This window comes from Vicia villosa, linkage group LG4, assembly GCF_029867415.1.
Source record: "Vicia villosa cultivar HV-30 ecotype Madison, WI linkage group LG4, Vvil1.0, whole genome shotgun sequence".
NCBI classification, from domain to species: Eukaryota; Viridiplantae; Streptophyta; class Magnoliopsida; order Fabales; family Fabaceae; genus Vicia; species Vicia villosa.
In genome coordinates, this window is record NC_081183.1 from 167,665,704 (window position 1) to 167,809,882 (window position 144,179).

At 35.1% G+C, this 144,179-nt stretch overlaps 9 protein-coding genes, 2 long non-coding RNA genes and 1 other non-coding gene across 15 annotated transcripts; 7 read left to right on the top strand and 5 right to left on the bottom strand.

Moving 5' to 3' along the window:
* Positions 1–30,932: 30,932 nt before the first annotated feature.
* LOC131595814 (uncharacterized) lies at positions 30,933–34,889 on the top strand. The gene is made up of 8 exons (XM_058868295.1): positions 30,933–31,260; positions 31,348–31,443; positions 32,429–32,512; positions 32,813–32,973; positions 33,165–33,282; positions 33,406–33,541; positions 34,033–34,211; positions 34,488–34,889. The coding sequence occupies exons 1-8, from the start codon at positions 31,036–31,038 to the stop codon at positions 34,725–34,727; spliced, it is 1,239 nt and encodes a 412-aa protein (XP_058724278.1). The 5' UTR covers positions 30,933–31,035; the 3' UTR covers positions 34,728–34,889.
* Positions 34,890–35,009: 120 nt separating this feature from the next.
* On the top strand, positions 35,010–41,012 carry LOC131595813 (PH, RCC1 and FYVE domains-containing protein 1-like). Its single transcript, XM_058868294.1, has 9 exons — positions 35,010–35,566; positions 35,836–35,922; positions 36,010–36,099; positions 36,175–36,261; positions 36,359–36,463; positions 36,895–38,982; positions 39,297–39,443; positions 39,802–40,253; positions 40,363–41,012. Exons 1-9 carry the CDS (start codon positions 35,519–35,521, stop codon positions 40,514–40,516), a joined length of 3,258 nt encoding a protein of 1,085 aa, XP_058724277.1. The 5' UTR covers positions 35,010–35,518; the 3' UTR covers positions 40,517–41,012.
* LOC131595815 (uncharacterized) lies at positions 39,559–41,128 on the bottom strand. Its single transcript, XR_009282088.1, has 2 exons — positions 40,985–41,128; positions 39,559–40,216 (listed from the first exon to the last, which is right to left on the bottom strand). It is a non-coding gene; the product is annotated as an uncharacterized LOC131595815 (long non-coding RNA).
* Positions 41,129–42,542: 1,414 nt separating this feature from the next.
* On the top strand, positions 42,543–43,544 carry LOC131600198 (uncharacterized). The gene has a single exon (XM_058872395.1). The coding sequence runs from the start codon at positions 42,725–42,727 to the stop codon at positions 43,283–43,285; it is 561 nt and encodes a 186-aa protein (XP_058728378.1). The 5' UTR covers positions 42,543–42,724; the 3' UTR covers positions 43,286–43,544.
* Positions 43,545–44,758: 1,214 nt separating this feature from the next.
* LOC131595817 (uncharacterized) lies at positions 44,759–46,689 on the top strand. The gene has a single exon (XM_058868298.1). It carries the CDS (start codon positions 44,828–44,830, stop codon positions 45,485–45,487), a length of 660 nt encoding a protein of 219 aa, XP_058724281.1. The 5' UTR covers positions 44,759–44,827; the 3' UTR covers positions 45,488–46,689.
* Positions 46,690–48,839: 2,150 nt separating this feature from the next.
* LOC131595816 (malate dehydrogenase, cytoplasmic) lies at positions 48,840–51,557 on the bottom strand. Its single transcript, XM_058868297.1, has 7 exons — positions 51,398–51,557; positions 50,882–51,040; positions 50,589–50,764; positions 49,770–50,047; positions 49,473–49,608; positions 49,282–49,393; positions 48,840–49,156 (listed from the first exon to the last, which is right to left on the bottom strand). The coding sequence occupies exons 1-7, from the start codon at positions 51,438–51,440 to the stop codon at positions 49,062–49,064; spliced, it is 999 nt and encodes a 332-aa protein (XP_058724280.1). The 5' UTR covers positions 51,441–51,557; the 3' UTR covers positions 48,840–49,061.
* A 20,435-nt stretch (positions 51,558–71,992) lies between these two features.
* TRNAT-CGU (transfer RNA threonine (anticodon CGU)) lies at positions 71,993–72,064 on the top strand. Its single transcript has one exon. It is a non-coding gene; the product is annotated as a tRNA-Thr (tRNA).
* Positions 72,065–74,204: 2,140 nt separating this feature from the next.
* LOC131600199 (uncharacterized) lies at positions 74,205–74,778 on the bottom strand. Its single transcript, XR_009283054.1, has 3 exons — positions 74,707–74,778; positions 74,539–74,606; positions 74,205–74,444 (listed from the first exon to the last, which is right to left on the bottom strand). It is a non-coding gene; the product is annotated as an uncharacterized LOC131600199 (long non-coding RNA).
* Positions 74,779–76,282: 1,504 nt separating this feature from the next.
* On the bottom strand, positions 76,283–101,427 carry LOC131595818 (transcription factor MYB30-like). Of its 3 annotated transcripts, none has more exons than XM_058868300.1 (3): positions 101,223–101,427; positions 101,002–101,131; positions 76,283–77,180 (listed from the first exon to the last, which is right to left on the bottom strand). In XM_058868300.1, exons 1-3 carry the CDS (start codon positions 101,353–101,355, stop codon positions 76,601–76,603), a joined length of 843 nt encoding a protein of 280 aa, XP_058724283.1. In that variant the 5' UTR covers positions 101,356–101,427; the 3' UTR covers positions 76,283–76,600. The 3 variants fall into 3 exon arrangements, with proteins under 3 accessions (XP_058724283.1, XP_058724282.1, XP_058724284.1); XM_058868299.1 differs by lacking the exons at positions 101,002–101,131; positions 101,223–101,427 and adding exons at positions 77,388–77,517; positions 77,615–78,003 and having other exon boundaries at positions 76,285–77,180; XM_058868301.1 differs by lacking the exon at positions 76,283–77,180 and adding an exon at positions 99,776–100,506.
* Positions 101,428–110,216: 8,789 nt separating this feature from the next.
* Positions 110,217–110,757, bottom strand: LOC131600201 (histone H4). The gene has a single exon (XM_058872397.1). The coding sequence runs from the start codon at positions 110,698–110,700 to the stop codon at positions 110,389–110,391; it is 312 nt and encodes a 103-aa protein (XP_058728380.1). The 5' UTR covers positions 110,701–110,757; the 3' UTR covers positions 110,217–110,388.
* A 14,591-nt stretch (positions 110,758–125,348) lies between these two features.
* On the top strand, positions 125,349–128,436 carry LOC131595819 (cryptochrome-1-like). Its single transcript, XM_058868302.1, has 4 exons — positions 125,349–126,241; positions 126,435–126,656; positions 126,780–127,486; positions 127,672–128,436. The coding sequence occupies exons 1-4, from the start codon at positions 125,938–125,940 to the stop codon at positions 128,227–128,229; spliced, it is 1,791 nt and encodes a 596-aa protein (XP_058724285.1). The 5' UTR covers positions 125,349–125,937; the 3' UTR covers positions 128,230–128,436.
* An 8,854-nt stretch (positions 128,437–137,290) lies between these two features.
* On the top strand, positions 137,291–140,954 carry LOC131595820 (serine/threonine-protein phosphatase PP1-like). Of its 2 annotated transcripts, none has more exons than XM_058868304.1 (4): positions 137,291–137,856; positions 138,208–138,767; positions 138,864–139,061; positions 139,425–140,954. In XM_058868304.1, exons 1-4 carry the CDS (start codon positions 137,682–137,684, stop codon positions 139,455–139,457), a joined length of 966 nt encoding a protein of 321 aa, XP_058724287.1. In that variant the 5' UTR covers positions 137,291–137,681; the 3' UTR covers positions 139,458–140,954. The 2 variants fall into 2 exon arrangements, with proteins under 2 accessions (XP_058724287.1, XP_058724286.1); XM_058868303.1 differs by having other exon boundaries at positions 137,305–137,856; positions 139,422–140,954.
* The last annotated feature ends 3,225 nt before the right edge of the window (positions 140,955–144,179 follow it).

The window sequence follows — 144,179 nt, forward strand, 5'->3', positions numbered from 1 at the left end:
CAAGAATGAGAACAAGAACAACAAGAACAAAAATAATAACACCACCACCAACTAAATCAATAATATCGTTAAACATTAAATCTCAACAACAATAAAAAATAACAACAAAAACAACTAACATTAAACATTTTATCTGACACAACAACAACAACTAATATTGCTAACTTGAATTCATGTTTTCCTTGCCTCGTTCAAGTTGGAGAAGAGGTGATAGGATTTTGAAACTTGTTGATAAAAGAAACGATGTTTTCAAGTTTTGTTTATGAAAGAAATAATATTTTAGAGTTTGGTTTAGTGGAGAAATAGAAAATCGTAAATAGAAGATGAAGTTTGTAGGAAGAAGATAACGTTTGTCTAAGTTCATCTAGGGCAAAAGTAAATGAACATGTAGCATTATATATCTTCTATTTTATTTTTATTTTTTTCAAAAAAATGAAGAAGAAGAAGAAGAAGAAGAAGAAAAAGGAAGGCACCACTTTTCACCACGGATGAAATTCCAACCTTGGTGAAAAGTGGCTTAAAAATAAATAAAAAAGAAAAATTGATGGTGTTAGAATTTAAACTCATGACCAGACGCCAATTTTCACCATGGATGGAAATTTTAGTTGTTGTTAAAAGTGACTTAAAAATAAAAATAAAATTATTGGTGCTAGAATTCGAACCCAAGACCAAATGCCTTTTTTAATTTTTACCATGGTTTGAAACTTTGACCTTAGTAAGAAGTGACTTAAAATGAAAATAATGAAAGAAAAACATGTAAATGAACATATTTTACCACAGTGGACACTATAACCAAGGTGAAAGCACGTTACGAAATGTATATTTTATATTAGTGATGCCCTCTTTGACAATTCGTAAGTAACTTAACTATAATAATATTTTTAGTGGATAGAGTTCTAGGTCCTAGGGATGAGTCGCCCATAAACTCCTCGAGTTTATATACTTCATGCGGTAGCTTCTGGAATATGTAATAGGTCCTTCCTAGTTGGGTTGCAACTTTCCCTGTTGAGAAGGCATGACAACTTGTCTTAACGCCAAGTTGTCTTCCTACATTTCCCTTGACATTACCTTAAAGTATGTATGAATGAGGTAATTGAAAATTTTAAGGAATTTAAAATTTTTAGTAATTCAAATGATTCAATTGAAATTCATTTATTTTTAACTTTTTTTTTTGTTTGGATAGAATATTAAGATATATCATTGTTACATTTATTTTAATTATTTTATAGATTATAAAGTTTTAAGGTCAAATTTTAAATTTAGAAAATAGGGACTAATTTGCAATTTTAAAATATAAAGGGACCTATTTGTAAAATTTGAAGATTTTTAAGGACTAATTTATAATATTTTGAAAATTTTGAAGGTCAATTTTAAAATTTTGGAAAATATGGAGATCAAGTTGCAAAATTTGAAATAATATCATAAAATTCTTTGAAAGAATTGTTAAACTCTACGGAGTACGAGAGAAATTTAAAATCTTTGATTTTATGTATAATTTCAAAATCATAAAATTTAACTTGGACAATACTTCATAAAATTCCATGATTTAACAATTCTTTTTAATTAGTGTATCAAGGTTGGAGAACCCTTAGTTCTCCCTTTAATATAATTCTTGCTTACACAAAAAAAAAAATTAGTTATCAAACAATGAATTTTGTTCGAATCATTTTAAATACCCTTAGAACACTACATTTCCTCACTAAAATAACTTATCCAAACACACTTTTAGAGTTGTATCTTCTGACCGATCTCTACTTGCCAACAAATTCTCGAATATGGGCAACATCTCTTACTTCATCAATTAAATCAATGACACACTTCAGCCCTGAATCGTTCACCTCTTGGTCAAGCTGAGAAGTTTGTAATTGTGGTTGTCATACCCCAAAATTTGCCCTCATATATTTACAAACGCCATTTTATTTCGAATAAATGAATTGGTACAGTTGGTAAGGATTTGAGCGTGAATGGTACAATAGCGCGAGGTCCCGTGTTCGAGTCCCACTACTAACAATTTTTTATTTTTATTTGTTACTAATTTAATTTTCGTTTTAAATTACTTTTCTAAAAATCACAAAAAATTGTTTTTTATTTGCAATTAATCTTCATAGTTTTTTACTTTTTCCATAAAAAATAGAGAGATTTTAAATTCTACACTTTTTTTACATTTTAGGTTAGTTTTTTTAATTGGTTAAATATAATCATAAGAACTCAATTAAAACAATTCCTTTTATTTGGGCTTTTGATTATTTTTAATTAATTTTGGTCCATTAAATTTAACCTAATTTTGTATATTATAAATAGGAACAGAACCCTGATTTCAGTGGGATGGATTCACGTACATACACTCTTACAGCTTTTCTTAACCCTTATATTCTCTCCCTCACGGTACATTTTGGACACGAATTCTGCAGCCAAAGACCACAACCGAAGCACAAAAACTTGAAGAAAATCTCCAACTCGTTTTCCAATTTGCAGGGTGATTCAAAGCTGTTGGAGAATCCAGAATCATTCTCAGATCATCTCTGAAGCTATATCGACCATCTCCAAGGCCTCACGTGTTCAGAACCATTCCTCATACATCACGGTTTGCCCGGTTTGTTTTTGCTTCGATTACATTCATTCATAAATCATAAATGAATTTCGGTTATATCTTTGCATTTAGATTGATGTTTACATGCTTTCTGCGCATTTAATTGCGTTTTGATTGTTGTTTGAATGATCCACCATGGCTAGGGTTTAGGAGCTCCGAATTAGGGGTTCCCATGTTAGGCCGAATTGAACCGAGTTGATGGTACCACCATGTTCAGGAAACAAAAACAAGTTAATCCATGGCTTTTCTTTTGATTTTTTGTTGCTTGTATAGCGTTTCGTGGATCTACAGGGCTAAGAAAACGCGCAAAAACCGTTGCTATAGGTGGGCTGCGTTTTTGACGTTTCCACGAAGAAGAAGCTGTGGCGCGCGTGGGTTCTTTTTGAATTTTGAGACGACTCAATTTTCTATATATTATTTGTTAGTTACACAGTTGACAGCGAATGAAGAGTGTCCCAGCGGAAGGAGGCGCGTCCGTCTTTATGCAAGGGAGGGAGTTCGAATCCCACTCCCAGCATTTATTTTAATAATTCTTTGTGACACGCTTGGCCTACTGATCGTGTGTATGCAGTCTCACATACGCCCAGGATGCAACCTCATCTCTCCACCACTGGATGGCCAAATCTGTAGATCCAAGGATCAATACAATGAGGGACCATCATGAACTTTCACCAGCACGCCACACAAGAACCGAAGCTAAGTTTCTTCCAATTTTTTTTTATTTATTACTTTATTATTTATTATATAATCTTTTCATTTATTCATTGTTTGTTTTGTTTTTGTTCTAAAAACCTTTTAAATGATAATTAAATCTTTACAAAGTCATTATTATTTAATAAACCCTTTTTTAATGATCATAATTTGATTTTGTTTTAAAAAATAATTTGATTTATTTAATTAATTTCTTTTAATTAACAAAAATTATGAGAATGTTTCTTGTCCGATTAAATTATTTTCTTTTCCTTGATTTAATTGATTAGGTTGCGAAACCAATAATTAATTAATTCGATTTTCATTTTTTCTATTAAACTTAGTCAATTTACGTCCGAATCAGGGTTTACGAGAATTTGCCATACACTGAAAAAATATTTCTTTGTGCCTTTTCAGGATTGTCTTTTCAAGTACCTTCCGACAACGCGCCTTCAGCGAACCAAAGCTAAGTCCTGACTCTATACTTATTTAAATATTTGTTATTTTGCCTCTTTGATTTAAAATTATGGTTTTATCTTCAAAAGTCAATGGACTCTTCCTACACTCACTTTCCTTTGCCTTTGTCAAACCTTTTCAGGGTTAGCAACAGGATTTTGCCTCTGACTACAAACCCTATCAGATCAAATTCTAAGCTGAGTCTTTATCTATTGATTTTAATTTCATTTGTCTTTTTATTTGTGATTAGGGTTAGTCGTATTTGCCTCCGAACCGATAATGCACTCACCATATTGTTTATTTGTTTGCATGTTCAGGGTTGTCGATCGCCAAAGCTACGAGTTTGGTAACCCTAAACCCTAACCTTATATGTTCCTGCTTTATTATTACTTGTGTCAAACCCTGATTAAGGGATCCACTGGTTTCATTGTCCCCTCCCCCATATTAGTGTTGTTCTTGCCTTATATTATCTGCGTGGCTAGTAATTTAGGGAGTGATAACCTCGAATTGAACCTAGAATGACTAATTACAAGATAAATAATTGAATATAATCACGTGATTGGTGCACACACGCACGCTTTTGGGTAACCCTCTCTGTTGCCTGTTGCCTGTTGCCTTGTTGCCTTGTATTTTGTGCAGAATAGCCAGTCCCTCGAATACGAGGATACCTCAGCCATGTTGCCTCGATAAAAGGTCATGAGACCCTAAAATGATGCTGCCTTCGGTACACTAACATGACCTCGACCCTCGGAAGTTGCCTACGGAAAAGGCTGAGGTATCTTCTGGTTGCCTACGAAAGGCTATTCTGAATCTTTCTCCTTAGACTACCTGCCTCTCTATGGCATGGGTCAGTCTTAGGGCGAATGATAACGCGACGACCCTTCAACCTCCAAACGAAAGGCTTCCTGCCCTCTTATGGCAAGGATTGACCCTTTCATTCTGAAAGGCTAAAAAGAGACCTATCATCTGAGTTTAAGGTAATTGCCCCTAATTGCCTTGCCATGCTCTATTTTCTATATTCTTTCTCAAAATTCTTCAAAAAAAACTGGCTACGCTCATTTACGAGTTAAAGTCCATTTTTCCTCTTTCATCTACATTTTCTAAAAAAAACGAGCAAGCAAAGCAATTAAGAGCCCATGGAAAACCATGGATGCAAAGGGTGCCTTACACCTTCCCTTTGCATAAATTACCCCCCGAACTTAGATTTCTTTAAAAGGTTTTTTTTCTGTTTCTTTTAGCCTTTCTGAATTTGTTTGGATAAAATAAAAGTCGGTGGCGACTCTTGCTTAACCGCGACATTTCGATAAAGTCAGTTCAACGTATTACAGAACTGGCGACTCTGCTGGGGAGAATTTTCTTATAAAAGAGGGGTTACCTTAAAAGTTTAGGAATCACTTAAATGTTTTCTATTGTTTGCTTTGTTTGCTTTATTTTTGCAGGGTTGTTTTGGGTATTTTGCTGTGTGAAAGATCCTAACCCGGATCTGAGTACCTTAGGTAAATGGCATGAGATCAATGAGACTGCACAGCGTATACTGATGTGGTTGATCTGATGGCCATCGTTAGTGTGACACATTGGTTTGTCCTGGTGTTCCTTGGGATCCGACCTGAGGAAATGCTTGGCTGCCGCGTGGTGTCATTAAGCACTAATTCGCCCTTAGAACCTTAGTCGAACTTGACTTTGGCCTTTTAGAAAGTAGCGAGATGGCTGGCTTTGGTTCCGACTGAAGTTGGTTGATACTCGAAGCTACACTCATATGGACTGGACTTTCAGGACCTTTTCGGTTGGCGATTCGATTGCCAAACTGAGATAAGCGCCTTCGAGAAAGGTCAATGATATGAGCTCCCTAGAACCCGATCTTTATATAGGACAGGTTTGAACCGACTAAACTTCAGGGGGAGGGTGCGCACCTCTGGACTACATGCAAGCCTAACCTTAAGGCAAAATTGTGTGACTTGTTTGCGTTTGATACTAACCTTTGTTTCCTTGCAGGTTTTGTTAAAGGACTTGTTTACCCTTACTATTTCACTACGCCTAATGAATTGCATTCGCATAACATCATGTCATCATGACATCATAAGCATAACATGATTTAACTAACTCTTTCAAGGATCTTAGGGATTTAGGGCGCACTATTTCAGGTGCTCTTATCAAGGATTGAATTCTTAATCAAGGGGCAAGAGGATTTATTTTCCTCTGGCCACACACCTTCCAATTCAGAGACTCGGTACCTATCAAGGGGCAAGAGGATTTATTTTCCTCTAGCCATATACTTTCAAAATCAGAAGTATCCCGAATCAGAGGCTATGACCCACTGGATATAGTGAGCTTGATTCTCAAAGAAGGGCGTTCAATGACTAAAGTCAGAATTCTTCAGACAAAGAAGCGATCAAATCATTTTCTAATGTTGCTAACTAAATACCTAAAGATCCTTGAAAATATTGCATTTGCACTCATAACATCGCATAACAGGTTTCTTACAATAGGTATCTCATCCTTCCTCGCTGTTTATTTCAGCATCATGAATCTCGAACAATCAGTTAAAGACCTTCAAGCTCAGAACGCCCAGTTTCAAGATCTGATCCTGAACCTGTCCAAGGGGCAAGATGAACTGAAAGCACTCCTGACCAAGAAGAGGAAGAAGGGTAAGAAGACTCTGGAGAAAAAGCTTAGACCGATCTTGCAACTCACGGATGCTGAACCCTCTGAAGACAGTGATGAGGATGAGCAAGATGATGATGCTAGTATCAAAAGTGATGCAAAAAGTAACCATGATTCTGCCAAACCCTCTGAAGAAGAAGAGGACTATCACCATGAGGATGAACATCCTAATGACAAATACAAGATGTTAAAAGAGCGTCTGAGAAGCGTGGAAATTCAGAAGGTACCTGGGCTGGATTTTGAAGAGCTCGGACTCGTTCCTGGGGTCGTTATTCCTCCAAAATTCAAAACTCCCTCCTTTGCTAAGTATGATGGAGTCTCCTGTCCTAAACTACACTTGAGGTCTTATGTAAGGAAGATTCAACCTCATACTGCTGATAAGAAGCTTTGGATCCACTTTTTCCAGGAGAGCTTATCCGGAACTCAACTCGAATGGTACTATCAATTGGAGAGTACCCACATTCGTACCTGGGAAGATTTGGTTGTTGCTTTCTACAAGCAATACCAATATAATTCCGATCTCGCACCAACTCGAATGCAACTACAAAACATGTCTATAGGCTCTAATGAAAGTTTCAAGGAGTATGCTCAGAAATGGAGAGATCTAGCTGGAAGAGTCAAACCCTCTCTAGCTGACAGAGAATTGGTCGATATGTTCATGAGTACACTGACTGGTCCCTTTTATAGCCATTTGCTGGGAAGTTCATCATCTGGATTCACTGAACTCATACTGATTGGGGAACGTGTAGAGAGTGGCATTCGAAGTGGTAAGATTCAAGTGGCTGCATCCTCAGGTACTACAAAGAAGCATTTCAATGGGAGGACAGATTCCAATGCTGTGTATGGGCAGAAAAGGATAAACCATGATCAATCTATTGGGGCAATTCTGAGCTCCACACCGGCGCCTCAACAAGGTCGTCAAGACAAACAAGTTACACCCAGACGTCAATTCACAAAGATCAACACGTCACTAGCTCAAGCTTTACAACATCTGCTAAAGGCAAATTTGATCACCCTGAGGGATCTTCCTAAGAATCCTAACACCTCTGCTCCTAGTTATAAGCCCAATGCGAGGTGCGCATATCATTCTAATAGTCCTGGGCATGACACAGAGAATTGTTGGCCGTTGAAGAACAAGATCCAAGATATGATCGACGCTGGTAAAATTGAGTTCGACCATCCTGCAACTCCTAATGTGATCACTGCTCCCATGCCTAATCACAACAAGATTGCTAATACTATGGATGGCTAGAAGGATAGACTTTTAGATCATTAGATTTATGTTCATTTGCAATTTCTATTCTGTTTGTTTAAACACTCGAATTATGATAGACATTATATATTTTAATAATTATCATTAGTGCATTGCATATGTTTGTCTTGAATTATTTATTTCGCTATCACTCATTTTAAATTATGTCTTTATTCTGCATATGTTTTTGTGATACTCAACTCCTGCTAAAGTTGTATACCTTTTGAGGGAGGATGAAGAAAACGATACCGCAACCTCATACAGTATGCTTTGAACAGACTATGCTGACGATGTACAGGCATTGTTTCAATTCCTAAATAGTGGAGATATAAGGATGATAATCCCTCGTCAACCCTTTTGAGCCTAAGAAGTAGAAGTTTCTTCCTTGTACCAATTAAAACCCTTGATCATAACCTGGGGCAGGGTAGTTCTTAGTTAATTTGGCTGTGCATTCTATTTCAAGAGAATCATTCCGTACACCTTCCAACAAAGGTTTCAAACACAAGCGTTCATCCGCACACATCAAAGAAGTGTTGGAGATGTCAATGATGGTTCATCAATCATCAAACAAGGCAGTCAATATCTTTCAAAAGAAGAAAAAATGAAAAAACACATATACGAAGAAAAGCCTGCTAAGTCAAAAAATCAAAGGATGACTTAGGCAAAAAATCAAGGCATCCCGCTGACTGTAAGCTCAAAATAGACAGTTCAGGCAAAAGTTAGGGATATCAAAAAGATGAAAATAGAGAAGTCAATAAACTCCTGAACAACACAATGTTGTGACTACCAAAAGGAAGAAGTGACTGCCATCTCAAAAGTTCTCTTTGATTATGAACCATCGTCATTATCAAAGGTGCAAATCCAAAAGTCTCTTGGAACCTGAATGCATAAGTTGAATTAACTAAGCTTAGGACTGAAGATCATCACGAAGAAGGGTGGGAACAAATAAATTTCGAGCCTTTATCCTTTGTTTTTTAAACCGTGAACCAAGCCACATTACAACCCTTGAAAGTCCTAATTGAAGCATGGTTAGTTCGAAAGCATACTGGCACCAAAAGGGTATCCCGACTCCTTAAGGTTTACTACAAATGTTAAGTTGATATCCTGTTTTTTACAAACATCACGCTTTTACAAACGTCACGTTGTTACAAATGTCATGCTTTTACATCTCTGGTTTTAATGTTTTTTAAAAACTCAAGACAGACGTATGCATTGCATCTCATGAATTCATTATTAAACATATTTTGCTACATAATTTCAAATGTTAGCATCAGAAAGAATCTGCACAGGGTACGATTAATGACTAAAAGTCATCCCGACAGACAGAACTATTTCAGCAGCAACATCCCTTATAATTGACTCAATTGACTAGAAGTCAATGAATACAAGGGGCATGACATGCTTTGTCCAATCAATCTGGGGCAATCAAGTCAAGATTCGAAGAATCTCTCGAAATGCCAAAAGTCAAAGGCATACATCCCAAGTGGACTTCAAACTATTTCCCGATCAATCTGGGGCAATCAAGTCAAGATTCTAAGAATCTCTCAAGGATGCCAAAACAAGCAGGAGCATCATCCTAAGTCTACGATTATTAAGGGCATGTCGCTCATAGTGCACATCTCATAAAGTCCTCGCGAGGCGAATCTTCCCAAAGTCCCTACTAGCAGGGGCAAATCTATGCAAGTACAGTTTGACATCTTGATGTGTCCTATCCAAGAATGGTAGTTACTATAATACCGGGGGCAATTTTTTAAGACACCCATGTCTCCCCACAGAGCCAACTTCACAAGATCATATCCCCAACAAAGTTTACATCTTCAACACTGTCATTTCTCCAACACTTTGCTCTTCGCCAACATGGTTTATTAATGTCTTTATTCCCAATCAGGGTACATCAAGTTACTGATCATCCCCAAGCAGAAATCATAAATCCCCAGCTGTACTTCTTCAAGACAAGATCAAACGTCAAAATCCCAATGATACAGAGATTTATTTTCTCAAGATACTCCAAATAGCATAAATCACTTTCATACATCATGTGTCATAGTAAATTCATACATAACATACATACGCCTCATTGCCTAGGCATAACACCTTCGTTCATAAACATTACAATACATGCATCACAACATTGCATAAAACTAATGTTCCTTTTTCAGCCTACTTCTACAATCAAATAAACATTGTCTTCTAGATATAGTGCAGAGATAATCAAATCAAAGATTTAATTCTGACGCTCACTCAAAATGGAGATTTAGTTCTGATACTTAATTTTGGGTATCCTCCAAAGATAGTTCAGAGATAATCAACACATATATCTAAATTCTGATACTTAGTTCCGGATATTCTCCAGAGATAGTTCAGAAATGATCAAGACAAAGATTTAGTTCTGACACTTAATTTTGGATATCTTCCAGAGATAGTTCAGAAATGATCAAGACGAAGATTTAATTTTGACACTTAATGTTGGGTATCCTCCAAAGATAGCTCAGAGATAATCAAGATAGTTATTTAATTCTGACACTTAATTTTGGGTATCCTCCAAAGATAGTTCAGAGATAATCAAGACAAAGATTTAGTTCTGACACTTAATTTTGGATATCCTCCAAAGATAGTTCAGATATAATCAAGACATGGATTTAATTTTGACACTTAATTTTGGATATCCTCCAAAGATAGTTCAGAGATAATCAAGATAGAGATTTAATTGTGACAATTATTTCGAAAATAGTTCAGAGATAATCAAGACAACGATTTAGTTCTGATACTTAGTTTCGAGCATCCTCCATAAATAGTTCAAACGGCGCTGACATGATCAATCTCCAATAAATTTTCTCTCAACACCTGGATGGCATCTTCAAGCCCGTCTCCGACAAAGGTCCCTACTTCAGCAAGGGCAAATTTCTTGGTATTCTAGTGTTCAATCATCTTCCACCTTCAGATACCGACTAGCATACAAACCACTCTACATCTTCAGGTTTAAGATAATTGAACAGGGGCAGCTGTCATACCCCAAAATTTGCCCTCATATATTTACAAACGCCATTTTATTTCGAATAAATGAATTGGTACAGTTGGTAAGGATTTGAGCGTGAATGGTACAATAGCGCGAGGTCCCGTGTTCGAGTCCCACTACTAACAATTTTTTTTTATTTGTTACTAATTTAATTTTCGTTTTAAATTACTTTTCTAAAAATCACAAAAAATTGTTTTTTATTTGCAATTAATCTTCATAGTTTTTTACTTTTTCCATAAAAAATAGAGAGATTTTAAATTCTACACTTTTTTTACATTTTAGGTTAGTTTTTTTAATTGGTTAAATATAATCATAAGAACTCAATTAAAACAATTCCTTTTATTTGGGCTTTTGATTATTTTTAATTAATTTTGGTCCATTAAATTTAACCTAATTTTGTATATTATAAATAGGAACAGAACCCTGATTTCAGTGGGATGGATTCACGTACATACACTCTTACAGCTTTTCTTAACCCTTATATTCTCTCCCTCACGGTACATTTTGGACACGAATTCTGCAGCCAAAGACCACAACCGAAGCACAAAAACTTGAAGAAAATCTCCAACTCGTTTTCCAATTTGCAGGGTGATTCAAAGCTGTTGGAGAATCCAGAATCATTCTCAGATCATCTCTGAAGCTATATCGACCATCTCCAAGGCCTCACGTGTTCAGAACCATTCCTCATACATCACGGTTTGCCCGGTTTGTTTTTGCTTCGATTACATTCATTCATAAATCATAAATGAATTTCGGTTATATCTTTGCATTTAGATTGATGTTTACATGCTTTCTGCGCATTTAATTGCGTTTTGATTGTTGTTTGAATGATCCACCATGGCTAGGGTTTAGGAGCTCCGAATTAGGGGTTCCCATGTTAGGCCGAATTGAACCGAGTTGATGGTACCACCATGTTCAGGAAACAAAAACAAGTTAATCCATGGCTTTTCTTTTGATTTTTTGTTGCTTGTATAGCGTTTCGTGGATCTACAGGGCTAAGAAAACGCGCAAAAACCGTTGCTATAGGTGGGCTGCGTTTTTTACGTTTCCACGAAGAAGAAGCTGTGGCGCGCGTGGGTTCTTTTTGAATTTTGAGACGACTCAATTTTCTATATATTATTTGTTAGTTACACAGTTGACAGCGAATGAAGAGTGTCCCAGCGGAAGGAGGCGCGTCCGTCTTTATGCAAGGGAGGGAGTTCGAATCCCACTCCCAGCATTTATTTTAATAATTCTTTGTGACACGCTTGACCTACTGATCGTGTGTATGCAGTCTCACATACGCCCAGGATGCAACCTCATCTCTCCACCACTGGATGGCCAAATCTGTAGATCCAAGGATCAATACAATGAGGGACCATCATGAACTTTCACCAGCACGCCACACAAGAACCGAAGCTAAGTTTCTTCCAATTTTTTTTTATTTATTACTTTATTATTTATTATATAATCTTTTCATTTATTCATTGTTTGTTTTGTTTTTGTTCTAAAAACCTTTTAAATGATAATTAAATCTTTACAAAGTCATTATTATTTAATAAACCCTTTTTTAATGATCATAATTTGATTTTGTTTTAAAAAATAATTTGATTTATTTAATTAATTTCTTTTAATTAACAAAAATTATGAGAATGTTTCTTGTCCGATTAAATTATTTTCTTTTCCTTGATTTAATTGATTAGGTTGCGAAACCAATAATTAATTAATTCGATTTTCATTTTTTCTATTAAACTTAGTCAATTTACGTCCGAATCAGGGTTTACGAGAATTTGCCATACACTGAAAAAATATTTCTTTGTGCCTTTTCAGGATTGTCTTTTCAAGTACCTTCCGACAACGCGCCTTCAGCGAACCAAAGCTAAGTCCTGACTCTATACTTATTTAAATATTTGTTATTTTGCCTCTTTGATTTAAAATTATGGTTTTATCTTCAAAAGTCAATGGACTCTTCCTACACTCACTTTCCTTTGCCTTTGTCAAACCTTTTCAGGGTTAGCAACAGGATTTTGCCTCTGACTACAAACCCTATCAGATCAAATTCTAAGCTGAGTCTTTATCTATTGATTTTAATTTCATTTGTCTTTTTATTTGTGATTAGGGTTAGTCGTATTTGCCTCCGAACCGATAATGCACTCACCATATTGTTTATTTGTTTGCATGTTCAGGGTTGTCGATCGCCAAAGCTACGAGTTTGGTAACCCTAAACCCTAACCTTATATGTTCCTGCTTTATTATTACTTGTGTCAAACCCTGATTAAGGGATCCACTGGTTTCATTGTCCCCTCCCCCATATTAGTGTTGTTCTTGCCTTATATTATCTGCGTGGCTAGTAATTTAGGGAGTGATAACCTCGAATTGAACCTAGAATGACTAATTACAAGATAAATAATTGAATATAATCACGTGATTGGTGCACACACGCACGCTTTTGGGTAACCCTCTCTGTTGCCTGTTGCCTGTTGCCTTGTTGCCTTGTATTTTGTGCAGAATAGCCAGTCCCTCGAATACGAGGATACCTCAGCCATGTTGCCTCGATAAAAGGTCATGAGACCCTAAAATGATGCTGCCTTCGGTACACTAACATGACCTCGACCCTCGGAAGTTGCCTACGGAAAAGGCTGAGGTATCTTCTGGTTGCCTACAAAAGGCTATTCTGAATCTTTCTCCTTAGACTACCTGCCTCTCTATGGCATGGGTCAGTCTTAGGGCGAATGATAACGCGACGACCCTTCAACCTCCAAACGAAAGGCTTCCTGCCCTCTTATGGCAAGGATTGACCCTTTCATTCTGAAAGGCTAAAAAGAGACCTATCATCTGAGTTTAAGGTAATTGCCCCTAATTGCCTTGCCATGCTTTATTTTCTATATTCTTTCTCAAAATTCTTCAAAAAAAACTGGCTACGCTCATTTACGAGTTAAAGTCCATTTTTCCTCTTTCATCTACATTTTCTAAAAAAAACGAGCAAGCAAAGCAATTAAGAGCCCATGGAAAACCATGGATGCAAAGGGTGCCTTACACCTTCCCTTTGCATAAATTACCCCCCGAACTTAGATTTCTTTAAAAGGTTTTTTTTCTGTTTCTTTTAGCCTTTCTGAATTTGTTTGGATAAAATAAAAGTCGGTGGCGACTCTTGCTTAACCGCGACATTTCGATAAAGTCAGTTCAACGTATTACAGAACTGGCGACTCTGCTGGGGAGAATTTTCTTATAAAAGAGGGGTTACCTTAAAAGTTTAGGAATCACTTAAATGTTTTCTATTGTTTGCTTTGTTTGCTTTATTTTTGCAGGGTTGTTTTGGGTATTTTGCTGTGTGAAAGATCCTAACCCGGATCTGAGTACCTTAGGTAAATGGCATGAGATCAATGAGACTGCACAGCGTATACTGATGTGGTTGATCTGATGGCCATCGTTAGTGTGACACATTGGTTTGTCCTGGTGTTCCTTGGGATCCGACCTGAGGAAATGCTTGGCTGCCGCGTGGTGTCATTAAGCACTAATTCGCCCTTAGAACCTTAGTCGAACTTGACTTTGGCCTTTTAGAAAGTAGCGAGATGGCTGGCTTTGGTTCCGACTGAAGTTGGTTGATACTCGAAGCTACACTCATATGGACTGGACTTTCAGGACCTTTTCGGTTGGCGATTCGATTGCCGAACTGAGATAAGCGCCTTCGAGAAAGGTCAATGATATGAGCTCCCTAGAACCCGATCTTTATATAGGACAGGTTTGAACCGACTAAACTTCAGGGGGAGGGTACGCACCTCTGGACTACATGCAAGCCTAACCTTAAGGCAAAATTGTGTGACTTGTTTGCGTTTGATACTAACCTTTGTTTCCTTGCAGGTTTTGTTAAAGGACTTGTTTACCCTTACTATTTCACTACGCCTAATGAATTGCATTCGCATAACATCATGTCATCATGACATCATAAGCATAACATGATTTAACTAACTCTTTCAAGGATCTTAGGGATTTAGGGCGCACTATTTCAGGTGCTCTTATCAAGGATTGAATTCTTAATCAAGGGGCAAGAGGATTTATTTTCCTCTGGCCACACACCTTCCAATTCAGAGACTCGGTACCTATCAAGGGGCAAGAGGATTTATTTTCCTCTAGCCATATACTTTCAAAATCAGAAGTATCCCGAATCAGAGGCTATGACCCACTGGATATAGTGAGCTTGATTCTCAAAGAAGGGCGTTCAATGACTAAAGTCAGAATTCTTCAGACAAAGAAGCGATTAAATCATTTTCTAATGTTGCTAACTAAATACCTAAAGATCCTTGAAAATATTGCATTTGCACTCATAACATCGCATAACAGGTTTCTTACAATAGGTATCTCATCCTTCCTCGCTGTTTATTTCAGCATCATGAATCTCGAACAATCAGTTAAAGACCTTCAAGCTCAGAACGCCCAGTTTCAAGATCTGATCCTGAACCTGTCCAAGGGGCAAGATGAACTGAAAGCACTCCTGACCAAGAAGAGGAAGAAGGGTAAGAAGACTCTGGAGAAAAAGCTTAGACCGATCTTGCAACTCACGGATGCTGAACCCTCTGAAGACAGTGATGAGGATGAGCAAGATGATGATGCTAGTATCAAAAGTGATGCAAAAAGTAACCATGATTCTGCCAAACCCTCTGAAGAAGAAGAGGACTATCACCATGAGGATGAACATCCTAATGACAAATACAAGATGTTAAAAGAGCGTCTGAGAAGCGTGGAAATTCAGAAGGTACCTGGGCTGGATTTTGAAGAGCTCGGACTCGTTCCTGGGGTCGTTATTCCTCCAAAATTCAAAACTCCCTCCTTTGCTAAGTATGATGGAGTCTCCTGTCCTAAACTACACTTGAGGTCTTATGTAAGGAAGATTCAACCTCATACTGCTGATAAGAAGCTTTGGATCCACTTTTTCCAGGAGAGCTTATCCGGAACTCAACTCGAATGGTACTATCAATTGGAGAGTACCCACATTCGTACCTGGGAAGATTTGGTTGTTGCTTTCTACAAGCAATACCAATATAATTCCGATCTCGCACCAACTCGAATGCAACTACAAAACATGTCTATGGGCTCTAATGAAAGTTTCAAGGAGTATGCTCAGAAATGGAGAGATCTAGCTGGAAGAGTCAAACCCTCTCTAGCTGACAGAGAATTGGTCGATATGTTCATGAGTACACTGACTGGTCCCTTTTATAGCCATTTGCTGGGAAGTTCATCATCTGGATTCACTGAACTCATACTGATTGGGGAACGTGTAGAGAGTGGCATTCGAAGTGGTAAGATTCAAGTGGCTGCATCCTCAGGTACTACAAAGAAGCATTTCAATGGGAGGACAGATTCCAATGCTGTGTATGGGCAGAAAAGGATAAACCATGATCAATCTATTGGGGCAATTCTGAGCTCCACACCGGCGCCTCAACAAGGTCGTCAAGACAAACAAGTTACACCCAGACGTCAATTCACAAAGATCAACACGTCACTAGCTCAAGCTTTACAACATCTGCTAAAGGCAAATTTGATCACCCTGAGGGATCTTCCTAAGAATCCTAACACCTCTGCTCCTAGTTATAAGCCCAATGCGAGGTGCGCATATCATTCTAATAGTCCTGGGCATGACACAGAGAATTGTTGGCCGTTGAAGAACAAGATCCAAGATATGATCGACGCTGGTAAAATTGAGTTCGACCATCCTGCAACTCCTAATGTGATCACTGCTCCCATGCCTAATCACAACAAGATTGCTAATACTATGGATGGCTAGAAGGATATACTTTTAGATCATTAGATTTATGTTCATTTGCAATTTCTATTCTGTTTGTTTAAACACTCGAATTATGATAGACATTATATATTTTAATAATTATCATTAGTGCATTGCATATGTTTGTCTTGAATTATTTATTTCGCTATCACTCATTTTAAATTATGTCTTTATTCTGCATATGTTTTTGTGATACTCAACTCCTGCTAAAGTTGTATACCTTTTGAGGGAGGATGAAGAAAACGATACCGCAACCTCATACAGTATGCTTTGAACAGACTATGCTGACGATGTACAGGCATTGTTTCAATTCCTAAATAGTGGAGATATAAGGATGATAATCCCTCGTCAACCCTTTTGAGCCTAAGAAGTAGAAGTTTCTTCCTTGTACCAATTAAAACCCTTGATCATAACCTGGGGCAGGGTAGTTCTTAGTTAATTTGGCTGTGCATTCTATTTCAAGAGAATCATTCCGTACACCTTCCAACAAAGGTTTCAAACACAAGCGTTCATCCGCACACATCAAAGAAGTGTTGGAGATGTCAATGATGGTTCATCAATCATCAAACAAGGCAGTCAATATCTTTCAAAAGAAGAAAAAATGAAAAAACACATATACGAAGAAAAGCCTGCTAAGTCAAAAAATCAAAGGATGACTTAGGCAAAAAATCAAGGCATCCCGCTGACTGTAAGCTCAAAATAGACAGTTCAGGCAAAAGTTAGGGATATCAAAAAGATGAAAATAGAGAAGTCAATAAACTCCTGAACAACACAATGTTGTGACTACCAAAAGGAAGAAGTGACTGCCATCTCAAAAGTTCTCTTTGATTATGAACCATCGTCATTATCAAAGGTGCAAATCCAAAAGTCTCTTGGAACCTGAATGCATAAGTTGAATTAACTAAGCTTAGGACTGAAGATCATCACGAAGAAGGGTGGGAACAAATAAATTTCGAGCCTTTATCCTTTGTTTTTTAAACCGTGAACCAAGCCACATTACAACCCTTGAAAGTCCTAATTGAAGCATGGTTAGTTCGAAAGCATACTGGCACCAAAAGGGTATCCCGACTCCTTAAGGTTTACTACAAATGTTAAGTTGATATCCTGTTTTTTACAAACATCACGCTTTTACAAACGTCACGTTGTTACAAATGTCATGCTTTTACATCTCTGGTTTTAATGTTTTTTAAAAACTCAAGACAGACGTATGCATTGCATCTCATGAATTCATTATTAAACATATTTTGCTACATAATTTCAAATGTTAGCATCAGAAAGAATCTGCACAGGGTACGATTAATGACTAAAAGTCATCCCGACAGACAGAACTATTTCAGCAGCAACATCCCTTATAATTGACTCAATTGACTAGAAGTCAATGAATACAAGGGGCATGACATGCTTTGTCCAATCAATCTGGGGCAATCAAGTCAAGATTCGAAGAATCTCTCGAAATGCCAAAAGTCAAAGGCATACATCCCAAGTGGACTTCAAACTATTTCCCGATCAATCTGGGGCAATCAAGTCAAGATTCTAAGAATCTCTCAAGGATGCCAAAACAAGCAGGAGCATCATCCTAAGTCTACGATTATTAAGGGCATGTCGCTCATAGTGCACATCTCATAAAGTCCTCGCGAGGCGAATCTTCCCAAAGTCCCTACTAGCAGGGGCAAATCTATGCAAGTACAGTTTGACATCTTGATGTGTCCTATCCAAGAATGGTAGTTACTATAATACCGGGGGCAATTTTTTAAGACACCCATGTCTCCCCACAGAGCCAACTTCACAAGATCATATCCCCAACAAAGTTTACATCTTCAACACTGTCATTTCTCCAACACTTTGCTCTTCGCCAACATGGTTTATTAATGTCTTTATTCCCAATCAGGGTACATCAAGTTACTGATCATCCCCAAGCAGAAATCATAAATCCCCAGCTGTACTTCTTCAAGACAAGATCAAACGTCAAAATCCCAATGATACATAGATTTATTTTCTCAAGATACTCCAAATAGCATAAATCACTTTCATACATCATGTGTCATAGTAAATTCATACATAACATACATACGCCTCATTGCCTAGGCATAACACCTTCGTTCATAAACATTACAATACATGCATCACAACATTGCATAAAACTAATGTTCCTTTTTCAGCCTACTTCTACAATCAAATAAACATTGTCTTCTAGATATAGTGCAGAGATAATCAAATCAAAGATTTAATTCTGACGCTCACTCAAAATGGAGATTTAGTTCTGATACTTAATTTTGGGTATCCTCCAAAGATAGTTCAGAGATAATCAACACATATATCTAAATTCTGATACTTAGTTCCGGATATTCTCCAGAGATAGTTCAGAAATGATCAAGACAAAGATTTAGTTCTGACACTTAATTTTGGATATCTTCCAGAGATAGTTCAGAAATGATCAAGACGAAGATTTAATTTTGACACTTAATGTTGGGTATCCTCCAAAGATAGCTCAGAGATAATCAAGATAGTTATTTAATTCTGACACTTAATTTTGGGTATCCTCCAAAGATATTTCAGAGATAATCAAGACAAAGATTTAGTTCTGACACTTAATTTTGGATATCCTCCAAAGATAGTTCAGAGATAATCAAGACATGGATTTAATTTTGACACTTAATTTTGGATATCCTCCAAAGATAGTTCAGAGATAATCAAGATAGAGATTTAATTGTGACAATTATTTCGAAAATAGTTCAGAGATAATCAAGACAACGATTTAGTTCTGATACTTAGTTTCGAGCATCCTCCATAAATAGTTCAAACGGCGCTGACATGATCAATCTCCAATAAATTTTCTCTCAACACCTGGATGGCATCTTCAAGCCCGTCTCCGACAAAGGTCCCTACTTCAGCAAGGGCAAATTTCTTGGTATTCTAGTGTTCAATCATCTTCCACCTTCAGATACCGACTAGCATACAAACCACTCTACATCTTCAGGTTTAAGATAATTGAACAGGGGCAGCTGTCATACCCCAAAATTTGCCCTCATATATTTACAAACGCCATTTTATTTCGAATAAATGAATTGGTACAGCTGGTAAGGATTTGAGCGTGAATGGTACAATAGCGCGAGGTCCCGTGTTCGAGTCCCACTACTAACAATTTTTTTTTATTTGTTACTAATTTAATTTTCGTTTTAAATTACTTTTCTAAAAATCACAAAAAATTGTTTTTTATTTGCAATTAATCTTCATAGTTTTTTACTTTTTCCATAAAAAATAGAGAGATTTTAAATTCTACACTTTTTTTACATTTTAGGTTAGTTTTTTTAATTGGTTAAATATAATCATAAGAACTCAATTAAAACAATTCCTTTTATTTGGGCTTTTGATTATTTTTAATTAATTTTGGTCCATTAAATTTAACCTAATTTTGTATATTATAAATAGGAACAGAACCCTGATTTCAGTGGGATGGATTCACGTACATACACTCTTACAGCTTTTCTTAACCCTTATATTCTCTCCCTCACGGTACATTTTGGACACGAATTCTGCAGCCAAAGACCACAACCGAAGCACAAAAACTTGAAGAAAATCTCCAACTCGTTTTCCAATTTGCAGGGTGATTCAAAGCTGTTGGAGAATCCAGAATCATTCTCAGATCATCTCTGAAGCTATATCGACCATCTCCAAGGCCTCACGTGTTCAGAACCATTCCTCATACATCACGGTTTGCCCGGTTTGTTTTTGCTTCGATTACATTCATTCATAAATCATAAATGAATTTCGGTTATATCTTTGCATTTAGATTGATGTTTACATGCTTTCTGCGCATTTAATTGCGTTTTGATTGTTGTTTGAATGATCCACCATGGCTAGGGTTTAGGAGCTCCGAATTAGGGGTTCCCATGTTAGGCCGAATTGAACCGAGTTGATGGTACCACCATGTTCAGGAAACAAAAACAAGTTAATCCATGGCTTTTCTTTTGATTTTTTGTTGCTTGTATAGCGTTTCGTGGATCTACAGGGCTAAGAAAACGCGCAAAAACCGTTGCTATAGGTGGGCTGCGTTTTTGACGTTTCCACGAAGAAGAAGCTGTGGCGCGCGTGGGTTCTTTTTGAATTTTGAGACGACTCAATTTTCTATATATTATTTGTTAGTTACACAGTTGACAGCGAATGAAGAGTGTCCCAGCGGAAGGAGGCGCGTCCGTCTTTATGCAAGGGAGGGAGTTCGAATCCCACTCCCAGCATTTATTTTAATAATTCTTTGTGACACGCTTGGCCTACTGATCGTGTGTATGCAGTCTCACATACGCCCAGGATGCAACCTCATCTCTCCACCACTGGATGGCCAAATCTGTAGATCCAAGGATCAATACAATGAGGGACCATCATGAACTTTCACCAGCACGCCACACAAGAACCGAAGCTAAGTTTCTTCCAATTTTTTTTTATTTATTACTTTATTATTTATTATATAATCTTTTCATTTATTCATTGTTTGTTTTGTTTTTGTTCTAAAAACCTTTTAAATGATAATTAAATCTTTACAAAGTCATTATTATTTAATAAACCCTTTTTTAATGATCATAATTTGATTTTGTTTTAAAAAATAATTTGATTTATTTAATTAATTTCTTTTAATTAACAAAAATTATGAGAATGTTTCTTGTCCGATTAAATTATTTTCTTTTCCTTGATTTAATTGATTAGGTTGCGAAACCAATAATTAATTAATTCGATTTTCATTTTTTCTATTAAACTTAGTCAATTTACGTCCGAATCAGGGTTTACGAGAATTTGCCATACACTGAAAAAATATTTCTTTGTGCCTTTTCAGGATTGTCTTTTCAAGTACCTTCCGACAACGCGCCTTCAGCGAACCAAAGCTAAGTCCTGACTCTATACTTATTTAAATATTTGTTATTTTGCCTCTTTGATTTAAAATTATGGTTTTATCTTCAAAAGTCAATGGACTCTTCCTACACTCACTTTCCTTTGCCTTTGTCAAACCTTTTCAGGGTTAGCAACAGGATTTTGCCTCTGACTACAAACCCTATCAGATCAAATTCTAAGCTGAGTCTTTATCTATTGATTTTAATTTCATTTGTCTTTTTATTTGTGATTAGGGTTAGTCGTATTTGCCTCCGAACCGATAATGCACTCACCATATTGTTTATTTGTTTGCATGTTCAGGGTTGTCGATCGCCAAAGCTACGAGTTTGGTAACCCTAAACCCTAACCTTATATGTTCCTGCTTTATTATTACTTGTGTCAAACCCTGATTAAGGGATCCACTGGTTTCATTGTCCCCTCCCCCATATTAGTGTTGTTCTTGCCTTATATTATCTGCGTGGCTAGTAATTTAGGGAGTGATAACCTCGAATTGAACCTAGAATGACTAATTACAAGATAAATAATTGAATATAATCACGTGATTGGTGCACACACGCACGCTTTTGGGTAACCCTCTCTGTTGCCTGTTGCCTGTTGCCTTGTTGCCTTGTATTTTGTGCAGAATAGCCAGTCCCTCGAATACGAGGATACCTCAGCCATGTTGCCTCGATAAAAGGTCATGAGACCCTAAAATGATGCTGCCTTCGGTACACTAACATGACCTCGACCCTCGGAAGTTGCCTACGGAAAAGGCTGAGGTATCTTCTGGTTGCCTACGAAAGGCTATTCTGAATCTTTCTCCTTAGACTACCTGCCTCTCTATGGCATGGGTCAGTCTTAGGGCGAATGATAACGCGACGACCCTTCAACCTCCAAACGAAAGGCTTCCTGCCCTCTTATGGCAAGGATTGACCCTTTCATTCTGAAAGGCTAAAAAGAGACCTATCATCTGAGTTTAAGGTAATTGCCCCTAATTGCCTTGCCATGCTCTATTTTCTATATTCTTTCTCAAAATTCTTCAAAAAAAACTGGCTACGCTCATTTACGAGTTAAAGTCCATTTTTCCTCTTTCATCTACATTTTCTAAAAAAAACGAGCAAGCAAAGCAATTAAGAGCCCATGGAAAACCATGGATGCAAAGGGTGCCTTACACCTTCCCTTTGCATAAATTACCCCCCGAACTTAGATTTCTTTAAAAGGTTTTTTTTCTGTTTCTTTTAGCCTTTCTGAATTTGTTTGGATAAAATAAAAGTCGGTGGCGACTCTTGCTTAACCGCGACATTTCGATAAAGTCAGTTCACCGTATTACAGTGGTACTGGCGAATTGTGTTCTATTGTCTATAATTGTGGTATTGGCGACCTGTGTTCTATAATCTGAGACGATGATACCTGGTAGTCTGAACCTGCCAATAATTTTTTACCAATAGAAGCGGCAAGATATTTTCGTTGTAATATTGGCGACTCCACCATTATCTACTTTGTAAAATAGTTGACTTCTATAATTAAAATTTTCAATTGCCCATGCACTAGAGGGAATAAGCAAATAAAGTCCACCCCACTAGTAAAAAAGATTAGGGTGATGTCATGGAGTGAAAGAACTCAGTTGAAGCATGATGTAGGTCAACATGTCTCTAACATCTGCCACACTTTTTTAGAAACTCCCTGTGATCGATATGATCTCATCCCCTCTTATAAGCCATCACAAATATATCACTATCTCACATAAAAACCAAACATACAATTTATCAATATTTATAATAAACAATATAACTTATAGCCAATCAAATGTATATTTGATTTTTAGGTAATCGAAATTAATTTTGAATAAATCAATTTTAATTGCCACAATTTTAAAAAACTATATAGAAGTTTGTTCGAAAAATATTTTTTGAAAAAATTAAATTGTAAAAGTTTCAACCGTCATTATTTTCAAAAACGAGAAAAAAAATCCAAATAACCAAGTTTAATAAATAATTTACACCAAAAACCATGTTTTCGGCAAAATTACGCGTATGACCAAGTTTCAAAGGTGGCTTCCACATAGGAGCCACCTCAGGTGGCGCCATAGTGTATTTTTCCTTAACCAATGCGCCACCCAGGGTGGCATCAATGTGCATTTTCTTCATGCAAGCCACCTAGGGTGGCGCCTATGTTCATTCCACTTTTTTTTTTTTGTTTTTTTTAATAGTTTATATACTATTTTTTTTTAATTTTTTTTTTGTTATTTCTTAATAAAATTGTTTTTAACGTAAATAAATAAATTATATTTTGTTTTTTTGATTTTTTAAAAATTGTTTTAACAATTAAATAAATAATGAAACACCACATGTCATTCATTCCAAACATTACAAATACAAGAAATGCAGAAACAGCATTACAAATACGGTCATACAGTTCAAACATTACAAATACGGTAAAAAAAAGAAAATTTATAAAACATGGATATTATGCTATTCACGACCCCTCCGACCCGGCGCCGGACCATGACCCATCTCACCGCCAGTTCCGCAATCTGGAATTGTTCGAATCCGGTTGGAAGGATCTCGACGACCCACTTCTCCACGACCCCCCTATTCCTTGGTTGTTCTTGTTGTGTCTGGGTAGGTGGTCCTCGGATTAGCCCCTCCATGCGCTCGTTGGACATGTATTCTTGTATGCTGCTGTCAAATAGTCGGGTCCCCATGCCCTCAAAGATTGGTCTTGGCGGTGGAGTTGCGTCATATGGTCGGTAAAACCCAGCACTTGATTGGCCTTGGAAAAATGGCATTGTTTGTTGGGGTGTGGTGTAACCATATTGTTGGTGTTGTGAAAATTGGGGTGTGGAGTATCCATGTTGTTGGTACTGTGACGATTGAGTGGTCATTTGCTCATTCGGGTCATATTCGTCATCTAGACCCATGTCGGGGCTGGGTTGCCTATTGGAGTTGGAGGGGCCGGCGTCGCCGTGTTGTTGGGTGAAGCCCCATGATTGTTGCTGGATGGGTTGCCTAGTGGAGGTGGAGGGGCCGGCGTCGTAGTGTTGTTGGGTGAAGCCCCACGATTGTTGTTGGACGGGTAGCCTAGTGGAGGGGTCGGCGTCACGGAGTTGTTGGGTGAAGCCCCATGATTGTTGTTGGATGGATTGACTTTGGTAGGGCGTTGTTGGTGTTGTTTGATATTCCTCATGGTCAGGTTGTTCGGATGTTTGGCGTTGTCGGCGTTGTTGGCGTTGTTGGCGTTGTTGGGGTGGTTGTTGGGGTGGTTGTTGTGCGTATTGTTGTTGGCGGGGGTCGTGTAGGTAGTATGGGTCGGACACATACATATCGGGGGTTGTGACCGTTCTAAACCAAGCAACGTATTCCGCGGTTGGAAACATGGGGAGTTGGGCAACAGGGAATTGTAGCAGACGGCTGCGACGTTGCTTCCACATCTCACAAAATTCAGGTGCAAAAGTACGGTAATCTGTGTGGTCCCATTGTTGATTGACTCTTTTAATATGCCAGCGACTCAAATCAGTGGGGGGATCCGGGATTGGTTGATGCATGCCAAACTGCAGTCTCACACGGTCAGATTGGTGCATCTCCACGATGTTGAACCTTATTATCGGTACTACTGCAGTCCAAACTTCCCGGTCACTCTCGTTTGGCTCATGGTCCAGCAACAAGTATGGTCTCCAATTAAACTGCGTATGAGAAAAAATAACATATTATTAAAAAACATGATGAATTGTAATACATCTATATGATCATATAAAAGTTTAGGGGTAATACATCTTCAGCTCGGAGGTGATCAATTAGGTCCCGATACAAAATAACACTCCCCCTCGGATTCTTACTGTAATCCAATTTAGGACCACAGAACCTAAGAAAAAAGAGCAAAAATGTTATTTCAGATTTTTATGTAAAAGAGAGTTAGCGTTCAAGGAATAGCGTTGAAAAAGAGAAAAAGACGTACCTTGTTGCATAAGGGAACGTGTAGTTGTTCCTGCCTGCAGGGGATAGCGTTGGCAGTCTCCACCAACCCCATACTTGTAGGAGGAACGCACATCCATAGAAGGTGCACTTCTCGGCAACCGCGTTCTTACAAAGAGACTGGTATAACATCGCCAAAACGGCGGACCCCCAACTATATTTCCTAATCTTGCTAATACTATCAAATTTACTTAAATAGAAAAAGTTGACAGTGTTACCTGTCGACTCCGGGAATAAAAGTTTACCAAACATCAGCATTATATAGACCTTAGTCATTAACCAAACATGCTCCTCGGTAGAGTTGTCCATCAAGACGAGTTCATCATAATAAGCTCTAAGGGAGACCAGACTGATACCCTGGCCTCTTGAATCTTGAGTAGGCACAACTAGATCTCTTCCCAACACTCTCTCACACAGTGAATTAGCATGTTGAACAGATCCATTAACAGCCTTGCCATCAATGGGCAGACCAAGCAACATATAAACATCCTCTAGAGTAACAGTACACTCACCTATTGGAAGATGAAACGTGTGGGTTTCAGGCCTCCATCGCTCTTGTAAGGCAAGGATGAATTTTCTGTCTATGGTGTTGTTGCTGATTTTTATGATATGTCCGAAGCCACATGCTTGGAGATTCGGAATAATCCTCTCGTCGGGTTCAACATAAGCGTGAGAACGTGTACGAAATCGGTCAACAGCCTAAGAACCACAAATAAATCGATTAAACTGGATATCATATACGCATAGATGTTTAGAAATAAATAAGTATAAACTTACATATGTCGCCAAGTTCGCTCTAGTTCCTCTGTGTGTTTCACCCATGGTAAGAAGTTGTTGAGCCATTTTCAAGAACTCTTTAAGTTTTCTGCGGATTTGAAAATGCAAAGTGGTTTTTTGAAGAAGAAGAAGATATGTTGGTGAAAAGAAAGCAATTCAATGAGAGTATTTATAGAGGGTTGGTGGTTGCTGATGTTAAGTGCATGAGGGCCAAGTGGTGAGCATGCATGTGATACAGATATCAAAGTGATAAAGATGGGTTCACATGCATTCTGTGCTTTGGCAGACTAGACTAGGCCTGTATCCCGTGTTCTGTGCTGAATTGACTATGCATTCTGTGTTTTGACAGAATAGACTAGGCCTGCATCCCGTGTTCTGTGCTGAATTGATCAAGCATGCATGCATACAGTATTTCCTATCACATGCTGGCAGAATATATTAGGGTTTTGCGTGGGGACCACTTAGCAAAATTAGGGCAAAAAAAAAAAATAAAAAAAAAGAATCTAACACTAATGCGCCACCCCAGGTGGCGCCTATGTGTACCTTTTTTTTTTTTTTGAACAATTTAGGGTTAGGGTTTTCTATGTTTTTTTTTATTTTTAGGGTTTTGGGTTTTCTATGTTATTTCTTGTTGCTGTTTCACCGAGTATTCGCATGTGATTGTACAATATGCACTGCTCAGTATGGTTGTGTCTGGTCAAGTCGACTATGCAGCAGTTCAGCAGTTTCATGCATACCTCAAATCAATTGTGAAACAGTCTGGTGTGCAGCAGTGTCATGCATTCATCAAATCAACTCAGTACGCATGTGATTGTATAGTATTCGCCTTCATAATTGTCATCACTCAATGTTCGTCTACATAAAGGAAGCCTGTAACGTGTAAAATAACACAACTCATTACACATCTGATTACACATCTGAAATAAAACTCTCTACCCACTCAACAATGGCCCCTCCACAATACATTATCAACGCTCATGTTTTTGGCGAGACATATGACAACGAAGAAGTTGGTTTACTGTTTAGAAACACTGAGGTTAAACGATTTTGTTTAAGCAGAAAAGCAAATTTCAGTTACTTCAAAGGGAGATTAGAGACGAAGCTTGCAATGGGTGGTGTATCCCAGATTTTTTACCAATATCGATTTCTTCGTGGAGACAACCCGGTCAAGTTTATCCAAGTTGAGATCAAAGACGATGAAGACATGCAGAATATGTTTGCCAATCATGAGTATTCTGGTTATGAATGCATAGAACTGTATGTTACTCTACCAGAAGTTCAACCCACACAAATGGTTGAGTCACAAGTCATTGATGCACTTGGAGACGAGCAAGCAGAGGTCGACGTTGTAGATGAAGAAGAAGAAGCACCGGAAATAGAAGTTGATAACCTGGTCAACGAGGAAAGTGAAGATGAACCGGAAGTTGTTGTACCACGAGATCAAGTGCATATGCCTCCAGCGCACATGAGGAACCTGAATTTTGATGGGGATGACGAACCATCGACTGATATTTTCTATGATCCATACACCCAAACAGATCAACGGTTAAAAGTAGGAGACAGATTTCGTTCTAAGGAGGCATGTATCATGGCCATAAAAAGATTTCATATGGCAAACAATGTTGATTTTAGAGTTGATCGCGCCAATGTCGAAAGGTACAAAATTTACTGTAGAAACACTGATTGTGGATTCAGGTTGCATGCATCATACAGGAAGAGAAGTGACTCATGGGTTATAGGATATATTTCCCAAGATCACACATGTGTTAACACAAATGTTTCACAAGATCACCGTAAGCTAAGTTATGACATTATTTGTCAAGAAATCTTGCCTCTAGTTGAAAAAGATCCATCGTTAAAGGTGAAAACGATAATCTCTCATATCGTTGCAACGTACAACTACACTCCGTCTTATAGAAAGGCGTGGCTGGCGAAGACCAAGGCGATCGAAGTTGTGTATGGAAATTGGGAGGATTCGTATAAACGACTCCCACATTTCTTATATGCCCTTCAAATTTATGCTCTTGGAACTGTTACTATTTTAGAGACCCTTCCGGCGCAATCTCCAGACGGAACGTCACTTCAAGGAAATGTGATATTCCACAGGCTCTTCTGGGCTTTCCGCCCATGTGTACAAGGATTTTCATATTGCAAACCAATTCTTCAAATAGATGGAACTTGGTTGTACGGAAAATATAAAGGCACCATGTTGATGGCTGTGGCTCAAGACGGAAATAGTAACATCTTTCCTGTTGCTTTCGCTCTTGTGGAAGGAGAAACTGCTGGAGGTTGGGGTTTCTTTCTCAGAAATCTTCGGACACACGTTGCCCCCCAACCTGGACTTTGCTTGATTTCAGACAGACATGCTGCCATCGAGAGTGCGTACAACAATCCAGCAAACGGGTGGCAAAACCCTACATCAACGCATGTTTACTGTATTCGACACATCGCACAAAATTTCATGCAGGAGATAAAGGACAGGGCTCTTCGGAAGACTCTTGTCAATGCCGGATATGCGTTGACTCAACCGACGTTCCAATATTATCGACATGAAATTGTAGCGGCAAATCCAGATGCAGGCAGATGGGTAGACAATCTTGCTAGAGAGAAATGGACCAGATCATACGACAACGGGAAGCGATGGGGGCACATGACTACGAATCTTGTGGAGTCTATGAACGGGGTGTTTAAGGGCATCAGACACCTTCCGATTACAGCCTTGGTGGAAGCAACATACTATAGGATGGCTTCTCTTTTCGCAAGAAGAGGTGAGCGTTGGAATGCAGTTATAGAATCCGGACAATTATGGAGCGAAACATGCGTCAAATTCATGAAAGAGCAATCTGCCAAAGCCAACAGCCACATTGGGACATCTTTCGATCGATTCAACCGGACCTTCAGTGTTAAAGAAACGATTGACCATAACGAGGGCCTTCCGAGACAACAATACAGGGTTCTTATAGATAAAGGGTGGTGCGATTGTGGAAAGTTTCAAGCCTTTCGGATGCCATGCTCTCATGTAATTGCAGCATGTTCGTATGCGCATCAAGATCCGTTAGCACTTTTATCTCCCATTTACAAGGCGAATACCTTGCTCGGGGTGTACAACAACTCATTTCAAGTGATGGCAAAGGAGGATTATTGGCCTGCGTATGAAGGGGACGTGGTTTGGCATAATGATAACATGCGGAGAAAGAAAAGAGGTCGTCCGAACAGCACCCGGATCACAACCGAGATGGATCATGAGAAAATGGTACGAAAGTGTAGCATATGTCGTGAAGTCGGGCACAATAAAAATACCTGTCCTAATCGTGGATCAAATTCCACCAACAATTAGTTGTATGTCATTTGTATTTTGTATCTGTATTTTTATTGATAATGTTTTTGTATTTGTATTAGTATTAGTATTTGTATTTGTATTTGTATTTGTATTTGTATTTGTATTTGTATTTCTATTTCTATTGGTTATGTATTTGTATTATCCTTTATTAAATCAACTAGTTATGTCTTTGTCTCGTTGTGAATTTGTCTTCATGGCCCATACTGCCACTCTTTATTTTGGACAGTCAAATACGCATGCTTTCGTCTAGCTCCATCAAGTCAGTCATTGATCAGTGTGTCTACATTTATCATACATGTTAGGCGTGCTTGTAAACAGTACGCAACATCATTACTTTTTTCTACCCACTACTATTATAAATTAGGGGCTCCTATGGTTGAGTTTACACACAGATACACAAACTCCAAATACCAAACAATCACACAAACACAACCATGCCTCGCCGGACAACCATTAGGCCAGATGGATGTCACCGGACAACAGAGTTGCCGCCCCGGAGATCAACATGGCGTGCCGAACCTAAACCGGAGTATCGCAGAAGGAACGGACATGTCATATTCTCCGCCGTCAAACCTCCCATGCCGGTTATGTTTTGGAATATCTCTTCCGTCGAGCAACTCAAGAGGACTCTCCTGAGATTTTTAGAGGGGGAGTACGAGGCCGGCGAACAGATAAGAAGCATCAAGAGGCTTAAAACAAGGGCTGATGATGTGACTGGAGCAACGATAACTTTCTGGGATAACGTGGAATACGACATTGATGTCATTCAAATGATGCACGGACCTTGACATTGTTTTAACCGTGGTGATTTCTTAGATGTTTTACTTTATCTTTTTCTGTTGGTTCTTTTCTATGTACCTTTTAATTAATGAATGAACTACTCTTTTCCGTGGACGCTCGAGTTAGCTGATTCACTGATCTTATCTGTTGCAATTTAATATATATATATATATATATATATATATATATATATATATATTTTTAATACTTTAAAATAAAAACAATTTCATTAATAAATAAAAAAAATTAAAAAAAAATAGTATATAAACAATTAAAAAAAAACAAAAAAAAAATAGGAATGCATATAGGCGCCACCCTAGGTGGCTTAAAAGGCAAAAATATACATTGATGCCACATGGGGTGGCGCATGAGTTAAGAGAAAATGGTCTTTGGCGCCACCTGAGGTGGCTCCTATGTGGAGACCACCTCTGAAACCTGGTCATACAGGTAATTTTTCCGAAAAGATGGTTTTTGGTGTAAATAAATTATTAAACCTGGTTATTTGGATTTTTTTTTCCAAAAACGACATAGAAGATACATATACTAGACTTTATCCAGATTATGTGAAACTCATAAAATTTAAAAAAATAATATTTAGAATGTAATGAACAATTCATTTGAGTAGTCATAACTTACGACTACCCAAAATTTAAAATTGGTCTACACTACAAGCCCCAAATAAAAAAAATGTTTTTTTAATATTATTTTTAAAAAATTAAAATCAAACGAATTAGAACCGGTTATTTGCGAAGTTAATTTTTTTACGCCCTCGTGGTGGAATATGCATAAGCGTGGTGTGTTGGAAGTTGAAACTTGCTATAACAACATAAGAGGCAGCTAACTGAACAACCTTTTTGGAGGTAAAGATAAGCTTAGAAGCCATGGCCTGTCGGTGTTCCTTCTTCTCTCCCACTTCCTTCGACATTGCCATCTTTTCCCACTCTCTCACCCCATCACTCCCACTTCCAACACCAACAACAACTTTCCTGAAGAGAAGAACCGGGTCATCCGTGAAGCCTCTCGTTTGTGCTGCCGCCAACAACCCTCTCCAATACCGGAAACTCGGTGACTCTGACCTTAACATCAGTGAAATTACTCTTGGTACTGTAAGTTTACTTCTCACATTCACTCTTGGCAGTACTTATGATTTGAGTATTGTGACATGTTGTTGATTGATTGGTGTAATGTTTCAGATGACTTTTGGGGAGCAAAACTCGGAGAAAGAAGCTCATGAAATGCTTAGTTATGCGTTTGAACATGGCGTTAATGCTCTGGATACTGCTGAGGCTGTGAGTTCTTCGAATCTTAATATGCATTTGATGAAATTCAAGTATTTGGATGTGATGTTTGGTATTGTTTTTTGTCATTAGAAGTAATGGCTATTTTGTTTTCAACTCTATTGAGTTTATTGGTTTGTTGCAGATGTGATGTTTGATGGTATGCTTGTTTGTTTCACTCTTTGGATAAATAAGAACCCAATTATAATTTGTTCTTGATGTAATCGTTACTTTTTTACTGTGCGAATGTGGTATTTGATCAGTGGTAAGAGCTTAGTCTTGTAGTTGTAGCCTCCAGGGATGAAGTTCAAATTTCCTTGGAGATATGTGGTTCGGAAGCATACAACACACACTCGTTCTTGTCGCTTTTATTATCTTTGGTTTGAATTGTCAAACTACATTTGTATGATTTATAATGTTGAAAATGCAACTACGAAAAGATACTCGATTGTTTTTTAGTTTAAACTTATTTGATGGATTAAAGTAAATCAGAAATGACAGTATTAGAGAGAGTGTTGGAGTAGCACCTATTGTAGAAAAGATGGTGGAAAATAGACTTAGGTGATTTGAACATGTAGATAGAAGACTTGTAGTTTCTGTGGTAAGGAGAGTAGATCAAATGAAGAGAAGTCAAACAACTAGAGGTAAAGGAAGACCTAGAAAAATTATAAAAGAAGTTATTAAAAAAGATCTCGAGATTAACAATTTGAATTGAAGCTTGGTCCTGGATAGAACATTATGGGGAAAGTTGATCCATGTAGCCAACCCAACTTAGTGGGAAAAGGCTAGATTTCTGTTGTTGTATTGGTTCGTTCTCTTCTCCTAATTATGTTCTCGCAATTGCTTTTTTTTGTTGCTAAATCACCCTATCCCTGTAGGCAACTTTTGCAATCTACTTCACTTTTATTTTGCTCTGCTACCGCGTGCTTCACATGCCATATGAAGAATAACTGGTGAGGTTTATGTTTCTGATTAATAAACTTTGTTTTGCACATAGTACCCAATTCCAATGAAGAAAGAAACACAAGGAACAACTGATCTCTATGTTGCTAGCTGGTTGAAATCTCAATCTCGTGACAAGGTATTAGTTTTCAGTTCACAACTCAGTTTATTCTTAATTTTTTATGTGCTTTTAAGACATAGACAGTTAAAATTAAAATCATTTTTATAGGCCTATGGAACATCCGATATGCTGTTTTTAAATTGAGTGGAAGTACAAATTAAAATGATTTAATTTTGGCACATTTTGCTACAGATAACAAGCTAACCCTGAAGTAAAATTGAGATTTGGCTTTCAGTCATTTCGGAAGATTTTTTACCGACAGCATGATTTGTTGAGCTAACTGTTTGAAACTACTTGTGTACCCTCTTTTGTGGATAGGTTATTGTAGCAACAAAAGTGTGTGGTTATTCTGAGAGGTCGAGTTACTTACGCGACAACACAGACATTTTGAGGGTTGATTCTGCAAATATCAAAGAAAGTGTGGAGAAAAGTCTGAAGCGTCTTGGGACTGATTATATTGATTTGTTGCAAATTCACTGGTGAGTTTACAGCATGTAAGCATTGATATGATTTTCTTGTTAGTTTATTTTTAAAACTAAAGAGCGTGCATTGTTAAAAGTTAGGATTTTTATTGTTTTAGGAATCTTATGTTAGAGATGACGAACCAGACAGATAAACTAGTTTTTTGAACTGTTAATTTCTGAATACGTGATTTTCTGCTTCGTTATAGGCCAGATCGTTATGTTGCATTGTTTGGTGAATATTCCTATGATCCTTCAAAATGGAGGCCTAGTGTGCCGTTTGTTGAACAGTTGCAAGCTTTTCAAGAACTTATCAATGAAGGAAAGGTGACTGATTCCTAACATGCTTCATATATTATTACCTTAATATTGTTTTCAATCTCTTGTGTCCTCGATTATAATGTAAATGTTTATGGGATTCAATGTCACTGGATTTTTTTCATTTATCAGGTACGTTACTTAGGCGTTTCAAATGAGACTTCATATGGAGTGATGGAGTTTGTCCATGCAGCTAAAGTTGAGGGACTTCCAAAGATTGTTAGCATCCAAAACAGCTATAGCTTGCTTGTAAGAAGTCGGTTTGAAAGTAAGTTCAATTCTTACATCAATCAGATCTCATTCATTTATAGCTGCTTGTCGGAAGTCGGTTTGTCAACTTTATATAACCGGAAAATTCTTAGGTGGACACATACCTAAGAAATTGTTTTACACACAACCAATCACAGAATTTTAATTAATTAAAAAAATAAATACTGATTATTCTCTCTCCTTCATAATCTCAACCACCCCATGAATCCAATTAAAACCAAAATTAAAATTAAAATAAATTTAAAAAAGACTCTTTCTTATTGGTTGTGCCTAAGAATGTGGATTTAGGGTCGTGTCCATGCAAGAATTGCTCTATATAACCAACCACTTTTCTTCAATAATTTTGAGATTCATATATGATATATCTATCACCTTATAATTCGTTATGCCACTTGTTTTATTTCTTAAAAATGATATATTTTTGTTGATAAAAGTATCTTACAATTCATAATAAGATTCAAATTCTTTGTTGATTTAATGTTTTTGCAGCTGATCTTGTGGAAGTTTGCCATCCAAAGAATTACAACATTGGCTTGCTATCCTATTCTCCACTTGGAGGTGGAACACTCACAGGAAAGTATATAGATATAAATTCTGAAGCTGGAAAAAGTGGAAGATTAAATCTTTTCCCTGGCTACATGGAAAGATATAACAAATCAATTTCGCGGGTACTAAATAATTATAGCTCTTGTATTTAGTGTTTTGACCAATGTTTAAAAAATCAAACAGGCGAGACTTCTAGGCCATGAGTCAATTGTTTTAAACTGCATGAATTAGGACAAAACTGTGATTGAACTGCACTCAAATAACCGAATTCTAAACAGTGCCCGTGCCAGTTCACGCAGTTCGGATTTTAAAACATTGGTTTAGACTATACTATAAACCATGATTAACAAGATAACCGATTAAGTATTTTCCTTTGATTCTTCTTGTTTGGATTTCAGGAAGCAACTATTAAGTATCTTGAGTTGGCCGAGAAACATGGTCTAACTCCTGTTCAGCTTGCGCTTGGTTTTGCAAGAGATCGTCCATTCATGACGAGTTCAATCGTCGGTGCAACTTCTGTGAACCAACTAAAAGAAAATATTGATGCTTTTACAACAACAGAACGGCCGTTACCAGCCGAAGTCATGACAGACATTGAAGCTATCTTCAAAAGATACAAAGATCCCACCATTTTTTGAAGACTATATATACCTTTTGTTTTTCCGGGTTATTAAATCACTTCATTTGATTTCTTGGGTCCCACCTGACCTTTCTCTTGTTATTATTAAAATTAGAGGATGAATTTATATCAATGACTCATTTTTATTTAATTGCAATTAACACATCATAATTGTATCTGGACCAAATATAGATCAGATATATTGTTTATTCAATAAATCTAAAAAATATTTTTTTTTCTTCTTATAATAAGAATCATAGAAAGTATTTTCTTGACTTACCTACTAAAAACATTTGTCAGTGTTTAAAATAGCTTATATAAGATGATAATAAATTATTTTCAGCTTATTTCAATAATTATCATGATAATTTATTTTTGCCTCAAGGAGAATAAATAATAGAAAACAATGTAAAGGTAGTGTTAAGTTAGTTTATTGACGTGGAAGCAGTTTAAGAAGCGCGCCAATATCTCATTCCCTTTCCTTCTACGAAACTTTCGCATCTTCACTTTCTCTCTCAATTGCTCAATCCAATTTTCCTCTGAAACTAATCACACACATGTTCATGCAAATTTCACACACCCTTTTACCAATTTTCAATCTTTTTAAGATAGGTATGAGAATTCTTCATCTGGGTTGTTCTCAGATTTTGAATCTATAGAACCCAATAGTACCATATTTGAATCTGAAGCATTTTTGGGAAATTTTTCATCTTGAGGTTTTTGGAGACTTTGATGAGAGGCCCAAGTAGAAAGTATGACGCTTGAGCTTTGTCTTCCTCAGTGGTTTCCTCACAATTTCTTTCAGATGGAATGGCAGATCTTGCTAGTTATGGGATTCCTGAACGTGATATTGAACAAGTTAGTTTCATCATCAGATTTTAATCTTTTTCCCTATTAAAATAAAATTATTTGTTTAGTATCTGAAAAAAAGATTAGAATTATTGATTATTTTTTCACCATAATTGTTTGTTTCAAGCTATGTAGCACTATAGATTAAAGGCGAATACGATGTGTGACACCTTTGACACATGTTATAACATTCGATCCCTTCCATTTTTTAAATTATTATATGTGTCAATGTCAGTGTCGTGAATGATATTCATGTCCGTGTTTTATTTTTTGTGAAGGCATTCCTTACTTTAAAAAGAGGAACTCAGTTAGTTAAGTATAGTAGAAAAGGGAAGCCAAAGCTTTGTAATTTCCGGCTTTCACAGGTTAGTTTTTTCACATGTATTTATATTATATATGCATTGAATTTCATATCAATGTATGGATGATTTCATATTAAGTAGCATTAGCAGGACGAAACATCACTGATTTGGATTTCTCATGGAAAGGAAAAGAATCTGAACTTGTCTTCTGTTTTGCGCATCATCTCAGGACAGAGAACAGTAAGTTAAACGATGCTTGGTCTTTCAGAGGCTGCTATAATTACGGTTAAATGAGAACTAACTTATACTTTGCAGGCTGTCTTTAGAAGATATTTGCGCCCTGAAAAGGATTATCTCTCATTTTCACTTATTTATAAAAAAGGCGAGCGGTCACTTGATCTGGTTAGAGAAAACATTGAATCTCTATATGTTGGACTTACATTTTTTGTCTATTTCATATGAATTACGAATCCACTGCTTTCCCTTTTCAAATTTCTAGATCTGTAAGGATACAGCTGAGGTTGAGATTTGGCTTTCGGGCCTTAAGGCATTAATTTCTACTGGACCGGGTAGAAGGCGGCGCACTAGAAGTGAATTAACAGATGTAAGTTGGAATTGACGTTGTTTAAATGATAGTTTAATTTTAAACTTGTATTAACTTACACTTTGCTACTTTCTTTGTATTCATGAAGTGAAAGACTTTTTTAAGATTATACTTCATGAAGGTCAACATAATCTTAAAATTTAATAAAAATATACTTGAGTACACAAAAGAGCGCTTTTCAAAATCAGATGTTGTACAATATGTCTTTCTTATGATCTTAATATTCTTTTAGTATTATTGTAATAATGATTGTCATAATAAGTTCACCAACTCAATAAGATCTATTTGATTTTGGTTATTTGTGACATATGCATGTCTTGATCTAGTTCTCCTTAAAGTTGAAGTTTTTAGGCAAATGAACATGAATACAATTATCTATTTTTCAAAAACATTTCAATGAAGTAATTTTTTATTTTAAATTTCACTTGCAGGATAGTGATGAATTTTCTCTGAATGGTCGTCCTTTTGGTGGAGCATTAGAGTTTTCTTCAGCTATTTCCAAGAGCAGGTTTTCTTTTGAAACATCTTCTTGTGAATCCACGTCGTATAGAGGAAGATCAGATGTGGGGTCAGATCATGCAAGTATGCCAGTAAGGACGAGTGTTGGAGATGGTTCCCGTGTTAGTGTGTCAGGTGTTAGCTATGTTAGTAGTGTAGGATCAGGAGGACCAGATGACATAGAGTCGCTAGGTGACGTTTTCATATGGGGAGAGGTTTGGGCCGATGGGAATTCCTCTGATGGGTTAGGGAGTCAAGTCCCTTCCAAGACAGATGTCCTGACTCCTAAGTCATTAGAGTCTAATGTTGTTCTTGATGTTCATCTAATAGAACCTGGGGTAAATCACATTGCTCTGGTAACACGGCAAGGAGAGGTTTTTACCTGGGGAGAGGACTCTGGCGGAAGACTTGGGCACGGGTTTGATAAAGATTTTGGTAAACCGAATCTTGTCGAGTCCCTAGCAATTACTAATATGAGTTTAGTTGCATGTGGTGAATATCATACATGTGCGGTATCTACTTCCGGGGATTTATACACCTGGGGTGATGGGGCACATAACGCTGGACTTTTAGGCCATGGAACTGATGTTAGCCATTGTATACCGAAGCGACTCACTGGGATTTTAGAAGGACTTCAGGTTATATCTATAGCATGTGGCTCATGGCATACAGCATTGATAACCGCCAATGGGAAACTTTTTACTTTTGGTGATGGAATGCTTGGTGTATTGGGGCATGGAAATAGAGAGAGCGTGTCGTATCCAAAAGAGGTACAGTTATCTATTGGACATAAGGCTATTCAGGTTGCATGTGGAGTGTGGCACACGGCAGCCATTATAGAGGTCACGGATCAACCGGGTTCATATACTTCTCCATCAAAGAGGATATTCACGTGGGGCGATGGTGATCACTATCGTCTAGGTCATGCTAACAAGGAAACCTGCCTTCAACCGACTTGTGTGGCTGCACTTGCTGAATATAATTTTCACCAGGTTGCTTGTGGGCAAAGTTTGACTGTTGCACTAACCGCATCCGGCCATGTATTTAGTATGGGAAGCACGGCATACGGTCAACTAGGAAATCCAAACTCTGATGGAAAAGTGCCGATTCTAGTAAGAGATAAGTTACAGGGTGAATCTGTTGAGGAAATATCGTGCGGCGCACATCATGTTGCGGTATTAACTTCAAGAAGTGAACTATATACTTGGGGGAGAGGTGCCAATGGAAGATTAGGACATGGAGACATAGATGATCAGAAAACTCCAACATTGGTGGAAGCCTTGAAAGAAAGGCATGTGAAGAATATTGCATGTGGCGCAAATTTTACGACTTGTATATGCATACACAAATGGGTTTCTGGGAATGACCAATCGGTTTGCTCCGGTTGCAGACAACCATTCGGTTTTACTAGAAAAAGACATAATTGTTATCATTGTGGGTTGGTGTATTGCCATCCTTGTAGTTCGAAAAAAGCCCTTAAAGCAGCATTGGCTCCAACACCTAGCAAACCCCATCGTGTGTGTGATGCTTGCTATGCTAAGCTTAAAGGTTCTGATAGTGGTAACAGTTCCAGTTATAATCGAGAAATTACTCGTCCTTCTAGTTCCACTTATGGAAGGGAAAGATATGACAGGGGAGAGGTAAGGACTTCAAGTATTCTCTTGTCTTCTGTCACTGGTCTGGCGAAATACTTCGACATAAGGAGTAATGGGCTTGGAAGTGCACTTGATTTGTCTTCCATGGCTAGAGACACTCAAGTTCCGTTGCGTTTACAATTGAAAGATGTCATATTTCCTGGTTCATCAAGTACAACGCAGACTGCTTCGAGGCCTCTTATTGTGCAGCAAAGTAATCCCCCAACCCCACCTTCATTGGTTAATTCAAGACCAACCTCTCCGTATTCAAGAAGACCGCCAAGCCCGACACGTTCTATCTCCCCTGGATTTTCAAGAAGCCTTATTGATAATTTAAAGAAGAAAAATGAGCTTTTGAATCAAGAAGTCTCAAAGTTGCAAAACCATGTACGTTTCATAAACCATATTTGATTCGAGCGTCTGTTTGAATAAACTTCTCAAAAAACACATCATTAAAACTAAATGTTTTTTTGAAGAACAACTTCTACATCTGAAATATTGATTTTTTTTTTTTTTGCTTATTTAACTGCTTTATACATACCTATATGATTGTAATGACTTTTCCATACGTGAATAAGTTTATTTTAACTGAGAAGCTCCTATGATTTAGAGCCTAATCAAACTGAAAGCCTTATAGTTAGTTATTTTATTCTTTTTAGAAATCCAGTAAAAACTTATATGAATACTTTTCTTATATTAAGATTCGAAGTTTAAAGCAAAAAGGTGACATGAAAGATATGAAGATTCGCGAGCTTCAGAAAAATATTCAAGAAGCCAATCTACTGGCTGGAGAGGAATCTTTTAAGCATAGAGAGGCAAGGGATTTCATCAAGTCCATGACAGATGAGGTATTTCGATTCTACGTTTAGACATCATGATTGAGAACAACTTATGGCTGTAAGCTATTTTCATCTTATTTTCTTAAGCTCTTCAGTATAACTTATGAAAGCAGCTTATAGCTCATGAAAGAAATTTGACTTTATCTTATCTTTTGTTATAGAAATAGTTTATACATAAGTACCTATAAGCTATATGATAAACACTTGAATTATAAGTGCTTAATTAAGATGTTTAATCAACTAAGGCTCTATTGTATGAAATAAGCTTAATGCTTGAGCCTAATGGGAAATTGAAAGTCTGTTGATGAGGATTTCTGGTCATTCATACTAAATAGCTAAATTTGCTTCTTCATTTGTTCTTGTTTAGTTGACGGAAGTGACTGAAAAGTTGCCACCAGAGAATCCTGGATGTGAAACCTTGAAAGAGATCAATGCTCAAGCTCAATGTATGCTGAAAGACAACGTAGAATTTGAATCTCCCTTCCAACCGAGCTTTGAGTCTGAGCAACAAAGCGCGCCTGATATATCAGAATCAGATAGCGAATCTTCAAACCTGCAAAGAATCAAAGGAAATGGCGAAGTTTCTGAGGCTGTTCCATCTGTAGATGGAGGAAACGTTCAGCACGAAAGCAACAGCTCATATTTATCTAGTACAGGAGTGTCTCCACCAAGCTCGGAAACTAGTTCCAGATCAGCTGACTCACACAGGATTGTGCAAGAAGGAGAAACATCGGTCATTGAACAATTCGAACACGGTGTTTATATCACAGTCATAGTACTATCTGATGGAAGCAAAATTTTCAAACGTGTTAGATTCAGGTATGAGAACAATTCAAAGTATTAATTTGTGTATTGGTTTTCTTATTTCAGTTCTTTTTATCTTTTAACACAATTTATCTTTTTTTCTTCCCTCCTTTTCTCGGAACAGTAAGCGAAGATACAATGAGCAACAAGCAGAAGAATGGTGGAACAAAAACAAAGATAGGGTGTTTAGAAGATACAGTCCACCACAAGAAATTATTGGTTCATCTAGCACCCCACCTCATGGTGAAGGAAATATTGAGACATCACCTTCTTCTTAAACTTATCTCTCTGGTCTACAATGTCACCACAGTGGTCAAGTTAAATGACCAAAATGGAAGCAGAACCAACCAACCAAGTGTAGAGAATTATGAAAATTAGTGCAAACTTTACATTACGAAGCAATTATGAGGCACAGGCACTTACACAGACACCAGACATGACTCTAACACTAACACGTACACACCGTAAAGAAATAACAGTAATCAAATGTAATCATGTATATTGGTGTCAGACACCTGATACAAAATTTTGTCAAATGTGATTTAGCAAACTCTACAGTAGGGCACACAACTATTCCTAAAGGATATTGTTCTGTTCGGAAATCAGAATTGTTGATGCAGGTTCTTGATGAGGTGGTGCAAGCTACTCCGGTGCGATTGCATGGGATGGATTTGAAAGTTTAGCACTCCAATGCCCAAGTGAGTTCATAAATAAAGAGATAGAGTGAGTTATAAATAGAATCATACCTTTTTGCCGCTCACGCATTGGTATAGATAGAATGGGCGACAATTTGGCTTATGGGGCATTGGGCCTGTGGCCAGCCCAGAACTGATATGTTTAATGACTTTTAATAGAAAGGGTAGGTTGTGTTGTTGTTTATACTCTATGGATTAATTATTGCATATAAATTCATTAAACTTTTAATTACTTTCATAACAATTATGAAAAGTAAAAGCTTTTGTGGCTATCACACTCTAAAGAAGTGTGGAAGCAAGTGGCTGGTGGTATGTGAGGAGTCTCATTCCTGTCTATTTGACTGCCAAACAGAACCTAACTATACTGCTTAATCTGATTGGGAAAAAATAGTATAAACTTTCAATGCCAGCTAATGTTTGTCTCTTTTCATTTGTCTAGTCAATTCAAATTTCTATATTCAAATTCTCATAATCTCCTTTTGAAATTGAAAGCACATGTACACATTTGGTTATTCTATTATTAACCAAAAAAAACACCAATAAAGTATAGTGCAATTAAGACTAACAGATAATCAAGTTGATAATCAAGTTTTTAAATATGTGATTAGAGATTCAATCTTTGACTAGTGTGCATAGAAAAGTCATATAAAACCTGAGTTTAACAGTTTTGATAATTTTTCATAATCCATATATGATTATATTAATTACTTCACTTAGAAGTTAATGTATGGTATATATACTTAAGTACTAAACTAATAAAAAAGTTGTTTCTTTTTTCTATTTCTGTTATGAGGAGCGTAAGTGCTTTTCAATTTTTCATTGATGAAACATCAATTTGTCTATATATTAAGAATTGGACCCTACAAGACACATTCAAAAGTTGTATAATAGGCACACACCACATGGGAAAAACTATACTAGTTGCCTTTACAGAATTTAGCTTTCCTAATCCTCACCATACTTAGCCTCCAAGGCTGCTTCCATGCTGTCAATTCTATCAAAAGTGATATGATCTTGGACTTAAAAATTACACTTTTACGATTAAGAATTCATTATATTACGACTCGTGCCATCATTCACTATCGTTCGAGTAATCCGTAACAGTTTTATATTGTTTAAGAATAAAAAATAAAGATAGTTTATATACAACATTCATACTCCTTAATTCAAAGTGGACAATATTCAAAGTGAACAATATCTCGTAGACGGCTAGACGCAGTACTAACGCGGTCTAGAGGGAAAATTGAATCCACTACATTCATCAAATTCACGCATTCGGGCTTCAATAACCGTTTGATCAAGATCTGATGGTTTAGTATAATACATATTTGATTTTAAATTTTTATTTATAATATCAAACTTAAATTTAAACTGTGCAATCTTAATCGAACGATGATTAGTATCCTGAATGCGTAAATGCGTGGTTTTCTATTTGTGAGAAATTCAATCCGTCGTGAGGTCAATCAAAACATTGACTCTAAATTTGAAATCAAAGCAATGGCACTTGTGTAATTCTATTAACAAACCAAGTGCAAATTGGATTGGACAACAAAAAAATAATTGCAACTTGTAGAACAAAACAAAGTGATAATAATATAACAAAACTAAAAAGTAAGCATCAAAGTTTCCTTCATGAGATTGAGAATCATTTCATTTTCCATTTCCAATATAGGAATAACTCTTCCTTAGGACATTCTTTCAACCCTTCTCAATCAAACTCTTTCCCTCATATACTCTCTTTTCAAACCAAGATCAATCACATACACTTTCATTAGTTTTGTACCAATAACCATGTCTCGCTTGAGGCTATCAAAGAAACTCAAACCAGCCAAGAAAGCATGGAAAAACCTCTCAAACAATTTCCAATCAAAACTCCACAAACTCAACATTCAAAAAGCTTTGAAAACCACCCTTCAACGCCTTCTTTCACTCTTCCATTCCATCACTCATCTCATAACCTCAAAAACTACTCATCATCGCTCTTTAACTTCTTCGAAATCATTATATTCCCCTTCAACTTCTTATTACCATTTTCAACATAAAAACTTTGCACCTATCCCTATCTACAACAAACCGGGCAGCAGTAGTAGTAGTAGTAATAGTAGTAGTATTCTTCATGCGCAAGTAAACACAAGTAGAGAGATTGAAAAGGTGCATGACGACGACCACAACAACAACAATAATGAGGTGAATACTATAGAAGATGCATGGAAAGCTGTGGTTGCTAAGTCTCCAATGATGCATGTGGATCAAAAAGCTGAAGAATTTATCTATAAATTTCGTGAAGATATAAGGCTTCAAAAAGAGAAATCATTGCTTGAATTTCATGAGAGGCTAGCAAGAAGTACCTAATTAATTTGATCATATAATTTTTATATCATTCATTTTATATTTGATGTATATAGTATATGACTTGATATGATATGATACATATCATGGCTTGTTCTACTTTTTTCTTAAATTACTTTCATTGAGTTCTATTGAGAAGCAAAGAAATTTTTACTTTGTTCTTAGACAATAAGAAGCAAGCAAGTAATTAGCATTTAGTTAATGGTTTTGGAATGATGTGTGAAGTTATGAAGATGTATATCAAACTTGTGAGGTTTTTTTTTCTTAATTTGTATTCTTTCTTCTATATGTTGAAAGTGAAAAGTTGATTGATTATACAATTTTTTTATAAGTAGGAGATGTCACAGGTTCAAACTCACGCATCTGTATCTAATTTCTCTGCATAACTATCAACTAAATTAATTTAATAAAACATTGTTTATTCTAGTTTGACAATAATAAAGCATGACTATGAAAATATCTTTTTTAAAAAATAAATTATGGTGAATAATACACTTTTAAGAGTTGGTTGATGTTTTTGGTATACTTTCCGAATCAATTTCATTAATTAATCTCTATCCACTCAATGAGCTTCTCCAACTAACTTCAATTATTTTCCATTGTTTTCTTATAAAATATTGGTTTGTTGTGGCTTGATCATACTATTTAATGTGTTTTAGGTTATAAAATACTCTCTTTATAAGTTTGGTTTCTCTCATAATTTAGGATGGGTCCCTAAAAATTAGGACAATTCACCATTTCTTAATACGTTTAAGGTGATATTTCATTTCATGTGGAATTATCATCACATTCAAAATCGATTGATAAGATAAGCCAACTATTTGTAAAATATTTTAAAGATAAACTTCATTCAATAATGGGTGTTTCTTTTTTTGTTAAAAGGAAAGAAGGATAACGAGGAGTCTAATCGATCTTAGTTAGATTTTATCAACTTAGAATGTTGGTTGGACCTTAAAGTCTTAAATTTAGTTTCTCACTTAGTAATATTTTATATTTATCTTTTAACTAATTAATTCATAGAATTTAATATTTTAAATAACATGCTAACACACTTTCCAATCCAAACTCCACAAACTCAACATTCAAAAATCTTTCAAAACCACCATTCAACCCCTCCTTCCACTCTTTCATTCCCGTCGCACATGACCTTAATAAAAGTACTCATCATCGCTCTCTCACTTATGGTAAATCATTATATGCTGCTTCAACTTCTTATTACCATTTTCGAACACAAAAAACTTTACAACTATACCGGAGTTAAGAATAGATGAATGGTTAAAGATGATGATTGCATAGAGGCACGCTTTCAATAAGGTGGTTATAATTTTTCAACGAACAAATAATGTTTTTACAAGTATATGTAAAAGAATTCCCGAGTGTGACTCAGAATGACAATTATATAAAGAATATGGTTAAAAATGATAGAATCCGTATATATTTAAATAATAATAATAACCATTCATTTGTAGTCATTAATAATGTACTCTTAGCTGCTCATCACCACCTCTTATTTTTTTTCTATACTTCCGCTCTCAACCTCCATCCATGGCTACATCAATTTCTACCTCCACAACGACTGAATCAACCCCTTCACCCTTGACCGACTCATCTGTCCCCTCGACACCATCATCGAAAATTCAGTTGGCCTTCGCCATCGACAATGTGAAATCTATAATTCTGGTAACCTTGGATAACAATTCAAGTCTCTACCTCTCTTGGTCAGCCCTTTTCAAAGTTCAAGCACGCATCCATAACGTGCATGATCACATCGTTCCTCCGACCGATGCGAAGGCTCTACAAATCGTCGCTAAAGCCAAAACCAACGATCTTGATCTTTGGAATAGGTTCAATCCGTTCTTACTTCAATGGATGTATGCCACTGTATCACAAGACATTCTTAACTCAATTCTCGTAATTGATGACTCGGCTGAAGAATGTTGGAATCGAATTGCTTCATTGTTTCACAACAACAAACACTCGAGGGTTGTCCACCTCGAAAATCGATTCACCAACACCAGTTTTGAAGATATCACGTCCACCAAAGCCTATTGCACTCACCTCAAACTTTTAGCTGATTATTTAGCAAACGTTGATTCTCCCATCACTAACACTCGATTGGTCCTGAAAACTAAAGCAAAAATGAGCGGAAACCTAAGGAAACCAAGGCCCAAACGAAAGATTGTATGGATATCCTCAGTCTTATAGTCACCCAAGGCCCAAAGAAAAGAAAGAGAAGAAAACTAAAGCAAATAATGAGTGAAACCCCAAGAAAACGGTCACTTGTCATATAGCTCATACATCTCTGAAAGTTTCCTCAAGAGAAAATTGATATTTTTATATTGGATGTTCAGGGCACGTGACTGGTGAAAAGAGTTATTTTAAAGAGTTGAAGCCCTATTCTAACAATTATGTCATCTTTGGTGATAGAGCTAGAGGAAGAATTAAGGGAACATGCAAACTGGTTAGTCCATGTGTTCCTTGTCTTGAAAATGTGATGTTAGTATAAGGTTTAAATGCTAACTTGTTCAGCTTAAGTCAACAGTGTGATCAAGGTCTATATGTTAGCTATAACAAGCCTTGATGTATTGTCTCTAGTAAAGATCAAGAGGTGCTAATGAAAGGTTCAATATCCAAAGACAAATGTTATATGTGAATGAGATATTGGATGAAAGTGATGATTCTTCTGAAGATCTAAGAAATGAGAATCCTCAAAATGAAAAGGATGACTTTCTAAGTAAAAAGACTGAAGAAGACAATGAGGATGTTGATATTCTCATTGTCAACATCATGACAAAGATTATTGAAGAGAAGGTTGCTCAAAAATCATCTCTGACAGTTTTGAAAAGCCTTGTCAAGTCTATGACTGATGAAGCTAAAGGTAAACAGCATAAAATTGATATTCCAAGGTCTAAAATGAAGTATGTTGAGAATGTGAAGTAGAAATATCCTCAAAGGACCCCTATGAGTAAGAAAAAGAAAGGTTGAAGAGAAAACTGCTAAAAAGAAATAAGAGAAAGCTTGTTCTACCTAGTGACTCAAAGATAGATGTTGAAGCAAATGTCCTAGACAGTATGCCCTCTACCAGAAGAAAAATTGGAGGAAAAAGAGTTCCAGTCAACATTCCTGCTGCCCCCTTGGACAATGTGTCTTTTCACTCAGAAGTTAGTGTGCAAAAGGGGAAGTATGTGATTTAGAGAAGAATTGCCCATGAAATAAAGTTGAGCAAAGATGATTTTGAATGTCATGAGATCATGGATCTGTTAAGGGATGCTTGACTAATGAAGACTGTTTCAAACATTGGACCATGCTATGAGAAACTAGTCAAGGAGTTCATTGTTAACATGTCCAATGAATGTAATATTGAGGGTAGCAAAAAACTCAAGAAGGTGTATGTGAGAGGTTTTTATGTGAAGTTCTCTCCTGAGAGAATAAATAAGTGCTTAGGCAAAAACAAGACTCCAAAGGCTGATGAGGTACCCTCAGTAGACAAGATAGATAGAACAATAACTATAGGGCAAGTCAAACAATGGCCAAAGAAAGGATTAATATCATCAGGCAGTCTAAGTGTAAAGTATGCTATACTGAACAAAATATGTGCAGCCAATTGAGCACCCACTAATCATAGTTCAGGCATCACTTCTATCTTGGCCAAATTGATCTTTCAAATTGGAACCAAGTCTAAATTGTACTTTAGAGAGTATGTGTTCTACCATACCATGAAACATGTTGACTCCGATGCTGTAAAGCTTCCAATAGCTTTTCCTTGCTTAATTACTGGGATCACCTTGAACCAACATTCCAATATTGTGCATGCTAGAGAGATAAAGAACAAGAAGCCAAGACCACTGACTTTTGACTACATGTTTTTTATTGAGACACATGTCCCAGACATTTTGATACCCTACCATCAAAGTTAAGCTGCTGGTGGGAGTTCCTCTCCAATCTCCAAAATCACCAGAAATAATGTGCTACTTGAGTTAATGGAAGTGTCAAAAGTTATACAAGACACAATAACTGCAAGTATAATTAGGAAGAAGATAGATACACTAATCAACTTGATAAAATAGAAGGAGAAAGTTGTAGAAGAAGATGGTGCTGACAATGAAGAGGTAGAAAAGTCTGCTAGCAAGAGTGAGGATGAATAAATATCTAACAGTAAAGAGGGAGAAGAAGAGGGAGAAGAAGCTGATAGTGAATAGGAGGAGTCTGGAAGTGAAGTGGAGGAGGACTATCCTGAAGAATAAGTCCTTGGAAATTAAAATGTCTACCAAGATGTGTCGGACATGTGGTATGGCTGGCTACTGACTAACTGCTGACATATGTATGATTTGAATCACACATCCTTATAGCCTTGATTCAAGTATTATGACTTGTGATTCAAATAATAATCATTATATTGATACAAAATCAACTGTTAGGCTAAAAAAGGAAACACAAACATAAATACAACACCTAAGTCAATGAATCAAGAGGTTTATCAAAGGTACAAATATTTAAAAAGCTGAAGCAAACAAGTACGCATACAACACATTATTACAAATAAATTACAGGTTTCTCAAAGGTTACAGATTTAAATAGCCGAAGCAAACGAGTACGCGTAGAACACATTATTTTAAATAAATTACAACAATAATGCAAATAAATTCGGAGGAGAACACAAACATGCAATAAAACATCAAAATTAAAAAGTAATTTTTTTAAAGAGTTAAGACTTGCACAATTACATATAAAAGAAATATCACAATTTAAAAGTGTTAATAATTCCTGGATTCAAGATTGTCAAAAGACTAAAACTAGAAAGTTACACAGCAATGGCAAAAGTTACACAGCAATGGCAAAAGTTACATAGCAATGACACTCACGCAGAAGTGCAAGATCACGTAAAATTAGTTTTATACTACTTTTATAAATAAATTAAAAAACTTAAATTTGCCTCACTAAAAAAAACCGAAAATTGTACACTTTTCACCATAAAGGAGCTAATTGACATGCTCTAACACAAAATACCTACAATGTCCTGAAACAATTTACTCAAGTGCAGCCCAGCATAAAAATTAAAATACCTAACCGTTGTGCTGGAAAACGAAATGGACACTTTCCAGCATAAAAAACCTAAGCATGTTTGAAGAAAAATAAGCTTTGGAAGCAGGTTTAGCTCATATATAAGATCCTTTATCCTACTACATGCCGATTATTCTAAAATTTAGAACATGGCACAATGATTTTCACAAATGAGTGGTGCAACACAAAATCAACAACTCAACACAAACTCTTGAAAGCAACAGCAAAGAGAATTTTACAATTATATAACCATTTTAAAACACTTGTTATCTAAGTCTTTTCCCTGCAATGTTGAAAGGTTTTAGCTTTTTTTCACTTCACAACCACCATGTATGTAAAACCAAACATAAATTGTGCACTAAAATAGTGTGTTTGTTTATGCTATTCCAACCATTTGTTGCAAACTACATTAAAGAAAGAAAAATAAAACTCTTTTCATTATAATAAGTTCCCTAACTTCATAGTGAAACATTTCATGATGGCTTTATTTTGCAACACAATTGCATAATACTCAATCACAAGAAATAGATGTATGTGTCTGCACGCTAGTGCAGTCCCCATCAAACATCAAAATTCATGTATCACCATCATGGAGAAAATCCGTCAAACTTGCAGTACAAGTAATTCCCAAGAGACAATGTATCTAGAAGCATTATTCAAAATTGAAGCTACTTCTATAGACAAAAATATGGGAATCAGTCAACAAAAAGGAAGCAGTCTAGGAGAGGCAAGAGTAAGCCAAACTCTTCTCCTCAGAAAGCTCTTCGGCTGTCAAGTCCAGCTTCTTCCTTGAGAACTCGTCAATTGAAAGTCCTAGGATTAAAAATTGGAACATTTTTTCAGATCAAATGCACTCATCATCCTACGTAGAGCTATATATGGTATAAGCTTGGCAAAAACAATTGAGAAACAATTTTTCTTTTTTAATCGAAATTTACCTTGGACAATTTTCCATTCTCCATTGGCACAAGTGACGGGGAATGAATAGATAAGTCCAGCGGGAACATTGTAAGAACCATCGGAATACACTCCCATTGAAACGAATGTGCCCTAATAATGCAATGGAAAAGAAATAAGCCGGTCTGAAAAGACAGAATCATAATTAAAGAGCATACAAAATGTAGCAAACCTCAGGAGTTCCAAGAACCCAATTGCGAATGTGGTCACAAGCAGCACTTGCAGCAGATAGTGCGCTTGAAAGCTTTCTAGCCTTGATAATTGCAGCACCACGTTGTTGAACAGTCGATATGAATTCTCCATTCAACCTAAATAATTAAAAGTAACAACAAACCTTATTGACAAGGACAAATAATTTCTTCAAAAAGTAATAAACCTTATTGATAATCTTGTTACGTGTAAATAACCTTAAAACAACATCTAAAAAGGAATGGAGGGAGGAAGTAAGTTTAAAGCATTTGTTATATACCAGGAATCGTCGGAAACAAGTTCTCGGACAGGCTTCACCCCGGCGGGGGTGTTAACAGTTGCATGGTTGACATCGGGGTACTGGGTTGATGAATGATTACCCCAGATAATGACATTCTTTACATCAGAGACTTGAATGTTCAATCTTTCGGAAATTTGGCCCAATGCCCTATTGTGATCAAGTCTAGTCAAAGCAGAAATGTTTTTCTCTGGAATAGATGGAGCAAATTCCTTCAAGATCAATGCATTGGTGTTTGCTGGGTTAGCAACAACCAGAACCTGCAGAATATCACAAAGACTTTCTGTAAATATTCCAAATGACGCATACAATTAAACTAAAGATTCTTAAAAATAAGGTAGTTTTTAATGAATGAAGTTAGATTTCATGGCCATTAAACCACAAGGACTCTCCACCGATACCCTTGGACAGATATGAATTGAGGGGGTAGGAGTGCCTAATTCATATGAAAATTTGCATATATTCAGCATACATGTACAAGAATTCAGATACAACTATACTCATTGCAACTCCAAATTTCCTTAATGTAATAACAAACAACAAACAACAAAAAATCAAACAAACCAAAAACAACAACAACCACAGATCCTTTAAGACTAAGTGGAAACGGCTCCATGGATCAAACAATGTCATAATGTTCTATCATAGGGGCTCAAACAACCCAATACATTAATGATTTTCAATCAATAGACAAAACCAAAGTTGGCCATAAACCTTGTGACATGACCAAGCCAACGACCCATCAGATTATTACACATATTAAAAAGTTGCATAAGTATGAGTTAATGAGGAAAAGATTACCTTGCAATTGGCAGCAGCGTGCTTTTCAAGGGCAGAAGCCTGGGACTTGTAAATAGATACATTCTTAGACATGACATCCTTCCTCTCCATACCTTCTTTTCTGGGGAATCCACCAACCATGACTGCAATATTGACTCCAGTGCATGCCTCGACAACATCAGTTGTGGCAACAACACCTGAAACAAATAATCCCATACAAATTCAAACTCTTATTCACCATACACATAGCATACAAGCAACCAGTATATAACAAAACCATATCAACATTTAAAAAGGATGGTATGATAGTAAACCTTTAAGCAGAGGAAAGGCGGCATCGACCAACTCCATCTTAACTCCATTCAATGACTCAGCTGCAGGAGGAATATCAAGCATGTGAAGGATGACAGGTTGATCTGGACCCAACATCACTCCCCTAGCAATCATAGGGACAAGAGCATAACCAATTTGTCCTGCAATTCAAAAAACATTCCATCAGTACGACAAAATCATCACAAACAATTTTCCAACGAATCAGCTATCATCATCCCACATTCAATCATCAAAAAAAGATCACTGATAAACAAACACAAAACATCATCATCAACATTGGTCATGTGGTCGGATCTGAACCCTCTAGCAGATCAAGATCCAAACGAAACAAATCAAACATTTTGAAACAAACCCGTGTTTTGAAATCTTAAAATTATAAATAAAACATGGCGAGATCACAGATCTAAATGTAAAAAATACAAACAGTTAGATCAAAGCATGGGTGATGAGAACAATGTATAACTAAATAGATGATATTGCTATGATGGAAGGAATACCTGCGGCGCCAGTGACGAGAACACGAACGGGGTCTTTTGCCATTTTTGAAGAAATGAAAGGAAAATTGAAGCGGAGAGAAACAACAATTTTTTTTTTTTTTGAGAGTAAAAGGTGAGTGAGTGAGGAAGTTTGTCTAGAACTGTGTATTTATTCGCGTGGAGTTAGTGTTGCCACGTTAGCACAGCATGAAACAACGCATTAAAAACCATTCTAAAACTAGGGGTGGACAAAAACCGTAAAACCGGCCTAGCCCACAAGAACCGAAACAAAAAAACTGAAATGGGCTGGTTTCAAACGGGTTTCGGTTTAGCGCACCCAAATTTCAGTTTCAGACAGATTGAAATGGACGGACGCGGTTCATTGAAAAAGCACCGCGGACATCAGTTGCATGTTGTTTTCATTTTGAATGAAAGGTAATTTTTTTCTTCACTGTCTCTGTTTTGAACCTCACAAGTTTAGGGTTGTTATCTTTCTTTCACTTTTCTATAGATTGGTAACATATTTAAATATTATTTTTTTCTGCTGCTTTCTATTTGTTAATGAAATGGTTGTATTGTTATGTAGGTTTATTGATTTAAAAGGCTGAAACCTAGAGACTTGAAAGGTAAAGTATATTTTTTTAGAAAATTTCTTTAGCCACCTCCCTATGAGGGTCACTCCCAGCGAAAAAACTCAAATTACCCCTGCTTCGAAAATAAACTTCCGAAACATTTTTTTTTAAAAAAAATTTCCACAATTCGGAAGTGCATCTCCGAAAACACCTCATGGGAGGTGTTTTCGGAGATAAACTTCCGAAAACACCTTTGTTCAGATTTTGGGGGGTTTCAGAAATGAACTTTCGAATTATGCAGAAACTGTGTTTTTTTTTTATGTTTTTCTTAACAGTCTCGTATTTTTAATTAAAGGAAACCGGGAAATAAAATAAGCGACATATAAACAGAAAAAACTAATATGATAAAAAAAGTAATATATACAAGCCGATCCAAATCCAAATAAAAATAGTGTGCTAAAGATACAATCCGAAAACAAAAAATAAATAAACCCGACCACTACTGGGTGTGTCTGACCCTCTCTCCCTGGGATCTCCTCTGCCGCCTGTATGTCGCCGCACGGCCCGCATCAGTGACGATCATCTCCATCACGACGACTGCCTCTGGACCACTCTGATGAACGACACCTCGATCCAACGCGTCCCGCCCAAGCATCTCTATCCGCTGGCAGATCGGCATGAGATCAATGGCGTGGTCATCCTCGGCCTGCTGGTTCTCCAGGATCTCCTCGTGTGCTGGCCTAGGAGCGCCGGGAACGTCGGGTCTCAGCAGAGGATGTGACACCCGGTAGAACCATGTGACGTATCCCTCCACACTGTGTCAGTCCTGTGTGACCCGAGTGCGACGGTACTCCTGCGGTACCACATGATGCTGCCAGTCCTCCCATATGGCAGTGAGCTGCACTCGGGTCACTGTGTCGGGAGCAGCCTTAAAGGGTGACCTGGGTATCTGCTGCACGAATCCGAACTCACGCATGCACCGCTCAGGGAGATACCGGACCATGATGCCGGTCCCGCATGCCAACCAGCCTGAATATAAAGCAATGTCGTCAAAGGGGACAACCTGAGCGTAGTCGCTGAACTGCCTCCAGGTGACGTCGTCGTGCATCGTGTGGTCCAGGTATCCACGGTATGGTCCCACCGCATTGTTCCCCCTCTGGAGAACGTATCTGGCGGCCCTGGGCATGGCGTCAACGTACACATGATCGATGTGAAAGCCGTGGATGCGGGAGAAGTAGGAGATGATCCAGCTCTGAAACAGAAACACGATAATGTATTTAAATAAATACGAAACATAAATAAATACGAAACAATTAAAATGAAACGTACCATAAGTAGTGTGCAGGATCCGACCAACTGCCTCGTCCTCCAGTTGGAGGCCTCATTCAGCTTCTGGTATAGGTATGCCAGAGTAGCTGCCCCCCAGCTCCACTGGTGAACGGTATCCAGGTTCATGAAGTAGCGGAGGTAGGTCACGTCGACGTACCTTGCACTCTTGTCCACAAAGCATGCAGCGCCTACCACATGCATGTACCAGCACCGGAGAGCGCAGCCGCGGTGATACTGTGTGAATAGATCGTCACCCGCCTCCTCGGCATCGGCCGTCGCGTCCAGGTGGTGCTCGAAATAGCGGCTCAGTGTGGTGAACCGGATATGAGGCCCAGATGTCGCGATGCACTCGTAGTCAGCAGCTTCGGGCTCCATGCCCGAATAGAGCGCCATCCACTGACTGGCCTCGACCCTCTGGATCCGGGAGTGGGTCAACAGCGGCCCCCTGATCGGCAGGTGGAGAAGACACTGCACGTCATGCAAGGTGATCGTCATCTCCCCAACCGGCAAGTGGAAAGAAGACGTCTCTTTGTGCCAGCGCTCCACAAATGCCCCATGCATGCCGTGGCTGATGGTGGTGTACCCCGTCATGAAAAGCCCGCTAAGCCCTGAACCTCGCACCGCGTCGTTAAACCACTCAGCTGCTGGTTTAAATAGACTGAAAATCTTCCGGGCGTGGTTCACCATTTTCAAAGGATCTCTCTCCTGTTACAAAAAAAACAAATAAAAGCATATGTTAAATAGACCGTTAAGAAAATATCGAATAAACGTCTAAATTATAAACGGTTAAATTATAAAAAACACCTCTCCCTCCCAGATCCGCCGAGCGACGTGGTCGCGGTAGGATATCAGCACGGAAGTGTCAAAGGGCCCTCCCGGGTAGCTGTCCTGCTGCTCATCCTCCTCCCCGGGTGGAGGGTCAACATCCGGTACCCCCTCCGGCTCGTGGTATGGCACTGCCACCTTCTCCTCCTGCTCCTCCTCCTCTCGCTGGCGGGAAAAAGATACCCGAGCCAGCCGACTCCTAGATCCAGATGAAGAGGTACCCTCTCCCACGTCCACGGGAACTCGCACACGTCGTCCCCGGCCCTGCTCCCGTCCCTGTGTCGACGCCAGCTGTGCCGCCGCCCGCTCGCGTCTAGCCGACGCAGTCTGGGTCTCTCTACCCTGTCTGATGCGTGCTGGTTGGTTGCCTGACATGTTCTTGTAAACAATTGAAATCGATTAATATGCGAGACAAAAGAAAAAACTAAAAAAATTGTACTTCTGATACAATTCGGAAGTTCATTTTCGAAACTGGGATGGAGGTGTTTTCGGAAATGAACTTCCGAAACACCCCTGCGCAGAACTTCTCTGCAACCTCCAATGGCAGACCCCAAAATCAAACTTCAAACCTATGTCTACACATTCTAAACATCCTAAATATCAGTACCAACCTAACCTAATACATTTTTTGCTATTTGTAAACACCCTAATATGAATTTTAATCATAGATCTAAAACTCAAAATGCTTACCGATTGAAGAGATTGGAGTGCTTTTTAATGTAGTATAGGAAGCTTATTGGAGCCTTTGATGTAGCCTTGGAAGTATTTGCACAAAATTTCTCCTTTGGTTGTGTTTGATGTTGAATTAGGGTAAATGAATGGGGGAGGGGGAGTGTTTTGCTAAATCTGCAAAACGCGCAGTATTTCGGAAATGAATTTCTGAAATGTAGTTTTCGGAAACGAACTTCCGAAATAAGACTATTTTTTTAAAAAAAAAGGCGCTTTCGGAGATGCATCTCCGAAAACAACTTTTTCTTGCATTTCGGAAATGCATTTCCGAAGTCAGGGGTAGTTTAAGTTTTTCACCAGAGGTGAACTAGAAGGTTGGGAGGTAGCCAAAGAAATTTCATTTTTTTATTAGTTATATTTATTTGTAGATCTAAAGAAGTTAGTATTTTGTAGGATTATATGTTAGCAAACTCTATATTCAATTGTAGATCTAAAGAACAAGGACTTTAAGCATGCATTTTATGGATTTATATCATAATAGTAGCTTTTAACAATTTGTGTTTTCTCTTCTAGTTGATGTTAATTTTTTTTACAGATTTTCTTCACCGGAGCTACCAACAGATACTAATTCTGCTACTATTATTTTTCTAAATATTTGAAAGATAATAAAAAATTTCATAAGCTTTTAACTTAAACATTTTTCATTAGCTTTTAACTTAAATTAAACATTGATTAAAACGCTATATAACATTTAAAAATGTGAATTTAGTTAATTTAGTTAATTTTTTCATTTTTTATATTTTTAACTACGTGTTTTTTTATTTATTTTTTTGTTGAATTTAATATTTATTTTTATATGTTAATATAAAATATAGTATGTTTTAGTTATTTGTGACAGTTTCTAACATATATTTTTGTTAATTTTAAACTTTCAGGTTTGTTGTCGACTTGTTGAAGAACTAGTGATACAATTGTCTTGTTAATAATTTGATATTAATGTTATAATTTGTATTTTTTTTTTTTTTTTATTGATGAGAATTTGTTGAATTTATTGATTATGTGATGTATATTTTCAATGTATTTTTTATTTTTTATTTAGAACTGTAAATATTTCATCAATGGACCAACGTCTATCATGGGCCAAAAATAAAATATATTGTAATATATTAACTCAAAATTTATCAAATAATTAAGACTAAACAAAAAATTGGGCTTACTATTGCAATTGGCCCAATAACTCGGAAAACCCATCTGAATGCACCCGCAATCCGTTTAAAACAGACCTGTCAAACTTGTTTTTAAATTTGGGCGTGCATTCCCTAACCGCGGTTTGGGCCGGGTGGTGGTTTTGGACCCGAAACCGTCCAACCCGGCCCGTTGTCCACCCCTGTGTATAATAGGTCAAAGGAAAGATATCCACAAGGAGGTAATGATAATCTCAATACACTCCATAAATTTCTTATCCACTGTGTGAAATTCCATGTGTATAATAGGCCAAAGGAAAGATATCCACAAGGAGGTAATGATAATCTCAATACACCCCATAAATTTCTTATCCATTATGCGAAATTCCATTTTTGTCTCCTGATTTCATAGATCTACTTCCAGAAGTATTATGTTTATCTAAAAAAATTGATTGTTTCCGTAGATACATCTATGGAAGTATAATAAACTAGTATATATGGGGAAAAATATAAATAAAATTTGTTCAGGGATTTTCCCGTAGGTGTACCTACGGAATAGCTTAGTGTCATATTATTCTGTAGATATATCTACGGAAGTGTATGATATAGTTTGAACTAACATGATCATTCTCCCCGTTGTTTCATTTCTTCAAAGTCTTCATATTCCACACCCTAAAAACCCTACATCGTCAATACCTTATTTCACTCAAAGACTCAAATTTTTTGGTGCAACAAATCAAAGGGAGCAAGAGGAGTCTGAATTTCAGTTAAATATTCATCTTCAACCACTACATTGTTCATATCATGCAACTAATTTTTGTGAAAAAAAGTTATGCTGTTTCCGTAAATGCATCTACGGAACGTGTTAAGGAAGAACACTTCCGTAGGTGCATCTACAGAACAATCCCTGAGTTATTTTTTCCAGCAGTTATGTAATTTTGTTTTATTTTGGCAATTGTTTGCAAATAGGTATGGTGCACCCCGATAATATTTCAAGAGAATTTGCTCCTTTAGTTGATGTTTGTACGAGTGTTTATGGGGTTGTCGCAAAGATGGTAGATGTCGGAGGTGACTTTAGTAGCAAGTAAGACTTTAATAATCGTGAAAGCATGCTTACTTGGATTCGTAGGAATGCAACTAACCTTGGCTTTGGTGTGGTAATAGGAAGATCGAATAATGATACGTCAAGAAGAAACCCGTTTGTAACAATGTTGTGCGAAAGAAGTGGGAAATATCATCCTCCTCTAAAGAATTTTAAAAGAGACGACACAGGTACTAGAAAATACAAGTATCCATTTAAAATCCGCTGTTACATGTTGGCTAACAAGAAGTGGAGATGCTCTCTTATTTGTGGTTTGCATAACCATGATTTGTGCATAAAATTACAAGGACATCCTAGTGTTTGTCGCCTTCATATCCAGAAGATAAGACATATATTAAAGACATGTCCTTGAATCTTGTCCAACCGAAAAATATACTTGCCACATTGAAAAGGAAGGAACCCGACAACGAATCGAATATAAGGCAAGTGCATAATCAATGGTACCGCAATAATAAGGCGAGTAAGGGATATAGGAATGAGATGAAATAGTTGTTGAAAATGTTGGATGCTAACAAATACGTGTCGCGATACAAAACTTGCGATGATGAGGTTATGGTCCGAGATATTTTTTGGGCTCATCCGGATTCGATAAAGTTGCTCAACACTTTCCCAACAATGCTCATTCTTGATTCTACCTACAAGACCAACAAGTATCGACTCCCATTATTTGAGATGGTCGGTGTTACATCCACCAAGAAGACATTTGTTGTTGATTTTTCTTTTTTGGAGTGTGAAAAAGAAGATAATTTTAGGTGAGCATTGGAGGTGTGTCGCTCACTTTTGAAGAAACAAGTCAATATGTCTAAGGAGATTGTTATGGACCGCGACCCCGCTTTGACGAATGCGGTTGCAAAGGTATTTTTCTGATGCATTACTTTTTCTATATCACATATCATGTAATGTGATAAGTAAGGTTAAACACGTTGTGGGGATGAAACAAGTAGAGACCGGAGGTGGGAAACCGGTGAAGCCCGAAGTGGTTGTTGACCAAATAATGGATGCATGGGCTCGTATTGCAAGTTCTTTGATAAAAGAATTGTATTTCGATGTCGTATTGCAATTTCAGAGAATATGTGAAAAATATCTCGATTTATTGAAATACGTTGAAAGCATCATTCTTGACAAGGTGAAGGAGAAGTTTGTTTGTGCGCGGACTGATAATGTCCAACACCTTGGAAATACAACCATCAATAGAGTTAAGTCGTCACATGCTACTTTGAAAAATTAGTTGTGTAATAGCAAGGTTTATTTGTGTCAAGGTTGGGACACCATAAGTCTCATGATTTCAAACCAACACAAGGAGATATAAACCTCATCCGGTCAGAGCATTACGGTGTTGGAGCATCAATTTAAGGACAACATCCTTTACTCTCAATTGATCGGAAATACGTTTCGGGCCGGATTAAATTATATCTTTCACGAGGTCAAACGCGGTGAAACTTTTAGGGGCGATAGCGCAAAGTGTGGTTGCACTATTACTAGCACGTATGGTCTCCCGTGTGCTTGTGTTATTGCTAAAAAAGTGAGATTAGGTGAGCCAATAAGAATGGATGAAGTCACTCATTGGATGAGACTTAGTTTTGATGATGATGGTTGCATCGAAGGAGAAAAATCGAATATTTCTATTACTTCCGAATTGGAGGCGATAGAAGAGAGGTTTTCAAAGGCCCGATGACAACATGAAACTATACATCAAAGAACAATTACAGAATATTGGATTTCCAGAAATAACTAACATGAAACCGCTGTCTCAACTGGTTAAGACAAAGGGTTCTCCGAAGAAAGTGAAGCCTTCGCCGAATGACAACTCGACTACACGGTCTCCTTCATATTGTGAGCACGTCGACAAAATCTTTTCCGACTCACCTACTCCTAAATCTTTAAAAAGTTAAAATAAAGGAGCTAACATTAGCAAACCGCCTTCGACACCTATTGCTCCGGAAGTTTTGACTCTAACACCTATTGCCACAAAAATTCCATCAATCGAAAAGGTACATATTGCTCCAAAAATTTCATCAATCAAAGAGGTGCATATTGCTCCAAAAATTTCATTCATCGACGAGATGCCGGTTTTTATGCACAAATACATCGATCGGGTCGTCAATGTGGTGGGGACGGTAATTGTGGATCCATACCGTATCGGCTTTGCTTGGTAACGGAGATGGTGACCATAAGCTTGTCTGTCATGAACTTATCGAAGAGTTGATGAACCATAAAGACTCGTACACGCGGGTATTTGGAGACGAAGCTATATTTGAATCGATTCACGAAGCTCTTGCTCCTTGGTTAGGCACTTACGCACCGACTTCATAATGGATGAGATTCCCGGAAATGGGACATCTTATTGCATGCGCATATGACATGGTATGCATTGACTTGACGCGTTATGGTTTTTCGGAAACCTTTTTTCCGCTCCACACCGCACCTCCTACAAATCCAAATGATCGTATTATGTGTGTTGGATGGCTCGCAAAATCGAAATTTTTTGTGCAAGTTTACTTGAAACCGGGATGTCACATACCACCTATGTCACCGGAATGGGCACTTCATCATATCGAAGATGCCAATACGTGGCCGAACCGTTTTGTGGATAGGATGCACGATTTTAAAATGTTGAATAACATCGAAAAGGAATCAAATGCCAAAAGTCAAGATTAGAACCTCCAATAGATTTAGCCGACAACAGATCTTTAATGTATTTATCTAGTTTCAAAGTGTAATATATGCACTCTATAACATTGCAATATAATCCTTTTTTGTGTTTATGTGTTTGTATTTCTTTTCCTTCTACTACTACTACTAGTGTTGCTACGACATTGAGTTCTGTTAAAAAAACTAACAAGGAAACTTCCGTAGATGTATCTACGAAAGGGTCTGATATTGAAAATTATAAGTGTTTACCGTAGATGTATATACGGAACAAAGAAATCTATGACCCTTCCGTGGATATATCTAAGGAACATTCTGTGACAGAAATTATGTGGTCCATATTCACCAAAGGCTTCTATAAAGTTAGGGTTTCTAGGGTTGCATTACACACAGATACAAACACAAACACAAACACAAACACAAATACAAACACAAATACAAACACGAACACAAACACAAAAATGGCTCACATAAGACCAGTGTTTTAAAAACCGGACCGGTCATCGAACCGGTAAGGGTACTGGGTCACTGGTTTATCGGTCGAACCACTGGGTCACTGATCGAACCGCACGACCAAACCGGATTAAACCGGATAACTCGGTTGAATAGACCTGTCATTATATAGGTATAAAACCGGTCGAACCAGATGATTCAGTCTCTAAAAAAATATAACTAGCTTTTAAATTGTTTAAAAATATCATATCATAAATTCACAATTTCATAACTTAAATTCAAATTTTAAACAAAGGTATCACACATAACAAAATAGTAAAAAATTACAAAGTCTAATTGCAAACAAAGTCTAATTACAACATAATCTAAACAAAGTCTAATTACAACATAATCTAATTGAATAGTTTATAACAAAATAACTCCAATATGTACCAAATTTAATTCAAAATAGGATCCTCCTAAAAAGAAAATCAAATAAAGTTCAATATGTTTATGCTATTTAAGAAAATTTATTAGCAAAGATGACAAATAGACAATAAAGTTTTTAATTTGTCACTAACGAAAAAAACTATGTGAGAATGCTATTTAAGTAATTCACTACTAAATATATTAAGAGAAATTTTTTAAAAAAAAAGTTTAAAAGAAATGTTAAAAAAAAAAATAAAAAAAAAACAAAACAAAAAAACAATTAAACCGCAAGTTTTCCGGTTTTCCCGGTTTTCTCGGTTTTCACCGGTTCCCACCGGTTTGATGGCATATCCGATCTGACTATTGAACCTGACCGGTTACCTGGCCGGTTCCCGGTTCGACCGGCCGGTCCGGTCTTTAAAACACTGCATTAGACCGACCATGTTCAGGGCAGCGAACATCATCCAAGTGTCCCGATCCTGAACCGGTTTATCTCAAAAGGGATAGGCATGTTGTTTTCTCTCCCGTCAAACCTCTCATGCCGGTAAATTTTGGAACATCCATTCCTTCGACCAACTCAAGAGGACTCTGATGTCTTTTTTAAAGGTGGAGTACAAACCCGGTGAAGTCATCAAACAGATCCCGAGGCTTAGAACACGGACCTCGTCTGAGCCCGGAGAAAAGGAACGTTGGTGGGATAACGTGGAAGGCGACGTTGATTTCGTTCTAATAATGCATGGATTAGATGACATTTTCTTAACTGTTGTAATTTCTTAAATCTCTTAGTTTTCTTAATTTTTTGTTGGAAATTTTGATGTATCTTTTAATCAATGTCGATTTTAATTAATGAATAGATCTTTTATCGTTAAAAATGTTGTTGTTCTGGTGTTTTGAGTATGGGTTTGTTTCATAGATTCATCTACAGAATTATTTTGTTTGTGCAACTATGGTACAAAGCAACGTTAAACAGAAGCACGAGAGCAATTTGGTTAATTCAGTGGTGCGTAAGAGACTCATGAGGTGAGATGAAAAATTGTCAAGATAGGATAATAATCATATTTACAATATATTCTTTATTTAGTGTTCTATATTAGGTTAAATATAATTTTATTTCTTTAATTATCTAATTTCTTACTAAATTTTTTTTTTTTAGAATTAAAAGGTTATATGAAATATAACGCACTCTTGACACCAAACGCACTTTGAACCAATGATGAATACAATATGTGTTTAAAGGAAAATCTGTGTCTGAAAGCATCAAGTTAGATCGTGAAAGGATCTTATCCAGATTGACTTTGATTCAAGACTTTGAAGTCTCAACATTCTCAAAACTCTGAAGAACTCTGATCAAGCTTCAACAAATTTTATTCAGAAGTCTCTGACTCAAGAAGTTAACTAAAGAGAGAAAGTGACTCTAAATTTTGTTCAAGCTTCAACCAACAACTTATATTCAAGCGAAAACACTTGAAAAATATGCATATACTTAAAAACACTTGAAAAATACTCCTAAGATCAAATAGTTTGTCTGATGATGCAAGCCACAAGATATTGAACCACAAGGAGATATGTTTGATTATTGATTTTTTACTCTAGCGATGTGTAAATAAGGCGATCGAAACATTAGGGATTCAATGCTTATGAACAAAATTAACAACATCGAAAGCACGACATGGGGTACGCGATTATCTATCACGAAATACCCAATTGGCTATCCGAAATTTAATATGAGAAAACGGGGCGAGTTATAGAAAATTAGATAAAATTGTACAACATCTACTTTCATAGCGTGCCTACTAGACGTGTTTTTAGTGCATCTATTCAGATTTCTCAATCGAGATCGAGACACCTTGTTAATGGTGCCTCGAACTCATTTGTTTAGCAATTCACTCTCTGATTTCGAATCTTTACCTTTCAGTACATGATTGGTATCTAAGTTGCCTCTACTTTTGCAATCGACACAAATATATTTAAGTGCTCGAATTCAAAAATAATAGTTGCTCTTATATTCTCATTATTTGTATATGGATAATTCAATTTGGGATTGTCATGAGATAGGCATCATGATCTGGTCTCCAATGGACTAATCATTCATGGTGATATTGATCGTAAATAAACAAAAAGTAGACTTAGCATTCATAATATAACAACTAAAATGAAAGTGATAATGTTGAAGAGGTAAAGCAGCAAGCAACAAAAGTTTTGGAAATATTTATCTGGGAATTTATCGTGTCCACATAGATTAGTGCTACTGAATTATCGTTCGACGAATTCTTAGTTATGAGTTTGGATTAAATGGGTTTTAAGTAAACAAGGAAAATATAACATATGAACATAAAAAGAATTCATTCTTGATAGAGAATAACTTATCTGGTTCGAATCTAAACTACCCCTCACAAGCTTAAATTTATCACCCCGCTGCACTCGATCTACAATACTCATAAGACTCACCACATATCCCTCACGTCAATGTCCATTTTTGCAATACCGATGAGAGTTCAACTATATTGCTCTTTCGACGATGTCTCAAGTGATCGAACAACACAAAGACATTAAACTTAGATATTATGTGGATGTTAACCCCAATCCTATCTCTAGAATCTAAGTTAACAAATATCCCCCTAATCAAGATTTATGATGTTTATTTCTACAACAACACAAATCCAAAGCATTTAAGCAAAAAGATCAAGGAAACACCGATTAAGATTTGTAAAGCAAACTTTATACAACTAGTAGAAAGAGTAAAAAAAATCCATGGGTTTAGAGTAATTTACATACAAACTCAACAAAAGAGAAATACAAAGAGAAGAGAGGAAGATAAACCAAACATCTCACGGGTTGTCAGCTCCGATTGATAAGCAATCCACCTCCGATCATCCAAATGCAAGCTCCAGTGGTGTTTTCTAAGCTATTCAAAAATGAAGGTTTGATGGATTGGGAACAAATACTCCAAAACCATAACCTAAAAAAATTTGTTTTTACCCTATTTATGCACTTTTGAATCTGGCCTGCTAACCTTACTTACTAGCACCTATTAACCTCACCTTAACCACTAAACTCACATGACTTCCTTCACTTAAACCACTAGACCTATTAATATCACTAACCAGACATGCTAAACCTCAAGTTTACCATCTAACAGTCTGCTAACAAAACCCCCAGTCTCTAATAGAAAACTAACCTTAAATAACAACTTAACCAACTCCAATTAATATTGCCTAACCCTTAACAGAATTGCTACTTACAAATCTAACCTCACATAAACTCTGATTTTAACAACTTAACATTGCCTTAACATAACTAGCTAAATGCCCTGAAGTTGACTACCAGGCCTAGTTAGTTACAACACTCCAAAAAATATTTCCCTCCAAAAACACTTCAAACTAACACACAATACACTCAAACTAATACAACTCATCTCAAAACTTATCCTTGAAGAAACACAATCTCCAATTAGCTTGGAGATTGAATCCTAACCACTCTTAAACAATGCACATGGGTTGCAATCCTAAGGCAAAAATTCCTTTAACCCTAACTGAACCTAACCAAATTTCCCTCCATTATACTCCATCTAAATCTATAAAATCGCTCATCTTTTCACTCACCATCAATAAAGATCATTCCATAAACACACTCTGCATAATTTTCTATCGCCAACCCTCACCAAAGCTTTTCATACAAACTCTTCAGAGATTCACATTGAATCTATGAGAGAGTCAAGCTCAACCTCTCATCCCTCTGAATCACTTTGCATCACCTTTATATCTTCACGCAACACATTAACAATTCTAACCTAATAACTATATAGTATTTATCTTATTCCTATCTTCACAAAAAGAAACCACATATCTCACTTCATCTAACAAAAAAAACATCCTGCTGATCTTTTTTCCACTTTACATCCACCATCGATCGTGACCACCACAACCTGCATAATACCTCACATGGCCTGCATTACAATTTTCATCAAACACACTTTGTTATTGTTCTCAACCTAACCAAAGAACACAACTGAAACACCTTACACAACACAAACTCCACACTCTACCATCATGATCTCTTCTTACCACACAATATCTCCCTTCATTTTCACTCAATAGAAATGCATCAAACTTCATCTGAAGACAACCAACAAAGAAACGTGTCCTCATCACTACCGCAACTTCTTTCCCGACGAAGCCTCCACGTTTCCACCGCCAGATTCCCACGACTCCATTTCGCTATTCTACGATCATCTCATGCGCAACTTGTTATTGCTGTCTAAATGTATCACAATATTTTGTTTAAATCAAGATGGTGATGTCATTGTTTTTGGTTGAAATAAAGAAGTGTGTGTGATCTGTGAATAGTAGCAGCGTAGCCATTTCACTTTTACATAAACTGCACTCACATTGTTTGGTTTTGGTTGAGTTTTTCTAGTTTGTAACTCCTTTCCTAATTTATTTTACCTTTTCTCTATTTTCCTAACGTACTGTAGTTTATTCAAATCTCATATTATCTACTTGATATGCCATAAAGTCATTGGATTTTTCTTATAACAATTGGGTTGGTTTAATACTATAATCAATTATACATTTCAACAAACAAGTGATGTGCATATTTCAAGTAAAAAATAAAACAAGTAAAAGATTTAGCTTACATGTGTATTTGAGACAAGGTTGTCCATAACACTCTTTTGCTGATCAAATTTGAGCTTTCAAAGAAATGGCAATATCCTACAAAATATTAAAAGCCTATAATGAACTTTTCAATGAACTGAATTCAGCTAATCAAAACAAATCCAAAGCTGTAAGTATACAACATAACCACTAACCCTTCATTCTAACAATAACAATATCACTGTCAAACCTTCCAAATTTTCACCAAACACAATTCTATCACTCGCAACCATCAATTCCATAACAAATACAAAATAAAAATCAAAAGGTGAAAAGCAAAAGAAAAAGAAGAAGGAAATCGGAGCAGAGAACTGAAATTGCCGACACCGACGCAAACAAAACATGCTGCTACTACAGCCGTAGGCACAAATCAAAGAAACCTCAGTCCAAAATCTTAATGTTTCTAAACTTCTGATGATTAATCTTGGTAAAGAGTACGTGAGTTCTGGGTCGACAAATGGAGAAGAGTGCGATGTTGGGTTTGTTCTTTATTTATGGTGGAGAATCGATGAGTGACGAGGAAGAATCTATGGCTAACGAGGGAGAATCGACAACACGATGGTGTATCGATGGCTGGCGGTGGTGTGGTTACCGGAACATGACGGCAAAGATGAAGAAGAATTGATCATTTTTTGAGATGAAGAATATTAGGGGTTTTTGGTGGTGAATGGTTAAAAATGTGAACTCAACTGAAAAGTATCCGCCCAAAAAATTGTTTTGGTTTTCTTTTTTATTTATTTATTATTTATTTAATTATATATTATATAAACAATAGTGGTTAACGTGTTTTGTTGTTTTAATTTAATTAATTATATATTATAAAAACAATAGCACTTTTCAGATAAACGCTAACATATGATAGTTTAATATTAGCATTTCACATAAGTGCTATCTTAGTGAATAAACATAATAGCATTTTGCTAAAAGTGATATCTTAGTATATGATATTAATAGTGTTTTGAGAAAAACGCTATTCTACTGAAGTATAATAATAGCGCTTTTCCACAAAGTGCTATCAAAGTCATATTCTCTGTATTATATAATAGCGCTCGATCATAAAATGCTATTACAGATGTGTTTTTTCCTTTTTAATAGCATTTTTTTAAAAGTGCTATTAAATTAGGCGATATAAAATATATTAACTTGACTTGAAGTACCATAAAATATTTTTAAAAGACCAAGATATATTTTAGGATAAAATCCATTTTCCCTTCAATATTTTAACTCCAGAACCTTGAACACATAATTGACTTTCAATACTCTTAATCCCTTGTGAGTAAGCCTCTGATTAATCTATCTATCATATATAAGAAAAGTAATGTTTTTTTCCTATCCCACGGGCTGCCACATCAGCTGCTATCTCCACAATATTCCACATTAGCAGCCTCAACCTTCTGTTCTTCTATCCATAACTTCCAAACCTTCTGCCTTCCAAATCTTTTCCATTGATTTCATTCAATATGACGTAATATCCATAACTTCCAACCCTTCTACCTTCCAAACCTTTTCCATTGCTTTCATTCAATATGTACGTAATATGCAATTACCAATGATTGTTCCCATAAACCTTTGTATTACATATTCTACAATGGTTCCGCCCTCCATTATTCCTCTACTTAAATCTACGAAAGTCCGACCATTTTACAGCGATGGACGGTTTGAAAGTGGTAGATATGTGATCGAAGAAGAACATGTAATAAAAAGGGGGAATAGGGCTATGATCTACGTGCCTACAATATTTCATTGGTAAATTCTTTGTTTTATTGTTGATCAAATTTTACTTTTGTTAAGAACTGATTCATTCTAACTTTTCCAAATATTTGATAGATTGGCCAGATGATCACAATTTTCGGTTCTTGGATGGGCAGTTTGAAAGTGATAGATCTGTGATCGAAGAAGAACATGAAATCAAAAAGGAATAAGGCTACTGTCTATACGTGCCTACAATATTTCATTGGTAAATTCTTTGTTTAATTATAAATTCTTTGTTTAATTATTGATCAAATTTTACTTTTGTTAAGAACTGATTCATACTATATATTGGCTAGAGTATCACAAAATATTATTGATTGATTGGTTTAGTGATCCAAAACCTATTTGTAACGGTACTTACATCCTAAAATGTAAGTGGCAATGCTATGATATTAAAATTAATTAAATTTTATTGATTTGCTTATTTTAGGTTTCCACTTTTTTCTCATTAATCTTCTACTGTCCATAGGAACAATCATACATTCTAATAGTTGATAACAACAAAGAAATGAAATGTTGGAATGAAGATATTTTGAAATGATGCACCTACTCAGATGTGGAGAGGAATTGAAATTTTGGAATGAAGATATTCTTAAATGATGCACCTACTCAGATGGGAAGAGGAAATTTGAGATTTAGATGTTGAAGTCGGTTTGTGGAGTTGTATGGAGAAATGAACCAAGAAAAGTTAATTATGAAAATGACTTGAACAAGTGCCTTCATATGTCTCTAGAAGTCGGTTTGTGGAGTTGTATGGAGGAATGAACCAAGAAAAGTTAATTATGAAAATGAGTTGAATAAGTGTCTTCATATGTCTCTAGAAGTCGATTTCTAGAGTTGTATGGAGGAATGAACTAAGAAAGTTAATTATGAAAATGAGTTGAATAAGTGTCTTCATATGTCTCTATATCTTTGGCGTGTTAGCTAATGATATGTGACAACATGATTTAGTTTCTAAAAACTATTTTTTTAATTTTTAAAAATTACAATACCAAAATGTATATTTTAGTGGGTTGTTTTATGGCAGCGACTGTTATGAGTGAAAAATAATATCATGATTAACACAACTAATATATATTTAGTGATACTATTATTAATATTATTATTATTATTAATATTTTTGTATTTTTAAATGATTAGATTTGAGACAACTATCTAATTTTATAAGATATAAAAGCCTTTTTAACGACCCATACGTTAAAATCATTACGTTGAGAATAATTTAATTGATATAGGATCAATACATTAGAATCATATCAATCTCAATTTCAGTTACTTACCAATAACTTAATTGGTATAAAATAAATACGTTTTAAATATATTTAGTTTGTATCACCAAAAATTAAGTGAATCAAATTAACATTAAAAATTAATAAAAATAATTTATCTCACTTGATTTCCTTCAAAGTTATTTAATAGAAACTTTTCAAAATAATGAAACCAAATTTTATACGGTTAGAAGATTTCTAACCTCTTATTTAACAAAAGTATAAATATTATTAGATACATATTTTAATAAAGTGTTTTATGCATATCATTGTTTTTATATATTGTATGAATTTCCTTGATAAAAAAATGCATAATTATTATTATAAAAATAAAGTGTTTTAGGCATATCATTGCCTTTATATATTTATATGAATTTTCTTCATAAAAAATACATAATTACTATTATGAAAAAGTTATCACATTATTGGTATTGATATTGAATTACATAAATAATATGTTTTTACATTCTCTTTTGTTGTAAGTTGTTGTTTTAAGAATTCATATCACTGCTGTAAAATGTAAAGTAAGGAGGTTCCACCAAACAAGCAATTTATTATTTGTAATCTAATTGTAGTAAATTTTACAAAATAATTAAAAATGTTTTATATAAAATAATAATTAACATTAATTGAAATTTAAACAATTATAAAATTACAAATAAAAAATTACAAATTTTAAATAAAATATCATATTATTTTAATATTTTAATAAATATTCTATGATATATTGATGTTAATTATGTACATTCATCATGGTTAATTTATTTATATAATATTTGGTTCTTAGGTATATTATACTAAATTATTTGAAATATAAAATATGTCTAAATAAAACGAATATATTAGGGCTCTGTTTGGTAATGCATAATTTTGAGCTTTTGTCTTATAGCTTATAGCTTATAGCTTATAGCTTATAACCTCATATGATAATTTAGACCTGTTTGGTAACGGTCTTTTCATCACTAGCTTATAACTTATTTTCCAGACGCTATTTCAAATAACATTTTAAATTATAGCTTATATATTATTTTTTTCTTCCTTTTTTATCCTTATTATTTTACCATTAACTAATATTTATCCTTCATAATTTATTTTAATTTCAAATTAAACAATTATGTACTAAATATCTTTTATGTCATTTTACATTTATAAAGTTTTGAACCGCTAATTTTACCAAACACTACAATTAGCTTATCAGTTAATAGTCTCAACTATAAGCCATAAGCTATAAGCTAGAAGCTATCAGTCATCAGCCATCAGCTATAAGCTATCAGTCATTAGCTAGCTTATCAATCAACCGCTATTTTTACCAAACATACCCTATATCTATTGACTAGTAATAGAATTATAAATGACAAACAAATTGTATGATTAATCATACAATTTATTTGTCATTTAAAAATTTAAAATTTTAATAGGACAAGTTCATCAATAATCAATATATATTTATCTATATATAACATAATATAATTTAAATATTAAAATTAAAACTTTAATGGAGTCAATTCAATCTAAATATAAAATAATATATTACGCATACACACGACTAATTATATGGTACGCGCATATGGTACTGATATTAACACATTTAATTAAATTTTAAATACTAAAAGAATAAGTTTACTATTGATTTAAATATTTTTATAAATAATTCCTAAACAAAAAATATTTATGTATAGGAATAATTAATTGTTGATTCAAATATTTTTATATATGGAATAATATATTTAATTTGTAAATTGATTTTAATCAATTATATTAAATAGTTATTACTAATTGGATTATATAATTTGATTGAATATTTCTTTATTATAATTTGTCAATTTAAAATTTTTGTTTTTATAAAATATTTTAATTATCATCAAATATTTTTAAACAGTGTTATTTTTATAAACGGGGCTAAATTTACTATTGATTCATATATTTTTATAAATAGTGTCAAAACAAAAATAATATTTATTATTTTATAGACGGGAAAAATATATTGTTGATTCACATCCTAATTTCTTATTTATTAAAACACAGGTACTGATATGGTACGTGTATATGATACTGATATTAAACTATTGATTTAAATGTAAAATAATATGATACCCACATATGTTTTTTTTAATTATTTATGTATCTAATATTTTTAAATATTAACAGAAATATTAAGTTACTGATAAATTATTTGATTATTAACGGGACCAAATTTGGAATATTAACGGGAACACGAAGTTATTGATCAAAATAATGAATATTAACGGGAACACAAAGTTACAGATCAAAATAATGAATTTTAGCGGGAACATGAAGTTACTGATCAAAATATTGAAAATTAATGGGAACAAATTTGGAATATTAACGGGAATACAAAGTTACTGATCAAAATAATGAATATTAGCGGGAACATGATTTTACTGATCAAAATATTGAATATTAACGGGAACATGAAGTTATTGAATAAAAGATTGAATATTAACGAGAACATGAATTACTGATCAAAATATTGAATATTAACAGGAACATGAAGTTACTGATCGAAATATTGAATATTAACGGAAAAAATGAAGTTTATTGATCAAAATATTGAATATTAACGAGAACATGAAGTTAGTGATCAAAATATTGAATATTAACAGGAACCTAAAATTATTGATCAAAATATTAAATATTAACAGAAACATGAAGTTATTGATCAATTGATCAAAATATTTAATATTAACGGAAACATGAAATTACTGGTCAAAGTATTTTTCTATTAATTATGTCTTTAATGGACTTTGCATTTCAACAATCATGAAAAATAGTGACATTACAACGTACCACAACAATACCCGTGCAAACGCACTTGTAAATTTTGGCATCAATCCAACTCAATTATTATTTTGCTACTACAAGATATATATATTCTATTCTTTATCAATTTCATTTTTATTATAGTTTATTTAATTTTTATGTTCCCCTAATATTAGCGTGCCAGAATGGGTACCCGTGTGAACGCTTATAATTTTGCTACTACAACATATATATTATATTCTTTATCAATTTCATTTTTAATTTTATTATATATCTTTACTGAACGAAATGCATCATAATAATTATATAATTTTCTTAGGCAAAATACTCTTTTTGTTCCTTATGTTAACATCGGGGTTCATTTTGGTCCCTTAATTTCAAAAAGTGTCATATTAGTCTCTTAACTCTTCAAAAGGTGTCATTTTAGTCCTTTTTGTCACATTAGCGACGAAAAAACTCAAAAAACAGTCGCTAAATCCGTCACTAATATGATAAAAAGGACTAAAATGACATATTTTAAAGAGTTAAGAGACCAATATGACACTTTTTGAAGTTAACGGACCAAAATAAACCCTGAGATTAACATAAGGGACTAAAAAGGATATTTTGCCAATTTCTTATTTCTATAAAAATTATATAATATTGAACAAAATAAGCGTGCCAAAACGGGTACCCGTGCGAATGCACGAGTATTACACTAGTTATATAATATAATATATCCACTTATGAGAATAGAAAAATGTAGGATGCTACAACAAGGGCCTAATTTATTTTTTGATTGGTTTTAATTTCTTAATTTAATGACATGAAATGTATTATTACTATTGAATCATTTACCTTATAAACACGAATAATTCAACTAATGATTATTTGTGGCTTTTTTTTCTTATACAAATAGTGTGACATGAATGTATATTATATGTAAAATATTATGATTCTAATTTATAAATTAAGAATACAAAACATGAAGCTTCCATAGCATAGTGGTAGTGCCTTCCCTTCGTAAGGGAAAGGTCGTGAGTTCAATCCTCGCTGGGAGCTTGTTTTTTTTGTTTTTTTTTAAAATTTTATTTCCATGTGTAATTTAATAAAGTTTGTTAACAACATATTTTAATATAATATCTTTTAAAAATTTATTTAGTTATTAAATAAAAATAAAAATATTTTTCAATTATATAATTTAATTAATACTATGTCATCATTTTTTTTCTTATAATTTTTAGATGATACAAACATTTATTATTAATTAATTAATTAAATAAAATTTAATATTTTGTATTTAAAAAAATACAATAACTATCACAAACTAATTATAATTATTTAAAACTTTGATTCAAGGATAAAATTTTGTTGTTAAATAAATATTTAAAATTAATGACAAGAATAATTATAATATATTAACTATAATTTTTACAGGTCAAGTTTATAAGAATGAGTCCCAAAAACATTTATGGAGCATGAGAAAATTTACATAAAAAAATATTTATGATAAAAATTAGTTTAAATTACTATGTCTTTTAATATTTTTTTTAAATAAAGTTAAGAACGATTATTGTAACACCCCATACATAACTGACTATTATATTATGCATGCAATGTTAAATTTGATATTGAGTACATACAAAAGTCAAATATACAAGAAGATTCGTATTAAATACAACATGGCATTCTACTAGAAAGTATAAAACATGTGTCTTCAATGGATCTGCACAGCGGAAGATAAGTTCTGACAAGGTTTTCGAGCTATCTTTGCTTCTAAATCTTTAATCCAAACCTGCTACTAATCAGACACCTCTAAATTGTACTTGAAAAGGAAATAATTAGAATGGGGTGAGATTACTAAATCTCAGTGAGTCCCCCTATCTTATGAGTCCACTCGGTTCTATAGGGTGCGTGCAAATAAACGGATCCACCCACCCTTGACAAGTAAATGTGCAAAAGGCTTGCCAAACTGAGTGCTCACATCTTTCACCTTTTCAAAAATTTGATCACCTGTCAAAAAAGGCGGGGTTGTACGTTGTTTGGCCTTTCCATTGAATGCTTTACTCCACCCACGGTAGTGATGATTAGAATTTAAGAATCTACGATGACCGAGAAAGACATTCTTCAGACAAAGATCCAATCGTGTCGTATCGGTTTCATCTTCACAAACAGGACACGCTTTTTGACCTTTATTGTTGTACCCTGATAGATTTCCGTATGCTGAAAAACCATTAATTGTTCCAAACAACATCGCCCTCAAGTTAAAACTTTATTTCCTATACCCATCGTAAACCTCCACACCGTTCTCCCACAAAAACTTTAAATCTTCGATTAAGGGTGCCAAGTATACGTCTATGTCATTCCCTGGTTGTTTAGGCCCAGAAATTAACATAGATAACATCATGTACTTACACTTCATACATAGCCACGGAGGTAGGTTATAAATCATAAGAATCACAGGCCAGGTGCTATGCGAGATACTTTGAATACCATGCGGGTTCATTCCATCAGTAGACAATGACAAGCGAAGGTTTCTTGCTTCTTTTCCAAATTCAGGATAATCACTATCAACTTTCATCCACTGTGGTGAGTCTGCCGGATGTCGCAACTTTCCATCAATAATTCTTTCATCTGCAAGCCAAGTCAAGTGTCTTGAATCAGTTTCACTACGATACATGCGTCTAAATCTCAGAATTATAGGAAAATACCATAAAACTTTGGCCAGAGACAACTTTTTCTTATATCGAGGGGCACCGCATTTAGGACACTCATTCAACGCTGCATACTCGTTTCAAAACAAAACGCAATCGTTTGGACATGCATGTATCTTATCATAGCTCATGCCAATAAAGGACAACATCTTTTTGGCCTCATACGTTCGACTGGGAAGAAAATTATCCTCTGGTAGCATATCTTTCATAAGGGCTAATAACTCTGTGAAACTTTTATTCGACCATCCATTGTCCGCCTTTAAGTTGTACAACTTTAACACCGCAGACAATCTTGTGAATTTTGTACAACCATCATACAACGGTTTCTCTACATCGCTTACCAACCTCTCGAACATTTTGGGACAATCCTCAAGATCTTCTTCAAGCGTTTCTGCAATCTCTTCGACTCGATCATAATCGTATGTGTCTATTCAATCGTCGTTTGAAGCATACATCGTATTACACCTCGACTCAACATTCCCGTTACTTTTCTCACCATGCAAATTCCAACATGTATAACTTCTATCAATTCCAAACCGTAGTAAATGCGATGCCAACTGATTCCCGTCAACCTTACCCCCATAACAGCAACCCAAGCAAGGACACGTCATTCGAATCGGGTCTTCGGCGTGTGCAATCGCAAACTTAACGAATTCCCATACCCCTTTCTCGTACTCTTTCGACAATCGGTTTGAATTCATCCATGTCTTATCCATGTCTTAATTAAGCTAAACAAAAACAACTAACTATTAAGGCACAAAACGGTATAATGCGTTTCTGTCAAAACGCAAAGTATACCAGTAATTTAAGTAAGAAATTTACCTCGGATTTTACCGAACTCAAGAAAACGCAGAGAATGAGCGTTGTACGTCGAACTAGCCCGAGAAACGCTGCTAATTTAAAGGATAGAAAATATAATTAAAAGCACTTCAGAATTACAATATAAATCAGAATTTTAAACAAAATTCAAAGTCTGAAGTGTGTACATACTCGTAAATATGTAGTACCAGAGTCAATGATACGAGCTCCAAAGAGATCCAAAGTTATCAATCCAGTCAGACCTATACAAGAAATTCAAGTCAATGATACGACCTTTACGAACAATACTTGCCTTACAAGGGAAAAAGAAAAGAAAAGAAAGGAACACAGTGCAACAAGAGACAAAACCATTCACTAATGTCGAAATATAGGATTTTCCATCAAGTGCAACGTCTCATTAATCTCTAAAAATATGGTTATCATGGCTGAATAAATAGCTAATTTAGATTACTTTCAAAATTGTGAGATTACAGTTACTTTAATGAATTTTTACCGTTAACTGAATTAGCTACTTAACTAAATGAACTGTGAGTTTAATATTGCAATGTATCTATTATAGTTCTGAAACTTAATAATCCAGACTTGAAGTATCTGCTAAGATATATCTGGTTACAACATACAAGTACTACCAATAATGTGAAGTACCACCAATGTGAAGTACCACCAATTAACTCTAGTAAGGACAGTAGCTCTATAAGCCACAAACAGCACCAGCTAGAAGAAATCCAAAAGAAACCGTGACTTAATTTTTCAATAAAGCCTACACCAATTCATTGATTCAAAACATTCATGTAATACCAAATTCATTCAGATTCACAATTGAAGCATAAAGTATGCTTCCAAATCCAATGACAAAATATTTGCAATCAAGAAATTTGTCAAACCTGATTTGAACAAAAATAGAGATAAAAATGTCGACACAGCACAGACGGTATTCTTTCATTCAGAAGATTACATTTTTATATTATGGTTATACTATGAAAGTTAAGAAGGTATTTGTTAGGAATCATGTACCTGGTGACGGCGAACCAGCGACTGAGAACGGCGAACCACCGGCTGAGACGACGAACCAGAGGCGGAGGGACGGTCGGAGAACTGTGGATGAAGGTAGTGGTGGAGTGACGACCGTAGCTGCAATTGAAGATGAAGGTCGTGGCGGAGGGACGGTCGGAGAACTGTGGATGAAGGTGGTTAGGGCTTCAGACGCGAAGAGAAGAAGAGAGAATGAGAAATTAATTGGGGCAAAACGTGTTTTTGTGTTAATTAGTTTAATTAATTTAATTAATTTAATTTTAAAATAGCTACGAGAGCGCTTTTGAAAAGCGCTTTAGTAACACCCCCTATACCAGCGCTTTTTAGGAGAAAAGGGCTTTCGTAGCCTACCCTTATAGCAGTGCTTTTGAAAGCGCTTTCGTATCCCACCCTATACCAGCCCATCTATAAAGCGCTTTCGTAGCCCAGCCTATACCAGCGCTTTTAAAAAGCGCTTTCGTAGGACCCCCATATATTGGCGCTTTTTCCCCTTGTTTTTTATTTTTGTCTTTAGCGAAAGCTATAGCAGCTCTTTCTCTTAAAGCGCTGTCGTAGCTGCGCTGCTAAATTCTCAGCATTCACTTTTCACCCGATGTAAAACTTCATCCAATATAAAACCTTAATTCAATTGACACGCTAATAAGTTGATATATAAATAAATTAGACAGTAACTACATAGGTGAGTTTTTTCAATACTTCACATAATTCAGTACATAATTTATTGCTATTACAATCACCATCGAATGTAACTTTAACCTAATGAAACTATCTGTAACAATTTTTTATTTATTTTTCTAACCTGATGTTTTACACATTATATTTATATTGCATGCATTAACAAAATTTGGATTTCTCTTTTGACTCCTCACCCTTTAACAGTTGGCACAGCTACTTTTCATACTATTGTTACCCATCAGAAATCAATGCACCGCTTCACTTGTAATAGTCAAATTGAATGTAGTAATATGATTTAATTAAAAAATATTTTCTGCCAAATTTAGTAACACCGTCAAAATGTGTTCATGATAAAAGCTTAGAACTCTGGCAATTCAATAGATTCCCCTGATCTGATGAACAAGTCATACCAAAAATTCATTCCATCATCATCATTATCAAAGGAGTTTGAATTTGAACTATAACCATAGCCCTCTTGGTTTTGGAAATTCTCCAATGAATTATTAGAAGTGTATTGTTGATTTGGTAGTTGAGTATTTGATGGCATGGTGGAACTAATTTCATCATCAGTTTTTGTTTCTGACCAAAAGCTTTCATCAATTTCAAGCATTGTCACTAGTGAGTCTTCAGGGTCTTCACAATTCATGATATTGTCAATATTTTTTCCTTTTGATGAAAAATCAGTAGAAAAAGTGCCATTTGATGATGTAGTTTCCATTTCAAGCAAATTATTAGGAGCATTAGAAGGCTCATATGATTGAGTTAAAGTGCTTGAATTGGAATCAGATCTTTTGATTTTTGTTCTTGAAACTCTTCTTTTGACATTTGAATTTGATTGGTTATTGGTTTTCAATAGTCTCTTCTTCAAATGTGTGTGCCATACATTTTTGATTTCATTGTCTGTTCTTCCAGGTAACTTTGCTGCTATTGCTGACCACCTGAAAACAAAAACCAAATAATTTGATCAAAAAATTTGATACTTGGTTACTTATAGTTTAGAAAACAACAAATTTTGATGGGTTATTCATCGATGGATTGCATGCATAGTAAATAAATTGAATATTGGCAAAACAAACAGAGACCCTATTTAACTCTGGTTTTACTGTCTATGAGTCACGCTCTCAAAGACGACCCTGTTTATATACCTGTTCCCCAGCAAGTGATGCATCTGAATGATGGTTTCTTCTTCTTCATTTGTAAAGTTTCCTCTCTTAATATCAGGTCTTAAATAGTTAATCCATCTCAATCTACAACTCTTACCACATCTTAATAAACCTGCAAATTTTACAACAGAAACTAAAACTAAATAAAAAACACAGAAAAGGAAGTAGAATATATATGTAAATAATGATCAAGATTAAGAAATACATACCTGCATGTTTTGGAAGTGCACGCCAATTACTGTGTCCATGTTTTTGGATGTAAGATGTGAGGATTTTATCTTCCTCTAAGCTCCATGGACCCTTCTTCAATCCCTTCTTCTCACAACAAGGTGCCCTAACCATTTTCAAATTATTTTATACAAGAAGAAGCTATTTAGAAACAAGATTGTTCAACTATGTTTCTCAAGCCTATATATATTTATATATACACACTTGGATATATTCTGCACACCAGTATTCAAGATTGGCAAATTGAATTGTCTGCGACAATAATAGTTTTTATTTTTCATATACATATCACTTGGGCATTTTATGTCAGCTTCTTGGAAATAATGTATATGTGTAGTATTTCTATGGAAAATGTTTTATTTATTCATTTTAAGTGGAATTTGGAGTTAGGGATTCTGTTATAAGTCAGAAAATGGGGTTGAACATTCTCATATACGTTAAAAATAAAAACAAAAAACATTCTAAATAGACAGCATTTAGGAAGATAAGAAAAGAACATGGTATGTTACCCATCACATGTGACAGTTTTGTGCTGGTTCGGCAGTGTCTTTATGTGTATTAAAAGTCTCAAACGGTGGGAAAAGGTCTTCATGTTTATAAATTAAAATTTTATTGATATTTTAAAGTTTGATTACATCTGTATTCTTAAATATTACTATGATGTGATTTTGATTAACCTCATTTTTTAAATCAATTTTAATCTTTAATTCAATATTATGCTTTGTGTAAGCTTGTATAAACAATTTTTTTTTAATAAGCAATGGAATTAATAGGAATTAATAGGAGTATAAGAGATATCCCGACTGAAAATACAACTCGGAAAACTTCTACTCCTCGAAACAAAAGAGAGGTAGAATATTTCACACATAAAAGTTCCAAGAGTCCACTAGGGTGTAATAAGAGCATAGTCACTTCCAAGAGTTAAGCATAATCTCCGAAATACATTCGGTAAAGCTAAACGAAGCGTTTCTAAAGATAATCGCATTGCGCCTATTCCAAATACACCACGAAGTTGATAACAAAATGACCTCTATCGTAAATCTATGGTGTAAAGGCTTCACCTTTTCTATAGCAAAAAAGAGATCCTCGAACTCTTCCAACATGAGTACTTCGCCGTAAATCTATCGCTGATTAGAGAACTATCTAAACAAATCCTTCTCTCTCTCCGTCTCTCTCTTACATTACTTGTAAATTGTGAAACCATTAATTGTGCAATTGATACATAGAGATAATTTCTTTGTCTAATACCGCAAACTGTTTTTGTTGAGTGATTACAATCTACGTAATTGTAGTATGTTTCTCATATAAACAAAAGAAAATTTCTTTACCAACCTCCCAACCTTCTAGTTCACCTCTGGTGAAAAATCCAAACTACCCCTGACTTCGGAAATGAACTTCCGAAATGCAAGAAAAAGGTGTTTTCGGAGATGCATCTCCGAAAGCGCCTTTTTTTTTTAAAAAAATTTGACTTATTTCGGAAGTTCATTTCCGAAAACAGCATTTCGGAAGTTCATTTCCGAAATACTGCGCGTTTTGCAGATTAAGCAAAACGGCCCCCTCCCCCAAATCATTTACCCTAATCTTCTTCAAACTCAACCCCAAAGAGATTTTTGTGCAAACCAGTTCCAAGCTACCTCAAAGGCTCCATCTAGTTGCTCTATTACATTCTAAAGTCCTCCAATCTATTCAATAGGTAAGCATTTTGATTTTAAGATCTATGATTAAAATGTATATTAGGGTGTTTACAAATAGCAAAAAATGTATTAGGTTAGGTTTATACTGATATTTAGGATGTTTAGAATGTGTATACATAGGTTTGAATTTTGATTTTGGGGTCTGCCATTGAAGGTTGCAGAAAAGCTCTGCACAGGGGTGTTTCGGAAGTTCATTTCCGAAAACACCTCCATCCCAGTTTCGGAAATGAACTTCCGAACTGTATCAGAAGTGCAATTTTTTTTGTTTTTTCATTTGTCTCGCATATTAATCGATTTCAATTTCGATTGTTTACAGGAACATGACAGGCAACCAGCCAGCACGCATCAGACAGGGCAGGGAGTCCCAGACTGCGTCGGCTAGACGCGAGCGGGCGGCGGCGCAGCTGGCGTCGACACGCGGGCGGGGCCGGGGACGCCGTGTGCGCGTTACACAGGACTTGGTGGAGAGTTCATCTCCTTCAGGCTATAGGAGTAGGCTGGCTCGGGTATCTTCTTCCCGCCAGCGAGAGGAGGAGGATGATGATGAGGAGGAGGAGGAGGTCATACCGGATGTTGACCCTCCAGTCGGGGAGGAGGAGGAGCAGGAGGAGCAGGAGGTGGATAGCTATCCGGGAGGGCCTTTTGACACTTCCCTGCTGATTCACTACCAGGATCACGTCGCTCGGCGGATCTGGGAGGGAGAGGTATTTTTTTTAACTTAGCCGTTTATTTGTCACCATTTTTTATAATTTTACCGTTTATTTCTCGCTTATTTGTTTTTTTTTTTGTAACAGGAGAGAGAGCCATTGAAAATGGTGAACCACTCCAGGAAGATTTTCGGTCTGTTTAAACCAGCAGCTCAGTGGTTTAACGACCATGTGCGAGGTTCAGGGCTTAGCGGGCTCTGCATGACCGGGTACACCACCATCAGCACCGGCATGCAGGGGGCATTTGTGGAGCGCTGGCACAAGGAGACGTCATCTTTCCACCTGCCGGTTGGGGAGATGACGGTCACCTTGCATGACGTCCAGTGTCTTCTCCACCTGCCTATTAGGGGGCCGCTGTTGACCCACTCCAAGATCCAGAGGGTGGAGGCCATTGAGTGGATGACGCTCTATCTGGGCATGGAGGAGGAGGTTGCTCACTTTGAGTGCGCCACGACTTGTGGGCCTCATGTCCGGTTCACTACACTGAAGATCTATTTTGAGTTCCACCTGGACGCGGCGGCCGAGGCCGAGCAGGAGGATAACGACCTGTTCACACAGTATCACCGCGACTGCGCTCTCCGGTGCTGGTACATGCATGTGGTAGGCGCTGCATGCTTTGTGGACAAGAGCGCCAGGTACGTCGACGTGACCTACCTCCGCTATTTCATGGACCTGGATACCGTTCACCAGTGGAACTGGGGGGCAGCTACTCTGGCATATCTCTACCAGAAGCTGAATGAGGCCTCCAACTGGAGGACGAGGCAGCTGGTCGGATCCTGCACTCTGCTTACGGTACGTTTGATTTTAACACATTCTCGTATTTATTTATTTATTTATGTTTCGTATTTAATTTTAATACATTATCTTGTTTCTGTTTCAGAGCTGGATCATCTCCTACTTCTCCCGCATCCACGGCTTCCACATCGATCCTGAGTATGTGGACCCCATGCCCAGGGCCGCCAGATACGTTCTCCAGAGGGGGAACGATGCGGTGGGACCATACCGCCTGTACCTGGACCGCACGATGCACGACGACGTCACCTGGAGGCCGTTCGCCGACTACGCTCAGGTTGTCCCCTTCGACGGGGTTGCTCTATATTCAGGCTGGTTGGCATGCGGGACCGGCATCATGGTTCGGTATCTCCCGGAGCGGTGCATGCGTCAGTTCGGATTCGTGCAGATCATACCCAGGTCACCCTTCGAGGCTGCTCCTGACACAGTGACCAGAGTGCAGCTCACTGCCATATGGGAGCATTGGGAGGATCATGTGGTACCGGAGGAGTACCGTCGCATGCGGGTCACCCAGGACTGGCACAGTGTGGAGGGGTACGTCACATGGTTCTACCGGGTGTCCCATCCTCTCTTGAGACCCGACGTTCCCGGCGCTCCTAGGCCAGCACACGAGGAGATCCTGGAGAACCAGCAGGCCGAGGATGATCACGCCATTGATCTCATGCCGATCTGTCAGCGGATATCGATGATTGGGCGGGACGCGTTGGATCGAGGTATCGTGGAGCGGGGCGGTCCGGAGGCAGTCGCGGTGATGGAGATGATCGTCCTTGATGCGGACCGTGCGGCGACATACAGGCGGCAGAGGAGGGCCCAGGGCGAGAGGGTTAGGCACACCCAGTAGTGGTCGGGTTTATTTATTTTTTGTTTTCGGATTGTATCTTTAGCACACTATTTTTATTTGTTTCGGTTTGTATATATTATTTTCATCGGATTAGTATTTTTTTTTTGTTTATTTATCATATTAGTGTTTTCAGTCTATCTATTGTTTATTTTATTTGCCGGTAACGTTTAATTAAAATGCGGTTGCGTTTAAGAAAAAACATAAAAAAAAACACAGTTTCTGCATAATTCGGAAATGAACTTCCGAATTCACCCCCCATGAGGTGTTTTCGGATGTTCATCTCCGAACGCACCCCCCATGAGGTGTTTTCGGAGATGAACTTCCGAATTCACCCCCCATGAGGTGTTTTCGGATGTTCATCTCCGAACGCACCCCCCATGAGGTGTTTTCGGAGATGAACTTCCGAAGCAAGGAAATTTTTTTTAAAAAAAAAAGCGCTTCGGAAGTTCATTTCCGAAGCAGGGGTAGTTTGGGAATTTCGCTGGGGGTGACCCCCCATAGGGAGGTGGGTAAAGAAATTTTCTAAACAAAATCAAAGAAAAATCTGACTTGAATTGATTGCACACCAAGTGTTCGACAAATTGCTTAAGTCAATTTTTGTTTGTTATTATATTGAAAATCAATTACTAATGTGTGGCTTTATTCAAATATTACTGTTAAAAATATATTGATAATGGTTCGAGATAGATGATTGTCGATCCGAAATTGTTTCCACTAGCTAATAGTCAAACATTCACTATAAAAAATATGTACTGCATTTTAATTTCTTGTTTTTTAAATAAATCTTACATTGTTTTTATTATTATAAATAAATATACTAAATATTCTTTAAATATATTTTACTTATTGTTCTTTAAATAAATAATATTCTGTTTCAACATAAATATATATATTTTTAGAGTATATACTTCTTTTTTTTAGTAATACTGTTAATAACATCAATAAATATATACTTTTTTAATACTGTTTATAATATCAGTAAATATAATTTTTTGTTAATAAAAAAGTGAAAAATATTGTATACTGTATTTTAATTAAATATAATATATCAAAATTATATATTTATAACAATATATGTTGTTGTATTTTAAATACATATTACAATAATATTTTTTTTAAAAATTAAATAAACTGTTATATATATACTACTCAAAGGAACACCAAATAAATATACCTATAAACATATTAAATCTGTCAGATAAACATAATAGATAAATAAAAATTTCACAAATTTCATAGTGTGTACCTGATAAATAATTTTCTGTAAATATCCAAGCTTTCTTCCAAGATCTTGTCTTATATGAATCAATTGCTATATCAAAAATAAAAAAGAAAACAAAAATTAAAATATACATAGATCAGTAAGTAAAATCAACACAATTTTAAATAACATTTTGCGTGCAAATATATAATATTGTTGAGAAGTTGAGAGGAAGAACATGATTTTTTTTTTTGGAGAAATTAGGTTTTGAAACAGAGAAATTATGAGAGAAGGGTTTTGAAATTGAAGTATTTAATGAAGAAGATATATACTGATGGTCTGTTGCCGTACATTGGTAATGCAGAAAGGGGCGATGGGGCACCCCTCGGAAAAGTAACGGTCAAAACTCGCGTAGGGCTGCCCCTAAAAAAGCTGAATGTTGAAATTGGTAATTGCACATGCACTCTACCAACAGCAGTGATAAAACCAAAGCCGTCCCTTTTGCGTGGGGACACCCCTCGCTAAAAGCAGTATGTCAGTTTGCTTAGGGACACCCTTCACTAATTTCTGCGTTTTCTGACTACTGAAGAGACATCTTGGTGCCACTTTTATTTGCTTGGGGATCCCCCTCGCAATGCATTTTTTCAAAAATAAAATTTCCCTCTTCTTCTATTTGTGAGGGGTAACCCCCTCTGTGTTAATTTTGTTTTTTTTTTTCAATTTGTGTGTTGCGAGGGGCTTTACCCCAAGCAACGTCATTTTATTTGTGTGGGGTTTTACCCCTGACTAATTCCCCTGACTATTTAGAGGATTTCTTGTAGTGATTTTCAAAGCATAATTTTAAATAAGAAAATTTTATTTGCAATCTATTCACCCTCCTCTAGATCGTAGTCTATCGTCTAACAAGTGGTATCACGAAAATCGGTTTATCTTGTGCTTTAAAATCACTTATTAGATAATGGATTCCAAACCTAAAGCGAAGTATAATAGAGCGCCTATTTTTAATGGCAAAACTATGGTTATTGGAAAGATTGTACGTGTATCCATGTTAATTCCGTTGATAGGAATGTATGGAAATCCGTCCAAAATGGTCCATTTGAAATTATCATGACTAATGCGGATGATGTTGTTTTACCTAAACCAGAAGCACAATGAAACGTGGAAGATCAGAAAAAGTGGTCGTATGATTGGAAAGCAAGGAATGTTTTCATATTCTCTTTAGGAGTTGATGAATCTTATCGTGTTTCTCTTTGTACAACTGCTAAAGTTATATGGGACTGATTGCAAGTTGTCCATGAGGGTACTAATGAAGTCAAATAAGCTAGAATCAATACCTTAAATCAAGAGTTTGAACTCTTTCATATGAAGCATGATGAAACCATTGCCGATATGTAAAAGAGGTTCACTCATCTTGTAAACCATTTGAATGCACTTGGCAAGCCCGTGTCCAATGGAATTTCTACTAACAAAGTTATAAGATGTCTTAATAGAGAACAACAACATAAAGTTACCACAATCAAGGAAGCTAATCATCTATTGATATTGGACATCACTATTTTGTTTGGAAAGCTTGAATAACTTGAATAAGAGCTTATTTGCTTAAAGTTTTTTTTAAAAAAATATGAATTTGAATGATGAAGAATAACAACTAATAACACTTCAGTTAGTTAGTTAGATATAAGACAGTTAAGTTAGTTAGGGTTTCCTCTAGAAGCTTCTCTAACTAACTTTGTATATATACTTGACACTATCTCTTTCCATTAATAAGATGAGTGTTATTCTATTAACTTCTTCTTCAATTTCTATTGCATACTCTTACTATCTTCTTCTTCATTTGACATTAATCATCTTTGGTATTCATCAATGGTGGTTGATAATATGGTATCATCGTCTTCGATCCCTTTCTTCTTGCTTCCGCCATTACTTCTTTGATTCTGCAACTCTTTCCCTACCATCTTCTTCTTGTTCTTTCTTAATTCTTGATGCCTCCGCGTGTTGATCACACTGCTCAGATCACCAATGGTGATGTTGACTCTGTTTATTATGTTCATCCAAGTGAAGGACCACACTCTATCAACATCTCACCTCAACTCAATGGATCTAATCACATTTCTTGGTCAAGATCGACGGAGCGTGCCCTAGGTGCCAAGAACAAGATCGCATTCATCAATGGTTCAAATCGAGTTCCAAACGTTTCTGATCTCAATCATTCTGCATGGGAACGGTGTAATTGTCTTGTGCACTCATGGATTATGAACTCGGTGAATCCTCCTATTGCTCAAACCACAGTGTTCTTGGAAAACGCTCTTGATGTGTGGAATGATCTCAAGGAACGTTTTGCCAAAACCGATCGCGTTCGTGTATCCAATTTACGTGCTGAAATCAACAATCTCAAGCAAGGTTCTAAGTCTGTTCTTGATTACTTCACTGAGTTACGTGGATTATGGGAGGAACTCAATTCCCGTCGACCTATCCCTAGTTGCACTTGTCCTCAACAATGCAGATGCGAATCTATGAGGAGTGCTCGTGAATTTCTTCTCGAGGATCAAATCATTCAATTCCTAACAGATTTGAATGACAAGTTTTCTGTAATTAAAAAAAGAAAATGAAATTGATGAACATTTAGTCTCTAATTTCATCTCTAAAAACTTTAATAACCGATTTATTGGATTAGAAGATGAAGGTGACGAGAAGTTGAAGAATATTTAGTATATAATTTTGTCACTAAAAATTTCAGTGACCAATTTTTTAAATTTAGATGATGAACATGATGAAAATTTTGTCTATAACTTTGTCACTAAATATTTTAGTTTCGAATTTTCTAGGTTTACAAGATAAACATGTGCCACTAAATATTTTATTGACAGAATTTATAAATTTTGAACAGTTTTTTATTATATTTTAATTTTATAATTTTTTATATTCAAATTTTATGATTTTTTAGTTTTTAAAAATTATTTTTAATTTTAATTGTTTAAAACAAAATAATAAATCTAACTTAATTTAATTAATATAAATTGACATGTGGAAATTATATCGAATATAAAAAAATTATAAAAAATTCAATGTGTCAATGTCATGTACATAATCTTTATATCACAAAGAAAACCTGTATATAGATGATGGATCGAATATTACCTCTGAACGAAATAATTAACAAGAGCACAAAGACAATAACCTAATATTATAATAAACTTTGAAAAAATAATTAACAAGAAGTCAAGAACATTGTTCAGTGTAGTAGCTATGCAAGTGCTTTATTTTCTCCAAAGTCACAAGTTTGAATCACACAGTTCACATATTTTGAACTACACATGCTCCTAGGTGAATGAATCGACGAGTTTTCATGGGTTTCTTAAGTTTGAATCTATGATACGACCGGGCCGAATAAACTATAAAGGTTTGGTTTTCAGGTTTTTCTTACAAAAGCAAATATAGAACAAAACGAAGAACAAAGGAAGACAAGTAAGGATTTTAAAACACCAATTATTATTTATTGCCTAGGGAAGGAAAACTCTAATTTCCTTTAATATATTAGACACTTGTTAGAACGGTATAAATGAGTCCTATTCATCGGGCCGATCCATGACCCTGACCGGTCAAGCTAGCTTCGGCCTCCTTCATTAAAAAAAATTTATAAAATAATTTTAGTTAATTTTGAAGAAAAATATTGAACTAAAATATAATTACATAAGTGATGTTTCAAATAAAAAAGAAAAGTCAAAGAGTATGAAAATATATTTTAAAAATAATTTGATCAAAGAAAATATAAGTATTGGATATAATATTCAGATACTCTTATTTTACATAGATGTTTTTTGTGATATATATATATATATATATATATATATATATATATATATATATATATTTTAAACATCACTTAATTAATTTTATGATTACTCTCTACTTATGTTATGTAGTTTTTTTTTTATTATAATTTTTTTTTATAAATTTGAAATTATAATATTGAATTAAGAACTAAATTGGTCTATCGGGCTGACCCATCAAACCATATGACCTATTAGAAACTGGACATAATTTATTTTCACAGTCCATGAAATAATCGGGCCAATCCATTTCAATTCATTTATTTGTTTGGACCCACTGAACCAAAGCAGAATAGGTCGAATCGACCCATTTGACATCTCTAACAATGATACACAAAAATGTAAAAAAATTAAATGTTTATATGAATCAATTTATATTAGTGAAATAAAATAATAAAGAGTTTCACAAATTACAAATTTTATGAATTTAATTGAAATACACTGACGGTGTAAAGAAGTTTTACACCGTCAGTGAACCACACCCGTTAATTTGTTAGAATTGTTTGACTTTTATTTTAACTTTATTAAAAATAATATAATTGAGTGGTTGTGATGCATTGCTAGTGTAAATTAAAAAGTTTTACATTGACCGTGCATAGCAATTAAACTCAATTTTTATTATGTAAGTGAGTTTCCTTTTATATTTTCTTCACTTGTTTAATACTCTTAATTATAATTTTGGTTCTTCTTATTTTATTTCATTTACAAAACTAATTTTTTTATCTTAAATTTAAATAATTTTGATCCATCTCTATTATTTTTGCATTTAAAATTAATATCTTGTCTATTTTTAAATCATGTATCATTTACAATAAGTCATCATATAGAGATATTTGTAGAACTTTAAGTATAACAAATATAGGATACAAAATATTAAAAAATAAAATGTCGTTAATTTTCAGTATAAGAGTGCGTGAAGATGCACTGTCAGTGTATAATAATTTTACACGTACAACCAACAAAAACTTTTACAATTGCCATGTCATTTCAATATTTTAATAATAAAATTGGAATTTATCGTGATGCATGTCCCTTATTGGTTGACAGTGTAAACATATTTTACACTATCCGTGCATTTCCTATTTTCTCAAAAAAAAAAAAAATTAACAAATAAAAATACAAATTCTATTTCATTTAAAAAAATAAATATACCATCATTTTCCAATATAAAATTGTGAATATTGGATCAAGATTGCTGAATTTAAAATATAAAATTAATTTTGTGAATATGATATAATAAGATAAACAAATAATTTAAAAAAATTTAGTTGTTTATTTTATTTAATATAGTATCTGTTCTGGACTGACCTAATAGTTAGGCATGACCTGATCCAATTCTACATCCAGAACAACCAAATACCCTTAACCTAATCAGCTAAGGGAAAAGGAAGCCCCTTTTCCTCCTGCCCCTCTGTCGAGGACACGCCTCCATCTGGACCGAGGACAGCATACCATCACCGTCCTCGGCCAGATCTACCTCTGTGCCAGTAATAAGACTTATGCTCTGCTCCACCATCGGAAAGAAGGGGCCCTCTGCTTGTTGTGTGTAACACCCTTCTAATACCCCGCATAAATAATAAACAATAATCAGAGTAAACATGAAAAAGGGCATTACAACTTCCAAGTAATTAAACAATAATACTCATGTCATGCCATAAAAGAGAACGTCAACCAAATTTATTCAGATCATCATGTTTAACACAGCGGAATTATCTTAAACATCTGAATAACAAACAGCCAAGTCACAGACTTAAAACATCAACATAAAGATCCATCCAAAATAAAGAGAGTTTAACAAATAACTCTAAACGACGCCCCCAGTGTTACACGACCAGAGCATGACACGGACCCAACTGACTCTAACGAACTACTTGACGAGCTAATCCTCACCAAGTACGAGAGCTACTCCTCAATCTGAAAAATAACAACAGTAAGGGTGAGTCTCATTCACATTTAACTAATGTTATAAGATATAGATAATAAAATATCATTTCACATGCCATTCACCCAATCACAGTCATGATCAGATTCAAACCATACAATCAGTAAGCAAACAAACGAATTAACACATATTATAACATTGGACAATCTTCCATTCATGTTATAATAGCAAAACAGCCTAATGAAATGCAACTACATGCATGTGGTACCAAAATCTGGGATTACCCAACTCACCGACCCACCATCGTCAAGGATACGGTAACACCCACTCACTAATTCCACACAATGGGAATTAGCTACCACTGATCCACCATCGTCAAGGACCAGCCACATAATGATTATGAATGCATGCATCAACCACAACATGCTCATCACCCACATAAATCGATCAATGTCATAATCATTAATAAAACACGCATTTCACGCCAACAATACATGTATAATAAACACCAGTTATAACCACAACATCATACAGGTAAAACATTCATTAGGGTACCTATAAACATATCCCATCACAACCAAATAAGATCGAGTATTAAAAATAATTCAAGCCACAACTCAAAACACCATTTGAGTATATAAATTATTAGATTAGCTTCACTGTACTCGAAACGGCACCAAAATCCGGTTTACGGTTTAAAAGTTACACATTTTTAAACTTTTCAAAACGGTCTGTCGCAACAACTAACAGCACGCGGCGCCACACACATTCGCGGCGCGGAACGAATCAGAACAACGCCTTCGCGGTGCAAACAAGGTTTCGCGGCGCGGAACGAGAAGGAACTACGCCTTCGCGGCGCGGTCATATGCTCGCGGCGCGTACTGAACACAACAAAACTTCCTGGCCTTCTGCCAAGCAGTTCGCGGCGCCAACCCCTGGACGCGGCGCGAACTGGCGATTTCCAGAACTCCAAATAGCAGAAAACAGCCTGCGATTTCGTCCCTCTTTCACCGAATCACTACCAAACCAATCTCATTCCAACCAGATTTCGCATACAGTGAAATAACACATATTATAACGCATTTATAATACATTCAACCATCCAATTATCACCATACATGATCAATACAATTATTATAATTCAATTCTCCCAAGACCTAACATTTCTACAACCTAAGCATAACCCAATTGATCCGAATAACACGATCAAATTCTATCGTACTACCTATTATCCCATAATAGAAGATAAACGGAAGAGTCCCCCCTTACCTGAAGGTTGATTCTTCGCTCTTCCTCGGGTCGCACTTCTCCGCTCCTCTTCTCTTTTCACGTTCAGACTTCTTTTCCCAAAATGCTGTAACCCTACCCTCTCTATTCCACAACTCCTCCTATTTTATTAAAATTGAAATAAAATTGTTTTAATTAGTAATAGGGCCTACCAATGCACCCCCTTCCTTACTAACCACAACTCAAGCCCAATTGTTTAATTCCTCATAATCTTCCATAATTCCAAATAATTCCCCATAATTCAATTAAATTAATTAAATTAAATCATGAAAATAAATGGAGTGTTACATTGTGCACTTTTGCCGCCCAGAAGTAACCCTCTGTCCGACCAACGATTAGTTTCAGGCAGCCTCCCAGGATTCCTAAATACACTCTTAGATTCTTGGCGGTCACGTGTTTTAGGCATAAATCCATGATCCAACCCAAAACGTGGACCAATGACCAAGTGTTAGGGACAATATAAAAACCCTCTCTTTTGAGAGGGTCAAGTAACACAATTTCAAACCCTTGAAACACAAAAATGTATCTGTGCTCCTACTTACTTGATCGTCAGAGTACCTTGCAGGTACACTACTCCTCCTCATCACCATCATTGTGCAAGACGTCCCTGACCCACATCTGGTTCTCATCAACCAATAAAATCAGTGGCGTGTTTGTGGGAAAATTTACCATCCCCGTCTTTCTCATCCTTTGCGATCAAAGACCAGAGCAACCTTTAAGAATCGTATCATGGCCAGTCATGACGATTAAAATGTTCATGCTACAGTTATCTCTCCCAAGCGCAAATCCGACCTCGGCTTCACAACCCTTTCTTGGAGGACGCGGTCCCTCGAAAAATGGATGGTGGCAACACATCTCATTCCTTGGACGATGCTCGTGACCTTGGCGTCCTCAACGCAAACAATGATAATAACAAGAATATCCCGAAGAGTGTGCCAAAATCCTCTCAATAGATCCATATGCCGACCAACACCGACCCCATTCTGGCAGTCTTGTTCGAAGCTATCAACAAGACAAACTCTCTGATCCTCCAGCAAAATGAGAGGATTGGGGCATTAGAAGGAATACACCAGTCAGGATCTCCCTTGCGGAGACACTGAAGGCGGTCCCAAAGTTCCTCTCCGCAGCAAAGAGAATACCGTTCAAACCGAGGGGAGCCAAAGGTCCCAACAGTTAAGATGCGCGACCGCAACTCTCCTTGCCAGAATCAGCTATCCCCGACCTCCAAGAAAAGTAAATAAAATCCCCGAGCAGAGACTGTAACGCCCATTTATTTTTATTCAATTATTTAATTAATTGTTTGTGAATTATTTGTGGTTTAATTGTGAAATTGTGTTAATTGGAGGGGTGTATGTCTAAAAGCGTAGAAACATGAGGGTGTGGCTAGACATTAGAGGTTATGATATTTTATTAGAAGTTGATTAATAATAATAATAGAATAAATGATTATATAATTAGTTGGGCCTATATTGTGTTAGCCTGAGAAATAGTGGGGTGTTGTTGTTAAGCCCATTAGTGAGATAGAAATTAGTAAGGGGTTAACTAAAAATAAGAGATAAAAGGAGAATTGGGAAGAAAAGTTAGAGAACGTGAAACGAGAAGTAATCGTAGAAGAGGAGAAGGGGCAGAAAGATGCTAGAGCATGGAATTCATTGTAAGAGTAAGGAATCACCAATTCAAGATAAGAGTGGGGTTCTAACTCTATAAGGTTGGATATGATGATTAGTAGATATGAATGGGGTTTTGGTTCTATATTGATATTCTTAGGTTTTGAATTGGAATTTCATAGAATTGATGATTGATGTATGTTTGATGACAATTTCGTGTTGCTATGTGTTGTATATGTGTTGTATTGCTTTTAATTCATGAAATTTAGTCTTGTTGTTGTTTTTTGCAAAATTCGTGTTTTGACCGTAAATTCACTGTCGAAAGTGACATCGTAGAATTGCATTTTTATGATCCCAATAGATGTTATATGAATAGAGGAACATGAATATATGATTCTTTCGTAAAATCAGACTGTCTATGATGGATTTTTGGAAGGAAAAATGGCTAGGACAGTAGCGAACCCGTAGCAGAATAAAAGATGTTTTGAAGATTATGTTGTTTTGATCAGTTCATCCGAATGAAATGTGTTATGTATCCGTTAATAATTGTGAGAAAATATTTATGTTTTTGAAGAATGTGGCATCCTAGTTTTGTGACGAATACTTTAAATGAAATTTTGCACTCTGATTTTATTATTATTCGTCGGGGTAAATTAGGGAGTTACATTAGTGGTATTAGAGCAGGTTGGTTTGTCCGGCCAAGTTGTCGAGTCAGTAGTGTTGTTTGACAATCGAGTATTGTCAACTTAGTTTTCTAACTGTTGTTTGTTGTTGGTGTGAAACAGAAGATGGCTGGAAGAAGCAATGTTGCAATTGTTGCTGCCTTGGAAGCGATGACTCAGGTTATGCAGAATCAGCCTAACGCTGGTGCGAATGATGAAGTATACATTGATGATTTTATTTTTTGTTCTATTAATTCCACTATTTGTAAAAAGTTTTCTAAGAAAATGCAGGCTGAGTTTGAGATGAGCATGATAGGAGAGTTGAAGTCCTTCTTTGAAATTCAAATCGATCAATCGATTATGCAATTTTTAAGAAAATTGTAAAACCTAAGCATATGATTTTAAGCAAAATATAAAAGTGATAGGGAAAGAGATAAAGTACGCCAAATTTATAGTAGTTTAACATGTTTGTTTTAATTTTGTGCCTATTCCACTCTCCTATAATTTTCCATTAAAATTTTGTAGTATTCAACTATGATTTGACAATTTTTTTAGAGACTTTAAATACAATCATAATATTCAAGATAATTCTTAAAATTAAAGAATCTTCTATTTGAATCTTCTCATCGAATGTATACAATGTCTGAAATTGATCTTTGTAAGATGTTCACTTGATGTTGACTTTGACCTTCCAGATTCAAGAACTATATTCCAAACGTCCTTTTGCAACAAATTTTCCTAAGTCCTACTTATTCCTTATCTGAGCTTTAACTTTCTGAAGGCCATAGAAACTCTAGTTATGTGCATAGAACCTTCCTCGTAGTTCTAATTAATCAATTTGGGAGAAATCAAACTCCTTCTTTTTTCACAACTAGATTGTCAATCTCAGCTAAAACCACACAAAGATGTCAACCTGATATTTCTAAACCTTTACAAAAAGTTAATAACAAAATCTCCTCACATCCAAGGTTGAAAAGATAAACCAAACGACAATGGTATAAGCTAGAGGTTGTAGATGAAGAGAAATTTTAGCTGCAATATAAACAAAACTCAATGCTTTTTGAAAGTTTGAGAGAAAAGTGTGTTGTATGTTCTAAATCATAGATTGTTATGAGAGGGATTTTGAAACTGATTTGTGAAGAAGAGTCTCTTCTTAGCCTTGGCTATGGTTTTAATGATGACAAATACATCAAAAAAATAAGAAAAAGAGAAACCCAACAATGAACAACATTGAATGATAAAGATGTAAGACAACAATCGATCATGACAAGGTGGCAAAGATCAATATTTAATAATGATAAGATTGTCTTTATCTTTGATATAACATCATTCATCTTATATATTACTTAAAAGCTTAAAAATATGATTTAAACTTAAGCTAAAATATTTTCAAAGTTAACACATAAAAACCCATGGAAGCATTGCCTTAAGAAAGTTGATTTTATTGTAGAAAGCAAAGTTGTATCCGAGGACAACATTACTGTATCAGAATACAAGTGTTGGAAGCAAAATTGCATTCAAATACAACATTAGTGTATATGAATACATGTGTCTAGGTTTCAAAAATATAAATAATGCAGGTGTTGTATCCAAATAAAAGTATATTGTACCCTAATACAACCTGAACCAATGTGTTTTTATATGAACCAGAATAATTGTTTTGATTGGCTATGCATCATGGAATTTTTTGAAAGATATGCAATCATTTAGAGAGGGTTTTAGAAGTTTATATAAAGCATCATACACTAGAAATGAATTACCAACTTTAAAAATAAGATTTATAAAAATCAATTATCATTTTCAAAGTGTTCTTCCTTTTTCAATGGTAAGGAGATTATGTGAACTTTCACAAACCTGAACAAGTTTCATGAAATAAAATAGATTCTGAGCAATTAAAAGATATAATTCGAATTGTAGTATTGAGAAAATAAAGTCTATAATCTCAAGATTGGATTTGAGATTCAACAGCTTACTACATTCTTCATTTCTCAACAAAGTTTAAGTATTTGTACTTTTCTTCGTATTGTGTTGATAAAAGGTGTTTGTAAATAGAAATTGGGGTACTTTTTGGTTTTTTGAATATCATCATAGTGTTTGGTGATTTTTGAAAAGGTTCTTTAAGATGGGGAGATTTAGTGTCCACCATAGGCTTGTGTGTGTGTGTGTGTATGAGTTATAAAGTTTTAAAGAAGTCATGGTGTGAGACTTGTACAGGGATCTAAACAAAGTGGATAATCCTCTAAGGAAGGGGGGACTAGAAGTATCCTTGGTTGATAAGGTAAATTAGTATAATTCCCTTTATGCATTTATATTCTGCATTTTACATTCATCTTAAAGTAGTATTCAATAATTTGCTTACGGTAAAAGTATAAGTCAAGAAGCATTGTGCAAAATTGGAAAAAAAATCTAGTATGAAATGGTAGGGTATTGTTCTTATTCATGATATTTTTAGGAGTAAAAGTCTAAAACTGCAAAAGATAGGGGGAGATATACAAGTTTGGGGGGGGGGGTGTGTTTCTAGTTGCTGCACATATTGCAAGATTCTGAAATATTAAAGAAACTCGTTAATGATAAATAAAATTTTAAAAGATGTTTGTCATCATTAAAAAGAGGGAGATTGTGAAAAAGAGTATCTCCTTGATCTTGGCTAGAATTTTGTTAACGATAAATACATCTATAAAAAAAGAAAAATAGAAACTCAACAATGATCAACAATGAACGATAAAGATGTAAGACAACAATCGATCATGACAAAGTGTCAAAGATAAACATTGAGCAAAGTTAAGATTGTCTTTATTTTTTATATATCATCATTAATCTTATATATCATTTAAAATCTCATAAAATATCTTTCATACTTAAGCTAATTTTTTTCCAAATTTAACACAAAAGTAGGCATGGCAACGGGGCGGGTCGGGGACGGTTATTACCTCCCTCAAACCCAAACCCGAATCCCCAAACAATTCTCGTTCCCCTCCCTAAACCCGAACGGGGATGAAGAATTAAAACTCAAAGCCGACCCAAACGGGTCGGATTGGGTTCGGGTATCCCCGGCCCACCACCATCCTTTAGTGAAATCAATTTTTTTAATAGAAATACTTATATTTTTCCAAAATCAAATTACATTATAAATAATAAAATAAAACAATTTCAAAAAATTTCATACATACATTTCAAATATTTTAAATAATAAATACAAATCAAAATGTTAAAACATTGACCATATATTTAATATGCTAAATTATCAAAAACAAATAAATTATAAAAAATAAATAATAATGTACATAATGAATTAAACGAGGCAGGTTCGGGGTGGGTACTAATGTTCCAATTATCCGATTCGTCCCCATATTTTATAATCGGGGAAAACCAAAACTCGAACCCAAACCTAGTCAAAGTGGATTTTCACCGTCAACTTCGAGGCGGGTTCGAGTGGGTACCCGCGGGTACGAATTTTGTTGCCATGTCTACTAAAAAGTTGTTTTTTATGCTAAAAGCAAAGTTTTGTTCGAATTCAATTTTATTGTATCCAAATACAAGTGCTGTAAGCAAAGTTGTATTCGAATACATCTTTAGGGTCAGTTTGGTTGGGAGTAGATGGAGGGGAGGGAAAGAGAGGAGATATTTATAAATATATGTGTTTGGTTCATTTTTTATAAGGGGGGATCAAAATCCCTCCTAGACTCACTTTTTGCTCCCCTCCAAATTGGGAGGATTTGGATTTTGGAGGGGAGAGAAGATTCATTAATTCGAATTTTATTATTTTTCCTATTTTATCCTCAATTATTTTTTTAATTCCAATATTGTCCTTATTGAATTATTAAAGACTATTTTTTTTGTGTTATTTTACGTTTCATTTTTATTATATTGTGCGGTTGATATTTGTGCGTTGCTGCTCTTAGGAGAATTTTTTTAATTTTATTTTGTTGAATTTTCTTTTTTAAAATTATGTTGTTTTTTTATAATAATAACATACTTATATCAGTTCTTATTTATAATATATAATAGTAATAAGATTTCTTTATTATACTATTATTAATAATAATAATATGCAAAAATATAGTATGTTTATGTTATAAATAAAGATTTTAAGTCTAATATTATTTGTCCAATTTTTTTTAATATTTTAATACTATTTTATCTATTTTTAATTATAGAAATTGTTTTAGTGGGTTAGATGAATCATCAAGATCAGATAATGGTTTGATTTGCGTTGAAGATCTATAGTTCAACTAATGTGTGTTGTTGTTTACTGTTATAGTATCGTTTATGAATGAACAAGTTTTTATTTGGTGAGATTAACTCAATACTATTGTTATTTAAAATTATTTTTACTAAGTACAAATAACAATATTTATAAGGATAAAAAAGTAATTTGATTTTAAAATCTCTCCCCTTGTGAACCAAACATACATGTTGTTAAAAATCCCTCCTCTCCCCTCCCCTTCTTTGAACCAAACATATATTTAATTAAATTGCCTCCCCTCCCTTCCCTTCCCCTCCCCTCCCTTCCCCTCTATTAAATTCCCTGCTCTCCCCTCCCATCCGTTGAACCAAACAGACCCTTAGTGTATCTAAATACATGTGTTCAATTTTCAAAAATATAAATGTTGCAAGTGTTGTATATATAGAGCATCATACACTAAAAAAATAAACTATCAACTTTCAAAATCATGTTTCTAAGAATCGAATATTATTTTCAAAGTGTTCTTCATTTTTCAATGGTTTGAAATGATGTGAACTTCCATAAACCAGAAAATTTTTCATAAACCAAAATAGATAATGAGAAATTAAATGATATACTTTGAATTGTGGTACTGATAAAATAAAGTCTATAATCTCAAGATTGGATTTGACATTTAATAGCCTACTATGTTCTCCATTGAATATTTCTCAACGAAGTTTAAGTATTTTTACTTTTCATCATAGAGTGTTGATGAAAGGTGTTTGTAAATAAAAATTGATGTATTTTTTGGTTTTTTTAGGATCATCATAATGTTCGGTGATTGTTGAAAATTTATTTGAACCGGGAAGATTCAAAGTCCACCATAGAGTTTAATGTTTGTGTATATGTTAAAAGGTTGTAAAGAAATCTTTGTGTGAGCCTTTTACAAGGATCTAAACATAGTGAATAATCCTATAAGGAGTAGAGGACTGGATGTATGACTGGTTGATAAGGAAAACTAGTAAAAATCTTCGATGTTCTTTACGTTATTCTTTTAAAGTTTGCACTTTACATTCATATTAAAGTGACATTAATTTTCTTATAGTAAAATTATAAGTCAAGAAAAATTACGCAAAATCGAAAAAAATTTGGTATAAAATGGTAGGGTATTATTCTTGTTCTTGTTCATGATAGTTTTAGAAGGAGAAAAAGTATAAATTTTCAAAATATATGGGGAGATTTGCAAGATATGCAGAGTTTCTAGTTGATGCATGTATTGCTAGAATCATAAATATTAAAGTAACTCGCTGATGATCAAGAAAATTTGAAAAGATGTTTGTCATCATCAAAAAGGGTGAGATTATGAAGAATGGCCTTTCGTTGACCTTGGATAAGGTTTTGATGACGACAAACACATCAACAAAAGAAGAAAAAGAGAAAGTCAACAATGATCAACAATGAACGATAAAGATGTAAGACAACTATATGTCAATAACAAAGTGGCAAATATCAACATTGAACTAAGTTAATACTGTCTTTATCTTTGATATATCATCATTCATCTTATATATCACTTTAAAGTCTAGAAAATATTATTCAAACTTAAGCTAAAATATTTTCAAAGTTAACGCATTAAACCCTATGAAAGTCTTACCTTAAAAAGCTATTTTTAGTGTTGAAAGCAAGTTGTGTCTGAATACAACATTACGTATCTGAATACAAGTGGTGGAAGCAAAGTTGTAATCGAATACAACGTTATTGTATCCAAATACATGTGTCTAATTTTAAAAAATGTAAACATTGCAAGTGTTGTATCTGAATGCAGGTATGGGAAATGCTTCATGAAACTTTTTCAAAGATATGCAATCATTCATAATTTTTTTAGAAGTGTATATAAAGCATCTTACACTACAAAACGAATTACCAACTTTCAAAATCAAATATAATTATCAAACTTTTCTTCATTTTTTAACGGTTTGAAATTATGCGAACTTTTATAAACCTAAAAAATTTCATAAACCAAAATTGATTATGAGAAAATAAAGTATATATTTTCAAGATTGAATTTGACATTCAATAGCCTACCACATTCTTCGTTTCTCAAAGAAGTTCAACTATTTGTACTTTTCAACATAATGTGTTGATGAAAGGTGTTTGTAAATAAAAAGTGGTGTAAATTCTGATTTTTGTGAGGATTATCATAGTGTTTATGATTGTTGAAAAGATTCTTTGAGTCGGGTAGATTCAAAATCCGCCATATGGTTTTGTGTTTGTGTAAGTGTTAGAAGGTTTTAAACAAGTTTTGGTGTGATACTTGTTCAAGGATCTAAAAATAGTGGATAGTCCTCTAAGGAGTAGAAAGATTAGATGTACGCATGGTTGATAAGGGGAACTAATATAAATCTACATCGTTCTTTATTTTATGCTTTTAAATTATGCACTTTACATTTATCTTAAAGTAGCATTCTATCATTTGCTTCTGGTAAAATTAAAAGTTAAGAAACGTTGCAAAAAATCGAGAAAAATCTAGCAATCCTAATTTTCCTCCTCTTAGATTGCATCTCACAGTTACATGATTTATATACGTGCTGGAGATAAGACACAAAATGAATGGAAATACCCATTTGATTTTAGTTAATGACAAATGGTATGGGTCGAATCAAGAGAGTGAATGATTTAAATCATGAATTAAAAACTAAAAAAAAATCTTCTATGATTCGAGACATTAATTCAAGTCTGACAAATCTATTATTCAAATCAGAAATACATAACCAAAATAAAAAACATGTATCTAATATTTTATTCGAGTCAAGTCATTTTTGTGATTCAAAGACCTCCATGATTTGAGTCGGGCTTTTCTATGATTCAAATCAGAAATATAGAGGCAAAATCCTATCTTTTAGATTCAATTTTTTATTCGAGTCACCGTTTTCATGATTTGAATAAGAAATACATAATCAATTTCTGATTTTCACATTCAACTTGTGATTCAAGTCACCTATATCCTTGATTCAAATCACACTTCTAAAATGAAGTGCTTATTTGAATCGAGACGTGACAAGATTTGGATCATGCTTTAATGTTCTTGATCCCAAACTCCGACTAATTGACTAGAATCATATTGTGTTGACTTTAAGAAAATAGTTCAATTTATACGTGCGTAAAAATGATTTAGTACTCAACCCTAAAATGTGCAGCTATGTGAGAAGACTCAAATACGAAAAACAAATTATAAAAGACTAGATTGACAAGTAATAAACCATAAACTAGTACAAATTTTAGGAGGCCGAGCAACTTCAACAATTGTCCGAGAGAAGGGTCTAAGAACTTTTAGACCCAAACACTAACTATAAAATATAATGAATGAGAGAAAAAAAATACACATTATTCTAAATTCTAAACTTCATACATGCATCAAGTTATTAAGTTGAACGTAAGAATATTTATCATCTAAGATCCTCACAACCTATTGAAGATTAAGATTATTTTAGATCAGACCTTATTGTAAGTTGTAATTAATAATTCAGTAAGTTACAAGAAGAAAAAAAAAGTTTGGCTAAGAGCTAATATTTTGCACAGTATAGTGTATTTTATAAAAAAATGTTGGTATTTCCCTTTTAGCTCCACATCATATTACATCATATTATTAGAACTCTGGCAATTCTGTTGATTCCCCTGATCTAATGAACAAGTCATACCAAAAATCCATGCCATCATCATCATCAAAAGAATTTTGAAAATTTTCCAATGAATTATTAAAAGGGTGTTGTTGATTTGGTAATTCAGTATTTGATGTCATGGTGGAACTAATTTCATCATCAGTTACTGTCTCTGACCAAAAGCTTTCATCAATTTCAAGCATTGTCACTAGTGAGTCTTCAGGGTCTTCACAATTTATGATACTGTCAATACTTTTTCCTTGTGATTGTGACGAAAAATCACTAGAAGAAGTGCCATTTGATGATGTAGTTTCAATTTCAAGGAAATAATTAGGACCATTAGAAGGTTCATATGATTGAGTTAAAGTGCTTAAATTGGAATTAGAATGAGGTGTTTCAATTTTTGGTTTTGATACACTTTTTGTGGTACTTGAATTGTGATGATTATTATTGGTTTTCAATAGTCTCTTCTTCAAATGTGTGTGCCATACATTTTTGATTTCATTGTCTGTTCTACCAGGTAATTTTGCTGCTATTGCTGACCATCTGAAAAAAATAATCAGATTATTTAATTAATGTATGAGATTCGAATTCATGCACTTATTGCTATGTATGTCAAGAATATGTATTATATAATTGCACGTGCTAAAAAATAATGTTGAAAAAGACTATATTGAAAAAGTTGTTGTAAAACCTTTTTTTTATGGCCAGTAGATATAAAACCATATAATTGTAATTAAATGTGAATATAAATTACACAACTTGTTTTTTCCCTTATAAATGCTTAAACCTTGTTAATAACTAAATTATAAGAAAATCGTACTAGGCTTAAATGTACTTTTGGTTGGTTCATGTAAGTTAACGAATTTTTGATTTTCTTTCTTGTAACTCGCTAACAAAAAAAACTTCATATATTGAATCATATAAACCTTCATATAACGACTCAAACAAAAAAAAAAACTTATAGAGACGAAAAATCAAAAAACTCGCTAACTTACATGGACCAAAAGTGCATTTAAACCAATTAATCAATGTATGTACCTGTTTCCCAGCAAGTGATGCATCTGAGTAATGATTTCTTCTTCTTCATTTGTAAAATTTCCTCTCTTAATATCAGGACTTAAATAGTTAATCCATCTCAATCTACAACTCTTACCACATCTTAATAAACCTGCAAAATTTACAACAAAAACTAAATCAAAAACACAGAAAAGGAAGTAGAATATATATGTAAATAATGATCAAGATTAAGAAATATATACCTGCATGTTTTGGAAGGGCACGCCAGTTACTATGTCCATGTTTTTGGATGTAAGATGTGAGGATTTCATCTTCCTCTAAGCTCCATGGACCCTTCTTCAATCCCTTCTTTTCACAACAAGGTGCTCTAACCATTTTCAAATTATTTTATATAAGAAGAAGCTATTCTTGTGCACTCACTACTAGCTGGTTAAGTTACCTCTCTTGTGATCTTTAGAAACACGGTTCTTCAACTTTGTTTCTCAAGCCTTTATATATAGAATATCCTAGGATGTTCCGCACACGAATATTCAACATTGGCAAATTGAAAAGTCCACGACAAAAGTTTTATTTTTTCTTTTCTTATTGAAACCACTTGTGTTATTTTAGCATGCCTTCCTAGAAAGAGTCTCTCTCCTTCGTCTCTTTTTCTCTCGTTTGGAAAATGAAATATGGAATTTAAAGTGACTTTTTTTGGAGTTACAGATTTTGTTACATCACACCATGGTTTTTTTGTGTGGTTGAAATCACACCATGGGTTTGAACTTTCTAAATCTACTTTATTTAGGATAAGAACCAACAGGTCTATGTCACCCTCTTACATGTTAGCTATAGTTTTTGCCCGGCTTCACTTGGGTCTTTTTGTATGTCACCGGCCTCACATGAGAGTTAATAGTGTGGGAAAATGATTAGCAGACAAAAGATTTAACTTAGAAAAGATTTATATAGTGTCTTCACTTTATAAGTTGATTTTATAAGAATAAGTTAGATCAAATTCTTGTTGGTGCACAATGAATAAAGATGGTGACAAAGAGAATAATAGAATAACGGCGCAAAAGAGATGAGAGAATAAATGTTGTATTCTACTATAATGATAGCTATTACAAGGCTATTTATAAGAAAAGAAAAATCTTGCCACATAAGCCCTAAAACAGTAAACTTAGTGAACAAGTCTAAGGTACAAACAGTACTACAAAATACTAAAGTACCCTTACTACTAAACAGCTAAGCTAATGGGACCCAGACAACATCTTCTGGTCAATACTATCTTCTGAGTAACCATCAGAAGATCAGTCCATCTTCTGAATATTGAATTACTCTTCAATACCATCCCTTAATTCATATTCTTCAATCAAAACTGACAACGCCAATTCCATCCCTCAAGAGCAGAAATTGATCCGTCTTGATCGCCTTTGTCAGAACATCTGCCACTTGCTTCTGAGTGCTACAGTGCACAACTTCTAATGTTCCATTCTGGACTTGGCTTCTCAAGAAATGATACTTAGTCTCAATATGCTTGCTTCTTCCGTGTAACACCGGATTCTTGGCAAGATTGATTGCAGACTTGTTATCAATCATCAGCTTCAAAGGCTTCTTCACTCTAATCTTCAGATCTTTTAATAGATTCAGAAGCCACACAGCTTGACATGCAGCTACAGCGCCTGCGATGTACTCAGCTTCACAGGTTGATAGAGCAACAACAGGTTGCTTCTTGGAACTCCAAGAGATAGGGCTTCCCAGAAACATGAACAAATATCCAGAAGTACTCCTTCTATCAACTCTGTCTCCACACCAATCAGAATCAGAATAACTCAATAACTCTGATTCTTCCTTTCTCCCAGAAGGAAACAATATGCCAAACTTCAGAGTTCCCTTGACATATCTCAAGACTCTGACAGCAGCTTGATAATGGGACCACTTAGGTTTACTCATGAACCTACTAACCAATCCAACTGCATAGCATATATCAGGCCTGGTATTACACAAATACCTTAGAGAACCAACCAGCTGTTTGAATACCGTAGCATCAACATCTTCACCTTCAGAATCAGAGTCCAACTTCTAATTAACTTCTGACGGTGTAACAGCAGCTTTGCAATTCTCCAACTTGAATTTCTTCAGAAGTTCTAACTCATACTTCAACTGATGCAGAATGATACCATCTTCTGAGTACAGAATCTCCATCCCTAGAAAATATGACATTTTCCCAAGGTCTGTAATCTCAAACTCATTCATAAGCACCTTCTTGAACTTCATCAGATCTTCTGGACAACTCCCTGTAAGCAATATGTCATCAACATACAGACACAGCAGAATCATATTGCTTCCAGAATGTTGCACATAAACTCCATATTCCATCTCACACTTCTGAAACCCTTGCTTCTTGAAAAATGAATCAATCTTCAAATTCCAAGCTCTGGGTGCTTGCTTCAATCCATACAGAGCTTTGTGTAATTTGTACACCATCCCTTCCTTATTCTTTTTCACAAAGCCAGGGGGTTGTGACACGTATACCTCCTCTTGTAATGGACCGTTCAGAAATGCAGACTTTACATCCAGATGCATCAAGGACCAACCTCTGTTCGCAGCTAACGCAATCACCAGTCTGATTGTTTCATGTCTAGCTACAGGAGCAAACACCTCAAAGTAATCTAGTCCAGGTTTCTGAAGAAAACCTCTAGCCACTAGCCTTGCTTTGTGTTTACCAACTGATCCATCTGGCTTCAGCTTTACTTTGAAAATCCATCTGACGCTGATGGCTTTCTTATTCTTTGGAAGTTCTGTCAGCTTCCAAGTCTTGTTTCTTTCTATAGCCTCAAGTTCTTCTTTCATGGCATTCAGCCAGACCTTCTTCTTGAGCGCTTCTTCTATACTCACTGGTTCAGAATCTACTAACATAGCACACTGAATGACCTCTCCTTCTGAGTCAACTTCTGTGTCTTGCAACATGTCAAAATCTGCAAACCTTCTTGGTATAGTTCTGACTCTTTGTGGTCGCTGAGCTACTTCAGAGTCAGCTACTCCTGAGTCACCACCTCCATGATCATCTACAGAAGCTTGTCCTCCAGACCCTATGTCTTCAGAGTTTTCCCTTCCAGAATCATGACTACCACCAGAATCTGGATCATCATCAGAATCTGGATCAGAATCAGATTCTCCATCTGACTCATCTTCAGAAGATGCTTCATCTTCTGACTCGTCTTCAGAAGATTCTTCATCTTCTGACTCCAACTTTTCTTCAAAAGTTATCTCTACATCAGAAGTTGGTTGAGACTCTCTCCAATCCCAAACTTCTGATTCCTTCACAATGACATCTCTGCTGACTTCAACTTTGTTAGTTTCTGGACAATAGAGCTTGTATGCACCTGTACTGTGGTACCCCACCAATAACATCACTTTGCTTCTATCATCCAGCTTCTTCCTTCTTGCTTCTGGAACGTGTTTGTAACACACAGAACCAAAAACCTTCAGATGACTAACACTCTGTTTCTCTTTAGTCCACTTCTCTAAAGGAACAATTTCCTTCAGCCTCTTCGTTGGACACCTGTTGAGCACATATGCTGCAGTAGCAACAGCTTCTCCCCATAGATTATGAGGAAGCTTCTTCTCTTTAAGCATACTTCTCGTCATATCAAGCAAAGTACGGTTTCTACGTTCAGCAAGACCATTGTGTTGAGGAGTATAAGGAGCAGTAACTTCATGCTCAATTCCATTATCATCACAGAACTTCTGGAATTCTGTAGAGTTATACTCGCCTCCACCATCCGTTCTGAGAATCTTTATCTTCTGACCACTCTGCTTCTCAGCCTTCACCTTGAACTTCTGGAATTCTGTAAACACCTCATTCTTAAACTTAATGAGAGTTACCCACGTCATTCTTGTGAACTCATCCACAAAAGACACAAAATACCTATTTCCTCCAAGTGAAGGTTCTGGAAATGGTCCACACACATCAGAGTGCACTACTCCCAGAGCATGCTTTGCTCTTGGAGCAACTTCTGATACAAATGGCAATCTGGGTTGTTTGCCTTTCATGCATACCTCACATGACTTCTCAGGCTTCACAATCTTTGGAATGCCATGTACAAGCTTCTTAGAACTTAGATGCCCCAGGCTTCTATAGTTCAAGTGCCCCAACCTCTTGTGCCACAGCTTACTATCACCTTCTGGGCCTTCAGCACTCAGACACTCTATTTCAGCTGTTTCTACATTCAGCTTGAATGTTCTGTTGCTTCCCTGTTCAGATTGCATAATCAACTTCTGATTGAAATCATACAACTTCAAGAGGTTATTCTTCATAACAACTGAGAAACCTTTCTCAATGAGCTGACCCACACTCATCAGATTGCTTCTGATTCCAGGAACATACCAAACATCCTTGATCAGAACAGTCTTTCCATTCTTCACTTTGACTTTGACATTTCCCATACCTTCTGCATATAGGTACTTATCATCAGCACATCTGATCTTTGTCCTCCTTTCAGAGTCAAAGTCTATCAGCCATTGTTTGTTTCCAGTCAAGTGATTTGAACACCCAGTGTCCATATACCACCATTCTGACGAACATCTTTTGTCCGACTCTGAAGCCATCAATAGCACAGGTTCATCATCTGATCCTCCTCTGGCTATATTTGCTTCTTCTGATCTCCTTCCTTTGTTTGCCAAACAGTCTCTAGCAAAATGGCCAAACTGTTTGCAACAGTAACATTGAACTTTCTTCTTATCCTTTCCCTTCTGATATCTCTTATCATCAGAAGTTGAGGCTTCCTTCTGGAATCTATCACCACGTCTATGCTTCTGGTCCTTCTTGACAAAAGAAGCCTTCAGAGCTTGCTCAACTTCTCTCTCAGAAGTTCTCTCAGTCAGACGCAACTCTTGTGCTTCTAAACTGCTTTGCAACTCTTCTATTCTCATGGTTTCCAGATCTTTAGAATGTTCAATGGATACAACAATATAATCAAATTGAGGAGTAAGTGACCTCAATATCTTCTCTATGATTACTTGTTCAGAAAGAGTTTCTCCACAAGCCTTCATCTCATTAGTGATCACAATCACTCTAGAGATATACTCAGAGACTTTCTCATTGTTCTTCATGTTGAGATTCTCATATTGCTTTCTCAGGGATTGAAGCTTCACCTTCTTCACTGATACGTCACCACCGTAACACCTGACCAGTATATCCCACGCCTCCTTTGACGTCATAGAATCAGCAATCTTCTCAAACACATTCACATCCACACACTGATGGATGAAGAACAACGCCTTTTGGTCTCTCTCTGCGCTTCTCTTTGTTCTTCCGTTGCATCCGCTGCAACCGGAATATACCCTCCAGTGACAAGATCTAGAACATCTTGAGCACCAAATAATACACGCATTTGAATCATCCATCTATTCCAGTTTTTACCATCAAGAACTGGAAGTTTGGTATTCAAGTTGCTTCCACTCATCTTTAAACTTGTGCAGATAAAAAAAAACTGATTTCACTCACACTCACACAGTGTTTCCCAACCCACAAACAATCAAGAAAAAATGTGATTCAACACAACTTTGTTTCCCAGAAACAAAATCAATCACACAGTCACACAAACTCACGTTCACTCGTGTTTCCCTGTGTTTGGAACCGGAGCTCTGATACCAATTGTTGGTGCACAATGAATAAAGATGGTGACAAAGAGAATAATAGAATAACGGCGCAAAAGAGATGAGAGAATAAATGTTGTATTCTACTATAATGATAGCTATTACAAGGCTATTTATAAGAAAAGAAAAATCTTGCCACATAAGCCCTAAAACAGTAAACTTAGTGAACAAGTCTAAGGTACAAACAGTACTACAAAATACTAAAGTACCCTTACTACTAAACAGCTAAGCTAATGGGACCCAGACAACATCTTCTGGTCAATACTATCTTCTGAGTAACCATCAGAAGATCAGTCCATCTTCTGAATATTGAATTACTCTTCAATAATTCTAATTAATCTTCTATAACACCCTTCTTTTTTTTTCATTAATTCTACTATATTATTCTCTTTTGATCACCAACCTTTTATCGGCTTCCACGATAATAATTGAGTTCTTATGATCAAATGATTTGTGATATCATATTGGTTGAAGTTTCTCACGCACCTCAATTTATGGCACGATTCTTTAATTTTTGTTTACGCATTTATGGTTTTCTTTAATGTTTTCTACTTAACAGTAATTTTTTTCTTTTATTAAATGTTCTCTATATGCGTCCACAATGAGGTAGTTAAACATCTTTTTATTCTCTTTATGTTTCTATCCTATAGATTAGTTTAGCAGGTTTCATTCTCTATATGATATACCTATATGGTATTTAGCATTTTCTATTCTCTTTTTGCTTCCATTCTGTGATGGTTAAGCTATGTAAGTCAAAATTTGGCATTTGAAAATTCAAGATTGAGTTTATTGATTTTATTGGAGTGAGTGATGATGAGATACCGAAATATTTTCTAAAGAATTCAAAATAGGTTGAAAACTTTCGAGTTATACACAATCCACACACTTTAAGATGGTATTATAGCACAGTTCAAAATCCGCTGGACCACCTGTTATCAAGTTTATATGTTACTAAAATATATTAACCTGAATAATTTTTAAATTTCAGTGACAGGTGAAGAAATTAAAGTTTGATTTAGTTAGTTCATTTGGCTAGTTTCCTTTTCAGGCAGAATCCAAATTTATATGGTCAACTTGCGAAAGGTCAGAACCCAAAGGTGAGCCATGTGGCTAGATAAAGCCTTAATTAATTTTAATTTACTGAAATAATAAATAACAATAAAAATTGACAAAAAATTTCACGATGTATACCACTAATATCAACTCCCATATATCCAAATAGAAAACTAACCAACTTACTTAAATGCAGGAAAAAGAAAACTCAGAAGCTTATCTTCGGAAAAGAGAGTGCAGAAGTGGAAACCTAGAAAGTTAAAGATCAATGAAGTCATAGTTTTCAGATCTATTTGGATACTTTTATGTCTCTATTAAATGCAAGAGAATCAACAATTTTAACATACCAATGGGAAGTCCTATTACTACTAAAGAGCCAAAAATCGAGAAATCAATAATATACCTGTTGCGTTTGATTTGCAAGTACGACAGCTAACTCTGCAAAGTGTGTACCACCTTCTTTATTACTAATGTATCCAACAACTGCTTTTAATAGACCAGTCACAGATGCAAGTCTTTGTTCCACCAATGAAGAATTACCACTTGAAAAACCAAAATTCATACCACTAAGTCTTGCAGTGGTATGTTTAAAAGCAGTGGTAGGAACCACTCCCATGCCAATTGCTCGAACACGACCAGGATGCTCTCTTCCTAATACCTTTCCAACAACATCATATGATATAATTCGATTAGATACCATATAAATAAGGATGGCTGATTTCTAAAGAGAATAGATTCACGCTTAAAACAGAAGAAACTAAACATAAATTGTCATCTTCTAAAGCACAAACTTCAATAATGTTATTCAAGGGGAAAACACACCTTCTTCCAACTCTCTAGTGAATTTTTCTATTTCCCTCCAAACCCCCATAAGAAGTTGTCTTGGATACTCGAAAACTCTTTAGCAACCTTCGACGGTATTTTGTAAAAGGACATAGTGAAAAAAGTAAGAGAGCAAATAATAGACTTCAAGAGAGTAATCCTACCACCAAGATTAAGAAACCAATTTTTCTAACCCGATAAACGATTTACACCCCCATTGTAATCGGTTACAACACTTGAATTATTGGATTTTCACTTAACACATTATATTAATTCAAGTGCTCCAATTCTTCCATGTCTGTGTTCATCTTCAATCTCTTGAACACTTCAATTGTGACTCTCTTGGTCAACAAATCAACCATTTGGTCTTCATTTCTACAATATTCCAATCTCAACCTTCCTTCACTAACAAGTTCTCTCAAATAGTAAAATCCCATCTCAATATGCTTGCTCCTTCCATGAGCAATTGGATTCTTAACAAGGTTTATAGAGAAAATATTATCAACCATGAGTGTTATAGTGTCACCTTCATCGATGCCCAACTCCTTCATTGGATTCATTAACCACACGACTTGGAACACACACAGAGCAGCAATATACTCGGCCTCACAAGACGAGAGTGATAGTACTGGATCATTCTTCGAACACCATGAGATTGGTGTTTCATCGAACATAAAGATGTATCCACAAGTACAGTTTCGGTCATTTTATCTCCGCATCAATTGAAATCGATAAAACCAAGCAAATTGCATTTTCTATTAGTGTCCGCTGCAGGAAAGAGAATTATGCAGCCAATAGATCCTTTGATGTATCTTAGAATCCTCTTGATTGCTTCAAAGTGAGACACCTCGGTCTCTCCATGAATCTATTCACAATACCGACACTAAACGCCAAATTTGATCGTGTATTGCACAAGTAACACAAGGATCCAATCAGCCTCTTATACTGAGTTGGATTAACATCTTGTTCATCCTCATTCTTCGAAAATAATAGTATCGGTTCAACTAGAGTAATTGCAACATTACAATGGTCCATTTCAAACTTCTTCAAAATCTCAAGCACATGTCTTCTTTGGTACACGAGCAATCCCTTCTTGAACTTGTGAAACTCAATACAACGCTTGCTTTGGCAATTCACAATCACCAAGTTTCTCAAAGTTGTCATCATCCATGCATTGGTGGAACAAAAACAGTATCTTGAAATCCTATTTCTTTCATTTCTTATGTGTTACTCAATTTACATTTCTTGCACCTTCGACAGGAGGACACCCCAATCTTGATCACTTCAAAAATATCTTGGTAATCAATCAACCATTTCATTTACTTGCACCACTTGTCATAATTCTTCGCATTAAGGATTGATAGGTTAGTAATGATTTTTTTATTAGAGACAAAATTCATGTTACACACTAGGTGTTTAGTGGATTAAACCATACTTTTGTATCAAATGTTAAAATTAAATTACAAAGTTGGTACAATTGAAGTGTTTCAGTGTAGAGAGTGAAAGAGAGATAGAGAATTAATTGAGAAAGCCATGGAATTTAATCTCAAATGTACGCATTCATTAAACACAACTCAAAAAATTAAATTTGTATTTCCAAATCAAAACAATAGACCGCCAAAAAACACACTTGAAATTTAAACATTTATTTAAATTAGGGTAGAAAAAAGTATCCCTAACAATAATTTGGAATTATCCTTCAATATACAAAAGCCATGAAATTTGACATTCATTTTCAAATAGTATTAAGGAAACAATCTGAATTTAATCCACCTGTATTAAATCAGAGATTTGAACATACAAAGATGAGCTGATTAAACTAGAAAGCAAAGCGTACTCTAACAATTAAACAAGCTATTACAAATTCTACATTTCTACTAACAACAACAATCCCTAACCCCCAAATCCATATAGGGTCCTACCCTGTCTCTTGAGCGCGTAAACAACATCCATAGCAGTAACCGTTTTCCGACGAGCATGTTCAGTGTAAGTCACAGCATCACGAATAACATTCTCAAGAAATATCTTCAAAACACCGCGAGTTTCTTCGTATATCAAACCACTAATCCGTTTCACACCACCGCGTCTAGCAAGACGGCGAATCGCAGGTTTGGTGATTCCCTGAATGTTATCTCTCAGAACTTTGCGGTGACGTTTGGCTCCTCCCTTTCCCAAACCCTTTCCGCCTTTACCTCTTCCTGACATGGTAGATTGGTTGCAGGAGCTTGCTGCTTGATTGGCACTGTGAAGTTTTCTGAGTTTGTGATAGATGTGTTGCGAGTGTTTTTATATTGAATTTGAGATGGTGAATGTGTTGCCGTTGGATTGGATGATTATCCGTGGGAAGATCTATGTCTAGATATCAGCCGTTGGATTATGAATGATTGGTTGAGAATTGAGAATATGTATCACGCGGATCGCCAGGCTGGCTGGTTTCGATTTTTAGTGGAGATAAGCGATTTTAACTTGGGGGAGATTGACATTTTGGTTTGTTACAGTTACACTAATAAAAATTGGGTTAATACTACTTTAACCCCGTCATATAGGCGAGATTCGGTTTACCCCCCTCTAAAAAAAATTTATTGGACAAATCTTGCAAAATAAAGATCTATCAAATTTGATCCTGATCAATTTTTTTGACCAAGATTCTTAGAATCTTGCCTACATGGCATTTTTGGTAGTGCTGACTGTACAACACATAAGCAATGTGGCACAGTCAGCACTGCCACGTGGAATTTAATTTTTTTTATTGATTTTTTTAAAATTTTTTTTGTTGATTTTTTTTTATTATTTTTTTTAAAAAAAAATTAATATTTTTTTTGTTGATTTTTTTTTAAATTTTTTTTTATTATTTTTAAAAAAAAAATATTTGACAGTACCTGCGGATTTACATACGAATTTGACAATACTCGCGGATTTACCTACCGATTTAAAAATACCTGCGGATTCACCTACGGATTTGACAATACCTGCGGATTTACCTACAAATTTGACAATACTTGGGGATTTATCTTTAAAAATACATGCGAATTTGACAATACCTACGGATTTACCTGCGAATTTACCTACAAATTTGACAATACCTGGGGATTTACCTTTAAAAATACTTGCGAATTTGACAATACCTGTGGATTTACCTACGAATTTGACAATACCTGCGGATTTACCTACGGATTTGACAATACCTGCGGATTTACATACGGATTTACTTGCGGATTTACCTACGAATTTAAAATTACCTACGGATTTACTTTTAAAAATACATGCGGATTTACCTGCGAATTTGACAATACCTGCGGATTTACCTACGGATTTGACAATACCTGCGGATTTACCTACGGATTTGAAAATACCTGCGAATTTATATATAATAAAAATAAATTTTAAATAATAATTAAAAAAAATTGAAAAAAAATATTAAATTTTAAAAATTGGAAAAATATTAAATTTTTTTTAAAAAAATATATAAAAAAAATCAACAAAAAAAATTTAAAAAAATCAATAAAAAAATTTTTTTTAAAAAAATAAAATAAATCAATAAAAAAATTTTAAAAAATAAATAATAAATTCCACGTGGCAGTGCTGACTGTGCCACATTGCTTATGTGTTGTACAGTCAGCACTACCAAAAATGCCATGTAGGCAAGATTCTAAGAATCTTGGCCAAAAAAATTGATCAGAGTCAATTTTGATGGAATCTTTATTTTGGAAGGTTTGTCCAATAAATTTTTTTTTTAGAGGGGGGTAAACCGTATCTCGCCTATATGGCAGGGGGATAAAGTAGTATTAACCCATAAAAATTTCATTCTTTTCCAATTTAAAACAACCTAATATTAATACTCTCTTCCTCCTAAATTATATAAGTATTTTATTTATAATGAAAGAATTTATAAAACCGCTTAGTGTAAAATCCAGAAATTGATAAAAGATGATGGCATTATCTTAAGCAAGCAAGAGGAGTTTGAACATGAAATTTTGTCCTTTTAAATTTACCTATTTGGGACGAGTTCCCAACATCTCAGTGGTATCAATGTAGTGACTATGAGAGATGGGAGACAAATCACCAATGAGTATGGGGGAAAGGTTGATTGCTCAGGTTACTGAGAAATAGATTAAGATACCTCTAAATAGAATCAAGGATCTCTCTGTCCAATGCCTCCTGCCTAGTCAACTGTATTCGCTGGCATATCGGCAGAAGATCAATGACATGGTCATCCGCAGCCTGCTGATTCTCTAACAACTCCTCATGCGTTGGCCTAGGTGGATGCCTAGGAGCATCGGGTGTCATGATAAGATGTGACACTTGAAAAAGCCATGTCACGTATCTATCTACACAGTGCCAGCTATGGATGGTCCGCATACTCCGATACTCCTCTAGCACCAAATGTTGCTCCTAATCCTGAAAAATAGCAATGAGATCTCGGCGAGTAATGGTGTCGGGAACAACCGCAAATGGAGACCTAGGTATCATCTGCACGCGCCCAAACTGTCTAATGCATCGTGTAACGCCCCGAATTTAATTAATTAGTTAATTAAATTATGGAAGGAATTATTTATTGGATTTAGCTGAAATTGGATTGTTATGCTGATCGAAGATATTAAGTTTAAGTCGGATTTATTTAGTCGATTTAATTGGAGGATAATAGTAAGAATAATATGATTTATTTATTGGACTAATTGATTTAAGTGAATTGGGTTGGATTAGTGTGTGGTAAATAGCAATGAGGAAGTGTGAATGATTGGCCCAATAAGAGTTATAGGAGTTATTTGGATTATTTGGAAAATAAAGAAAAAGAAAAGAAATAGGTTTTTATTGTACTGTACGAAGAAAATAAGGGTTTGGAGGAGAGGTGAAAAAGAGAGCAATGGCGGAAGAGAAAAGCTAGGGGAAGTCCAATTTTCGCAGCACGTTTCTATGGTGAGACACCTTAGCAAAACAAACGTTTCTCCCGATCCAACCGTTGGATCGTCGCGGTTCTTGGACACAGCGTTCCAGACTCGTAGAGGTAACTTCTGACCGGAGCGATTTTCGTTTTGATGATTTTAAGTCCGTCTGACAAAACGATTTCCGAACAGGTTTTTGGTGCGTCTCTGCACGTTGTTAGAAAAGATTTTCGGAGAAAAGTTGGAAGCGGCGGCATAAGCTATGGCAACCGGGAGAGTAGAGGAACCTCCAATCCAATGGTAGGGGTGGGGTTCTTACTCTATAACCGGGGTTATGATGAACACGTATGTGGGATGGGGTTTATGAATTTGCCTCAGTGTCGGTGTTTGATTATGTGGTTGATTCTGAGTCCTTGGTTGTTATTCATAATTGGTTGCTCCGTGTTGATTTGGGGATGATTTGTAGGTTGCTGTTGTATTGTGTTTTAGTGGTGGAAAATTGTTGTGTTGTTGTCATAAATGTTGTGTTCTTGAATTAAGTTGTAGAAATTCAATCAAATGAATTGGTAGTAATGCTTATTATTAGAAATAGTTGGCATGTGGTATAAGTTGCAGAAAGTGGAAAATAACACGAAGGAGCAATGGCAGAAGTATAAAGTAGCAGGCTGAATCGGTAGCCTAATTATAATGCGATAAAAGTAACTGTAGCAATAATGATGGCTTATGTAGCGGTAATTCAAGTAACGGAGTTGTTGATAATTAACAAATAATAATAATTAAGTTGTTGGTGCCTTAGTGGTAGATGTTGATAGCGAATATTAAGTTGATAGCTGCAGAGTTGTTACAACCTTGGTACGAATAATTTGGTAGTAGTATAAGGACCGATGATGTAAGTTGGTGGACAATTAAGTATAAGTTGTTGAGTAGAATGTAGTATATGTTGCTATTAAGTAGTATAAATAAGACTTATAATAATAGTCGGTATGAGTAAGCGTTGTGTCGAGTTGTTGTTGTTATGTTGTTTCTAGTATGTTATTATTGAACATGATATAGTTGAATATGTTGTTAGTAAGTTGTTGGGAATATGTTGTCGTTGTTGAACAAGTTGTTATTACTATGTTGAAATGTTGTTGTTATACGTCGCTGTTGAATTGTCGTTGATTACGTTGATGATGTTGTAGGCCTATGGCCAATGTTGAATAAGTTGAAAATTGATTATGTTGTTCAGCGTTGTTATTGTCCCGACTTGTGGGCATGTTTAAGTTGTAGGTCGTATGACCAATGTTGGATTAAGTTGATGCATCTGTTGCATGTTCAAGTTGTTGTTTACGTTGTTGTTGTCGTTGTTGTTGTTGTTTCGTTGTTGTTGTTATGACGTTGTGGTTGTTGTCGCATGCATACATTTGCATTGTTTACGTTGGCCTAGATGGCACCTGATTATGTTGGCCTTGATGGCACCCTGTTTACGTTGTTGAAATGCCTCGATAACCTGGCATATGTTTACGTTGGGAGTTTTACTCCAAATGGTACCACATGCATTTGCATAGTTGAGTCACATTCGATTTGTATGTCTGAGCTGTTGTTGATGTTTAAGTTGTTACCGTTGTTGTTGTTGTTGATGTTTAAGTTGTTACCGTTGTTGTTGTTGTCGATGTTTAATTTGTTATCGTGTTGTTGTTGTTGTTGTTGCTATTTGATAAATTGTCGTTTGATATAAGTTGATGTGGTTATAAGTTGCTTTTGTGATTAAGTTATTGTTGGTTATAAGTTATGATTGCCATTAAGTTGTTATTGCTGTTAAGTTGTCATTACTGTTAAGTTGTTGTTGTGATCAAGTTGTTGTTATTAAGTTGTTGTTATTAAGTTGTTGTTATTAAGTTGTTGTTACTAAGTTGTTGTTATTAAGTTGTTGTTATTAAGTTGTTGTTACTAAGTTGTTGTTATTAAGTTGTTGTTACTAAGTTGTTGTTATTAAGTTGTTGTTATTAAGTTGTTGTTACTAAGTTGTTGTTATTAAGTTGTTGTTACTAAGTTGTTGTTGCTAGTAAGTTGTATTGATTTAAGTCGCTTACTCGTTGTTGTATAATTGCTATGTAAAGTGGTAGAATTTGTATAATCCTAATCTAATATACTGTTTATCATACACCTGTTTATATTGTATGATATCTCACCCCTTCTGTAATGATGTTACCTATTATGGGTAATTGAGCAGGTACTCGGAAGCGAAGTAACTTTATGAAGTCTTTAGTTGCTGTTAGTCGATTGGTGTCTTGCTTTGATACGTAGCACTCGGGATGGGATTATGATTGTTTATGTCGGTCATGTTGTTGTTATTATAAGACGATGAATAGTTGTTATTATTTGTTGTTGAAATTGTTTCTAATTGTTGTTATTACAATAATTCTTGAATAATTATAAATTGAAGTTTTGATTTTAGTTGGATAAAGTTGTATATGATTTATAAGTTGTGAATGCCGAATGCTATGTATCATAATAAAAGCAAATATAGGTTGGTTGTTTGTTGGAATAAGTTGAGAATGTAATGCCTCATGTTTAATGTTTGAAATTTCCGCATTCTGATTTAAATATAACGTTGGGTAGATTTGGGGTGTTACACATCGCTTTGGCAAATATCTAACCATGGTATTTGTCCCACATGCCAACCATCCAGAATATAATGAGATGCGCTCAAAGGGGACAACATCATGGTAATCACGGAAGGGCGTTCAATTGATGTCATCGTGTGTAGTACGATCGAGGTATATTTGATATGGCGCCATTTTATGATTCCCCCTTTGGAGGACGTATCGTGCAGCCCTAGGCATGGCGTCAATGTACAACGGATCAGGGTCATAGCCATGTATGCGGTGGAAGTAAGAGATGATCCATCTCTGAAACATAAATGTGATGTAATAAAAAATAAATATACCGTGAGAAGTGCGCAAGATCCAGTCAACTGTCTGGTCCTCCAGTTGCATGCTTCATTCAGCTTCTAGTATAGGTATACCGGAATGGCGGCCCACCAGTTCCACTCATGAACTGTACTCAAATCCATAAAGTATTGGAGGTATGTCACGTCCATGTAGGTTGTACTTTTGTCCACAAAAAGGGACATGTCAACCAAGAACATGAACCAACACCGCAAAGCACAACCACAGTGGTACTCAACAAAAACCGCATCCCCCTCATCCTCGGCCCCAACTGCTGCCACCAAGTGGTGCTCGTAAATCTATTTCAGGGTGGAGAACCGGGCATGTGTCCCATTCGTTGTTCTATACTCGTAATCAGCCATAAATGGGTCCATACTCAGATAATCCACCATCCACTCGATGACCTCTACCCTCTATATCTGGGAATGGTCCAGCAACCTCCCTTTGATAGGCAGGTGGAGCAGACAGGCCACATCATAGAGTGTGATCGTCAACTCCTCAACAGGAAAGTGGAAAGAAGACATCTCCGTGTGCCACCTTTCGGAAAATTCTCCTCGCATGCGATGGTTAATGGTAACATATCTGATACAACATAAACCGCCAAGTCCGGATCTAGCAACAACATTATTAAACCACTCAACCTGTGGTTTAAAAAGATCAAATATTTTCCGCGAATGGTTCACGAATTTTATGGGCAAGCGTTACTGTCAGAACAAAAATAAATAACAATACAAATTGCAATAAAAATAACAATACATAAATCGTTTAAATTAAAAATTGCAATAAAAAACAACCTCGACATCCCAAATATGTCGAGCAGCATGGTTGTGGTAGTAAATCAAGACGGACGTGCCAGACGGTCCTCCTAGGTATCTGCCCTTCTCTGCATCATGTACATCGTCCCGAGCATCCTCTTCGTGCTCTAGGTGAACCTCCTCCTCTTCAGGTACCTCACCATGTTCAGGTACCTCCTCCCGACTAACCTCACGAGAGGAAAACGCTCGAGACATGCGATTCCTCGGTGCAGATGAGGATCCTGTAGGCTCCTCCTCCACTTGGACTTGGACACATTCCCAACTCCGAGCCACTCCTTGCTCTGCGGCTCTCTCGCGCCGAGCCGAGGTTGTCTGGGTTGACCTCTCTTGTCTTAGTCGATCGGTTGGTGCCTGGTTGTCTGCCATTTTTTGAAAAAATGCCACTTGTTAATAACCGTTAAAGTTTGAGTATGAAACAAAATTGAAAATTAAAAAAAATGACTCAGAGCACATTTCGCAAGTGCATATCTGAAACTGGTAAGAGAGGATTTTAGATATGCACTTCCGAAATAACATGCAAACAACCATTTTTGAGAAACTTCCATTTCTTACCCTAACTCATCCAAAATTCAATTTGTTACATCTAAACACCAATATTGAACTACAATAAGATAAATATACACATTGTCCTAAAATCTAACAATCCTAAATTATAACTTTGAGCTTGGGTAAGGTACTTGAAAACTTACAAATTATTTGAGCTTTGAGTTGAAGTTGGAATGCTTAAATGGAGGTTCTGGAGTGTGAATCTTCAATAGAACTTTTGGTAAAAATGGATTTTTGTTATTGTAGGGAGAATGTAATGTTTAAAGAGAATGCAAAGAGTGAGGGTGATTGTTTGGGTTTTCTGATATAACACAACGTATTTCAGATACGAATCTCTGAATGCACCCTTTTTTTAAAAAATGGTGACCTCGCATATGCATATCCGAAATCATATTTTTTTGTGTAAAATAGGGTGACTTCGGATATGCATATGTGAAGTCTTTTTTTTAATTAAAAAAATGTGTCTTCGGAGATGTATATCCGAAATATGGGGGTATTTTGGGATTTCAACCAACGGTCTGTGACAAAGCATATGATTGCAATGAGAATTTCCCATGGATAAGAATCTATTTGTAATTGATATTGGGCTCAAGTCCAATAATGCAAGGAATTAACTTGTCACCCCCTCACTTATACCTGACACCCCTCATTTTGCATTATTTTACTATCATACTCTTGCCTAAAGTTACCAAATTTCAAAAAGTATGAGTTTTTATCGTAAATTTCAAAGCTATTTCAAAAATTTTTGAAAAAAATATCAGAAATTTCTTGAAAAAACTCATGAAAATTTTATCTGCAATTCCGAAATGTGTGTGTTTTTATCGAAAATTTCGATAAAAACTCTTGTATTTTTTACCAAAAAATTTGAAATATATTTTTGGAAATATTAAATGAACTACCAAAAATTTCATTCTATCATTTTATTCTATTTTTATTAAGAGCAGTTTTGGTATTATAAAAATATTGGGGTGTCAGATTAAATCCTCCAATAATGCGTATCATAAATGATAAAATATTGTTTTGACTGAGAGAAACACATTTTAAAACTCAAATCTTTACTAATAAATATAATCATGAAAATTTTCTTTAAAACATATTAATATTTGTTTTGGTTATTAAGATTTTATTATAGTTTCTACAAAATAAATTATTATTATTTTTTGTAGTATTTATTTTAGTTTCTTTCTAAAATTAAATATTTTATATATTACAAAATTTAATTTTAATATGAAAATTTAGCAAACACTAAAATAAAACTTTAAGGATAAAAACAAAAACGTTTATATCTAAAACATGTCTAATATTTATACTAACAAAAAAAACAAGTACAATACAGAACTTCATTTTAATTATTTTTTTGGTACAAATGAAAAGAAAAAAAAGAAATTAAAAAGAAATTAAAAAAAAGGAAAAGAGTTTCATTAGCATCAACTAGAATGAGAATTCTAATAGGAAAGTTCATCAAAAGATCGATATGTCGCCTCATTATCAGTCTCATGTTTTGTTAGATAGTCAGCACAAGCATTTTATTCTACAAAATATGATATATTTGAACTTGTCATTTTTTAAAGAGAAACTCTTTAATATTGTGAAAAATTGCGATATGATGATGTCAGACTTTTTTTTTTGAATCAAGAAATAACTTTATTGAAAATTCAAAAAACAATACAACCATGTGATCCAAAGGATCCAATAAATCCAGCTAACAAACAAAACAAAACAGCATCAACCTAAGGCATAAGTACACTACTAAAAGAAACTCTAAGCTTAGGTTTGGCCCAACACTGATAAACCGTTGCATTTATTATTTTCAAGACCACTGAATCAAAGCAGGTTTGCTCCCCAAAATAGATTTGGTTCTGATATCGCCAACACTCGTAAACTGTCTCCGTGAAAATAGATTTGGTGATGTCAGACATTAACAGACTCTAAGATAAGGTTAATAGTAGAGTTGGAGTCAGAATATCACATCAAGTCTTTGATGTCAAATTCTCAGACCATACACAAACCATGATATATCACCATCAACTCAGTATGAAGAATGTTGAAATACCAATATTACCGTAAAACTGTAAACCCAAACACCATTAACATTTCGAATCAATCCACAAAAATCTAGGATCTCAAAATTAAGAGACTACTATGACCAACATTCAAAATCATATTTGTCTACACGTAACACGTGTGTTCCATATGATCATTCTCATGAATGAGACAAAAATATTTAATTTACACATTAGCATAATTCACTCTAATGAGTTTTAAAGTATAGAAATGTATATGAAGACAATTTGTTTCCAGCATACTACAACTACTAGTAAACAAAACAAAAAAATCGTCATCGATGTCATGTTTAGCTTAAATATTAAATTTTAATTAATACTCCTACAATTATTAATTAGTTATATCTATCTTACAATAATACTCGTGTAAAAGCAAAGATATGTCTATTAAGGTAGGGCTGGAAGTTTAAATTAAATATTGCATATTATTGACTAGAAAGAAGAAGACAGTGGCCACACATTGGGGTAGTCTCCCATAAGTAGATGAAAGTGAAAATAAAATATTTCTAAGTAATGCTCAAATGATTTGGAAAATGTTCAAATACTCTAAACAAATATGATTAGCCAAAAAAATAAGTTGAATGGCTAAGATAATGGCCATTGTGTTTTTAAAAAACATTGTTTTAAAAATCAGACCGATCATCAAATTGATAAGGTATTGGGTCACTAGTTCATTAGTTGAACTACTGAGTCATTGGTCGAACCGCATGACTAAATCGGATTAAATCAAATAATTCGGTTGAATAAACCAGTCTATATTGCAATACAATATATTTATTTAATCAGTTGAACCGGATGACTCAGTCTCTAAAAAAATCATAACACCTACAAAATTTCAAAACTTCAAAATATTATAACTTCACATGTTTATTCTTTACATTCAAATTCTAAATATAATCATTAATTACGACAAAATAATACAAAATTTAAATAAATTTTAAATCAATTCTAATTGCAAATAGGAGAAAAATTGTTCCAAATACGGTTTGAATCAAGTCTAATTATATTTTATTTTTATTTTTATTTTTTTAAAAAATCATGAAAACGACGTCGTTTTGTGCGAAAAAAATATGCATTTAAATTGCCGATTTTTTAAAGGTGAATTCTTATTTACCCACCTCAAAAAGGTGGGTAATGTTACCTTTAGTGTAAAATGCATTGAAAACATCAAACAATTGTTTTATATAATAAATAATTACTACCTCTGTTCCTTTTTATAAGAGACAAGTTACTTTTTAGATTCATTGAATGATCAATGTATCTAGTCTATTTTATAGACTAGATACATTAATTCTTCAATGAATCTAAAAAGTGACTTGTCTCTTATAAAAAGGAACGGAGGTAGTAAATACATAAAAATTACTCCCTCTGTCCCATAATATATGTCATAGTTGGTCATTTCACACAGATTAAGAAAATATAATAAATGAAAGAGAGAGAATAGTGTTTTTACAAAACTATCCCTGTTTATTATTGGTGTATTTGAATGATCATAAATGTAAAGTGAGAGAATAATAAATTAAGAGTATTAATTAGAGGGCATAATTGGAAGATAAAAATTAAAATTGCATTGGAAACTTAAAGCGACACTTATTTTGGGACAAATAATTTTATCAAATGCGACACTTATTTTGGGACGGAGGGAGTAAATGGTATCATCTGATTGGTGGAATGTACACTACCCATCTTTTTGTGATGGGTAGAGAAGTTGTCCCCTTTTTTAAAACTGCCAATTTACCTGTTTTTTTTCGATTTTGAATTTTTGATCGATTCAATAATATATCTAATCTAATAATCAGACCAAACTGGTGATCCCTCCAATTTTCTATCCGACTATCGGTTCAGTCCGATTTTTAAAACACTAGTTAAATAAAACAAATCTAAGAATTTAGGTGAATTGTTCCAAATCAGAAGATTTGGAATAGATGTCATGGATGATGTGTCTTTGAATTTGTGGAAACCAATGAGAATGACATAAAACGAATTGAAAGGATAAAAAACTCACGCATTGACACGAAAAACACACGGGCCACATTAAAAAAACCAACTTATCTCTTGAATTGCCGACAAATAAAGATTTTTTTTTCAATTTAAACATGTAATTGGTTTATGTAATTACTCCCTTCGTTTTTTTTTTGTTATATATCATTTTAATATTTTCATATCTATTAAAAAATTGATTATTATATAAAAAAAAGGAGAAATTATAAAAAACTTACAAAATTGTTTTTTAATATAGCGTAACATCAAATATTTATTTTTCTTTCGGGAGAAACACAATAGATGACATGTTGATAGTAAAAAAAAATTATAGGTGAGATACAAAATTAAATATTTACACATAATATTATAAGTAGATATTCAATTTATGCAAAATATTAAGGTCAATTCAATTATTCAATATATATCAATTGGAATATTTTTTTATGACTTATTCATTTTGACTCCTTAAATTGTTAAAGACATGTTGAAGATTCTAATAATAGTGCAAATAAACTCATTTGGACAAGATTTGTAAATAATGATTTATCTTTTAAAGATCCTACAATTTTATCATAAGGGATCACATTGAGCCTTTTTAGACAAAATTCATTTGACATCCTTATATATACCACATGCTAAATTATTAATGACTTGAAAACGGATGCATAATTTTATTGCAATAGAAGACAACCTAATTTGAAGGAAAATGTATATGGTTTTGAGGTGCCCTTTCTGCAATATGATGTAAAAATTGCATCTTAGATGTAAGTACAATTTACTTTTTTAGTATTGGATGAAACAATTGTTTGACATGAACATTGATAAAACTAATTACGAAAGCTTATTCAAATTTGGTGATAGAAGTTGGGGCTCTCAAATTCAAAATCTAATCATAGCTTTCATCATAATATTTCTATAGAAAACTTGACACACGAGATATAATATCAGATTTCAAAATGGTAACACTGACTTTGATGGAGAGATTCTTCATGTTAAACAATTGGTCTATATGACATCTACTTCTTTTAAGAGGAACATGTACTCTTCTTTTAAGAATCATGCTTGCTATCAAATATGTTAAAAGAAAAAATTGAAGAAATCTTTGACTTGAAACTGACTCAATATTGACCAATTGTGCATTTTTCTAATTTGAATATTATCCTTGGTGTACTTTAATAAAATGGAAGAATATTGCACATTATATGTTGGGTAAAGGAATGTATTCATTCAACTCACATTAGGTAGTGTAAAGAAAAAAATTAGAATATTAATATAAATAGATATAATTAGTTTGAGTTTTCTTACCACAATAAAAGAAGTCTTGTGAGTGTAATGAAGTTTTGGTAGTTGTGTGTCAAGGGAGAGTTTAGAGAGAGTTTGCAATTTTTTGTGCAAAAATTATAGTTAAGAGGGTTTACAACTCTTCCATCTAAAAATTGTTGTTCAGAGGGTTTGCAATTTTTGGGTCAAAAAAGTATTGTTGAGAAAGTTTTCAATTTTTCCGTCCAAAAATTATAGTTGAGAGGATTTGTAATTTTCCCATCTAAATATAATACTCGAGAGAATTTGCAGTTTTTGCGTTTAAAAATTGCAGTTTGAAAGATTTGCGATTTTCTTTTAAAAAATTGCAATTGTGTGAGAGGATTTATAATTTGTCTTAGTAAAAATTAAAAATTATATAATAAACGTATGAGTTTTGTTTTTTTTTTTTTTTGAATTTTTTGCTTCTTTTTCTTCTACTGTGGATGTAATTCCTCGTGCATAAAGATTTGTATTTTTGCTATTTTTTCAACAACTGATATCAAAATTAAAGTTCTGATCAATGAAAAAAAATCAAAGGTTTCAATTAAGGGAAGAAGAAAGAGTAACAAAAGTTGTGATCAAGGGAGAAAAAAGAGAAGATAAAAAAGATTGAAGAGTACTGATTTCACAAATATAATTAATCATTATAATAATTTTAAACTCTTTAAAGATAGTGAAGAATGTGAGACTTTGATAAAGGGAGGATACGAAGGATAAAACAATGTATTTATTCAAATCCATAGTGGAAAGAAAAAAGAATTAGAGCATTAATATCAAAAGAAATAGTTAGTTTGAATTTTCTTACCACAACCAAATGTACTATTGTAAGTGTAATGAAGCTTTGATAGTTATATGTCATGTGAGTATTTAGAGAGAGTCTGTAATTTTTCTGTGTAAAAATTATAGTTGAGAGGGTTTACAATTTGTGTGCCTAATGTTATTGAAAAAGTTTGCAATTTTTTCGTTTAAAGTTGTTGAAAGAATATGCAATTTTTTTCGAAAAATTGTAGTTGTACGAGAGAATTTATAATTTTGTCCTTCGGAAAATTAAAATTGAATAATAAATTTGTAAGTCTTATTTATATTTTTTTCCTTTTTTGGGTGTACTTTCTTGCAAAAAATAAAATTGTATTTTTGCTACTTTCTCAATACTATATGGTTCTTTAGATTTAAGATACCTCTAAGAGAGGAAAGTTCATGTGTAAATAGATTAGCAAATAAAATTTTATTTTTGTGGTTATGATATTTGGTGGAAATTTACTTTTTATTTGTGCTTTTAAAACATTTTGAAAGATAAATTGAACATATGTCTTCCTATCATTTTTGTTTAGTTTTTTAATGTCATCTCCTTCTTTATGTTTTTCTTTTTTATTTAATGAATTACCTTTCTTAAAAAAATAACATTAATAATTAATTAATATCATAAAATAACTTATAATTTGTTATATTTTTGTCAACATATTTTATAATAAAACTGAAAAAAAAAATGTATCTGGGACGTTCACTCGAAACATCCCTAAATTTTATTTTTATTATTCTTAAATATTCTTTATATATATATATATATATATATATATATATATATATATATATATATATATATATATATATTATTAAAATTAAATGTCACCAAAATATCAAACTTAATATTAAATATTTTTAATAATTCTTTATTACATATCTATATAATAAAATTTATAGTTGAACTTAAACTATCATCATACGAAATTCTCTATAAAATTTAATATCAATCGAAAGTCGTTTGACATGTCAGCGAGCGAGATGCATAAAAATTAATGTTTTACAAAATTTCAACAAAATGGTTAATTTTTATCATTTTCTTTAATATATCAAATAATTTACTATTGATGATTAATTTCATAAACATCAAATAATTTTTAATATATGTTAAATTTTATAGATATATTCTATTTATAATAGCTTTTAATCTAAGAGGGAAATTATCGGAGATGTCATTACTAAATGTGTGTTTCAAAACTCAACTGATTGCCATTACTACATGTTTTAGGCTATATTCACCGTGTTTTTCAGAAGTAACTCTAATACTAATTTCTGTGAAATGTGTGGTGGCTGGTGGGCCAGTGATTTTGGAATGTTACCCGTCCCGCTCCTAGTAGTTAGTAAAAGCTTCCAAATTGATAGTGACTCTTCATAATTTATTTGAGCCCATTATCAAATTTAAATTTCAATAAAAAAATAAGTATTAAAGAATGTACTGCTAGGATCTTCCTGATCTTCCCATGATGTACTGTATCTCTGTGACCCTCCCCACTCACCTCCTCTTTATTTCACTGCATGCTCCCCACGTGATCTTTCATCCATACTTTGAACCTATTGACACAAAAAGACAAATTCACATTTTCTTTATTCACATACAATCAATCACTTCTCTCTTCAAACCAATCCTAAATTTCCATATCAATATCTACCTCATAATCACTTAAATTCTAGAAATTCAGTATTCAATTTTGTTGTGGCTGAAATTCAAGAGCTTTTTACTAACACATGTTACTCATCTATATATATATTTTTTGTATCTAAAGTTCTGTTTTTTTATCATGTTTTAGTGGAGAACCTTGGTTAATGTTGTTTAGGATTTTTGTTGTAAAATAGAAATTATTATTTTTTTTTTCATGTTGATGGGGTTAAGATTGATGTGTGAGACATGTGGGGAAAAGTTTCTATGACAGAGATTTTGGTTGCTTGCTTTTTAGAGAACAAACAGGCATAGAATTTGAAATAACATCAGTGTCTATACTTCATGTTGGTTGCATATCTTAAGAATTAAGTCAAATTTGACACTGATTTGAAGCTATCTTGTGTTGTGCTGCTGAACCTTAGATCCACTGTCTGAGATATCTGTTACTTTTTATTGTCTTATTAGGAACCTTGAATAGGTATGAATAGGACTATTGTTTGGTTTAGGAGGGACCTGAGAATTGAGGACAATCCTGCATTAGCTGCTGCTGCAAGGGATGGTTCTGTTTTTCCTGTCTTTATTTGGTGTCCTAAAGAAGAAGGACAGTTTTATCCAGGTAGGGTTTCAAGGTGGTGGATGAAGCAGTCTCTTGTTCAATTGGATCAATCACTGAAATCTCTTGGAGCTGGACTTGTAATCATCAAAACTGATAGCACTCTTCAAGCACTTTTGGAGTGTGTAAATGCTGTTCATGCTACAAAAGTGGTGTTCAATCATCTCTATGGTAAGGGCTTTTTGTGTGCTGTTTTTAGACTTCTTTGTTGAATGTTTTTGAGTTTTATTTATTGCAAACATTCATGGCTATGTAGCACCAACACCTCTGGAAAAATGCGTGTCAGTGTCTGCGTCCGATATCCGTGTCTGGTGTCTGTATCCGTGCTTTATATACTCATGGAATTCTCACTACCTCTTAACAGATCCTGTTTCGCTTGTTCGTGATCATAACATCAAAGAAAAACTAGTGGAACATGGTGTTTCTGTGCAAAGCTACAATGGGGACTTATTGTATGAACCGTGGGATATATTCGATGAAAATGGACATGCGTTTACAACTTTTGATGCTTTTTGGAACAGATGCTTGCACATGCAAATGAAAACTTATTCGCCTATTCCTCCTTGTCAATTAATTCTAGCTCAAGGTACAACTTCATATAAGTTACTACAATTTGCAACATGTGTTGATGTTATTCTGTTATTATATTTATACCATACTGTCTACAAATTCATGTGAGAATTTGTTTCTTTTCTTGTTTTGACGACAGGTGATGTCGAGAAACATTCAATTGAGCAACTAGGTCTTGAAGATGAGTTAGAAATATCAAGCAATGCATCATTAGGAAGAGCATGGTCTCCAGGTTGGAGCAAAAGTGACAAGGCATTAACTGAATTCGTCGAAAACCACTTACTTCACTACTCAAAAAACCGATTAAGCCTCGGTGGCGACTCCACCTCACTCTTATCACCATATATTCATTTCGGAGAATTGAGTGTGAGGAAAGTATTTCAGCTTGCACGCACAAAACAGATATTATGGACACACGAAGGAAACATCGTTGGTGAAGAGAGTGCAACACTTTTCCTCAGGGCTATTGGATTTAGAGAGTACTCGCGTTATCTTTGTTTTAGTTTTCCATTCACACTCGAGAGGCCATTGTTAGGGAACCTGAAATTTTTTCCTTGGAATAATGATCCTTCGAATTTTAAAGCTTGGAGGCAAGGTAGAACTGGATATCCATTAGTTGATGCAGGAATGAGAGAGCTTTGGGCAACAGGATGGATACACAACAAAATGCGAGTCATAGTTTCGAGTTTTGCTGTGAAAATGTTGCTTATACCTTGGAAATGGGGAATGAAATACTTTTGGGATACACTATTAGATGCAGATCTCGAGAGCGATATTTTGGGATGGCAGTATATCTCAGGTAGCTTACCTGATGGTCACAAGCTTGAGCGGTTGGACGACCCAAAGGTATGTCATGTTTTCTTATATTCAGAGCCGTCTCAAGCTTTTGGTGTAGATTATCCCGCAGTTTAACCATAACAAAACAAATAGAGATCCTATTTAAACGTCTCTGATAATATTTTATGAGGCATTATTTAACTGTGACACTATTTTAGCAAGAACTCTAATTTTGTCTAACTTTTGTGAAACAGATTCAAGGGACGAAGTACGATCCAGAAGGCGAGTACATTCGTCAATGGCTTCCCGAGTTAGCAAGAATGCCTGCTGAGTGGATTCATCATCCATGGGATGCGCCGCACGGCGTGCTCACAGCATCAGGTGTAGAGTTAGGTCAAAACTATCCAAAGCCAATCATTGACATAGATTTAGCAAGAGAACAATTGAGTCAAGCTATATTCAAGATGTGGGAAACTGAAGCAGCTACTAAAGCTTCTAGCTCACAAGATAAACAAGTTGTTGATGAAAATGAAAAACTGTTGATTCCAAAAGTTTTCTTGAAGGACAAGGCTCCACACGGCGCTACTTCGTCGGATGACCAAACGGTCCCGATACTTCAGAATCTCAAGAGTGATGACCCTCCTGATACAAAGAGACTGAAATATATGGCTGAAGAGGATCGGAAACCAGATAAGTCGCATAATCGTAGCGACCATACTGAGGTGTCATGCATTGATCAAGAAGACTGTTCTACTGCTGAATCTTCATCCAAGAGACAGTGTTCAAGCACTTCTTCATTTTATGTCCCATAAAGTGGTCATGGACTCATGGCACAAGAACAGAATGAACATTTTGATTTAATGGTGATGAAACTTTTTTGGTGAGATTGTAAAAAGAAACTTTATTTTCTTGAGAGAATTTAACAGTGCTGACTTGAAACAATCATTTATTTCTTTTTTTCATGTTTAGAATTTTCAATGTCTTGGTAAACCAATTAGCCTCACCAAAAAATTGACTTATCTTGAGCTTTTTCTATTATAATCAAACAGAAATTTGATATGCTACCATTATAAATTGACTTGGACGTGCATATCTTAGTGCTTCTTATTAAACATCACTTATCTGAATATAATTATTGGAAGTTGAATCAAGATATTTGATGGCCACTAATTACTATGGTTGTGTATCTTTCTCATTGATATATTCAAACTAAGAATAATGAATATAAATGTTAGCATTATCATGCTCCTAGAGTTTATTTTCATGAATGATATACATACCTCCACAAAGCCTGTTTTCACCTTCTTGTTGATTGTGTTAGATAATAAATAATTAGTTTATTTGTTATTTTCTGTTAATTGCTAGGAAAGGTAGTTTTAGCGATGAATAAATACACCACTTGACTGTCCTGTTAAGCTAGTTCAGTTGGTAATTATGCATGGATATTAAGGGTGTATTTGGTTGTGAAGAGGAATTAAGAAGAGAGAAAGAGATGAGAAAGAGTGTAAAAAAAGAGAAAAAGATGAGAAATAGAATAAATTTAAAGTATTGTTGGTTATAAGAGAACTAGTAAGAAACTAGTGCTCCCACTCGGGTAATTTATTTATGATATTGTGTAAATAATTAAAAAAATTATAGTATTTGAGATTTTTCAAATGATAATAATTATATAATAATAAAATAACAATAAGAGTGTGTTTGGATGAAGCATTTTAATGAGGTAATGTAATGTTTTGAGGGAATTTAAAATGATTTGCACAAAATTTATTGTTTAGATACAAAAATGAAGAATTGTTAAAATGATGGAAATTTATGTAGCATTTTATCTAAGTTAAATTTAATCATTTTAAAATGACACCAAAAACTAAAGAATTTGAAATTCCTCTCATACTCCATTAAATGTATTTGTTACTATTATTTCTTCAAATTTTGTAAATTAGTCCTCATATTTTCCAAAATTACAAATTTGACCCCAAAAATTTTCAAAAAATTACAAATTGGTCCTTAATAATTTTTAAATTTTACAATTTGGTCCTTCAAATTTTTAAAAATTGCACATTGGTCCCTACTTTTAAATTTTTTATTTGGTCCAAAAATTTAAATTTTATAAAAAATAACCCCAAAATTCTAACAATGAATTATCTTAATACTTCATCCAAACAAAATAATTTAAAAATGAATGAATTTCAATTGAATCATTTAAATTGCTTTGAATTTTAAATTTCTTTAAAATTTCCAATTACCTCATCCAAACATACTCTAAAAGTTTTGACATGAATCTTCAAAATGAAGTGAAAGCTTTAACCTGAAAAAGTCATACACAAAAAGAGAAATGTTGGATGTAAAGTACAACAATGTTTCATTTTTTTGAATGGAATGATAAAATAGATTTCTAAAAACACACCTTTCAAATGTTTTGGAACACTTCTTTGAATACAACACTAGTGAAATGAAAAACTTCTTTGAACTCACCTTTCACAGATTTAAAATGAGTGCTTTACTCATATAGAGTATCATAAACATTCTAATTAAACATCAACGATTATCATAAACAATAGTATCAAACATCAAGGATTTACATTTGAATCATACTGTGGTTGAGTTCCGAAATAGGACGTGTGGTTTGTCTCGCACGGTTGTGTTGCAGGTTAAGTTGGAAGTGTATTCGTATTCAGGCCTACTCTGTCAGGTAGTGCAATGTTGATCTAGAATTGCCATGATGCTATGTGCCAGTTTATGCACGTCTGTAACATCGATAAAACAAACCATTAAAATTGAACAACCATAAAGAGCACCTGGATCATATATAATGCAATCTTTGTAAACAGAAGCAGTACTTTTATATATATATTCTATTGAAATGAAAACTACAAACATGATGCTATATTAGATACTATTAATAGGCCACTATCTCTTGGCCTTCCAACTACAAGAGACTCTTTGCTTTTCTACTAACTTATTAATAGAAACTCACTTAACATAATATTTAAGTTTATTCAACAAAATTCCCCTATAAACTTAAATGTTTCTTCTATCCATCATGCCTATCAATTTCTTGCCTCTGTCGTAAATTTCTTTCAATAATGGTTTTGTGAAAATATCTGCTGCTTGATCCTTGCTTGCTACAAGTCTCAATTCGACACTTCCTTCTTTCACATGTTCTCGAATGAAGTGGAAGCGAACGTCGATGTGTTTTCTTCTTTCATGATTAACTAGATTCTTTGTTAACTCAATTGCTGATTTGTTGTCCACTTGTATTACTATTGCATCTACCTGTTTTAGCTCCATTTTGCTCAACAATCTTCTAAGCCATATTGCATGATAAACACACCAAGATGCTGCCACATATTCAGCTTTACATGTCAAAAGCGTTACTATCGGTTGCTTCTTAGAAAGCCATGTGAATGCAGTGTTTCCCATAAAGAACACATATCATGAGGTGCTTTTTCAATCGTTTATATCTCCGCACCAATCGTTGTCGGAATAACCAATCAACTTGTAATCTTCTATTCTTGAGTAGAAAAATCCAAGTGACACAGTTCCTTGGATGTATCGAAGGATTCTTTTAAATGCCTTCTAATGCGTATAGACTGGTTCCTCCATGAAACGACTTACAATTCCGACACTAAGCGAAAGATCTGGCCTTGTACATGTGAGTAGCGAAGACTTCCTACAACGCTTCGATATTTGCTTGCTTCGACACGTTCTCCTCCATCAAATTTTGACAGCTTTGCACCTAGTTCCATTGGCGTCGAGATCAGATTACTGCTTTCTATTTTATATTTTTTCAAGATTTATTTTACATATTTCTCCTGTGAAATAAAAATTCCCGTTTCTTCTTGTCGAACCTCCAGACCAAGAAAAAATCTCATCAGACCTAAGTCTGTCATCTCGAATTCACGTGTCATTATGCCCTTGAATTCTTCTATCATTTGACCATTCTTTACATACAGAGCATGTTTGTAGGGACATTTCTTGAAACTATTCTCTTTGAAGTATGTGTCAATGTGTGTATTCCACGCTCGCAGTGCTTGCTTCAACCCATAAAGCGCCTTCTTCAAGTTTAGCACTTTTTCTTCTTTTCTGACTTTCATGTATCTGGGTGGTTGCTCGATGTAAAATTCTTCTTCGAGCACACCATTTAGAAATGTTGACTTGACATCCATTTAAAATATCGACCATTTGAATTAAGCAGCTTGTGAGATGAGTAAATCGAATTGTCTTCATTCTTGCAACAGGTGCAAATACTTCGTAATAGTCAATTCCTGCTTTCTGCTTGTATCCCTTCGCAACAAGTCGCGCCTTATACCATTCTATTTTGCCGTGAGCGTTCATATTTTTCTTAAATACCTACTTCACACCAATGGGTTGACTTCCGTTTGGTAATTCTGCTAGTTCCCATGTGTTGTTACATTCAATGGCCTTAATCTCTTCGTTCATGGCAGTTTTCCATTTTTCGTCTTGCAATGCTTCTTCAAGGCTAATGTTTTCAGTATCTGCTAAAAGAAATACAAGGTGTACCTTTCTCTCGTATCATACGAATCTTGCAGACTTTGCATTCTGGGTTGTAGAAGTTCATCTTCATTGTCAGAATCTTCAAGGTTTGTTGAAATGCTTATTGGTATAGCGATTGATGATTCTCCAACTTCGACGATGACCTCTGTCGAATTTTTCCAGTCCCATTTACTCGCTTCGTTTATTCGAACGTCTCTACTCACTTTCACCTTCTTGCTCATGGGATCGAATAGCCTGTACCTTTTTGTTTTCTCATCATACCCATTGAATATGTACTTCTGAATTTTGTCTTCGAGCTTCGTTATTCGTTGATCCAGTACGTGTACATCACCCACACTACCAAATACTTTGAGATAAGAAACTGTTGGCTTATGTCTGCTCCATGCTTCTTGTGGTGTTTGATCTTCTAAATTTGAATGTGGACATTGATTGTGAACATAAATGGCACATTGTACAACTTCTGCCCAAAATTCCTTCGACACGTTCTTGTTCTTAAGCATTGATCGAACCATGCCGAGAACTATTCAATTCTTCCTTTCAGCCATACCATTTTGCTAAGGTGAATATGGTGCAATTAGGAATCTCCTTATGCCTTACTCTTCACAATACTTCATAAAGGTTGTCGAAATATACTCACCACCTCTGTTAGATCGAATGACTTTGATGTGTTTGTCAGCTGCCTTCTCCACCATTACTTTGAACTTTTTGAACACCTCGAATGTTTCAAATTTTTCTTTCAAGAAATAAACCCAAGTATTTCGTGAGAAATCATCGATAAAAGAAATGAAATACCTTTTGCCACTAAAAGATTCCGGAGTGATTGACCCACATATGTCAGTATGAATCAGTTCAAGAATATGTTTAGCTTGATATTCTGCCTTCTTCTGAAATGAGGTTCTTGTTTGTTTGCTAAGCACACATTCTTCACAAAACTTTCCTTCACAGTCCATGTCTAGTAGCCCGTGCACCATGTTCCGCTTCGCTAACCTTCTCAAACCATCATGATGTAGATGACCAAACCGTAGATGCCATAGTGACGCTTTGTCTTCGACATTGGCTTGCAAAAAAATTTCTCCAACGTTTCTCAGATGTAGTTTGTACATTCGGTTTCTTTCCATTTTGACACGAGCAATCAGATGCCCTAGCTTGTCCTTCAAATGCAATGTCCGATCTTTTATAAGTATCGAATAGCCTTTTTTTGTAAGTTGCCCCAAACTCAAGATGTCGATCTTGAGATCTGGTACATAATAAACATCTTGGATTGATCTAATCAAGCCATCCTTCGAGTTTGCCGAGAACTTTGAGTAATTGTGAAACGATTTGGGTTATTGTTGATAGATTGACGAAATCTGCTCACTTTATTCCGATGAGGATGAATTATTCGATGGAGAGAATGGCAAAGCTATATATTGAGAGGATTGTTTATTTGCAAGGTGCTTTGGGTACTAAGTTGCATTTGAGTTATGCTTATCATCCGCAAACTGATGGTCAGACGGAGATGACAACTCAGTCGCTTGAGAATATTTTGAGATCTTGTGTTTTTGAGCAAGGAGGTGCTTGAGATATGTTTTTGCCGTTGATTGAGTTCACTTATAACAACAATTTCCATTTGAGTATTGGAATGACACCTTTTGAAGCTTTGTATGGTAGAAGGTGTAGGACTCCTTTATGTTGGTATGAATTTGGAGAAAGTATTGTGATTGGACCCAAGATAGTTCCACAGACTACAGATAAGATTAAGATGATTCAAGAGAAAATGAGAGCTTCTCGGATTCGTCAGAAGAGTTACCATGATAATAGGAAGAAAACACTTGAGTTTGAGAAGGATGAACATGTCTTTCTTTGAGTTACGCCGATAACAGGTGTTGGTAGAGTTTTGAAGTCGCGTAAGTTGACGTTGCGTTTTATTGGTGCGTATCATATTTCCGAGAGAGTAGGTGAGGTGGCATATCAGACTGCATTACCACCATAGCTTGCTAATTTTCATGATGTGTTCCATGTGTCTCAATTGAGGAGATACATTGCGGACCCATCGCATGTTGTTCAATTAAATGATGTTCAAGTAAGGGATAACTTGACGATTGATGTTTCACCTATACGGATTGAGGATCGTGAAGTGAAGAAACTTCGTGGTAAGGAAATCGCTTTGGTAAAAGTGGTTTAGGGAGGACCGGCCAATAGCAATGTGACGTGGGAACTCGAGAGTAAGATGAAGGATTCGTATCCGGAGTTGTTCACTTTAGGTAATTTTCGAGGACGAAAATCTTTTAAGTGGGGGAGAGTTGTAACTTCCCAATTTTTATTTATTTATTTAAATAATTATTTTATTTAGTAGTTATTTATTTAATTATTACTTGGTGTGTTTATTATTTAATTGTGTGTTATTGTGCTAATTGGGTTATTAGAATTATTGATAGAATAATGAGATAATAGCTATTGGGCCTAATTAATTGAAATAGAAGTAATAAGGGGGTGTGAGTGACTAAGCCTATTTGATTTGAGAAAGATAGTAAGAGGGATTAGGTTTAGTCTCTCATAACATTCATTTTGGAAGAAGAGAGGAGAGAACTCAAGACAATAGAACATAAGAGAAAGAAGAGAAAAGAAAGAGCTCAAGAGAAGGGAAGAGAGAGGGGGGAAAGAGAAAATTAGAAGAAGATGGAGATCTAACCTAAGGTAAGGGGGAGACTCCTCATTATTATAGGTATATATGTGTGCAATGGGTAGTGGTATGCTTAGGTTCTTAATCTCTCTATTTCATAATTTCCATGTTAGGGTTTGTTTAGAATCCATGAAGTGATTGTTTTGAATCATGTTAGATGGTAGTAAATGGATGTTGTTTGATAAATTAATGAGATATTTGTTGTCAATTGATGTATAAATTGTATGTGGGTTAGTGGTTGTTGTATGAGGGGAATGGGGAAGAAAATGGTGATTTTTGGGTTTTTACGCATCATGAGTCGACCATTATAGAAGGCAGGGTCGGCCTGAGCTGACCCGCAAGAGCGAGAATATCTGTTTTCAGCAAGCGATCGACCGCTGCAGGTCATGAGTCGACCACTGCAGGGTATGCGTTGACTCATGGGTCGGCCTGAGTGGACTGTGAGTTATCCAGTTTTAACAGATTTTCTAAAGGCCATAACTTTTGAACCGTAACTCTGTTTTGAGTCCCGTTCGAAGTGTGGGAAAGTTAATGAGTTGAAATATACAATGGTAAAATAAAATAAATCATAGGGGATAGTCTCTAGAGATTGTAACAAAGATGAAAAGATGAAATATGTAGAGATAACATAGGAAATATGTTCTTTGTTATGACTTGGTGTGACTATGTTATGTTATACTTGATGAGTGATTTCCTTATGATGAGACAATGAGACCATGTGGTGATATAGCAATAGTTAATGTTTTTCTATTGTGAATTTATTTAACTATGTTTTGTCGTGGCTTAATGTATGTGTTATAATGAATTGATGTTGGATGTGAATAAAATGTGTTGGTATTGTTTAGTATATGTTATGATGATGTGTTGAATTGGTGAATACTATGAGTATGATGCGTACGTGAGTGAAGACATGTTACGTGAATTGTATTTATGTAATATGTGAATTGATGTTGGGCGATAATAACATTTTGAGCTATGATGTTATATGTTATTCGTGATGTGTGTAAATGTTTAATGCTAATTTGATGCATTGTTGATGATGTTTAGATGATGGATGTATGTTATGTAATTGGTGGATAATTCAATGTGTTGAATTATTGTGGTATGCGGTACGTTAAGATTGTTGGATGATCTTAATTGCATATGTTTTTGTGGTAATTGTGCATGCATTCATGATGGCCTTCCTTGAAGGGGAAATAAAGGTGTTGCTTTGATCCTTGAATGGAAGTAGAAGCGTGGCTTTGTTCCTATGTGGATCGGAAGCGGTAGACTATATGTTCATGTTTTGAGTGCTTTGGTCTTGTCTGGACCGGAAGCGTGGCTCTGGTTCTTGAATATGGAATCGGGAGCGGTGAGCTTGATGTTCACATGGTACCACATGCATGAGTTGCATTAATTGCACTTGGAATCACATTGATTTTGCTATGTGATGTTTGGATTAATGTGTGCTTATGTGATAATTGGAGATTTGTGTTATGTGCAATAATTGTAGAACTCATTAAATTATCAATCGTGATGAATTTGTTGGATTGTAGTGTACTATATTCATTGTACATATTATAGTATTCATTATGATGTGAATTCTCACCCTTCTGTTTGAATGATGTTCAATGCGACATCGCGCAGGTTCCGACGAGTAGTGTGCTTGCACGAGGATTTAGCCGAGGAATGTATCAGTTATTTTTCATTTTGTTAGGTATTGAGTCAATGCTCTGACCATGTAACACGGGGGGTATTTGAACTCATGTTTGGTTGTTTGAGATATTGTTCTATCTATCTTATTTTAGCATTGTATTGGATATATTATGTTAAGTGGTATCGGTGCCTATGTTTGAATTCATATGGCACATTTATGATATGATAATGGCTTTATGTTGGTAGATGATTATAGTATGGGATATAATCATTGAAATGCTTGAGAAAATAATATTCCGTTGCGATATGCATACTTGAGAAAACATGAAGTTCGATATGTATTATAATTTGATCACGTGCATGTTAATTGTATATTTATGTTTGATTTTCAATTATATTGGAAACGACATGCGACACCCTTTATTATATGCATTATACTTTACTCTGTGAATATATATGTATATTTGGGATTTAGAAAAGGGATGTTACAGAGGGCACCTCATTAGGGACAAACCCTTCCTCATAACCAAGTCCTTGAAACTAAGATTGCATTTCCTGCTTTATTGTCACCTCCAAGATATTTATACCATATCCGACTAGTCATAGTGTCATCAGAAGGTGTAACTCTAGACCGATTACCTACCGTATAAGTAGTAATCATACTATATAGAACTTGAGTGTTTTATCCTAGAAGTGTTGTGGTTGAGTGACTGCTTTGCACAACTTTGAGCAGTGTCACAAAACGTTTTAAAGAGAGCGACCTAGTCCGTGACTCGACCCGATAATTTTTCAGTGATATTTTTTCAGAACCGTAAAACAACATTTCTCAAATAGAAATTCTGAAAAAAATCTTGTAAAAAAAAAATAGAAATCTGGAAAATATTACATCACATCTCACAATATGTGTGTTTCTGGATAGATTGGATTAATTTAAACTGTTACACTTGGCTCCACGCGTAGCACTCAACAAGTGCTTAGGCCAATATTCTCTTCACTAAAATCTTGATGTCTCTCATTTTCTGCTTTAACACTACAAATAAAATTGATTGAACCAAAACTTATTAGGATCATGCAATTGTCCACTCATTCCCTAGTTAGCAATTAGTCACACTCCACTTTACTCCTTATTCCTTCCCCTCAACTTATATTCTTCATTCTTTCCCTCCCTACATGTATATTAAGCTTCTATATGAAATCTTGTTTATGTTTCAAGTTTACTCTTTCCTTTCAACCGAATATATTCTTATCTTTCCAATTCAACTGCCACCACCCTTTCCCAATAGCTCTAGAATCAGAACCAAATATGAACCTCAAAAGATTGTATATCAAAATCCAAAGCATTGATTCCATTTTATGAGTTGAAGTTTTAATAGCCTTTGTTTTAAAGTGATGCTAATTATATAAGACACACAACAACATCAATCCCATGTTTTTTATTCTACTTACTTGATTATGGAAAGAAGGGTTCTTGATGGTATCATTAGTAGGTTGCTTGATGTTAGAGGAAGACCTGGGAAACAGGTTCAGCTTTCAGAAGGAGAGATTAAGCAACTTTGCATGGTTTCTAGAGATATCTTCTTGAAGCAGCCTAATCTGTTGGAACTTGAGGCACCAATTAAGATTTGTGGTAAACCATTTTTCAACCTCATGTTCTTTGTTTTCTATAGATACTTCATAATCTCTTCTATTTATATTTATATGAAAATAGTAGTATTGGTGCCAAAACAAATATATATTTAGTAAAAATGTATTCGAGGCGTCCGTCACGACGCTGATGTTAAGTCGACGCTAATATAGACACGACGCTGATGTTAAGCTGACGCTAATATAGACGACGACGCTGATGTTAAGCCATTAAGCCGACGCTAATATAGACCTAACATCTGTTTTATGCTTGTTAATTAGCGTCCGCTTTCGGCCGATGCCTCTTAGCATATGCATTAAATCCTTTGGCTAATATGTTGCTTCATTTCACTAGGAGATATCCATGGTCAGTATTCAGACCTATTAAGCCTATTTGAGCATGGTGGATTCCCTCCTCGTTCAAACTACTTGTTCTTAGGTGACTATGTAGACCGTGGGAAACAAAGCTTGGAAACAATATGTCTTCTTCTAGCCTACAAAATCAAATATCCAGAAAACTTCTTCCTTCTAAGAGGAAACCACGAATGCGCATCCATTAATCGCGTCTATGGATTTTACGATGAATGTAAAAGGCGATTCAATGTAAGAATATGGAAGACATTTTCAGACTGTTTCAACTGTTTACCTGTCGCGGCTATCGTTGATGATAAGATTATATGTATGCATGGTGGTTTGTCACCTGAACTGCATAGTTTGAAACAGATAAGTAATTTGCCAAGGCCGACTGAAGTTCCTGAAAGCGGTCTTTTATGCGATCTTTTGTGGTCTGATCCTAGTAAAGATGTTCAAGGTTGGGGAGATAACGAACGCGGTGTTTCGTTTACTTTTGGTGCAAGTAAGGTTGCGGAGTTTCTTAATAGGCATGATCTTGATTTGATTTGCAGAGCTCACCAGGTTTTGCAGACTCGTTTTCGTAATCTCGTGTTAAGTATCGTTTTAGTCTTTATAAAATAAAGAATAATTAACTTGCTTGTGTATTGTTTTGTATAGGTTGTTGAAGATGGTTATGAGTTTTTTGCTAATAGACAACTCGTGACTATTTTTTCGGCTCCGAATTACTGTGGAGAGTTCGACAATGCTGGAGCAATGATGAGTGTTGATGAAACACTCATGTGTTCTTTTCAGATATTAAAACCTGTGGATCATAAAATGCCTAAGTTTGGTTTTAGGAGTGCCACTTCATTCAAGGTTAGTGATCCAACAAAAACCTTGATTTTTCAGTTTAATCCTAAATTCACACATATCTAGTCACATAACCAAGGTTCTAAAAAACGGGCGTTACTGCAAAAACGGCCGTGACAAAACAGTATCAGAAAGTGCTGATACCGATAATGTTATTCACCTTGGAAATAAATTATGGTTAATTTACACGGCGACGACTACAATCAGTACTGCAAAACCTGTATCGATCAAAAACCGCGAAAGTCTTTACGCGACTGCGACCGTTATTTAAAACCTTGCGTATAACATTGTGTTTTGTTGTTTATAATATCTATGTTATTTGAATTTATCTAAAATGTTTTGTTTTTCATCTTCTTTTATATCCAGAAGGCATTTCTTGGTGCTAAAGTAAGAGCTGATTGAGGTGTGCTAAACCACTAAAGTTTGGAACATAGCGAAAAGTTGACTATAAAAAAGTTATATCTTTGTTAAGTACAATGTGAAGGAAGACTATAACTGTCAATTTTGAACAACTCAGGAAAATTATCTATGGTTTATCTTTCAAGTATTGTTGAATGTTTTCATTCACAACGCTGCCAAAAAAAAATGGAGGTCTAAGTTTTTTTATTTTATTTTAAGTTTTTTGTGTGAGACAGTTTTCTAGTGCTTCTTGTATTCATATCTCTGGTTGTATAACAATGGAAGCATTATAATGGCGTATTATTAACTAGTGTAATTGCATTGTAATATTATCAAATTGATGTAATTTTCTCGTAAATGCGTAGTTCAAGTAATGAAATCGAAAAACAGCTAACAAACAGTTAGAATCGCAAAACCAGACAGTGCAGAATAATGTGTAAAACAGAAACACACGCAGTAGAATAAACAAGATTATGCAGAAACACTGATTAATGCCCTAACCACAAACCAGTAAAGCAGCAGTTATTTTAGTTGAGGTTGGCAGGCTTCCAAAATACCGCTATTTTATGCCATTCAAACAGAAACAAAATTTACAACCAAATTCTGTAAATAGCAGAGTTATAGTTCACCTCTTTGAAGGAAACATACATGAACAAAGATGCCTGCTCCCAAGTATGGAAAATCAAGTAGATTTAGGTTTCAAATTGCTATCATTTTCCTGGTCGAAATCCTTTAAATTTGTTTTCTGGTCTTAAAGTATCCAAACATTTATCAAATATCACACAAACTCACAAATAAATAAGGGAAATGCTAACGAGTGCTCTTGGGACACTTTTTAATTGATTAAAGTGGTAAGTTACGGAGATTGGACTTCAGACGTGCCTAATACATCACACTTATGCCCAATCTAATGTTTTTTGTGAAGCTTTTTGTGTGTATCAGATTGAAGAATTAATATTTTTATTTTCGTATCTGGAGAGTGACTTCCGCCAAAGAGAAAGAATATTTTCTCCTCTATTGAAGACTTCGGTAGAACCAAGTGAAGGTTGTTGAAGAACAAATTTGGGAGTTTCGAAAATCCTTCTATAGAATAAAGGCTCAGACAAGGGACTTCTGGTTGGGTTGAGTGAAGACTATTATGGAACGGAAGCTTGGAGCAGAATTTTGGGTCTAGCAAGGAAATTGGCTCAAGATCAAATTGTGAATTTGACAATTTTTTATGTTCTACCTCAACATAAAGGAAATCCATATTTGGACCTGTGTTTGCTTAATAATTTAGCTTGAAGTGTTCAGGGTTGTCTTGATTATTAGTTCTAACAAAAGCTCTCATATAATTTTCAAAATAGTGGAAGACCTAACAAAATTTTAGTGGTTCGACAGTGAAGATTGAACTAAGCGTAAAGTGAGGACAATGCGTTGAATTAGCATAAATCTAATGTACAATCTCTTATCCTCTATCTCTTTTACATTCTAGTAAAGATTTACTTGACTTGGATTTTATCACTTTCTAGTATCACATGTTGGTAGTTTTTATTTGCTTATTGTGTAAGCGTATGTATGTGATAGATAGATGTAGTCACTTAAATCTTCTTTCGGAGATTATGAATGTATGAACTCTTAATGCTAGATTGACTTTTGATTTATTAAATTTAATTAGAGCCTTGTGTATAAATTGGATTATGTTAATTTATGCATTGCTTGTTTAATAAACTGAATCTTTCTCGATCGTTGTATTTTCTATTAATCTAAGCTAAGTGTAAAATCCGAAGCTTCCTAGAACCTGTCTCATCTTAAAGAATACTCTTTATTTTATTATTAAGTGTATCTGTTAAAAATAAGGTTAGTTATACACAATCTTCAAGCATAAAGCCTGAACGGACAAACTACTTTGTGTTAGAGTGGCAATACAATAAGGATTTCTAGAAATAATTTGCATATGAATTGTCTCTCTCCTTTCCTATGCGATAATATCTGTTATATAGTAATCTTGCCTCGTCACATATTTAAAGACTATAAAGACTATTTAATAGTCATAATAGCTATTATTCCCTTGTTTGTCCTAAGTCTATCACATCCATTAAACCGTTTTTGAATGCATTGTCTAGTTCCTATTGCAAACATTCCTTATGCATTGATTTTGAGCCGACCCGATTAATTTGGTCCTTTTATTACCTTAGCCCATCTTTATTAATATGTACTTATCGAGAAATTGAGAATTTATCTTGCTACCCCCAAAATTATACATGTCACTTCTCATTTTTTATATTCTAAATTTACCTCTGATGAGATATAAAGAATTTTCGGACGAAATTTTTGGTACATCCTATTAAATTTCTGATACAAGGAAGTTTCTGGTAGTGTATTTGAAATTTTTGGTGTACCAGAAATTTTAAATTTCTAGGAAGTACCGGAAATTTCATTATAGCTGAAATTTCCGATATGTTTCAATATTAGGTTTTTTCAACGTGTCTAGCCACATGGCTCTCCCATCTAACATACCTTGAATTTAAAGTAGATACATCAAAGGGACGATGAGGATGGTGAGCTGTATACGGTGTCCAGATGACATCATCCAAGGTCAGAGCATCCAACCTTCTCCTGTACTCCAACAATCTTCCTGGAATGACCTGTTTGGCCTTCCACCTCTTCACATATAGGTCAGTAGCCACAACACGCTGGATCTTCCGCCCACAGATGATGTCATAAATAAAAACCATCAAATAAATACACCCAAATAATTAAACACAAAACCATCTAATAAACTGTCTGGTGTTAAGACAAGATGTAACATCAAGTATCGTGTACAACATCATCAATGCCGCCACTCTCCAACCCCAACATGGGGTGTCAAGGGCGCTTAATAAAGAAAGGTATCGAACATCTATATAAACTCCAAACTTGTCCGCAAAGAGAGTGCATACCACTAGATGTAACATGTACTCCCTATCGGCAGCCTGGTACCTCTCTGTATCCACAAGCACCTGATAAGTAGTCCTCAACCAAGACATCCTAAGGTGAAAGCCCCGAGTCTCACCAAACTCAGATAGCACATCCACCTCATCAACCTCCAAAGCATTCATAACTATGCACACCGCACACCTGTCTAAAAAAAAGATAACAGGGAGGCATCCAACATCGCCGAGGAGCATCCGCATCCAGCAAAGTCCATCAGATAGAAATTGTCAACTATCCTCCTCACCTGCTCAGGCATCCGACTCTCGGGAAAGCTCTTCAACTTCGACCCGTGAGAAGCGACCTTCAACAATGGACGCTTATGTAACAAAATAATACAATTAAAACAAATTAGTATACATCAAATCGCGTAATAAACATAAAAATTAAGCATTTAAACGAGACTAATATTACATACCTCGCCCTGCCATATCCTATAAGCGACATGGTCAACGTATCCCGTCAGCACGAACCTGTCAGAAGGTCCTCCGGGGAAACCTCCATCAGTGTATACTGATGGCTTTGTAGATGCACTAGTGGTGGTGTCTGTATCTTGAACCTCATGAACCACTGGCTCCTGAACCACTTACTCCTGAACCACCGACTTCTCAACCACCTGCTCCTGAACCACCGGCTCCTCAACTACCTGTTACTAAACCACCTGCTCCTAAACAATCGGGTCCTTAACTTCCTGCTCCTGAACCACCGGATCCTCAATCACCCAGCTCCTCAACTACCTGCTCCTCCACAGCAGTGGATGCTCTACCAGTCCAGCAACAAGGTGCGTGGAACCATGTAACCGCCTGCTGCTCAGCCTTCCATTTGTGGTTAGAACCGGTCGAAGGAAGGCGTCCAACATGTAACTCTGAGGCCTGCGCCTCACCAACAACTCAAGCAACTGCACCGACTCTATCGGTGGTCCGTCCCTGCCTCTGATCTTCACTGCAAAATTTAAAAATATAAGACAAATAGTTGTTTTTTTGAAAAAATTGAAATATCAAAAATTTCTAATATCGTTAGAGAATTTTAAAAATACAGTTCTTTCCCTAAATTTTTGAAAATGTCATGACGAAAATTAGTTAGACAATATAGACTTTTCATAAGTTGGGGGTTGACATGTATAATTTGGGGTGGTGGGAGGGGGGTTGGTTTTGACAAAATAAATTCTCTAAAAAAACGTAGTCTAATGTCTCTGTGTTAAAAATGTACGGACACAACTAAATTTCCTGTTGTATATAACTTACATTATCCCGTCTAAAAATGTACTAGTAAAACATGGTTTATTATGAGCATTATCAGACATTGACTATGTATAAGTCAATGCAAAATAATAATTGATTTTAATTACCAATTATAATTATTATAAACCCATATAGCATAACATCGTCATAGTTTGTTTAATTATGAATTGCTAGGAGTTGACATTCCGACTTTGTTGTTTTTTATTAAAAATTTTGTTTTTAAGAAAACCAAGTATCAATTATAAAAAAAAGTATGTCTGACATTCCAACTTACATATTTACTTATTGCTTATAAAAAAGAGTTATAAAATGAAATAGTCTAAATTGCATGAAATGTTAACCGAAAACTAACATCAACTTGAATGATTTGTTGTAGATAACTTATCTTACATTGAAAATAGATTATCATAATCAGACTATGCATAAGTCAATGAAAAATAATAATTGACTTTTCCTTGTTCCAAAAATAATAATTGACTTTATTTACGGATTTTAATTATTATAAGTACACACATAACAAAACACCATCTTT

Coding starts and splice junctions, on each gene's coding strand:
- LOC131595814 (XM_058868295.1), top strand. CDS start 31,036: ATGGCCTGTCGGTGTTCCTTCTTCTCTCCCACTTCCTTCGACATTGCC. Junction 31,261..31,347: donor GTGAAATTACTCTTGGTACT/GTAAGTTTACTT, acceptor GTAATGTTTCAG/ATGACTTTTGGGGAGCAAAA. Junction 32,513..32,812: donor AATCTCAATCTCGTGACAAG/GTATTAGTTTTC, acceptor TTTTGTGGATAG/GTTATTGTAGCAACAAAAGT.
- LOC131595813 (XM_058868294.1), top strand. CDS start 35,519: ATGGCAGATCTTGCTAGTTATGGGATTCCTGAACGTGATATTGAACAA. Junction 36,100..36,174: donor TCATCTCAGGACAGAGAACA/GTAAGTTAAACG, acceptor TATACTTTGCAG/GCTGTCTTTAGAAGATATTT. Junction 38,983..39,296: donor TCTCAAAGTTGCAAAACCAT/GTACGTTTCATA, acceptor TCTTATATTAAG/ATTCGAAGTTTAAAGCAAAA.
- LOC131600198 (XM_058872395.1), top strand. CDS start 42,725: ATGTCTCGCTTGAGGCTATCAAAGAAACTCAAACCAGCCAAGAAAGCA.
- LOC131595817 (XM_058868298.1), top strand. CDS start 44,828: ATGGCTACATCAATTTCTACCTCCACAACGACTGAATCAACCCCTTCA.
- LOC131595816 (XM_058868297.1), bottom strand. CDS start 51,440: ATGGCAAAAGACCCCGTTCGTGTTCTCGTCACTGGCGCCGCAG. Junction 49,609..49,769: donor CTTGTTTCCGACGATTCCTG/GTATATAACAAA, acceptor TTAATTATTTAG/GTTGAATGGAGAATTCATAT. Junction 49,394..49,472: donor GGGTTCTTGGAACTCCTGAG/GTTTGCTACATT, acceptor TTGCATTATTAG/GGCACATTCGTTTCAATGGG.
- LOC131595818 (XM_058868300.1), bottom strand. CDS start 101,355: ATGGTTAGAGCACCTTGTTGTGAAAAGAAGGGATTGAAGAAGGGTCCA. Junction 101,132..101,222: donor TGCCCTTCCAAAACATGCAG/GTATATATTTCT, acceptor TAAATTTTGCAG/GTTTATTAAGATGTGGTAAG. Junction 77,181..101,001: donor CATCACTTGCTGGGAAACAG/GTACATACATTG, acceptor TTTTGTTTTCAG/GTGGTCAGCAATAGCAGCAA.
- LOC131600201 (XM_058872397.1), bottom strand. CDS start 110,700: ATGTCAGGAAGAGGTAAAGGCGGAAAGGGTTTGGGAAAGGGAGGAGCC.
- LOC131595819 (XM_058868302.1), top strand. CDS start 125,938: ATGAATAGGACTATTGTTTGGTTTAGGAGGGACCTGAGAATTGAGGAC. Junction 126,242..126,434: donor GGTGTTCAATCATCTCTATG/GTAAGGGCTTTT, acceptor ACCTCTTAACAG/ATCCTGTTTCGCTTGTTCGT. Junction 127,487..127,671: donor AGCGGTTGGACGACCCAAAG/GTATGTCATGTT, acceptor TTTGTGAAACAG/ATTCAAGGGACGAAGTACGA.
- LOC131595820 (XM_058868303.1), top strand. CDS start 137,682: ATGGAAAGAAGGGTTCTTGATGGTATCATTAGTAGGTTGCTTGATGTT. Junction 137,857..138,207: donor GGCACCAATTAAGATTTGTG/GTAAACCATTTT, acceptor TCATTTCACTAG/GAGATATCCATGGTCAGTAT. Junction 138,768..138,863: donor TGATTTGCAGAGCTCACCAG/GTTTTGCAGACT, acceptor TGTTTTGTATAG/GTTGTTGAAGATGGTTATGA.